General features: G+C 35.9%; 1 protein-coding gene across 2 annotated transcripts; it reads left to right on the plus strand.

Moving 5' to 3' along the window:
* The first annotated feature begins 13,700 nt into the window (after positions 1–13,700).
* On the plus strand, positions 13,701–121,637 carry PTCHD1 (patched domain containing 1). 2 transcript variants are annotated; one of them, XM_072428336.1, is made up of 4 exons: positions 13,701–13,839; positions 14,278–15,612; positions 66,166–66,826; positions 116,895–121,637. In XM_072428336.1, the coding sequence occupies exons 2-4, from the start codon at positions 15,184–15,186 to the stop codon at positions 118,547–118,549; spliced, it is 2,745 nt and encodes a 914-aa protein (XP_072284437.1). In that variant the 5' UTR covers positions 13,701–13,839; positions 14,278–15,183; the 3' UTR covers positions 118,550–121,637. The 2 variants fall into 2 exon arrangements, with proteins under 2 accessions (XP_072284437.1, XP_072284429.1); XM_072428328.1 differs by lacking the exon at positions 13,701–13,839 and adding an exon at positions 14,023–14,129.
* Positions 121,638–136,415: the final 14,778 nt, after the last annotated feature.

A 136,415-nucleotide genomic window follows, 5' to 3' on the forward strand; every position in this document is an offset into this window, starting at 1 on the left:
GTGGCTGCTCCCTAATGTAAGGTTTCTACATTGATTTATGGTACAAAAACCTACTCCTTTGGCGAAGAGTCCCAAAGCATGCATTTCAATAATGGCATTGGGTAGATTGCTGCTTTTCCTTGTAATTGTTTTGTCTATGAAAAGGAGTATATATTATTACACATTGCCAGTAAAGATTACATTTTGCAAACACATTAAATAATAGTCAAACAAAAGCAACTTCAGTTGAATAGCCCAAGAAAATTCAAGTATATTTTGTATATTGTATACAAACTGTACATTTTTATTGATATAGGCTTTAGCTTCTCTAATGCCCTGGGCATAGACTAGCAGCTTCATTTTTGCATTATTATTATTGGAAACATTGAAGTATTAAGAAAAACTTAGTTTTTACATTTCTGTCAATACCAAATATTATATGTAAATGTTCAGCTGGATGCAAATTCCTAAAGTGACCCTGTGCCCAGAAAAATATTTACATGTTCTGAACAAGAGTACATTAAACAAGCCCTCATTCACTTCTGTATCTATAGGCAGTAGGAAGAAATTATTCTTCAATTCCCTTTCACCTTTATTGACCTTAAAAGTTCATAATAAGGTCAAGATGGTTTGTTTCCCATTTTATTTATTTATGAGCACTGAAAGCTTTATCTTTGAGTTCAGTGCTGTGGGTAGCGCTGTTCATAAAAAATGTATAGAACAATGGTTAGTTTAGTTTAGGAGAACACAGCATTTAGAGGTATTGGGCCTGATTTATTAAACCTCTCGGAGACTAAAGAGGATAGACTATGATGGGAGAATCTGTGTTTCCCGCAAAGCCCAATTTCTTATCTTACCTGAATAAAATACATGACAGATCTCTGGATTAAATAGCCTAAACAGCCGATAAGTTACCAAATAACATACTTTTGTTAAATACAGTAACCATCACAGTCCCAGGTTGCAGGTCCTCAAGGCATTCCCACTAACAACCAAAACTGCCATGGGGACTGCTCCTCCTTTATAGTGTTGTTGTTCCCAGCTGTGCTACACCATCTCTGGGACTACATCACTTACCAACCTCACCCCCACACACTACAATTCAACATCATTTTTTATTGTTTCATATTTTCTCCAGGATGATACTATACCTAAATTGGGTCCCCACACCCTACAATTACCGTCCCGAGGACATTAAGCTTCCCAAAAATGATCCTCTCCATAGGGACGGCAGGCATAAATTTTCTCCCATTTCACCACACCTAATCTGATCCCCCACTTTTGTCCTCTCCTCCTTTTTACTCCTTCCTCTGTCCACCCTTCTCTCCCTTCAACCAATCCTAGCCTTTGACCTGACCCATTTTCATCCTTGCTCCTCCTAGTCATGCTAGCCTTTCACCTACCCACTTTTCACTCGCCTGTATTCAGGCCTCCCTTTTTTCCTGATTACTGTGGGTTTGCAATATTTTTTTTCAAATTTTACATACGAAATAACACAAAAATGCAGCAAATACATACCTAATCAACAAAATATTATGGAAAGCTTTTAAAATTCTTGTATGTGTATCTAGCTAAAAATATAATTCAAGAAGCACGGTACATGTAATATTCAAAAACTGTGGAGTAAGTCTAAAATTTACAGGTTAGAAGAGGTCATTATAACTACCTGAAAGTCTTTTTATTAACTTTTGACTATGAAAAATATTTTTTGCTAGAGACCCTGTTAAAAAAGACAGCTATGGACTTGCAAGACATTTTTCATTCTTATCCTATATTTTTTCAATTTAAAGTTGACCTCGTGTGCAACATGTGAATATCTGCTATTAATTCTACAGCCTTGGTAAAAGTTATGGAACATGAAATGCATAGTTACCTCTAAGAAGAAATATCTGCTGTAAATGTCATTCTAACTTGTTTTCATCCTTTAACTTAAATATCTTGAAAAATGATAATTCCTATGGCCATTTGTAGTCAATGCAATGTCTGGTGCTTGGGAAAAAAATCTGTATTGCTCAACCAATGTATTAAATAAGACAAAACACTATGGCTCACCTTTCCATTTTTCTCAAGTCTGTACTTATTAGGAAACTCAGTTTATCTTGATATATTTTGTTACTCAGACCTAACAGAGAGTGTTGGTCCAGGGAACATCCAACTGCCTCATGGAATCAGGAAATATTTTTTTCCCATGTTGAAGTAAATTGTACCAGGGTTTTTTTTGCCTTCCTCTTGATCAACTATGTCCATAGGGTTTAATATCTGGGATATGTTAATTTCCCTAGTGGTTGAACTTGAAGGACTTATGTCTTTTTTCAACCTGACCTACTATGTGCCTATGTAACCTCAGCGCACAGTGTGTGTTCCTTTTTTACATTGCTTGTGTTGGACTATCTTCTTAATATGTTTTTAAAACTGTACACAGTATAGTAAATTGGGTCTAATTAAAGCTCTATGTCATGGAATCAAGACCTCCTTCATACTGCTTGTAATCCTTCTAGTAATAAACCCAATGAAATGAACTCCAGGAGAGGATTTTTTTTTTAAAAAAGTACAATATTGTATCTTCAGAAACACTGAACTTCAGTTTCAACAGCTTTGAGCAAATCTCTTGTAATGTATTTAGCCAATTGTCAAAGATTTACTTTGGAAATTCATACTCATGAATTAGTGTTGCCTTTTGGAAATAATGTTATTCAGGAAAAATTTTGGCTTGTTTGCCATTTCCACTTGGTTTTAAAGAAGAATTGGTTATACCAATCGAGCTTTTACAGTTTAATTATATATCAATACTAATTCTGCAAGCCTAAAGTATCTTAGAAAATACACATCTTAAAGTATTTACTAAGATGCCTCTTGATTCAGTAATGGCTTACAGAGTCATTATTAAATCATAGATCTGTTAGATGGTGACTTTTACAAACTGGACTTTAAACTGAGGGGGAGAATTATGTCCATGGGTACTTCTTGTGAGCCCCACCTATTTCTTAAATAGTGACCTCCTAAAAAGGTAAAAATGCTTTCTTTTTCTAGCCCCTTTCTAGGCTCATATTATCTTCTGTACACAGGCAACAACATGTGACCTTGTGAATTCCTACTGATGAGTATGCCCGTATTAGAAAACAGCCATTACAAACCCTTTCTGCTGTATTGGTTTGATGGCTTCTAGTTGTCCCTGTCTACATACCTCACCCATAACACTTTTCCTGACACTTACTTACTTGTTATTTTATGGCAATGGAGATAACCCAGGCATGGGGAAAATATGGCCCCCGGGCCAAAATTGGACTGTTCAGCTTTTTAATCTTGCCCGCTGAACTTGTCCAAACTATATTATCAAATTATTCTTCTATTAGACCTCACTCATTTTGCCTTTTCCCTGCTATGCTTGTGTTTCCCCAATAGATGGCGTGCTCCACGGGGGTCAGGAGCGGGGTCAGGAGGACAATTTCCTTAAAGTCCTTTAAGTTTTATTCTTTGGCACTGGATGAAAGTAATGACATAAAAGACACTGCTCAACTTCTAATTGTAATCCGAGGGATTAAGGACAGTTTTGAGATAAAAGAGGACTTTTTGACTATGGAGTCCCTGAAAGAAAAAACGCGAGGAGAGGACTTGTATGACCAGGTGTCTGCTGCCATCGAGAGAATGGAGCTACTTTTGAGTAAATTTGTCAATGTCACCACAAATGGATCGCCAAATTTAACTGGAAAAAACGTTGAAAAGAATCCAGAATAAAGTGAAAGAGGAAAACACAAACAAATCTTTTGCTCATTTGCCCACAAGCCATGCAGAAAGAGGCCACCCGAAATGTGAAAAAATACAGCAAATCACTGGACGACCAGAATGAAGAATTCTGCCGTCGGTTCTCTCATTTTAAAAAATAATAAAAAATGTCATACCAAAATAGTGTATACTAATATGTTTAGTGAGCTAGACGTAATAAAATTATTAATTACAAAAAATATTTATTGCTTTTACTATGTTGATGTCCCCACAAGCCTGAAATTTTCAAGGTTTTGCTTTTCCATGGTACAATTTAAAGAACTAGAAAATGTTTGTTTGATTAATTTCATTGCATTGTGTGTGCAACAATGCCGTGTTGCACAAATAAACAAAGATCCTTGGGATATTACAGTTTATACCAGCCCATATTTTCGCAGTGTATGTCAGTTCAATTAACAGTCACTTTGGTAGCACAAACTACTTCTTTATTATATTCCCTTTAATTCCTTACTAGTTATTAATAACACATTTTAACAGATTTGATAGAGCCATTTCTGTATGTGGACTGATTTGTCTTACAAACCCTAATTAGATCATTTAAGATGAACTAATTAATCCTCTGAGCTCCGTAATTCTCAATAACTTTCAGTCTATGATAAGTGGTTAGGAAGATGAAAATAGGCACTATAGGCGGTGTGATTCCATTTAAATGCATCCAATTTAGGTCCCTTGCAGTTCAGTTATATAATATAGAGAATAGACATACTGTAGCTTGAATTCTTTAGGATTTCATATACTGTTACATTCTAGAACTCATCAATCATGCCAAAGATTTTCGATTAATTAATGGTTTAGGAACAACTTTTTTGGCAAAACGCATATGTTTTATTCAGAAAAATATTAACTATTCATTCTTTTATTACTGACACACATACTTTTCACATATCTGCACTTGCATTTTACCTGTTGTGGACTCAATTATGGCCCAAGTTTTTCCATTCAAGTAAATGAGAAAGGTTGGCGATCATTTTGTGAACATGGCTGAAGTAGATTGTGGTGTGGTTAATAAAAGCAAAAAGTTGCTCACAGCCATGTGGTTGTTGTTTGAACAACCACGTGCATAATGGGTTAGATGCAGTGTGGTTTGCCACTCCGTGGTGCACAGTATCAGTTTTCTGTACTCCCTGGGGCTGCCAACTGTGTGGTTTTGCACTGCATGTGTGAAAGAGCCCTTAGTATCCAATGAAAAATAATAAAAAAAAAAATACCTTGTAGGCATTTGTGGTGCCTGCAAGTACCTGCTTTGTTCTTTAAATTGATCCTTGTGACACCACAAAGCCCACTGAACCTGAAGACCATGCTGTACATAGAGATTCAGCTGAAGTGCTGTATGTCCCAAATAAAATAGAAAAAAAGGCAAAACTGCTATTTTAGTCATAACACATTTGTACACAAAGAGGTTTTTCAATCAAATAGCAAATTTGGAAAAAAATAATAAGATATTTACTAATATTGGTAAATTTGCCAAAATTTATATACATGCCATCTTGTAAATGCTTTTAAAAGTGCATGTATCTTTAAGGCATACATGTATATTGTATCTTTATACTTTATACTTGTTTATACATGCATTTTGCATGCTACATTTTTAAAAATAATCAAATAGCTGATTTTAGGACTCATAAAACACATTTACAATAATTTTTTACACCTTTAATTTTATTTCTGTGTAATGCCCACTTTATTGCAGTTCAAACCCTGTCATCAAGCTTTCTATAGACCATACAAACTACTAATGTCAAGATGAGAAAAGTTCTATTAGAATTATTGTAAGCATTTTATGAAACATCGAACAAATAGGCGTAATTGCTCCTCAATGTTTAATTAAAAAATTTAGACAAAATACAAATTACCTTGCCGTTGGGCTAATTAGCCAAATTGTCTTCTTTTCCAATAAGGTTCTCATGATTGAACATGGATTTTCTTAATTTTATTCTTTGTTACAAGATCCTTTACCTTCCCATCCCATTTCTATTTCCTCATCAGTCATTGGGCCTTATTCAACAAAGCGCTCCAAGGCTGGAGAGGATACACTTTCATCAGTGAAGCTGTGTGATCCAGCAAACCTGGAATGTATTTCTTAAAAGTAATTTGCTCTTTAACTTCTCCACCACTATTAGAATACTATTTTCTTATCTCTTATCTCTCACTTCTTTTAGGCCCAATGACACTTATCCTTTGCAGTTAATTTTTTGGTCTATTTCAGCACATAGGCAGCCTGTTTAATGAATGGGATGCATTAACGCAATGCACAATAACATGTGTTTGTTATTGCACTGTAATGAACTACCTTTGTTAGAACAGGTCCAAAGACAGTGACCACTGGAACATGGAAAGATTTTTCTCCTATTCTCTTAATAACTTTAAACTTCTACTTAATAACTAGATTTCCCTCCACTTTAGTCCCACTGGCAGTAGTCACAAAGAGAACACATGGAGACCCAACAGAGTTCCAGACCTTTACACCCCACCACCACACGTAATAAACCTCCTCTAGTCTTCTCTACTACCAACAAAAAGATTGAGGACATTCCAGTTTGTTATGAAATCTGCTACATATCTCTTTTCTCACTTCTGCAAAAGTGATCCTCTTTCCTTCTACCACTGACTGATATTAACTCAAAGAATAGTGTTGGTGTTCGAATTCGGGTTGTCCTTATATTCGACCTGAATATGGCTGTTCGAATTCTATCAGACCTGAACTGAAAAAAAACGAGATTTGACTGCAAAAATTTGGATAAAAATTTGTTAAAAATTTATGCTAAATTAAATTATGTTTGTGTTTAGTTAAGTCATTTTTTTACAGGTTATCCTACAATGACATGATATCTCCTACTCTGTAACACACTTTCCAGCATGGTAATATTATGATACATTTGATAAATTTTTCTTTTATCCACTGCGGGGGAGTGTGCGATCCCCGGGGCACTACGGGTTAATCAACCTGTAGTGCCCCGGGGATTGCACACTGAGCTAATCAATGAGAGTGTGCAATCCCAGGGGCACTACAGGTTAATTAACCTGTAGTGTCCCAGGGATCATAGTGTAACTGCAGAGTTTATCTGCAGTTCAGTTTCCACCGTAACATGACCGTGGGAACTTTGCGGTCACAGCTGTGACTGCAGGTAATCCCCGGAGACTAGAGGTTGAATGGGGACATGTTTACCCATTCATGACATCTAGTGCCCTGTAATATTGGATAGAGAAACCAAATACAACCTTTATTCAGTGTGTACCATTCTGTTCTCCTCTACTTTATTTATTACCTTACATGCAGGTAGGGCTACCATTCACATTCCTTTTATATGTAATTATCTCTGACATACTGGGCCTTATATATTAAAGTTCGACAAGACTAGAGAAGATAGACTATCATGGGGGAATTTGGGAGAACCAGCAAACCTGAAACAGATCTGGATTTCAGGATTGAAAGCATTTTCCAATTGGGAAATGATTTTAAGAAATCTATTCCAGGTTTACTGGATCACCCAGGTTCAACCATGATAATCTAACATCTCCAGTCATGAAGCGCTTTAAAATCTCAGGCCCATTGTTAGGCACTCTCCAAATTTGAATCAAGCACTTTCAAAAATCAATATTTTAAACAAGCATACAATATCAGCTGTGATTTTCAATTTATTTACTGCTGTCTGAAAAATTTGTCAAAAAGGCACACATTGTCAATTTTTATACAGTCGATTCAGTCCCCTTATTCTGTTTTCACCATCTTTTAAAAGTTTGAGCTTATACAGACAGAACCCTCCCTGCTCAGTGCTTTTCTACTTATGTTACTGCATATCACTATGTGAAGCCTACCGGAATTGTGCATACTTTGTTATATGTTTGTATATATGAGTACATTATTTATATTTTGAAAATATCCTAGGAACTGCATTCACACAATTAAAAGATGTACTTTGCAAAATAATAATAATAATAATAATAAACACACACAGTTTTGTTGGGTATAAATAATATACAATACCCAAAAGGGCTTTTTGCTAAATGTTACAAAACAGAACAAGTCTTAAAACTGTATTTCCTACACTGTATATCAAAAGATTTAATGCAGAAATGTCTTGAACTGATAAAGTATACAGCTATCAGACATTGCAAGATTGCCTTATTAATTCAAATGATGTTTTGTATACTGCATTCATAATTTTGAAATGCTAAACAATGGTTTTGAAGAAACAAATCTTGTTTATCTTAAATGATGGGATTCACAAGTACGGTAGATGGCGCTCTTACTTCTTCAGACTGTTTCATGCTTTGCTAATATCTGTAGATGCTAATATCTGTAGATGTATCCAAATGTTTTGGAAGTAAACAAATTACAAAACACCTGAGTTATGCAGTAAACAATATTAAAAGATCAAAGCACCATTATGAAAGACAATGGTATTTTAGGACAAGGTTCTAAAACTCCACTCTTTATTCCTTGGCCAATTATATAGAGATCCAATGATCTGGTGCATTCTCCTCCTTATACCTTCCATGAATAGTGACTGTTCAGTGCATTTGGGTACGAAAATTAATCATAGAAGGATGCTTATTATATATAGAATTGCCTTCCGATGTGACTGTTCATACTTTATGAAAATATTTTTTTATTACATATGATTATATTATAGAACTGCCATATGATTACTTTATGATCACCTTGAATCTTGTCTCTGATAGAGTTTTGGGGCTTACAGTGAGTTTGCTTTTAAAGACCTGATTTGCAAATCTATTACTATCACGCCAGGATAGGGGCGCTTACTTAAAAAAAGTGATGGGTATTTTCATCTGAGCTCAATGATTTGAAAATTGGAGTCACATGGCTAAAAATTAATATTCATTCTGCTTTGTGAATTGAACCTTACATATATGTTAAAGGAATTTGAGTGAATAGACTACTTGTGTAATTTTCCGTGACTTTGTATTCAATTGTTATTTCTAAACAGTGTGGATATAGTAATTAAAGCAGGGGGTTGGTGAACGCCTGAAAATTATTTCAAGAGTTCCCCCATAATATTAAGGTCAAGCAACACTAAGCAAAACCATTATCATACATTGTAGCAATATGTAAAACACTGTAAATATTGATGGCTGTTTCGAGAAAATTCTCACAGATACCTGTATAATAGGCAGTTACATATAAGTCCATTTATTATCTGACTGCAGGTCACCTTATTCTCTTTTTGAGTAAACTGATCTGTTTATAATTCTCCATGGCTTACCACTAATATGTAGTTAATGACTGCTGAGCCTTCATGATTAAAAGAATAAAAATCCAATGAATGAGAGGAGCTGGACAGGGACTGTTAAAAAGAAAAAAAGAACTAGAATATAGGCCTGATTTGGTAAAGTTCTCAAGGACTGGAAAAAATCGACTATCATGGGAGAACCTGGGTGATCCAACAAACCAGGAATTCATCTGGTGCAGCATTGAAAGCATTTGCCATCTAATAGCAAATGGTTTTTATAAATCCATTCCAGGCTTTTTTCATCATGCAGGTTCTTCCATGAGAGTCCAATTTGTCCAGTCTTGGAGAGCCTTATTAAATCAGGCCCTATGTGTTATTTCTTCTTTCTTAGAAATACGTTTATACCAGACTTGGTGCAGTTACAAATGCACACTGTGGGAATTTTACACTAGAAGTGAGATCAAGGTGAGCAATATCAGTAATGTTAAGACTGCAAGTGTTTCTCAAGCTCCTAGCTCATTGTTTCTCCACCATGGGTAACCCTTGAAATTACATTCTGGACTTTAAGGAACCCCTGCTATAATTGCTATATTATCAGCTCACAGTGCAATAGTGTGATGGTCAGTGGAAAGAATGCTTCTTACATTGCTGGACAGTGGGAAGAATGCCACTTTAAGAGATAGCCAAAAAGATAATTGGTGTAGCCTAAACTGACCTGAGAGGCACAAATTGTTTATTGTCCAAGGACCCCTAGCAACCTCTGGAGGATCCTTAGGGTTTCACAGAACCCTGGTTGAGAAACAATGGGCCTGATTTATGAAAGCTCTCCAAGGCTGGAAAGCATACACTTTCATCAGTGAAGCATGGTGGTCCAAGAAACCTGGTATGGATCTGGTCCAGAATTCCTGGCATGGTGGTCCATGAAACCTGGTATGGATCTGGTCCAGGATTCAAAACATTTGCTAGCAAATAGCAAATGACTTTAAAGAGATCCATTCCAGGTTTGCTGGATCACTCAGCTTCACTGGTGAAAGTGCATTCTCTCCAGCCTTGGAGAGCTTTCATAAATCAGGCCCATTATCCTAGCTTCTATTTCAGCAACATGGACAGTGTCTGTAGGACTGCAATTATATAACAGATTAGGATCTTTCATCTCACAGTACATTAGTATGGTGGACAACTTCACATTGACTTTACTACTTCGCTAGTCACTAACCCAGAACAAGAATGAAGTGAGGTTTGAAAAGCCTAAACTTGTCATCTACATGCTTGTTCCTGACCAGTGACACATTAAAGCCACTGATTAGATCATGTAATGAAATGAAATTATGGAAGGGGGGCTGGTAAGTGTTGCTTTGTTTTTAAAGGGAACCCAAATTTTGAAAACAAAAAAATAGTGAGTAGGCAGCTCTTTATAGCAGGAGGGACATTGTATAACATATTTACCTGCCTGTTCACAACCTTCTCCTGAATGCACACTGAGCTGTACATGCACAGCACATTGGGATATACTTGAGGCCTTGCCAATTAAGATGACCAAATACTGAAGGAAAAATGGCTGAGAATATTGGCAATGGTGATGGAGAAAAAGAGGTAAGATTTGTTCTGCTTTTAATCAGTTGGCGTTCCTTTTATATGGAAAACAAGTATCTCTGAGTTTGGGATTAGGTATGGTAGATTGTAGTCAGAATTACTCTTCTAGTGATATGGAAGTCAAATATTCTGTATTGTGAAGAGCTCCAGGCGCTGCTGCTTTTGGACACCTCTGTGTGTTAGATATTGTCCCCCCGCTGGGCACTGTGTTTCCTATCTGCTGGATCATTATAGAACAAATATAGTAATGTAGTGACCAACAAGAGAAACCACAGTACACCATGGGGATCCCACTTTCTGATAAATCCAAGTGTAGAATAGGAGAAGCACCTGTAGCTCTTGACAAGCTCCTGAAGTGGAAATATTTGGCTACCTACTAGTAAGGTAAGTATTAAACGTCTTCTTTTACCTGCAATTTATCTATTTCTTTACAAGGTCACTTTAAAAAAAACAGCAATGGGAGCTCTTAATTTTCTATCCTTACATATTCCCTTTTTGCTCTCTTTTCATTTCCTGCTAGGAATATCGGATGCCCCATAGATACTGTCCATGGTGCTGAAATGAAGGGAAAAAAAAATGAAGCATTGCATTTCAATTGAGCCTATTGTAAAACATCAGGCTGTACAGCCCTGCTCGGATATCTCTGTGTCCACATGGGGGATGATTCATTCTGTATGAAAGGAAGCAGCCAAAATAATTCTAGGGACTTTGTATGAATCACAGGGGTGCTGCCAAGCGGCACCTGTAATATGGGAAAAGCAAGGCAGCGTGTCATTTTCAAATACCAACGCTTGCTTCACATTACCTATGCTGGAGTCACCATTAGAAGTCAGGAGTCATTAAATCAGCCTCTTGAATTTCCCACATGACCTGTTTTTACCCATGCATCAGCGATTCTATACCATGCCTCTTTGAGCCTGTAGATGCCTTGAGTTAAACAGACCATTCATTCTTTTAATTAGCAACACTTTACTTGGCACAGGCCTTGAAGCTTTTAGCACCTTCCCTGCATCACAGAAGAAACAGATAATGCTCTTTGCATATTTACACATAAGCTTGACATTTACTCTCTGCTGTGGTCAGGTCTTCTTGTGACCACTTCTTATATGATCATTTATACATCAAGCCAATGCTGAAGTCACCTCTGTGCAGGCTGCTGCTTCTTATACAGCACACAAGCCTGTTGCTGGTCTCACTTCCTCCCAGCAGGATTGAGAACAAAGACAGAAGCACATTTCTAGCTGCTTCTCCAAACATGCAGTGTTACCTGAAATAAAAAACATGGGCTGCTTAGATGGAGAGAGAAAGTCATTCTACTCAAGAGAATAGACAGCATTTTATTGAGCTGAAACATGAGGGTAGTCTGCTGCTCACAATCTGCCATACAGGCTTAGCTAACAGGGCAGTGCTAAGAGCAGTGGCTAATAGCAACAGTGCAGTGCAGAAAAGAATATTGATATACAAAGGGCAGAATCTAAGGGCAGGTTCACAATGGCTTCTTCACTGCACGTTTTCATGCGGCTCCCCGCATCTGGCACCGTGCCAGCCTCTTCAGCACTCACTTTATTAGAATGTGTTTTCAAATGCTTAGGCAGGCGTTTCTAGGTGTTTAATATAAGCATGTTTAGGCGTTTATGATGCCTGGAAACTTCCCACCTTGCTTTGGACAGGAAGTCCTAGGTGACCACACTTCTGCCCAATAGGGTGACCAACATGGCTGACCAGGTGGACACAGCAGAGCTGATATCATCTCATCCATTTTTTGTCTCAGGGTGTAAAGCAGCAAAAGTGTGGATGGATATTATTGACCAATTTGTCCCAATTTTCATATAGAGGGATTAGGCATTGGCATTAGTTATAGCAGAAAGTATATTAAGTCTGACTTATAGTTCTATATATAGACACATAGTTTTATTCCGAGGGCAGCCAGGTGCATTATTAGGCCAGATGAGGAACAAAGAGCATCCAAGTGAATTGGTAGGCCAGATGAGGGACAAAGAGCAACCAGGTGCGTTGGCAGGCCAGATGAGCATCAAAGAACAGCCAGGTGCATTGGTACGGCAGATAAGGTTAGAAAAGTAGATAGGCACATAGGGAGCAGCCAGTAGCAGTGCCAGGCTAGATGAGGTTTAAAAGGCAGCCAGGTGCATTGGTAGTCCAGATGAGGTTAGAAGGGTAGCTAGGTGCATTGGTAGCCCAGATTAGAAACAAAGAGCAGCCAAGTGTATTGGTAGCCTAGATGAGGTTAGAAAGGTAGCCAGGTGCATTGGTAGGACAGATAAAGAACAAACAGCAGCCAGGTGCATTGGTAGGTAAGATGAGATTGGAAAGACAGACAGGTCCATTGGTAGTGCAGATGAGGTTAGAAAGGTAGCCAGGAGCATTGGTAGGCCATGTAAGGAACAGGAAGCAGCCAGGTGCATTGTTAGCCCAGATGAAGCATACTAACCTAATAATTTAAGGGCTGTACCTATTATTACTCAAACAGCAACCATTGGATGCAGCCAGGTACCATGCATTGTATGCAGTAGAATCAGTTACATTTGTATTATCTGCTGTTCATAGTTTGCCATGCTGACATATCTAACAAGGCATTGCAATGAGCAGTGTGGTGTGCCAATAGCAATAACCCATACCAGCCAGTTATAATGCAGTTTGGTGCAGGTAAGTACCAATCATGGTGTGGAGAACAGACAGAATGTATAAAACTTCAGGTTAGAGTGTTTCTTATAATCTAATAAGGCATCACACAGCAGAGATGGCAGGCAAAGGGCAATAACTCATAGCAACCAGTTAGTTTGTATATGGGTGCAGCTAGAGATGATTCAGGGATGATCTGTTGCTCATATTCTGCCATGCTGACTTATCTAACAAGGCCCTGCAAATACCAGAAATAATGTGCAAGGAGCAGCAACCCCCAGCAACCATGTACCAGGCAGTGCAGAGAGCAGAGACTCCTAGCAACCAATGCAGTGCACTCACTGACTGGACAGTTGTTGCTATGGGCTTCTGCATTGTGCACAGCTTTTCTTGTAATATTAGACAACCATGGCTTCAATGAATAGATCTTTATAGCATAGCAGAGGAATCTCTGCAGGCTTATCACATCTCCAGCTAATGAAGCGCAGCCACCAAGCAGACTGCTACATGATTTAACCACCATGGCACGTTCTTTTGCGTGTGTTTGCTATTTCCTATATATTAAAGGCTGTAAAACACAATTCATCCTGGCAGGCTATGTCGTGAATCAGCAGCGGATGGAAGGTGGATTGGAAAGAGGAGGAGGTGCAAGGTGATGGCTATGATGTGCTGATGGAGGGGGGTGTATGGCAGTTCACTAAGTATTTCATGCTGATGTATCCCTCCCCTGTATTTCTCTGTGAAGGAGGGGCAGCCCTGTGGCAGTTGATTCAGGGAGGAGTGGCTGGAGAAAAGGTGGGGAGGATAGGGATGCGCGCTATAGATCATGCTGCAATACAAGACAGCTTGCTGATGTATGAGGGTCCTCTCTTTTATTATTGTCAATTGGCTTCATTTCTTAGGAAGGCATTTGTCTGGGGATGCTTTCCTTTTTTTTAACCTGTAAGTTGTCTCAGCTGCACTGAGAAGTCTTTTTTTTTCCATTTCCAACAGGCTGTATTTGGGGGATGGGGGTGGTCAATGCTGCTGTGTGGCCCCCTGTATCTGTCAGCCTGGGGGATCTGACCATTGAATTGTTTCTTCATTTCAGACATGATCATGCGTATGACTGCTGAATTCCAGGCTATGAAGATTTCACTCCAGTACTCTGGATGTTGCAGCTGCATACAGAGAGATTTGGGAATAGCCTAGACGTTTCTGGCTGCGAGGATTTTTTTTGCAGTGATGTGTTGACAGTCTAAATAATCGCCTGAGACCAATGAAATACACAAAACTGTATCTATGCGATGATCAGCCTTCTATAATAACCATGGCATTCTCCAGTTGCCATCTGTGGCTGAGACCTCACCAAAGTAGTGTTGGAGATTTAAAGCAAGAGGTGGTGGAAGAACAGCACTTCAACTTTTGAAATCATCAGATCAACAATACACCGTTAATTGGACTTTGGTGGTCATCTGCTTGGAATTCTACCTCCTGTCGCAGCAATGGGACTTACTTAAAGTGGATTTCTGCTTTTCATGATCACTGTCTGTGTCAGTCTTTAACTGCCTTTCACTATCCCTTCTTATGATTCACAATGGTCAAGTAAGCAGCATGATTTGTTCAATGATCCCAACTATGGTCCAGGCAGTAAGGATGGACTTCCTTCAAAGCCTTGTCTTTTTCTCATCATGGCCAATTAAAAGTTAATACATCAGTGGATGTGGCAGTTTATACCCAACTTCTTTTTTGGAAGGACTGATTAGTTTCTGTAGCCTAAATTACTCTGCAAAGACCAAACATTTGGGTAATGGGTGGCAAGTAGAAGCTCACTATGTAATATTTCAACCAAACTACACTTACTTTGCACAGATATTTTGCCTTAGAGAGAAATAAGGGTATTTTTTTTTCTCAACTGCCTAATAGGACTTGGGGAAGTTATTAGATGAGCAGCACAGTTTAGGATGAAAGCATTTATTTTTGACAAGAGATCATCTGTGTCTGTTTGTGATCCCTGATGGTCCTAGCCAGGCTGTGGGAGAGCCTGACATCTCAGCCTGTGCCTCTCCCCCTCCTTAGCTCCCTCTGCACTAGGATGTTGCGGAAGGTTCTGCATAGGGGGCTGAGAAGGTGCTTTTCAAGACTCGGGTTTTTTATTGCCAGCCATCCAGTGTTTTTTGTATCAGCCCCAGTGCTCATCTCCATATTGCTGGGGGCCAGCTTTAGTAGGTATAAGGTGGAGGAGAACATTGAATATCTGCTAGCTCCAAAGCACAGCCTTGCCAAGATAGAGAGGAACCTGGTGGATAGTCTCTTCCCAGTCAATCGTTCAAAGCACCGTCTGTATTCTGATCTTCAGACCCCTGGGAGGTACGGCAGAGTCATCATAACTTCATCTAGGAGAGCAAACATGTTGGACCAACATCACACAGATCTCATTCTGAAGGTAATTATGCTGCATAGCTTGCATGCTCTAACCACCTGTTAGCACTGCTACTTAGCATATCAATATCATCCAGGAGAGAAAATCCCAGCACACTTGAAAGAGATTGTCATTGCACAACTAGTATCTCCAAATTAATTTGTGCAGCACACCCTTATCATATATTGCCATGTTTGTACCTGTTTTGTACAGGAGCATGTTTCATTTTTTAATAAAAGCTAACCGCATTAACTCACGCAAACCAATCACCTTCTTGAATTTTATGGAATGTTCTAAGATTCTGATTGGGAAATTCTGATTGGCCGCTATGTGATATTGCACATCATCATTGGTGATTGCAGTTTTTGGGCTTTTTAAAAGGTCAGTTCTGCTAGAACCTATATGAATGTGATAAGTTGCTGGTAAGCTGGATCAGTCATCTGCATATTTTTTAAGACTTTAATGATATCTGAATTGTAGGGTCCTGACACCTATTTTAGCTATGAGATGTGTTTTTTTACATTGGATTGCAAAAGGATTGACAGTGCTTGTTCAGTTGTAGTGGCACAGAAATAAAAATGTTTGCAGGGAAGTCTTTAGAAAAAGTCAGTAAACCATAAAGCTAACCAGAATCCAATATTGACTTTTTGGTACAGTACTCCTTGTATGAGTCCATTCACACAGCTCTATGTGTTTTCTGACACTGCAAGCACCAAAGAACAATGCAAATGTGCCAGAACCAGACAGAAAACAGAAATCAGGCTTAATCTAAATTAGTCTGTGGCAACAGCGCTATTTACAAAGGGCTTACATATTCATCCCCTAAATCCTGTGTCCTGGAAGATGTACTACATCCTTATTGTGGCATCATTTTTGAATACATGCTTTGTGAAATGTTGTGAATAAGACTTATGTGCAATGCAGTAGATTAAATATTTTGAATTTTAACAGTTTTATAAAATAGTATAATTGCTTTAGAGCAGTGTTTCTCAGCCCTTTTTACACGGACAAACTCCTTGAAATAACTTTTAAGTATTCAGGGAACTCCTGCTACAAATATTGTATCCACAGCTCTCTGTACATTAGCGTTATGGTCAGTAGGAATACTTCCTCTTACATCGCCGACCAGTGGGAAGAATGTCGCCCTTACAGATAGCCAAAAAGATCACTGGTGTCACTTAAACTGACCTGAGAGGCCCAAATTGATCATTGCTCAAGGAACCTCTAGCAACTTCTTGAAGAAGTATAGTTGAGGAACACTGCTTTAGGGTATGGGCAGACTAGAATTTTTTTAGAGTTGTTTGCGAGAATCAATGTAACTACTGACTTTACTGGCCATGTAACTTGTCAACATTCATTCACGTGGTACTGCCAGGTCAGTTTGTTTTTACTTATTTTGTACAATGTTTTGATGAACTTACATAGATGTTATTTACATAGTTACATAGTGGGGTTAGATTGAAAAAAGACATAAGTCCATCATGTTTAACCACTAGGGAAATAAACATATCCCAGATATAAAACCCTAAGACATAGTTTGTCCAGAGGAAAGCAAAAAAAACCCTCGTACGATTTGAATCAGGAAGGAAAAAATTCCTTCCTGATTCTATGAGGCAATCGGATGTTCCCTGGATCAACAGTCTCTGTTTACTTTAAAGCCTTAATACCCAGTTATATTCTGTGCTTCTAGAAAAACATCCAGCTTTCTCTTAAAGCAATCTATAGTAGTTGCTGAAACTACTTCCTGAGGGAGCCGATTCCACATTTTCACAGACCTTACAGTAAAGAATCCCTTCCTTATCCGGAGCTTAAACTTCTTTTCCTCCAGATGCAAAGAGTGCCCTCTTGTTCTTTGTAATGATCTCAAAGTGAATAATGGGGAAGAGAGTTCTCTATATGGACCATTTATAAATTGATACAGGGTGATCATATCCCCCCCTAAACATCTCTTCTCAAGGGAGAATAGATTCAGTTCAGCTAATCTCTCCTCATAGCTGAGCTCCTCCATTCTTTTTATTAGTTTAGTTGCCCTTCTCTGCACTCTCTCCAATTCCACAATGTCCTTTTTGTGAACTGGTGCCCAAAACTGGACTGCATATTCTAGATGTGGTATGACCAATGCTTTGTACAGGGGCAGGATAATGTCTCCATCTCTGCAGTCTATTCCTCTTTTAATACAAGAAAGTACTTTGGATTTGAAAGAATAGTCCATATTGGTGGATCTAGGGTGCTTCTGCGCGGCCATTTACAAATGTGCCAGTGCCCACATGGAACTAAAAGTAACTATTTGAGAAAGCCTGGCTAGAAAGTCCTGGCTAGAAAGGTAATTTTCCACATAAATCACTTTTTATGTTAACTTACTTTTTTACTTCTATGAAGACGGTCATCATGTCTTATATTCAGTTGCATCTGTATTTGTGTTTGATATGGCAAATGTTGAGCAATGTACAATTGATATTTACCCATATGTCCTATTACACAGAATTATTGTTCTGAAAATCACACAGAACAATCTCTACTGTTTAGCCAAACTTTGATTTTTTTTGTTTAGCACCTTGGGAGATACAAAGCCAAAATCTATCTACTGGAACCACTCCACCCTTGTGAGCTTTAATTTCTTATTCACTCCTTTTAACTCATATTAAATTAAATATCTAACAGGACACATGAGGCAAATATAGAAGGTCCACAAGCTTGAATCATCGCTGATAGGAGGAACTCCTGTTTTGGATAGACAGATCCTTAGCTAGAGAGTAATATTTTTGTACATGGTAAAACAATTTACCTATTTTTCACCACATCCCAGAATAATTAATTACAAAACCATTTAAACAATGGAAATGACTGTGTGTCAGAAGTTTTGTAAATTTAATGACACATTGAACAGTATTTTAATCATTTGAAAAGAACTCTGAAGAAAATATAAAATCAAACAGTGACCTGCCACTGCAAACATCGCAACTGCACTAAATGCAAAAATTCTATTCTGATAGCCATTCTTGTAGCTAGTTGGTGAGCCAGCTTCTTCAATGTGTTGTAACTTCTGTTGTTTTATGAGGCAAGTCTGCCAAACTTAGCCCTCATTTCCTGTATGTGAGACTCAGCATGGAGACATTAGTGGCTTCCTCGATGACTAGTCACTAACAAAAGAAAATTGGGGGACTGGTGAATTCAAGTTATTTCTGGAAAACACACTGAAATCCCCAGCAGGTTGCATGTTTTTGGACGTATTTCTTGATAGGTACATGAACTGGGAAGTTCTATATGGTATCATTTTTGTACCACTGCTAGCTTACTGTGTGATATGTAAAACCTAACATAACTTAACATAGTCAAAAAAAAGGCCATGGGTCCCACTTACTTTTTCATTTTTCAGAAATACCACTCCTTTATAGTCCTAATGAAGGTACGTCTATAGTACATGAAAAAAAAATTCACTTTTAGAATACAAAAACTGCTAATAGGTATGAAGAACTGGTACCCAGAAGTGAACGTACCTGCAGCAACTGTCTATATTGTTCTATTTCAATTTCAGGCTTTCTGATCTATCAGAATGTCAGCACCTCCTCCTTTATTAAAAAGGCTTCACCATCCAATCCTGCACATATATATTTGCTAGAAAAGCAGTTCATCATAGTGATAGGCCATTAGGTAATTGTGGTGGCAGGGTTTACTACAAGCTCTGGCACTATCCATAGACGTTAGCTTACTTACTTAGCCTTATCAGAACAGCCATCAACTGAGTGAAGCAGAAGATAATGAAAGCTGATGCTCTTACATAGGGCTCTATTTATAAAGCAGTGAATCTGACATTCCCTGAAACATTCCCTGGTGGAAAACAATGACTGCCATTAAAACACATGGACTAGGAATATTCTTCACCAGGGAATAATTGAGGGAATGTCTGATTCCCTGCATTTTAAATAGAGCCCCTGGTGCTTTTTTCTTCAAACATTTTTGATAAATGTGTAATTTATTTTTTATTTGTTAATACTTTTTGTCTTATTTTGTTGTATTACAAATGAATTCATTCTTATACATGTATACACCTCGTATGTTACTAGATCGACTTGTGTGCAAAAGAAAAGAATTGCTATCTTATGGGATTGATCTGGAAATGTTTTCTATTTTTTTAGCAGTACCCCAAAATGTATAGACTATGACTTTTGTTTATTATCAGGCCATGCAAAAAATAAGTTTGTTGGACTTGTGTAAAACTTAAACCATCTGGTTAAGAAGGTAACCCAATGGTGTTTGGTTACATGCTACTTAATTGCCAAACCTTCAAAACATTTTCAACACAATATAAGCACACGCTGTTCATGCTTCACCATTGAGACAGGTTATGTCGTTCCTTTGCTTGTGTCTTCCAACAAACTACAATTGCAGAACTTATGTCCCAAGGTAAAAACATTTAGTGTAAAACATTGACTTACAAAGGATAGCAGACAGGATAGCAAGATATTAGCATCCAATTTATCCTCATGGTCAGGTTTCCATGATTAGATGTTGTGTCCTAATAGAGAATGTTTAATCTCAATGTATCAGTAGAAGCATTATTTACTGGCTAAAATAAGCTGTCATGTTCAAAATCTGTAACACTGTGCAAAAATGTGTGTATAATATATATGTGTAGTACTGTATTGACCTGGAGATGTAGAGGGGCTCTGCTTCACATTCCCTGTTAGATTTCATAGAAATGTAGCTATGCAACCAACATTTTCCTAATAACCAGAGGAGTTTTATCCATGTTTGGCAGATATATTGGGGTTTTCTGTTACTACATTCAGCTGAGCACAGGCCAGTCAATTAGAAGAAGACTAAACAAAATATTGCTTTACTTTTAATCCATAGTTGTGCACTGCCATATTGTCCGCACCTCAATGTCTTTTATATTCACTGCACTAATTACCATTTGTTTTCAGAAGCAATACTTGCTGTGAAAGAAACAACGATATGAAATTATTTACCTAGGGTGTGGAGATTGTTCAAAGCAAATGTTCACTTTGATTAGTAAATAATGTTTAACTGTGTTCAGATGTATAAAAGGGAAATAACAAAATAACAGATATATTCTTGATGATTATGTTATATTATTTTTAAGAATCAAGTGAACAAGGCATCACTTTGTTTATTGAACTCCATATCCATAAACATCCAGGTTTCCAAATAAGATTCCCATTAGTAAGTGAACAGTCTGTACTCCTTTTATAATTAACGCCAATAAGTATTTTACCATTGGGGAGGTTTTGGCATGTTTATTATTTTTTATCAATAGATAATTATACGACTTGCACTACAATTGTGTTCATTTGACTTGCTTCAGCAAATAATGCCAGAATCAAGACCAGTTTTTAACTGCGGCTTCAGATTTGTGCAGTGCCAGACCTGCATGAGTCACAAGATTGCATTAAAATAGCATGAATTTGCATATACATCATGATGCTCCATTTTTCTACTGTAAAAACTTAGGTATCTATAAGAACTGCTCCGGGCAATATTTTATTTTGGTGTTAAATGTCTATGGAAGACAGTAGTTCCAATGATTTTAATGGGATAACACAAAATATTTGATATTTAACAGCTGAAAGTTTGAATTTGTTGGCAACTTACCTGCTTCATTCTAATAAAATTGTGTAACTAAAATATTCTGATTTACAGAAGAAATGTTGCTCTTTTAAAATGGCCATGCAATCTATTCTGTTTAAAAAGCATACGCTAAGGAAAATTTAGAACTAACAATAATATAAAAGCAGTTCAAAATAATACATACATACATGTATTAATCACAATCTAACACAACCGGCATGTAATCTGTTATTCCTACAGGTGGTCTTTTTTGAGGGTGTTCCCCCACCTGGGCCATTGTCAAGAAAGCCACTGTTTCCTCTTTTCCCCCACATAACGCAGAAAACAACATAATAGCTATAGCTAAATGTTCCAGCCTCAGAGATTCAACTATAAGGTCCGATCCCAGTGTTGGTGATGTGACAACCCATTACAAGCACTGGAATTGAGTTTTACAAATTAACCCCCCAGCACCAGAATAGATAGCTATGGCTCCTGTTATAGGCTTGCCTGCCTATGTGCTGCCCTGCTTATGTAAAAAAAAGGGGGATCAGTGGCTCTTAGAACGGACTAGATAGAAGAAAAGGGCATCTAGGGCATCATTAAAAAATCAACTAAATAGACCCTAATCCAGCTCTAGGGATACTAGGATTTACTAGTAAGATTTTTTATTCTTTTACTAGTAAGATATTTTATTCTTCTGCCAGCCAATGTCCTTTTCTGTGAGCATCTTGCCAGTTTAAGGTAAAGTAAGTGTCAAAAAAGAAAAGAAAAAACAAATAAACTCTTTTTTTTTGGCACCGCTTTTAGTTTGAAAAAACAAACCATTTTGTTTTTTAACAATGATTACATTTCGAGCACATGTATTTTTTATTCAAACGCAACATTTTACTAGAATACACTTCTACAAGAACCATAAGGCTCACACAGTTTTGGGTAGCTTAAAAAAAAATAGGTGGTTAATAACAATCACCCCAAACCTAAAAAAAGGCCTTATGACAAAAAACAAAACCTCACAAAAGATATGAAAACCCCAACATAACTTTTCTGAAACATACATAAATATAATAAAAAAGACTCCTTGCAGCAACCTATAACTAATTGCTTTGGATGGGACAGCAACAAAAAGTGACCACTGACCTCAAACTCAACCACAAAATAAAATAAGACGAAAATGTCCCAAAAATAAAAAAAAAAAAGGTTGAATTCCCCCCACCCCCAAAAAAAAAAACAAAAAAAAACAAATCCAGTGAGGGGAGGGGGTAATGGGAACATGCTCATGAGATTTACAATTAACTTTACCCATTGAAAATACCCATGTCCTCATGATTGTGATAAGTAATAATATCTAAACTCTGATGTGTAAGGCCCTGGTCAAGCACCAGTGCTCACCAGAAACCAATCCCCCAATCTAACTCTTTACTTATAGCATGCCCCCGCTCAGCCTCTAGAGGCTAAATTTGTCATCTCAGCACACAGCTGCGCCCAGGACTTCTGTGTGAAAGGGATGGCATCTTGGAAAGGACTGACAGAGGACCAGGAACCCAGAGATAATGCAGTACAGGAAAGTCCAACACAGGCAAGTCCCGAAAACAGAGCCAAAGGTTATACAAACGTAATTCAACAAACAGGATATCCAAAAGTAATCAGGAACTATCCAAAAGGTATCGGGAACTGGCAGAATCAGTAAATACAATTAATTAACACAGCAGCAGATGAAGAGCCAAGCTTAATACCACAACAGGCCCTGGTGACTGTGGGCAGAGAAGCCATAGTCCTAGCAGGCAGTGGCAAGTCAGAATTGAGTCAGGAACTAATTTGGTCCTAAAATCCTCTTCAGCTGTGCACAGCTTCAGAATATGTGCTGGGGATGCTGAGAAGGTCTGCATGGATAAAGGGAAGCAGAAGATGCTGCAAATTGCCGAGCAAAGGGCAAACAACTAACTCTCCTTGCTGCTGTGAGCAACTCTGGTGGAGAGAAAAAACAGAACATGATATACTACTGTGGTGCACAAAACGGGATCGACCAGATAAACAATACCTAACAAGATGAGTTTTATGGGCTTTTAAACACATTATTTTAAATTACAATAAATGCTAAATTTGGTATCTTAAAATGAGTTTCCAGATGTCATTTCAAAAGCAGTGAGTATGACCCTTTTATTCTGAAGTAGAACTATTTAACAATTACTTAACAACCTAGTGATAACATATTATAAAAATAATAAAACCAATAAATAGCTCTGCTTATTTCCTATAATTTCGAATAGTTGTGATATAATGAAGGTGTCTCGGTAATCTTACCAATTAACTCACCCTTCCAACATTCAAAAGTACCAGAATGATTACCATCCGAATTACCACCAATTGTGTTTTGAGTTAAAAAGATATGCGTGTTTGCAATACTTTTTCAGCCTTTAACTGAGCTTTTGCAGTTGTCTGCCCATATTGCAGGCACTGGTCATAACAATCTTACAAAACCTGATTTTGTTAGTAACTTTCCTAATATATCTCCTTCCCTGTGCTGATAATTGTTTGGGTCCAGCTGGATTATTTCATTTCATGTCTGGATTGAATTAGATGACATTTGGATTCATTTTCACTGGCATTAATGCTACTGTGTAATGTATATTAGACTTTTAAAATAGAATAGAATTTTCTCTTATTTTCATTTGATGCAACTAAAAAATATTATAGGTAACATACAGTGCAAGCCTATTATATTAGGTTGGTTCTATATAGGGCTTATTTTAACCTTGTTTGCTAATCAGATTTTTAAATAACGCCTACAAAACAAAAGGTTTCTTTGCAAGATCTCTTTTGTGTACAATAATAAAATCTAAATGGAAAACAAAATAGGAGCATTACATTATTTTCCATATGGTATGGTGACTGCCCTACACTTGACAAATTCTTAACCTCCTTGCCATTAAGCCCGACCTTCGTTCGGGCAAAAAAAAATTGCAAGGATGGTTAACCCCGAGATTTTTCCCATCCTTACTTACCTGGTCCCCCTGTGCTCATCCAGCGTCCTTTTCGTATTCCAGCGTCGTCCTCCGTCCAGCGTCGTCCGTCGATCTCCCTCTCCAGTTATATTCATAATATCTACTAGAACCCCTGTTCGGACATATTTCTGTAAGTTACAGGTCTACAATTTAAAAAAAAAATTTCATGAAAAACAATGGATCACTTTTGGTACAGAAATCTAGACCTCAGGAGGTTAAAAAATATTTAAAGTCAGTTTCATTATTTTTTTTTCATTTAGGATAGAGTAGAGGTACAGTAAATTTGTTTTTTGGGGGTTTACTTTCTCTTTCTTTTTTGTAAACTCAGCAGGGACAGATATCTTTTTATTGTAGACAGTTGTCACTAGAACAATTGTTGTCACTAGAACAATTGTCCCCTTTATTACTGTTTTGGTAATAACACAAAACTTTGAATTTTCCCTTACTTTCATTTTTAATGACATTGGTGATCTGGACGAATTAACAGAGGTAATCTAAATAGGAGACAAAGCAGTAGAAACCTAGCAATGTTTTTTTTTTTTACCCCTCATATCCTAAAATATAAAATAAAAATTTTGCCCTTGGTTATACAGGAACTGTTGCATTTGTTATGTGCAGATTACACATTACAATAGAATATGGAATTTGTTTTCCTAAAACAACATTTCCCTGAAATGTTCACAATACAGGGTGATACAGTCTAGGAATACATCTTTTTCTGACAAACAAAAACACTTGTTGCATTCTGTAAATCATAATGGTGCATTCAGTTTACCATCTGGAATACAAATAAAATAAAGTGCAAAATACTGATTCTATTAAAACAATTCAGCACAGTATACCAAGAAAAGTCTTACAACATGCAGCAATTTTTGACATGTGTAAATTACTGTAATTGTAACCAAACTTAGCAAATGGGTGGAATTGTAGGTTCTTTAATATTCAGTAGATCAGTGATTCTCAACCAGGGTTGCTCCAGAGGTTGCTAGGGGTTCCTTGACCAATAAGAACTACCTCTCAGGTCATCATTCCCACTGGCCAGCAATGTAAGAGACATTCTTCTTACTGACCACCATGCTAATTTAGCATGGGTATAGTAAATATAGAAGACCTGAAAGTTATTTCAAGAGTTCCCCAAGTTTAAAAGGTTGAGTAAGGCTACTCTGGAACAGGGGTGTCAAACTCAAATACACAGTGAGCCAAAATAAAATTAAATAATAATAAAGTTTTTCCTTCCCATTAGATATAAAACCTTTTCATATGGAGAGGTTTTGTTTAACATTCAATCTGGAACAAACCTATAATTGAGAAAGAGACATAAGATATTTTTTTAACTTTATTTAGGAAAACATCTTATGCCTTTATCTATTTGTAGCCTTCTGAGTTAAATTTCAAGGGTAAACTTTTTGCACAGGCTAACAATAATAATAACAATTTTCTTCTATGAAAATCCAACCATTCAAGTCCATGCCTTGGAGTAGCAAGGAAAAGTACATAAAGAAAACATTTATTCAAGGTCCAAGCTAGATACCTGGCAGACAATGCTCAGAATTGAGTGAAGGTGCTCATCAGTAAGAAGAGTCCTGTGTGATGATTTCATCTTGGAGAATAGTTGCTCACACAGTTATCTACTGCCAAACATAGAGAGCCATTGAGCAGCTTGGGTACGGAGCTGGGGCATTGTGTCAGAAATGTAACGTGGTAATTGTGCAGTGCCCACAGCATCATACACTTGGATAACAGGCGGCTACGCACAGCCTGAGACACCGCTATATGACGCAAGGCCATGGGTCACCGAGAAACCCCTGTAACTCTAAAAGTCTTCTGGCACCTCCCGCGTGAAGCTGAGGGGGAGTGCTGGAAATGCCAGACGCAGCCAATGCGGGGCTAAATCTTATGAGTGAGTAAAGTGTCTAAAGAGCTTAAATGGCCTGCCCAGAACCAGTAGCTAAAGGGATTGTTTTACAGATATGACCTGATATATTCTATGTTCCATAGAGTGAACTTTTCCATACCTGCTCACTAAGGACTCATAGGTGGTGTAGATATATGTATCTCTTTTGTAGCACGTGTTATTGTGAAATTCTAGGTTTAATACTCTTTGATTCAGGTCTCAGATTCAAAGCAATTCAATCACAGCTATGATCATGTGTTTTAATTACTCTTTTAGTATGCCCCTTGTGTCTCTGGACACAACCAGCCCACTCTTCCATCCCAGGCTTAGACCTGCGGGACAAGTTCTGGCATCACGACGTCACTAAAGGGGAAGTGCCTCGTTCCGAAATAGGTCAGCAGTGAGAGTAATGGAAGTAATATTAGGATTCCCTGTAGTGGGGTGTTCTTATTGAGATAGTAGCCTACAGACGTGCATTGTTCCATAGGATCCAGGGCAGGAAGCACTGGCTGCAGACAGTAGAGTTATCACCAAAGAACCGGTGAAGTAGCTCAAACAGAGCTGAGAAGGCAACTGGGACAGGATGGAGGATATATTAACATAACATGTAAAAAACGTACACTACAAATTTAAAGAAGTGCAACAGCACTTTCTTAAGGTGAGCAAGTTTTCATTCTGAATACCATATGGATACCATCCAAGAATTCTGATTATTTTGTACTTAGAAGTGTGTCTTTTTTCTTTCTATATTTGTCTTATACATCTAGCTTTTAGAAGTACAGGGAAACTAAAAGCCAAAGCTGAGCAAACAACCTAAATCTGGGACAGTCCAAAGTAAATTACCATCTTTCCCTCATATAAGGTATTATATATATTACAAATAAATTATTCTTTTTGTTATTAGTAGAAAACACAAAAACTTTAGTGTACAAAATGTATTAGTCATAAGGAAAATATTGAAAATGCTCATAGATTGTAAGTTATATTGGGAAGGATCTTCTCCTCCTTCTGTGCCATTGTTTGCAGTTGTCTTTAATGTAGGTTTGTCATTTGCAAGCCCTATTTATTGTGCATTGCTGTGTAATATGTTGGCCCTGTATAAGGGTAATTATAATAATGTCAGTCTCCAAGTTATCTTCATAACAAAATTCATTTCAACTTGAACTTGAAGAAGATTCAAACACACAAATGAATAAATGAATGTAGTTGTGTATTCACTGATGCATCCGTAATTGTATTTGTCATGCAAGCAGTGTAAACACCTGAATTTGACATGGGGTCAGCCCCTCTTACAGTGTCTGTATAGTAGAGCTCAGACTTGAAAATAAAAAGTGGCACAAAGAGTCAGAATTGATGTGTTGCAGAGCTGACGTGCAAACAGGACATAGAAGGATAGATGTAAAAAGCAAGAGAAGAGACATACATTCATCATTCAGCTGCCTTTTTCATACACTGCCCTGCCACAGCCAGGGGGAGGGACCAGACCTGTAAGTGCTACATGACTGCAGTAAATAAAAATTAAGTCTCCTGCCCTGCCAAACAAGGTTGTGCTTTTTGGCAGAACAGCTTAAATCCCAAAAGGAAATGAACAGAAATGGTAGATAAACTTCTAAATTTACTGCCGTCTTTAAGAGAAATACAAAAAATTTATGCAAACTTTGGCCCTCGAAAAAATCTGGAGCTGGATACCCTTCTGAATTGTATATATGTGTAAATCTGCTTGGAGTTTAACTTTAGGCATCAATTATCAAATATTTTTGTTTTATATTTCAATGTAGGTAATAATAGTTTATCCTATTCTTACCTTGAATCACTTCTGAAGCTCGGAGGACATTTACACTACCACCATTGGGAGGAACAGTGGTACCACAGTGATATATGTTCATTCACAGTAGCATCCTGGAAGCAAGGGATGAGGGAATTTCTTGGCTTTGCAAGCCATCCAGCACACTTTATGTGCTGGGTGAAGATGAGTTATTGGATTATTTAGAAGGGCAGAGCAGCATTGTTATAAATAAAAAAATGTTCATGGGTTTTAAAACAAAACAAAAAACCCTATAGGCATTTCTATATGTCATACCACATTTCCATCTTTATTTTTCATACACAAATTTTACATTAAATTGCATATGGTGTAATCACATAGAAAATAGGTAAAGGCATTGCCATCCACATACTCCGCACAAAGCAGATAAAATACTTCTTTTATTTCAGACTGAAGCTTTTCTGCATTAAACAAAATAAAAAGTATTTAAAAAGCTTGATTTTTTTTTCTTCTGAAAAATGATGGCTTTTTTGTGTTTTCCTTGAAGCTTAAAGTTCACATTTTTAATAGCTGCCTATGTATTCATTTTGATGCTTATTGATGTAAAAGTCATGAAGTTATAAACTAGTTATAGATATTAAAAAACATGGATAATGTTAATGACCTAACATAATCCAGTATGCTACAGACAATAGGCTTAAGTGTAGGTGTGCTAATGGTGGCCAAAATTGAAAACCAAGCTTATCTGGACTACCACATAATTACTGGTTGGGTGCCATAATGGAAGCATGGGAGGGAATGGGTATAAACCCATATACTGAAGTCACTTAGGATATGAAAGGGCAGACTTCTTCCAGTGCATTTTGAAAATGGATGAGAGAAATCACACATCCACCCAGTAGACTTTGTATGGATTGAAGTTCTGGCTGGTGATTTGCTTTGAGAATAATTTTGGTGGCTATTCATTAGTGTTCTGTTGTTTGATATTGTGCAGATAGCGTGCTCATCCAATAACGCTACAAAGTTGCCAGAATCTTGGATGTTCATTAGATGGTTGGACAAGCAATCCTTAATGTTGTCATTGATTGAACTGACCATTAAATGACAAAAGTTTACTGCATTTGAATGTGGAAACTCATGTGATACTGGGTTCATGATATCCTTGGTTGGGTATTTACAAGGATCTTGTTGTATGAACCACTATACCAGAGGTCGGCAACCTTTACTATCAAAAGAGCCATTTTGCCCCCTCTACCACTAAAGGAAACATAACACAGCTTATAAACTTTTAAAATTGTTATTATTTTTTTAATTTTACCTGTTACAACAACAGAATACAACAAACAGAAATGCAGTGTGCATGTGTAGGCCTACTTTGAAATAAGTAAAACACTGAACTATGCAGGTCTTGTTGAGTCCTGTAGACAAAGTAGACAATTTGACAAATTTTTAAAGAAATAAAACAATGGTTTTGCTTATATGCAAGAATATGGAAATGAAATGTGGAGCTTCACCTAAGTGGGATAGTTCATCTTATTTTATTATCAATAATTTTAATTAAATTCTCTGTGATCATGATCAAATTAATCCAATTCATATGATAATCTACTTACTTATTTAAATGTATGTTTATCATATTTCATTATCCCAAGATTAATGCATAATTTATCAGATTATTAATATATGAATATTTGATATAAAACTGAAAAATCCATAAGGGCAAATTTAATTTTTTTTTAATTAAAATTATGATGATATATATTCAAATTCAGATGTTAAGCAAATAAATTGGAGTGCATGATCAAATACTTTTATACCTAAAGACATGTTGAAAACTTACTTTTAAAATGTTTGTTCCCATCATGAGCTTCTGGCTCTCTGTTAGTTTAAGAGGCGTGCCCCTAAATGCATCTAGTCCCATCTTCCATGTGGCGCTATGATGTGCCTTGATGTTTATTTCAGGGTAAGCACCAGGGAACACGTGGGACACGGGACTCCAATCAGCGAGGGACTCTCTCTTTGTCAAGGCCAAAGGGAGCCACAACAAGGAGGCTGAAGAGCTGCATGCCTCTCCGAGCCGCGGGATAGCTACCCCTGAGCTATACAATCTCTTCTACAGTTGATAATATTATATTGGGACACTTAGAATAGATGAGCCAGCTATTATAGTGGTCTATTATCATTTTCCCCATTCCTATCCCATTAGAAAAATGTAGCACTTTTTAACCAGGGTTCTGTGGAACTCTATGGTTCCTCCTGAGGCTGCTAGGGGTTCCTTGAGCAATGAGCAGTTTGTGACTCTAAGGTCAATTTAATAGATGCCAATGATTTTGGCTATCTGTAACAACGACATTCACTGGCCAACAATGTAGGGGCATTCCCACTGTCCACCCCATTATTGTACTGTAGATTGTAGAGTTGTAGATATAGTAATTATAAAAGGGGTTCCCTGAAGACCAGAAAGTTATTTTAGAGGGTTCCTCCTTGTTAAAAATGTAGAGAAACACTTCTATATTGTTCTTTCTTTTGTCTAAAATGGTTAATTTAACCCTCTATTTTGAGAATTACTGAATTACAGGACTAGACTTACCTTTCTGTTGCAGTCTGTTCTTGTCCTGCTTCCACTGTATCTTTCCTGTGCCCCAACTTTTGATTCTTCATTATCTTTTTCTGGCCTTGAACAACATGCACAAAAGACCAGTACCTTTCTACATTCATTGCACTAAAGTGTAAACTTATGATACTTTCTGTTGGAAGAATGATGGGTGATGCTGGTCACTGCCCCAGAATGCTTTGGTTCTAGATGCAAAAGCATTTCACAGAACTAGGAGCCAGAAGATAGGAGGAAGAGCTGGGTAATAATTATTGAATTCATAAAGACAAGAAATGTTTCCATACAAAAATTTCATGTGTATTAAGTACAATGCTTATAGCGGAGAAAACACACATGTACCCTTACTATGTTAAAGCTCATATGAGATTTTATTGATTTACATCTCCCTACCAGTAACCTGTTGTTTTTCTATTTTTTTCTATTTCATGATAACACATTGTCTGACCCTGGGTAACTACACATTACTGTATCCATGGAGAAAGCCATGGTTATCATACAAGCCTTTTCAACTATTCTAAATGAGGAATGGGAGGATCAGTGGTATACAGTGTAAAATAAACCTTGTTTTATGCTTCTAATTGAGCTCACAAGAAGTGACAAGGACACTGTATTTTTGACAGGTATTTCCTTTGCCTACTAAAAATGGTCATAGTAAAAATCTATTGCAGCTGGCGCAGCACTTTGCAGCGCTAGGTCCCAGGTTCGAGTCTCGGCCAGCACCCTATCTGCATGGGTTTCCTCCACGGCTGCTCCAGTTTCCTCCTACATCCCAAAAACATGCAGTAAGGTTAATTGGCTTCCCCTCAAAATTGACCTTAGACTACATTAATGACATATGACTATGAGAGGGACATTAGATTGTGAGCTCCTTTGAGGGACAGTTAGTGACATGACTATTGACTGTGTAATATGACTGCGCTATATAAATACTGTGTAATATTATTAATAAATTGCAGCTATATCTAAAAAAAGGTAAGTTTCAATATAATAAATATTCATCTAGTTTCTCACTTGCCAAGGATTTTTCAATATATTTAGTGTGATTCAGGTCTGCTGAATCCAGAAATGACATCAGTTTCATTGAATTGGCTCTAGTTCTTGTGATACAGGAATTGGAATAGACGATTTTACCAACAACAAATGTTAACACAGCATATTATTATCAATCCTTATTTCACAGATGATTTGCATTCTATTTAAATAATATGTAGCATTATTTTAATGAAACGTTCATTTGCCTTCTTTTTTTTCATACATTTTCTTTTCTTACAGAAATATGAATTCTTAAAAGAAGTTGTTTGATGAGAAGTTGTTTAAATGACCCTAATGTAGTTTGCTACATTTGTGGTGAATATTCTCAGCAAAAACAGAGAAGAAACATTACAGAATTTGTGAAACAAGCACATCTTGGTTTATTTTGGTATTAAGCTGGGGGACCAAGATAAGTATTGGGCTCCCCATATGGTATGCAAAACTTGTGTAGAATGTCTACTTCAGTGGAAAAGAGGAAAACTAAAAAGTTTGAAATTTGGTCTACCTATAGTAATGGCGAGAGCCCCAAAATCATCATAATGATTGTTATTTTTGTGCTGTGAATGTAAAAGGTTTCAATCGTTACAAGAAAAACAAGTGGGAGTACCCTGAATTGGAATCAGCAAGACGACCTGTGCCGCATGGTGCTGATGTTCTCTTACCAGTGTTCAGTACACTCCCTGATATTCCTGTATCTGACATGGATGATATACAGGGTTTGGAGTGTAATCCAGGAGTTAGCAGTGGAAGTGAAAATGAAGAAAGTGTTTCATCAAACCAGCAGTTCTCCCAAGAAGAGCTCAATGATTTATTACGTGACCTAAGTGTCAAAATAAGCATCTGAACTTTTGGCATCCAGGCTAAAAGAAAAGAACTGCCTGAGACCAGAAGTTAAAATAACAGTTTATATGACAAGAGAGGTGACACTCCTACTATATTTCAGTGAAGATGGAGACTTTGTGTACTGTTGTAACATCCCTGGACTACTAGCCCATATGGGAGTACCAAAATACCGAGCAGAATATGAAAATATCAAAATGTTCTTACAAAGCTTTGCTATCATGAACACTAATGGTCCATATGTGTTGATTGAAAAACGGTGAACGTCCCACTTGGACAGCAAAGTGGATACACAAAGTACTCATGTTTCATCTGCTTGTGGGATAGTAGAGCAAAGCAGGATGACTGGAAACAAGAGACATGGCCTCCAAGAGATGGTAGCTCCAGGTGCAGCTAACATCATTAACGAGCCAATGGTTGACAAACAAAAAATCATTCTCCTCCTCTGCACATAAAGTTGGGATTATTGAAGGAATTTTTTAGAGTTCTGAACAAGGATGGTGATTGCTTCAAATAGATTTGTAGATTCTTCTTTGGATTGAGTACTAAAAAATTAAAAGCAGGAATCTTTGATGGACCCCTTATTCATAATCTGATAAATTATTCAAATTTCACAAGTTACATGACTGATACTGAAGCTCCTGCCTGGCATAGTCATGTCATGGTTGTCAAGAACTTCTTGGGTAACTATAAAGCACAAAATTGTGAAGAACTGGTACAAAACTTGCTCTTTAACTTTAAAAATGTGGGTGCTATGAGCAGAAAGGTACACTATCTCCATTTCAGTGAGGGACTCATTAGTTGTATGTTTAAGTACAAGGGAACACATTGCTCTTACTTTTCCTACTCACTTACCTTTCCTACTTTTCCTACTTGCTTAGCTCTTATCTCTTCCCTCTTCTAAATTCTGACCTTATCTCATGAATGGAAATGTGACCTTTGTACTAAAGAATTTGTATAGGCAAGCATTGCATTATCATGCTATAGTGTTTGGATGTTATCAAATATAATATTCTCCTGCTCTCAACGATGCTTCTATCTTAAAGGTGTGCAAGAATGTGAACTGCAGTCACTAGTTATTCAAAAATGTCCTAAAATTTGCAGCCAGGCTGATAAATATTTATCCCGACTATGCTCTGAAATACAGTCTAGAGAACCCATACATGGCATGATGGCTGTTGTACAGATCGGCTGATATCATCACTTTATCAAGTCAAAAACCCGATCGGTTCGATTTGCTTTCGCTGTAAAAAAATATGTTTTTATCAGCAAAGGTAATAAACAAAGCTGTGTTTACAATCATTAAATAATAAAAAGTCCAAACTCTCCATGTAATTGATTTTTAAGCCTAATATCAGGGTATCTGCACTGGGCTTTTACCTCCTGCTCTTTAGTTGTATTGCAACCATTCATTATTAGGGGTGCACTGGCCAGCAAAAAAACAGGAATGAGGTCAAATCATGCCGCTTTGAGCATCTAAGGTTAGCTTTAGTTGTTGAGCTTGTTTATGAAAATATATATCATGCTCTACACTGATCCAAAGAATCATAGAAAATGTATACTTATCTTCCTTTATTCCACATAAGTTTTTATTCCACTTTTTTAACCAGTTCTAAAACTTAAGAAATTGCCATTCAACCCGGGAGTTGCAGCAGTGCCTACACCGAGAAGATTACAATATACAAATCATACAAGGGTAGATCTCTAGTTACCGAGTAAACAGGAAACATGTTAACAATGTCTAGTTAGTTATCCTCATTTATAAAGCAGTCTATTAAAAAAATCAGTTAATTTGACATTTACCAAACATTCTCTTGTGGACAATAAACTACTGTCATCGAAAACACACAGATTTAGAAGATTTTCATCTAGGGAATGTTGGCTGAATTTCATATTCACTGCTCTGAAAATAGACCCCAGGGAGATAAATGAAAGGCAATTGATGATTGGTTGCTTTAAAATATACTAATATAAACACCTGACGTAAACCTTTTCACATACACATTCTATATTTTATGAAAGCTATCAGATCCAAATTTTTTTAAAGCATGTACAAAACTTTAGGTTATGTAGAGTTGTTGTTTATATTGTATTGTAAGTTGTTTGTATGGAAGAAGTAAGTTATCAAATTCAGGTGGATGCATACAATTATAACATTGTTCTTACGGCTGCCAGTCAGCTTTTTACTGTCTATATTTGTCCCCATTAGTTGATGCCAAAGGCAAGCAAGTTATATAACAAAATTAATAAAGGGTTAGAGTATTTTTCAGATAAGAATCAACTAAAAAGTTAAAGAAGTGTTCATTTTATTCATCCAATCATATACAAGAAAAATTAATTTTTTTTATTTTTCTTTCTTGGCCAATAAAAGCGTCACCATATTCAATTCACTAAATGTACATTCTCTGCTTATGTAGTAGTTAAACCACCAAGAATAAAAACATATACATAGGCATTGAAATGCTTATGGTATCTAAAGCTGGCTTAGATTGGCAAACTGGCTGTTCCAGAAATTACCAATGCTTATGTTTTCAGAATCTGTGCAGGCCCATATTAACTTTTGCAGGTGTTTCAGGGTTGTCCAGTTCTATTTATCTATCAATTTTGCCATGTATATTTACTACTTGGGGTAAATTTTAATATTAGGACAGTAGTCATGTCAGAACACAACCATTTCTTCTCTACCATGATACATTTTTTTTTCTGACTGCCCTTTTGATGAGGGGACCTTTTTCTGGCAGAAAAGAATAGGAGCATTGGAACATAATAAATGGCAGTTGCCTGGACAATACTTATCGCTGGGTTGTTTTGTATAGTGAATGATTTTGTGGAAGCCAATGAAGTATATATAAAATTAAGTTGTTCTGGGTGAGAGATTTGACAGCCAGTCATTTCTGATACAAGATCAGCTGTTTGGCTGATGAAATAGTTGCAAATAAAACAACAATTCTTTTTCACCCACATGCCTTTCAGCATTAATGCCCATCACAAAAAGTACTATTCTGTCATCATTAATTTCTGAAAATAGGGCAAAGCAAGTGTGATGCAGTAAACGAGTACCTGCATAAGAATTTAATTGAAGAAGTCCATGTTATTATAGATCCTATAAAACTGTAAAATATATTCAGTTTATATAAAAATAAATGAAAAAGGTTCTCCATTTTTTTAAATGTTTAAAAGGTCAGTCTAATCAAAAAAGGTAAACTGCACAAGGTTTATTTATCCACTGGCTTCTTACATCTCTTGTAGGACCCAATGACTCCATTCTTTACAGTTCCTGCTCCTTGTATCTTGGGACCTAAGTAGGGATATTCACTCATCTCTTGTTGCATTCTTTCTAATATAACATTGATTTCAATCCATTTAAGAAATATATCTCTCAGAAAAAAAATGTAATCCTGAGGAACCCCTAAATTTCTGATCTTGGACAACCCCTGCTAAAACCAATGCACTGGGTGCCAGTGGGAAAAATACCCATTATTTACAGGAATATTCGCCTTACATAGGTGTTCTGAATTGTACCCCTAAATACTGGTAAATTGATCTTTGGTGTTATACTGCTGGCTTTACCAAGTAAAATTGGCTTGAAAACTATTCAAGCAAATGAGAAAGTAATCATCCACAGCTAAAGGAATCCCTTGCAACCTCTGGAGCAGTTTTCCCCAACCTTTCTGACAGCAGGGCCCGGTAACATAAAATAAAATTTTGCCACTGTCTGGTATATGTACAGCTTACACTACTCTGCTATTCTCGGCCACCTGTCAGCACACTAGCTGAGCATAGCAGAGTAGTGTAAGAGAGCTGGGGTGCTGTCAGGTGGCAGAAGTGCTTGAAATGGCAGACTGTAAACCTTACATACATTACTATGCCATTCTTAGCAGCTTCTGTGTAAGCAGTGTAAGGAGAGCCGCCTGTGCTACTACTGGTTGTGCTCCTGCTGTCACACTGTCATTAGCTTTAGAGCACTGTAAAGAGAGCTGCTGGTGCTCTCGCTGTGATATGATGATGACACTGCAGCAATAAAGTTTTAGGGGTAGTTAGCCACAAAAGTCCCACACTTGCCCCTACATTTTAATATACCTACACCTCCCCATCCAGGAGAAATTGAGGTTCAAAGAACCATATGCACCATAGTATGGTAGGAGTAATGAAGTTTTGGTGGGGGAAGAGGGGTAGCCACAAAAGTCCACCACTATATTACATATTACATTTCTGTTTTCTGTACTGTTAAAGAGAAATTGGGTTCAGAGAAGGTACTGTATCTAGCTATGTGTAACAGGCACCCCACAACCTGCTCAGGCCTTTGGACCACAGCTTTTGCAGATTTTACTCCAGGCGGCAGTGAGCAGTACTGAGGGTCCCCCCTGAGTCTGGGTTTCACGGCATGAGGAAGGAGTAACGGAATCACAACATCACCATCAACCTGAAGCAGCTTTAAGTATTGTGAGTGGGCAAATTTATATTTCAAGCACCGCAGCGCACAGACAATTGGCAGTACCCCAATGCTCATTGCCATAGAAGTGGCCCCTGGGGTTTTCTAATATGCAAACACAATTTGGGGATCCTGGTCTTTAAATAGCTGTCTTATAGTGGACCTATCACCTTAATTTTTACTTTATATAGAAGGGTAGATAACCCTTTGTTTTTTGTTTTTTTTTCTTCATTAAATGCTTTTTTTTTAGAATAAAAAGGCAAAACCCATTCCCTTCTATCATTACCACCACAGGGATACTTGGGACAGGGACAGGGACCACCCAGGGATACATGCATCACAAATCCCAGGAGGCTTGGGCTCCAAGGACAGGCATGGGCAGGAGTGATTTCTTTGTCATTAAAAAAAGAAAGATGGCGATCTCACACATGCACAGTAAGATCGGCACATTTTTTCCACAAATACAGCAGCAGTAAATCAGATATATACACCCCCCCATCTGTCTGGGTGACATCCATCATCATCACATTATGCTCACTTTTTAAATCTGAACTCCAGGCAAATAAAAAAAGTCATAAACTACTGCAGTTGTATATTCATTATTACACTATTAAACTAAAGTAATGTAAATAACTGAATTAGGGTACTGCATTCAAATATACTGCCAACGAACATACAGATAAAAAAGGAGAAAGATAATTTAAAGCAGAACTAAACAAAAAAAAAAAACACTCACCTTTCCTTCTGCAGAGCCCTTGATTCCTCTGACGCTGTCCTAGTTTGGGTTCCACATTCTTCTGAAATCCGCCATTATCCCCCATCTTCTTCCTTCTTCTATGTCACCTGATCTTGGATCAGAGATTCTTGGATAGAGATTCTTCTGAAATCCGCCATTATCCCCCATCTTCTTCCTTCTTCTATGTCACCTGATCTTGCACTGCACAAGCGCAAGATTAGGTGGTGATGTAGCCTGACGTAAAAGGGGAACAAAGAGTCACTGCGCATGTGTGCGCATTTTTCCCATAACAAGAAAAAAGCCACTTTTGCACATGCCCAGGCTGGAGGTAAAACGATACCAATGTATTCATCCTCCTAAACCAGTGTTTCTTAACCAAGATTCCATGGAACCCTGGGGGTTCTTCCAGAGGTTTATAGGGGATCCATGAGCAATTGTAACATCTCAGGTCAGTTGACACTGACACCAATCATGTTTTTGATTGTCTGTACGAGGAATTTTTGCCCCACTAACCACCAATGTAAGTACAATTCACACACATGGGCAGTGAAAAATCGCCTATTCACCCTTTTATATAACTTAAAACATTTGATGATAGGTCAGCTTTAACGGAATTGAAACCAGCAATGTTGTAACATTCTTTTACTTTGCAAAACTATTTAAATGTGATATTCACCTTTTTAAAATAGTGCTAGAGTTTAACATTGATAGGTCCAACTATTTATGCCATAAAATGTAAGTATTTTAGTCAATCTTTTTATTCCTAATATATGTATGCTGGAGGACCCTGTATATCCTCTGGCTGTTTTTCAAAAGATGACAAAATGTAGCTAATTTGTTTGAAAAATGTCTATAGGCATGACAGCTTCAATTTTATTTATAGCAATCAAGCTCTGCTCTGTCTAATGTGTGATGCACCACAGAGCAGGAAACCACTAACAAACATACAAACCTTAATTTACACACCATAAAAGAAATATTACACATTTTAAGAATAAAAAAGAAGTGCTGCGGCTGAAAAGTGTATTTACAATTTTTTCTTTATTATGTCCATGTGAATGATTAGCATATTATGTATTATGCAGTATATCTAAAGCCATTTTAATTTATTTTTAATAAAAAAGGTAATGGTTTAATCACTGGCCATATTTTTATATTCTTGTCCAAGACCCAGTTTTAGGAACTCTTCAGACCTAAATTATGTAAAAATTAAAAAAAAAAAAAAAAAAAAGCGAAAGGGTTAATTATACACTGAAAAATTCAAGTGCTGCAAGGCTCGGCGGAACATCGAGGCATACTTCTGTACAGGAAATGAAAAATGTATGTTTGTAATGAGCATAGGCATTGAAAAAAACACTTGAGAAGAAAAATTCAAATTTCCCATTTATAGAGTACAAATTCTTAAGGCTTCAGTTCTTAAAAATAGAGAAGTGAATGGAAAACTACCTGTGTTTCCATAAAAATATTTAAAGTAACATGACCTTTAAAAAACGCTGTAAAAGTAGTTGTATATTGGCAACCTTATAATTCCCGCACAATGTAATTCTAACATGAACACTGGCACACTATTGCAAAGTAAAAAGACCTCATACATTTTCTGTCTTATCTACTGTGAGCTCATAACTGATGATAATAATAATGCAGAAGTTAAATTATGAAGCCAAGGCTCACATGTCTCTAGCTCTAATACCCATTTGAAGCTTTTAAGTTGAGAACAATTATTAATTAACAATGAGATTGTCATATTCTGTGATCAGTGATAAACTGTGCACTCTTGTCCCTTGTGTGTTAAGGCACAGTATGACTTATGTATATCTTACAATTATTTTAAACGACTAATTGGTATCTATAAATATATTTTGTACTGTATAATTTAAGGTTAGCCTGTCTCTGAGCACACAAACCTTAAAAAGGATGGGCTATAGCAGCAGGAGACAACACCAGGTACCACTCCTCCGACATCTTAGGCACATGGGCCTACCAAAACTGCACAAGAAAAGAATAGAATAACACCTGCTCAAATGAGTCTCAATATCTGCTGCAACATTTGGATGGCAGGGTCAAATTTGATGTCAACAACATAAAAGGGTTGCAGTTCGGGCTTGGGGTTGGGGGTGTAATGGTTTGGGGGATATTTTCTTTGCAAACATTGAGCCTCTTAGTGCCAGCTGAGCATTGTTCAAATGCCCCAACCTACCCTAATATGGTCCATTTCCATCCCTTTATGACCAGAGTCCAACTTAAAGTGGCTATTGAGTAATAATATCTAGTGTTTGCTTGTTGTCTGTTTGTGAATCCTTATGTAAGAAAGGTAATTCAAGAATGAAAATGTGATTGAAGATTGGAGTGTTTGTATGAGTATACATGTTGACTGTAATCAATTTATTGTACTGGAATTTGGTATTATATTGGTATATATCTATACATCTTGGTCTTAGAGGTTAAGGTAATAATAATTATTTTCGAATGGGTAGTAAGCTCAGTTTACCTATTTAAGTGGTTGGTGAACCATTTATAAGGTATGTTCTGCTGGGCTGATTTCATTTAGGCAGACAACGTGTTAATTGTACAACTAAGAATCATCTCGGCAATAGTTACTAAAATATGGTAACATATAAATTGACAGCCAATATTGGTCAATAAGGGGGTTACAAGGTATATACATTTTGTAGAAAAAAGCACTTGTACAGTCATTGAAATTATGAAAACATTTTTAAGTGGTAAAAGTGTGGTTACCTAGATAAAGTATTTTCAACATACTTTGTATGAATGGTTGCATTGTTAAAAAAAAAATTGGTTAAAACAGACCTAATCTTGCCTACTTAAAAAAAACAGTTATGCCAAACTAAAAGAAGAACCTATAGACTTATGGTAGCAATAGTTTACCACATGGGCTGGCTTTAATTAAAGTCCTTTCTAATTTAATGTTTGTTGAATGAAATAGAGATAAATAGAAAAAAGAGAAGTTCCTTAAGGCTAAATTACTTTAGAAAGCAAGGAGTTTTGTGACATTAAAATCTTACATATTTATTGGATATCTTGATTAAGTCATAAACGACAATAATACAATGTACAAATTTTTAAATAACATTTGATAGCTTCCAACGCGTTTCGTGGGAGACCCGTTTCTTCAGGGAATTTACCAAGCAAAGAATTGCTTTTCATACACAACTGAAGTACAAAAACAGAAATAGGAGAAAAACTTCAATCTCAATAAAATATTTTTAAACACCTATAAAGAAGTGAACATATACATAGCAATCTAAAAGTATATTTACAATTACCCATAGGTTATGTCATAACCATACATTAAAGTGGAGAGGGAAGTTTGTTGAACCAGACATCAAATAGTGGCCATGTTGTTTAACCAAAAAGGCCAATTCACTCTTGAATCATCAAAGGAACATCCCAAAGTATTTGAAGATTAATTACCTAAAAGGATTTTAAATGTCATACTTATTTGTACTTACAAAGGAATATGGGTTTTATATTCAATCATTTTAGAAAAACAAAATCTCCACAGGTGGATAAAAATAATCGGGTCAAAATCAAAATCAATAACCGAAAGAAGAAAAATTTTTCTCTCCAAACAAAGCAGGTTTAAAAACATGCATGTCTGTCTCATCCACTCTTTAAATACACTCTATAACAAATGCACATGCAGCATAAAGCATTTAAAGACTATAAATTCAAGAGGAGAAAAGATAAAGAAATTATATTTTTCTTGATTTCCTGTCGATGCAGATAAAAATGAAGCTATAATATTCAAACCCATGCAGTGGGGTATACTGCTATAAATTGCTTCAATATCCAAAGCCACTAATAGAGTATTCTTAGGAACAGAACTTTTAATGTATTTCAATAATTCAATAGAATCATTTAGGTATGATCAAAGGTTAGTGACTATGGGATGAAGGTATCAGTGTAACAGGATACTTAATATTCAAAAAATCTTGCTTTGAAATCAATCATTCCTTGTGAATAGTAGTCATTTGTCATAGAACAAAATTCTGCAAAGAATTTATCAAGAGTTTTTATAGACATTTCTCGATACCAATCCCTGTTGTTCAAAATGTTCAGACACATTTTTTCATAGAAAAAAAATGCAGGTTACATGTATAGAGTTCCAGTTGTTTTTTATATTTTCCTTAGTGATGGTATTTATAAAAGTGAGGACATGGAGATTCATAGATACCTGAGGATAATATGTCGATTTTGCACAAACCTCAGGAATAGTTAAGGGATTTTCCAAGGAAAACTTTTGTTCCTCCACATTGACTTCAGTAGGGTAACCATTTTCATTTAAAAGTTGTATTAAATCCCTCAAGAGACAAAAGTCTTGAATATTGTATATTTTGTACTTTGTTGATGGAAATCTGAACTAGAAAGTGATTTGTCCTTATCAAAGATAGAAGTCAGAAGAAGGCTTCTTGCAAAAATATTAATATCCTAAATGAATTTAAACTTATCAGTAGATTGTGTTGGACAAAAGGATATACCAAGTTTTAAGAGGTTGAATCCTTAACGAATTTATTACCTTTTTTGCTATCCAAATGTTTTGTAGTGTCCAGTGGTGGTGTAGGTGTGGTAGTTTCTGAAGAGAACAAGCTCCCTACTAGGGTTGTGGAACCAAAAGTGAAAAGAGAAGTGACAGAGAAATTGAGTTTGTAAACAGGAGGGTTTATTAGGTTATTTTGGTTGGCTTGTATATTCTCACATGTATTAAATTTCTTACGATTTTGCAGTGGAATCAACGGTGTTTCCAATTGTGATGCAATAGGTACAGAAGAAGGAAAGTTTTCTGTGTTGTTTGTCTAAATGACTCCTGTATTGGATCTAATAAATTGTTGGTCAAAGGTAGTATCATTAGTAGATCTAACATCTGACTATGTTTGAGGCTTTGGATTCTGATCAGGTATGTTATCTGTTTTCCATTCATGGACCTTTTTGTTCATAAAGGCCCACAAATGTTATTTCTGTTTTTGTACTTCAGTTGTGTATGAAAAGCGATTTCCTTGCTTGGTAAATTATCTAAAAAAGAGAGTCTCCCACAAAATGCATTTGAAGCTATCAAATGTTATTTGAAATTTTGTACATTGTTAATATTGTCATTTATGACTTTTAATCAAGATATCCAATAAATATCTAAGATTTTTTTGCCACAAAACTCCTTGTTTCTATAGTAGTTCAGCCTTAAAGAACTTCTTTTTTTTATTATGTTGTATATCCTAGGAGGTGGCAGCACAAAAAAATTGGTTATTATAATTAGGGTATTTATAGCCTTTTGGGCTTCATTTTTCCACCTCATCAATAAATGAATGAAACAGAGAGTAATGTTGTCAAATTGCTAATGACACAGCAGAATTATAACATATTACAGCTGTAGTGAAAACGAGGGATGTTCCCAAAATTGTCACATGAGAAAATACCCAGGATAATTTTTTATTAAATTATAATCTTTATATAGTTATGATAAGTCAGTATACACTATGTATATTATTAGGATTACAGGTTGGGCCAGCAAACTAGAAGTATAATGCGGGAACAGAAATTATCAGAACGATTAGCAGCAGCACCCATGCCAAGCAACAGCTGCAAAGCCATAAATATCTTGGAAGTTATAAAAAAGAACAACACCTGGTTCAAGTGTAGTATTGTCCATTTACAAAAGGCTTGTACCTGGGGATGTTAAGTTTGGAGAATAGATGCCATAATGCACATAAATTGATATGTCTAAATATGTCTAAAGTCAGCATAATTTTTTTTCAGATAAATGTTTTTTACTGGGCAAAAGACAAGTTTACAACAGTTTACTTTTCACTATAAAGTGTACTGGAAAGGCTGACAGAAAGGTAATAGAGAGACCAAGGCTGATTACAACGTAAATTGTGCATTTTCTTTATTTTATCTGCCTATGATTAGACCATTGAATTTCTTGCATAAAGATTCTCAATTTCTTTGGTAAATCAGCCCAACTTTATCAAACAGCTGAATATGCATGAAAGAAAACAAATACAGACTACAGAGAGGAAGTTAAGAAGCAGCAGATCTCAGTGGATATAGAATAAGAATTGCACTTAGGGGACATTGCTGCAAGTACTACAGATCAGCCCAGCTCACATTAATCATGCTGTTTACCAGAGCAGCAAAGACAATACTGTATACCCCAAATATTACAAGTTTTATTAAACAACTTCAGATAACTTTTCTGCAGATTTGAAATATCATAACAGCTACTGGGTGGGTAGGAATTATTGTTGTAAATACCGTCATTTTTTTTTTTACCTAACGGTAAATGTGATTAGAAAGTCGATTGTTCCTAAATGTTAATAAGCGCATACAATTATGGACAGTCATTTATGCATATATTAGTTTCCAAAATGTGTTCATTGTACTCAAAGAAAACAAAATTGCATGAGGTCCTATTTTTCAAGACTGATGGATAATAGAGCATATTAGGATATAATTATTGTTGTACAGAATATCGTTAGTGTTTACAGTAAGGAGGACCAGTAAAGTTCCAGCTTCACATTTCCTTCAGGCACCTAGTAATGTCTCCATGTACCATGGGATGTGTAACAAACGTTGGTCAGAAACTTGAGATGCAGATTTAACTCTATGTGTTATATATATATATATATATATATTATTTTATCTTTGTCCCCTGTCAATAAACTGCATGAGATTGAATAATTTGTGGCTGAGCCAAGCTTTAAGATACTAGGGCTGAGCACGACTTTAAAACATTTCAAGTAATGAGCAGAATTGAAGAGGAGGTACAATTTAGCTGCTGCCATAAGCTAGCTGGGGTTGACATATAAATATGAATATAGTTAAATATGAATATTTAACTATATATATATGTATATATATATATATATATATATATATTATATATATATAGGAACTACTCAACTTACTTAACTCTATTTTATCTGCTTAATTTAGCTTCCATCTTCAGATTCCCCAGGCTTCTTTGCTTATACAGTTCATTCCCACTAGGCCTCGTTGGAGATTTTAGTTTGGCTAATTTATGTACTTTATAGGACACCTATTGTGGACTGTGGATTGGCTAATGAATGTAATTTGAAGGACGCCTATTGGCGGGTGAATTCCCCTTACTTGAGATTGGTTAAAAATTGTGCATGAAAGACAGGAGCAGAGATGCCTGGAGTTGCTTGGGAAACACAGCAGTGGTCATATAAACATATGTGTCAACAAAACATCAGGGTGAGAATCATCACTCAGCTCCATCTATCCTGTCATCCCCAAGTGATAAAAAGGGGTCAGCAAAGGTATTTATTATCCCCTAAAGGGTCCCATGGTAATTAGGTGTGCAGCTCATCTATTTACCTACTGTATTGTCACTGTTTATTGATTTGGGATCCTCCAGGGCATATATGTGACTGGACAGGGGTAACCAGATAACTGCATTTAAATACAAACATCCACACCTTCATGCAATGTAATTATACCTAACGACTGTGAATATAATATATTCATAGTAAATAGTAAATATCTGGAAGTCAGAAACATATACCCAAATATTTCAGGTTCGATACCAGATTCCTTTGTCCCTGGTCACCTAAATTACCAGACAATAATTTAAATAAATTGATAGCCCAGCCACTTTTTAAAAAAATGTGGGTTGGTAGCAGATATATCATCGACTGTGTGTGGGGCTGCAAGTGATAGATGACCATTCTGTGTAGGGAAGGATATTGTTTTTTAAAAAAAATATTTTTAAATCCCCCCTATGGCTGTCTTCCTTTGCAGTCAATTCAGTTTTATGGTTGGGACTCACAAGATGTTGTGCATCTTGTTATAAATGTCACAGCACTCTGATCTACTTTCAAGAGCCCATTCAAGCAGTAAGCTAGCTCTCAGAAAAGTATGATTTACATATAGGCCACCACAAGGAAACAAGAGTGCCCATTCCTGGAAGGACTAATGTAGCTTTGTGGAAACAATTATTTCAGTAGAGTAGAGGACTCTGAGCATTTTTAGCTTTAGTTTACAATTTTGACAAAAGCATGCCTGCTTATTCAGCGCATACCTGATCTTGGGCATGCACAGAAGGGGCTTTTGCCCTCAAAAGAAAAAAAAGTGCCATCTCAAGCATGCGCAGTGAGATTAGCATTCTTTTTTTCTTATATACAGGGAGATAAGTCATCTGATTCTGTGTGCCTGTTCAGTGAATGATCGGGTGACACAGGCAGAAGAAGGAAGTAGATGGCAGTGCCCGACACCTCCCCCCTAATCAGGAAGAAGGAGGATTCTAGGACGGCGTGAAACCAAATTGAGGCCACCTGTGGAGAGATCGAGAAATCTATTGAAGTAAAGGTATTGTGTAATTGTTTTAGTATTTTGAAGGTTCTGCTTTCAGTTGGTCTCCAGTAAGTTTTTTTCTTTTTTTTTCGATTCATTGTTTCAAATACTGCCATTTTTCTTTAAATATTGCCATTATACTTTAGGCTTTCTTATCTAATAAGCTTGCATTACTATAAATCTTTGGTCATTTAACGCTGTCACAAAACTACTAAACAAGCATGTCAGTTTAGTTCATAGGTTTTATAGGTATCTTTTCTTTAACAGCCTTAATATGTTGTTCCATTATTTTCCCTAACATTGATATATTGTTACGTATAACTTATTTTGGACCTTATCTACAAAATAAGACACAGAGAAGCTTTTCAGAAAATAGGCTACAGTGCAACAGCAGATCACATATTGCTCGTCTTTAATCAAAAAAGATCAAGCTGGATTTGTGAAAGGTCATCAAGCCTTGGATGCAATCTTTCATCCAGTAGATTTAATAAAAATAGTTGAATTGACCAGACCAGCATTCTATTTGTCTGCCCTGAAATGCAAAGAAAAGATCTATATGATATTCAGGAACTCTGTGACTACATTTTCAGGAAAAAATGGGTGTAATAACCAAATAAAGTATGATTTGTGCATTGATAATTTGTCAAGGTAAGTAATATTGGTTGCGATTAAGCATCCGTTATCCTACAGCATTTGGCAGAGTTACATATCTCAGATTTCTAGATGGAGAAAAATAGAGGTGAGGGCAAGCTCAAAATAGTGTTTTCCAGTAAATTGTATGTATCTGTTTCCATTTCATTTTCCAACAGCAAAAATATGTCTCCAGTATCCCCCGAGGGAATTGATAAAACGTTCTTCACAAAACAAGCTAAAAACTTAACAACATCCAGTAGATAAATATAAAAATCATTTTAAAGAAATGTATTAGATTTTTTTTGCTATTCTATTTAAAACTGATGGGTCTTTTGTTCTGCATGGATTCTAAATTCCCATGAAAGTTTATGAACAAGCAAATTCTGCAGGTCAGAAGGAGATCAGTTGCAGCTATGATGCAACTGTCAACAAAATCTGCTCAGTGTCGTGTTTAGACAGACAGAGCCTCTGGGGGGCACAAAATCTATGCAGCAACCAGGTCTTCTCCAGAGCATCTAGTGGTGAGGATGTTGTGCTGCTGGCTGCTGCCAGGTTGTGGTCCTTGGGCACACCAGGGTGTGCAGGATGATGCATGGTACTAAATTGCTAGGTGGGAGAACTATAAAGGAGGGCTGGGGTCAAGGCAAGCAAGAGAGGACAGGAACAAGCCAGGGATCAAGAATCAGAGATTTAGGAAATAGACGCCGGTGAGACAGGGGCCACCACTCTATAATCCTCATACCACTTGTCACAGCTAATGTAAAAAAAAAAAGTCGTCATCCTCCATTCCTACTTTCCTTTATTTGGTGGATAAATATGACTATGTAAGCTGCATGATGAGAATGGAGAATTTGGTTGTAAGTGTATTTTTAATTGCAGGAATGCTATAGATTCAATCCACAAGCTACACCAGGATAGAAGTTGTGGGCCTGATTTATTAAAGCTCTCCAAGACTTGAGAAGATAAACTATAATGGGAGAGACTAATAGCAAATGATTTTGATTTCTTCAAAATCATTTGCTAATAATTGGCAAAATTATTCAATCCTGGTAAACTATATTTGTATGCAACTATCAGGGAAAAAATGTTTGCGGTAAGGAAGGTCTAAAGCCTTTTTTGAAGATAAGCTGCACATAGCTGGACACCTGAACTTCTTTTTTATTATGCAGCAGAGCAAGGACTTATAAAATACTTTTGAGTTATTACAAAGTACATTATCATCATATATTATGTATTACAAATGGTTCCCTCCACATTTTAACTTTAGATTAAAAGAAGTAAAGAACATGTTTTTATCTTAGAGTCCCGTCAGCTTAACATTCAGAGCTTGTAATGGGTTTAATGTACCATTTTCTCTCCCAGGTCAAACTTGTGAACTGATTAATGAGGTTGATTTTAACCATGCTATGCACATTAACTCTGGTAACTTTAAGGCCTATAAAATTGCATGTAACTTAATCCCAGAGGACTGCTAATATTTCATTTCTGTCATCAGACAGGAGCGAGAAAGCTGCAGACATTTTTTTTATATATAAAACAAATTACTATGTTCAGAAAGAGTATGAAAAATTCTCCCTCTCTCTCTTTCTCATTCCAAGGCCAACTGCATTTGAGAGAAAAAGTTTCTGAACCCTCAGGATGTTCCTGAATTCCTGCATGACTGCTGTGACACGTTTACCAAACAATATAGTTTAAACTGTCAAAGCCATTCATAAAAAGAATTTGTAACCCTCTAGCATAATTACAATCTTGAAAAAAAACATACAAATGGCAATTAGAGTTAAATATTTCAGTCAATAACTCAGGTGCTCATATGAAGTTTCATCTACCCGCCTAAAAAAAAAGAAACTTATGATTACTTTACAACATTTTAGAATTTGGTACATTAAAATATGGTCTGATCAAGAAAAGGGATCTTAGTGAAGAGTTGTGCTCATAAGATTAAAAAAGGAACAAGGGAATTTTTAAATATTTCGATTCTAGTTTGTAAAATCAGGGAGAACATTTACTGCATATAATGCATTTTTTGTGAATGTAATCATCATCAACATAATCATTAGAAAACAAAGGATGCCTTTCTACAACTTTGTTGATTTACAATCATTAATGTTCCAATAAATTTTATATTGAACAAAGGATTCTACAGCTGAATTTTAGGGTATCTATATTTATCTAATATTAAAAAATCTGGATTCTTTATATAACAGTATTTAGGTGGTGGAGTAAATTAACAATCATTATCTGAACATGTTAGGTCATATTTCATAAAAATAAGCAATCAAAAGTACAGTGTTCTTTGCCTTTCTAGAAATCACCTGTTCTTTTAATTATGATTTGATGAAGATGAGAGAAACAGGTAATGCCACATCGTCACAAACAGGAATTCTTTATACATACACTTTATGTATTTATAAACACTTTCTGCACTTTAAAAGAGTTTTATTAGGCAACAGTTAATTGCAACAGTGTACAGTGGTACAATATAAAAAAATCAGTACAACATTTTTTGTCACTGATATCACATAAGAATCACATCCAGAAAGAGAAAATCAATATGTGAAACCACCAAATGTGACCAAACTGTCAGAGTTGCCAGAGCATTGCCAACAGCAATTTCTGTTAATACACGCACCCAGAGTTCTGTTTGTGCAACAATTGTGCGAAGTGCCATGAGAAACCCAAAACATCCCACCTAATCTCACCCATTTTCAGGCGCCAATTATAACTAAAACTGTTGTACAGTCAGTACAACTATTCTAATGTAATGGGAAGCCCCCAATGTTAAGACTTTTTTACAAAATGAAAACATTTAAACTTTGAAAGTTTACTAAGGAACCAATTAAGCCAGACAGAGCCGAAACTGTTTCATGAGAGAGCTGTCTGTGCTGTAAATCCCCTTTAAATACAAAGCTGTAACAAAACAAGGACCCATAAGAATGTTCAAGCTAAACATTTTTGCTAAACAGACAGTGTATATGAGGCAAGGCATAAACTAAATTCAGACAGGCCCAAATAGGCAGAACAAATGTGGAAGATTGTTGTGTTGGATGCTGAGTTACATGTGTAAAAAATGTGTTGATCTAAATATACTACTGTGACATCTAATGTCAAGTGACTTATTCATTTAAAAGGTTAACATCACCAGCAAGCACTCTGCCTTTGTAAATTTAATTTAAAAAAGATCAGTTGGATGAAGTTTTCACAGAAATTACAGCAGGGAGAGCAAATTAGATCAAAGTCAAACAACACACAGAGGTAAATGTTATACCTTAGAATGTATTTTAACAGAAAAAGCTTAAAGAGTCTTTTTTAACAAAACAGATACTGTTATCGATTTTCTAGGAATAAATTGAACAAAAAATATTTGTGCAGTTTTACTCACAATGGCAACAAATAAATTGTTAATAAATTGATAAATTAGTTCTGATTGGAGTTGATTCTGACTTGGTGGAGGGGTATTTCACGATTGGATCAGATTCTAAGCTCAAACTCCGAGTTCTAAAATCCATTGATAGGCAGCTGCAGTTTATGACTGTTAACCAAGTTAAATCACAGCAGTTAATATTGTTGCATAAAAATTCACCAGGCTTACTTAAGACAATTAGGGGGCGCAAACAGCAAAAATAAATAAGATTACAATGATGCTGTCCAAGGGTTATGAAATTGACCAATGTTTCCCCCAATTTTTCATGTGCTTGATTGCAATTTTTTAATTACACTTACCTGTCCTCGCTGTCCCCTGTGTTGCGAGCGCACCATCCTCATCTTGTTTTCCGGCACCCAATATGTATGAAAAAAAGATAGAAAACAGGTGAGTAAGTATGTTTAATTTCAGCTTGCCTAGTTGCAGTTTTTGAATGTTGAACTATAGTTCTGCTTTAAGGCTCAATGTGCTATGCAGAAATCAGATTACAAACCCTAACAAATATAAACTGAAAGGCCTTAAATAAGCCCAAACAGGGAGCAAATTGGACCTCTGCAAAGGGACCCTTTTCTTTGTGGACAACAAGGGTCATTTTCTGCAGCAAACTGCCATAGGACATGTGGCTACTTTCTAAAAATAACAAACTTTAGGACTTTAATCACCATTTGTATGGATGCACCTTGACTATATTTAGTTGAGATAAAATAAAAGTTTACTCAAAGGATAAATTATAGAAAGCCATAGATTTTAAATCTCTACACCTATTTTAGTTGTGTGTCCTTGCATGAACTCTGACGTTGTAACAGACCATCATGACTCAATAGGCATTTAAAATCCCCCATGATACACTAAAGCTAAGCTGTAAGCCAGCAGCAGTGACTTGTGTTTCAAGAGGAAGAGTCCAAAATTAAGCAAAACTAAACCATGGAAACAAAAAGTTGTGACCTAGTAGGACTTTAATTGCAGTAGGGACAGGAGATGTCCTTTCTGCAAATAAATAAGCTTACCTGCCTGATCACAATGTTTTATTTATACTCACCTGTTCATGCTCACTCACAACCTTCCGCTTCATTTTGGGAGTTGGCCTATGACATTCATTCAGTCCCTGCAGCCCCGGAGGTTGTCAAATATGGTTAAAGTGAACCCAATTATATATCATTCTTTGCTATAAAGACTTTTGTGTAATATGATCTTGCATATTTTGTAATTTGCACAATGGAAGTAACCATAATGATGTTTCATGTTTTTATTTGTCATAGTTCTAAGTTATGACCAAAGCTAAGCTTGCTGTCTGGGCTGAAATATGAGGTTTGCCTGGTATTAACAAATGTAGTGCTTGACTATTTTTATTTCTTTTATATGTCCCACATAAATCCTACATAATATGCATGCTTTTTTTAGAAAATAAATTAAACGACCACTCAAAGAGATCTAGTTTCAATCTAGTAAGTCAAACATTAATTTATTTTATATTTCTTGGCAGATGCGTAAGTCTGAGAACAATGTTATTTTTCATTAAAATGTCAGTGGATTGGAAAGATGAGTTTATAGGAAAGTGTGTAAATCCTAGTGGCAGTATCTGGAAAGATGATGTCTACTGTAGATAGATAGATAGATAGATAGATAGATAGATAGATAGATAGATAGATAGATAGATAGTCAAAAATAGATAGTCATCTTTTTTTAAACCATGTTTTTGTGGAGTTCCACTTTAAAAAAAAATTGTGATTAGGCTGGGCTTTATTGCAGAAAGTGATATGCAATGTACCTTCTATATTTAAACATTCCTACCTGCCTTATCACCCCATGAAGCTGTCAAAATCAATGAGCTGTGCTTCCTTATTCTCTTCCTCCTTGTGGTCTTTGGCTATTTTGTCTGGACCGAGCCCGGTTGGTCCGGAATGACTTAACTACCCTGCAGGCAGGTGAGAGTTTTTTCAGTGTTGGCAATCACTGGGGAAGCTGGATTGTTTCAGGTATCCTGGCAATCAATGCTGAGCTTTGCGGTGGTAGAGTATCATGTATCTTTTAGTATTCAGATTTATGTAGACTAAATTTTGCTCTTTTTTTTTTTCAAAGGATTTTTTAAAGGTCTGTACTTCTAATATGAGTTCTACATATGAAGCAAACAGAAAATAATCTCTGTTAACAAATGTTTCATTTTCTTTGTAATAATAAATAAACGTATATTAGAAGTAGGGTTGAAGCAGCTATAAATACAGCCCTGGCTTTTTTATATTCAAGTCTCAAGACTTTTTTCTTAAGACGATCTCTAAGTAATAAATTGGATCTCTGCCATATTCAGTTTTTCTACTTTTTTGCTTACTTTATTTAAATTGATGTGTTTGCTTCATTTGGGGAAGTGATGTCATTGTAGGCAATGAATTTGAAATATTCGGTTGCACCAAATTGCACCTCTTGTGCACCAAATTGCACAAGAAATATGTAATGTACGAGGGGGTGCTGAGAAGTTCCTGGCTTTGCCCAGAAAGAAGAGAGCCAGAGTTATGAAATAACACATTTGTTCAACATATTCCCCCCTGAGACTGATGCACTTGGTACAGCGTAGTTGCAGCTTTTCTAGACCGTTCAAATAAAAGTCCTTTGGTTGGGCCGCAAACCAGCTCTCAGCAGCATCTTTGACCTCAGAAATGCCCTCTAAACTTTGCCTTTTCAGGTGTTTATTTAAATTCAAGAACAGATAATAGTCCGAAGGGGCCAGGTCAGGTGACTGAGGGGATGGTGGACCAATTAGAAACCCAGGGTGTTCAATTTGGCAGCCACAACGTTGGACATGTGTGCAGGTGCATTGTCAAGCAAAAAAAGGACCCCTTTGGTCAACTTTCCAGGGCGTTTCATCTTAATTGCCTCCTTCAGCTGGTCCAGGACCTTAGCATAATACTGTCCGGTGATACTAGAGCCCTGAGGTAGGTAGTCCACCAATAGAATACTGTCTTTGTGCCAGAAAACGGACGCCATTACTTTTTTGGACGATTTCTGGGTTTGGAACGCCTTGGGGACCCGCTTTGGCGCCATTCCTTTGTTTGCCAGGTTTCATCCCTAGACACTAACCTGGCCAAAAAGTCCTTTGCAGCTTCAAAATGGCCCAAAATGGCTTCGGATGCTTCAACTCGTTCCTTCTTCTGATCACTGTTCAAACATCTTGTCACCCACTTCACTGAAACCTTGCGCATGGCAAGGATAGTGGTGATAACAAACCCAGCATGCTCCCGTGCGATATCAAGTATTTTTTTTGGGGTCCTCAATAATCAGCTTGCAGGTTGCCGGGTCAGTTGAGGTTGGGGGGCGCTCACTGCGGGGCTCATCTTTAACGGTGAAATGCCCAGTCTTTAAACGAGATATCCAGGTTTTGACAGTTCTGTAGGAAGGACACTTCTCTCCCAGTGTTTGTGATATCTCAGTGTGAATGTCCTTTGCTGTCTTTCCCTGGAGAAACAAAAACTTCATGATGGAAACTTGCTTGTGCCTCTGCCATCACAGCTTCTCACTTAAAGAAAAAACAGTTTTAAGAATCGCAAAGACCGATATTTGCACAGTTACATACTAAGATATTATGCCCCCACACTCATTTTTCCATTTCATCTGGAAGAAGCCAAAGACATGACCTTCGCAGCACCCCCTCGTAATCTATTGTCAGTATTTTTACAGTAATGTGTTTATGAACTTACTAAAAAGTTCTTTCCCGTTAGGCGCTTGTTCTTGAAAATCCATGGGATACCTCTTCCACCCCTCTCCTTTTACCCTTTGACCCCCCTCCCTCCATTTTTTTTACTTTTACTTTCCAATAATCTTATCTTTTCCTAAATCTCTAGTAGTCTTCTAAAACTCTGAAATGGTGTTTTTTTTTCTTTCTAGTTCAATACATTGATGATCAGAGGATTATATATCATAACTCCCAAAAAGCATTTTTTACACTATGGAATTTAGTGCAGTAAATAAAAGGCACATCATGCCTACCTTCACTTTAAAACTACTAACTGTCCAGCAGAGCCATCAGCTCAGAACCTACAGAAACCTGTGGGACCCAGGTACACCCATCTTCTGTCTAACAGAATCTGAGCAAAAGAGGTGTTCAGGGAAGAATTACAGCCTAAAAGGCCTTTGTCATGGACACAAGGCCAAGTCTGTAAATTGTGCAGGAACACAATGGGGTATCATAACTGAGGTATAGAAAAATGCCCGCAGGTGCTCTGGACTAATGATTCCTAAATTTGAAATATTTGACAGTAGATGGCAGTTTGTTCACCAAAGGGCCAGAGAGCAGTACAATAATAAGTGTATGCACACAAAAGTAAATCATAGTGGATGTTCCTTGCATGTTTGGAGTTGGGAATATGGTTGGGATTATTGGTGTTCTTATGTTAAGAAAGACGAGATACTTATTCATCATGCAATACCAGCGAGGTGTCTGGTTGATCCCAAACATACAACCAATGTCATTAAGAACTATCTTTAGCGTTAAGAAGAACAAAGAGGCCTGGAAATGATAGTATAGCCTGCACAGAACCCTGATCTCCTCAACATCATTGAGTGTGTCAGGGATCACATAAAGAGAAAAACAGATTAGAGATAGCCTACATCCACAGAAGATCTATGGTTACTTCTCCACGATGTTTAGAACAACCTACCTGCTGAGTCTCATTAAAAACTGTGTGCAAGTTTACCTGGAAGAATTGATGCTGTTTTGAAAGCAAAATATTGGTTTGATTTAGATTTCTCTAAAAATCCATGTGTGCATAGTTTTTTCATTAAAGGTTGGAAAGAAAAAAAAATTCTGTTTAACAGAATGCTGTTAATGAATTTAACGCATTGTGTAAATTCATGTAAGTTTAAAATGTTAAAAAACAACAGTGATATACAGATAACAGTTGAAACAACAGTAGCAGTCTCCATGTTTCTCTGATGGCAGGTTTGTTTTATTGATTTATGAAAAAAACAAATGCATCCCATCAAGAGTGAAAAAAATGTTACATGTAGTCATAGCAGAAAAAAAAAATATTCTTACTGGCTTTTCTAAGCCTTGTATCTTTTTATTTAAAAACTGAAGTCCTTTGTTTAGTTCTTTTCTCTGAGTTTTTTTGCTCCTGTTGTAGAATTTATCAAAAACGATATATACTTGAGTTTAAACTGAGATTTTTTTAAGCTGAAAATGCCATTAAAAAATAATCATGGTTTATACTTGGGCCATACTACTAGATTGAACTGTGTTCTCATATAAAAACATTAGTAGAGTTTATTACATACTTTACATGAATATACAGCACCATCTACTGATACTCAACAATAAAGCAGAAAATAATTATTTAAGAGCAAGTGATCCATCATAACTAACTCAAAAGTATAAAGTATTTTAACCTGAAAAAAGGGAGAAAAAAGTTAAACATACCTGTGCCTATGGGATTTATTTTTTTCCCTTCTTAACCAAATGTTTAAAAAAAACACAACATGGATGATGGCATTTCTCTTGATTACTGCTTTGAATGTTGGCCACATTTTGTGCCCTAGGTTTATACTCGCATGAATATCGTTTTCTTGTTTTTTCAGGTAAAAGTAGGTGCCTTGGCTTGTATTCCGATTTTATATTCGAGTAAATATAGTATATCATTACTGTAGGCAAGGCTGCATAGAGAACAATGGATGAAGACTGCATAGAGAAAAATGTAAACAGTGATAAACAGATAAGTAAAATGTATTTGTATTTGTAAACTAATAAAACAAATATATTTATAAATGGGCACCATTACTGAACCTACACTGTCTGTATGTGTGCAACGATCATTGCATACATTATAAATATGCATCAATTTATAAAATTGCCAGAATAAGTGCATTATTAAAATTTTAAAAAAGTATTATTAAAAGTATACTTCATGAGTCTGAACCACCTCTATTCAGTAATCAGTTCTTATATTAATAAAACTTTTAGAAAATAAATTTCATGGATAAGCTGTTTTACCAGAGTTGGAGTATTGCCAGCAAAAATCAAAAGACTGATTCAGACTATTATTTCGATTAGAGACAAGTACTCTCCTTCACGACTCCCAACTTGAACTTTCCCAACTGGAAGACTGGAAGCTCTGCTCTTTCTTAGGCTCCTCTCAATTACTCACTGCCATGCAGGATTTTTCCCCGCTTTAGGCAATAAAAAGGTGCGCAGTGTGCAAGTACAAGTGACTTTGGTCTGTTTGTAGCCTATAAATTTACCGCCATGGCAATCTTTTTCAATATTTTTGAAGATAATAGCTAGACATTGGTTTCACTGGCTTGCAAAATTAAATGACTTGAAAATAGGTAAACGGTTCCTTATGTTTTTTCTATCACATAAGGTTTTCCCAAGCACTGGTAACAATTTATTCAATCTTCATTTACATGACTTATAACTTTCAAATTTTATGAATAATCTCTATTGTAAATTATTTTCAAGACAAACATTCAAAATAGAGCCAGTATAAATGGTAAAATAGAATAAAATAGTATTAGGAAAAACAGGTTCCTACACATGCACTCAATGGAATTTCCCTGTCCTCTTGAGGTATCTCCTTTTTTTGTTTTCTGTCTACAGTTTCTTGCAGCAGCCCCCAGCAAAAGTCAGCAATCATGTTAAAGTTTTACCTCCCCTGGTACTTCCTTTCCATTTATTTGATATTCTGAAGGAACTGCTTGCCTTGCTCTTTGCTAACTGCATCCAAGTTCTCTGAGTAGTCCAAATGACAGTGGAAGGAAAGCAGCTTGATGCTCATTGAACAACCCAGTTCTTCTACTCAACATATTTTCAACAATCTCAATCTTTTGAGTCCAAATGGTTACCAAGGAATATGGTGACCATTTCCATAAACAAAAGCCAAGCTCCTTTTTCCACCTCATCAATTTAGGTCCTGAACTGTGATCAGTTTCAAAGTCTAGTTCTCTTGTCATTCTTCCACAGGCTATTACAATGTCATCTTTGATTCCTTAGATTCCTTAGATTCATTATGACAGATATACTCCATAGACTGCTCTTCTTTTTCTGACAGACCCACATTCCTCAAAGCATAATTTCCTCCTCCTTTAGTTATTGGGCACCCAGTTTTCTAATTCCTATACCTATTAAATAACTATGTATTCGCACTTGTCTCTATTCTTAGCATTTTATAGATCTTATAGGAGTGGGATGGGCATTTTATGATGAGATTAGAGTGTATCCTGTGCTGCACGTGCATTGCAAGCACTGTGCCTTCAAAAAAAGGGGGAATACATTGTATTGCAGAAGAGACCTCGAAAATGTCCCCTCTATCAAGAACCATACCTCATAGCAATTATTTTCATTTTTAGTTCCACTGAAATTTAACATATTGCCAGGCCCAAGACATTTAGAGGCTCATACGACAGGTACTGTCTGCCACTGCCAGGGCCCCTAGCTTGTCTATTCCAGGTCTACAGCTTGTCACATAGATGGTCCAAATAAAAACAGACTGATATGCAGTGTCACAAATGGAGTGGAAACATATTAAGTCAGGCAGATTTAGAGTTAAATTATATATACAGCCCAAACCTTTTTTCCTACATTTGGATAGAGGGCCATGCTGTAGTGAAAATTGACAAGGGTTCTAATCTTTCCATACTCTTTCCAAAACTAGAAAGAAGTTCTGTCTATAGATAAATTTTAACCTACGTTGAAGGTGAGGCCTTAAAATGAAACCATAGTTTAAAATCTAACTGGAGGTCTCAGGCAAAGTTGTGAACTTTTGGATGTGTAAAAAACTGGCTTAATCTAAGGTAAGGGAAACATTTCAATTTCTAAGTTATTAGATGTTGTTTTGGTGAAAAGATAGTTTTGGAGGGGAGTATACTTCATTGTTTATCATATTACAGGAATAGGAATTCTTTTTATCTTTTTAAATATCTTTTTATTGTGGTTAAATGCCATTTATATAATAAATGGATAGAGATTTAACAAGGATGTGAACAATAAAGAATACAAGGATTTAAACAATGGGCCTGATTTATTAAAGCTCTCCAAGGCTGGAGAGGATACACTTTTATCAGTAAAGCTGGGTGATCCAGCAAATCTGGAATGGATCTGGTCCAGGGTTGAAAACATTTGCTAACAAATAGCAAATGGCTTTTAAGAAATCTATTGCAGGTTTGCTGAATCATTGCTTCATTGATAAAAGTGTATCCTCTACAGCCTTGGGGATTTTTATTAAATCAGGCCTAATGATGGTAACATGAACAGAGTAAAAGCGAACACAACCAAGAGAGATCATTCTAAACCCCCTCACCTTAGGCATTTGGGCTCCACTAGCATCTAAGACATACTCAGATACTTAAGGCATGTTTATGAGTGGATCCCCTTCCAAGGTTTTATATAGATACCAAAAGATGTGTCGAAAAAAACATTTCTATGTGACAAAGAAGAGTTATGTTTTTGTGTCCCAATGGAAGGATTTCTCATTATATTTCATTTTAAAAAAATGCTGTAATTTTTTTTTTAAAGATCTGCGTCATGGGCAGGTAAGGGGAGAGCCATCAATGTAAGATTGTTTTCCTCCCCATTGCTGATAGAAGAAGTGCTAAATGCTGTGTTCCCTGTGGGTTACTATAACCATTTACCTCTGACAGACCCAAGATCACCCATTTTAGGATTCCTCTTTTTTAGTAAAAGTCCAATACACATTTTAGGAAGGATGCATATTTATTTAACCATATTTTTGCAGCTTACAACATAAATACCCCTTTATGTTTTACAAATAGCCATCAAACATGAGATTGCTTGTTTTTATGCCCTGTACTATGAATGATAAATTGACCATACACATTTAAGTATGAGCGTACAATTTCTAGACATGATTCTTTGCATTTACACAGCCTTCCTAAACAACCCATTAAACGTCCTGTACATTTCTGTTTGAATGGTAATGTGTGTGGGTAGTTTGGTTGCATTCTAAGCACTGCACAATAGCCAACATATGCTGCTGAAATGTATTAAATAGTTTGTCCAAGGACAGAAACCAGGCGTTATCAATATATTTTCTAAATCTAGCATATTCTTTTCATCTTTTTATTAATGGAAAGTAAAAAGTAGACTAGAAATCTTCAGAATCACCCTTGAGATTAAAATCAGCAGTAGCTGCCCATGGCTCAGAGCTTATCACCAGGGATACCAGCTTCATCTAGAAATATTCCCAATAACAGCAATGCTTAGCAATGTCCATATTTGCAGAGTGTAACAAACGTAGTTGACTGTCTGAAGGAAGATGAAAGAAATCTCTATGTATAATAATGCGGTACTCTTTGAAATGAGCCCTATTTACAAAATTTCCCTTGCAAACTTATTCTGAAATGAGCTGTGATGATGTATATATAACTGATAGTAATGTAATGCCTAATAGAGAACATATCTTATCTAATCACAGAGCAGTATATTAAAATTTTAATGTGGTGTTTTGACTATTTTAGATGTTTAATTACTATAGTGGGAAATACTTCACTATGAGATATTTCAGCTTGTGACATTCCATTGACCTTTTATTTTGACAAGTGTCTATGACACATTTCCTTCTTGATGTCAAACCTACAGGATATTTTTGTCAGACTTTGTTGTCCATACCTCATATTCAGAAATCATCTCCACTGGTATTTTGCTACTTGTACTTGTACAGTGTCGCAATGCATATGTAACCTTTTTGTTGAATATTGATGTATTGTTCTCTGAGGTGTCACTTTGCAAAGATCCAACTTGAATATTTCCTATCTGGGGACTTTGGTTAGTTTTGTTGTCTTTATGAATATATATACTCTGTGATCAGCCTTGGATGTCACTGCCACCTTTATTAACTGGGGAATTAGCCAATCTATCCGGGGTGGAGAAGGCAATTCAGGAAGGCCTAAACTTTTGGTAGTAATAGGCGATTCTATAATCAGGAGGACTGATAGTATACTCTGTCACTCACACCGCCTAAACTGAATGGTTTGATGTTTCTTCACCATGTGGTGTATATGTGGAATATTTAAATTAGGGTCTGAGCGTGACCCAGCTGACTTGGTACCAGTAAAGTTTTATTTTCTGGAAAATTGCCTGTTCTATTTGCAACACAGCATTGGAAGCTTAGAAAGCTAAATGTGTGGCTTAAGACCTGGTGTAAGAAGGGAGGTGTTGTGTTCCTAGAGAAGCGGGCTGACTTTTTATTAACCTCTCTGGCGGTCTGATTATTTACGTACTTTTATTTCAAAAGCAGTACATTGTTTTGCATGGAAATTTGTTGTTTATTATTTTAGGCCTGTAATTCTTAGGAATAACTCCAGGGTATGATAAGTTAGAAACACAAATCATAAATTAAAATATAATAAATAATTATAAATAATAATTATAAAAAATAATGAATTTAATAATTTCATTAAAAAAATAAAAAAAATGTTTTTTTAATTTGTCCAAAGTGTACAATAATAGATTAACTTTTGGATTTTGTACCTATTATTTGGAATTTTTTTTTATAACTTTATCACTGTGATCAATGTTTAAAAAGCAGATTACAATGTAATCTGCTTTTAAATTTCCCGCCAAGCCACGCCTCCCCAGCGTAGCAACGCTTCACGCATTACACCAATCAAGCCGAGGATGTGATGCAGAAGCCGGCCGGGGTTTGCTACCTAGAGTGTGGCTCGGGGTTAACGCTTTTGGTACATAAAATTCACCCCGAGCCACACTCGGGGTCACCGTCGGGGTTAAGGTACAACCTAAATGCTAAAGATGATCTGCATCTAAATGAAAAGGGGTTCTTCTGTGCTAGGAGAATGATTTATGGGAAGGCTGGAGAAATATTTAAACTAGGACAGAGTGGATTGTTTGTAAACTATTAGACAATGGTGTAGAAGTTGATATAATATACTTTTGGGAAAGCATTTGACACAGTACCCTACAGACAGGTAATGTGTAAGGTCTCTTTAGAAAAATTAGCCTATAAATCGATAGAGAACTGGCTTAAAGCCCCGAGAGAAAAGTTAAAATTGATTTATTATAAGGTTATTAACAGTGTACCCAGGGTTCAGTGCTGGGACTCTTCCTTTAAACATAGTTAAAAATGATAAAGAGTTTGGAATTAAAAATAGCATTTCTGTGTATGCAGATGACACCAAACTATGTAGTGGAATTATGTTGATACAGGATGTCTATATTCTACAAGCAGATATAGATGTATAGTTTGATTGGGCAGTCAAGTGGCAAATGATGTTTAATTTTGATAAAAGTAAAGTTATGCATTTGAGGGCAAAAAAATAATCATGCATGCTTAATACAATCTATGGGGAATATATATGGGGGAGTCAAAAATAGAAAAGAATTTGTTAGATCAAAGATGTAAAGCTGAATATTCTAAAGCAAACAAAACAATTTCTTGTACTAAAAGTATAGACTACAAAGATAAAGACACAATCCTGCCCCTGTACAAAGCATTAGTCAGACTTATTTAGAATATGCAGTCCAGTTTTTGGGACAAGTTCTAAAAGAAATGGAGTAACTGGAGAAAGATTTTATGGTCTGGCCAAGATGGTGAAAGATCATGAGCCTGGAAGAGGAATGGGTGAAAATGACAGTGCCTAGAATGGAACAAGGAGAGGTGAGTGTACTATAAAATTCCAAAACAGGCAGGTAATTTTATTTTATTTCAAGAAGGACATTGACTGTCCCTTCTGCAGCACACATCCTGCCTGCTAGCATTTTTTCCAGTAAATTTCTGCTGTAAATTATTATAGGACATCGTAAAAGCAAATACAAAAGGTGAAAGTAACGAAGAAAGGGTATAAAATGCACAAAAACCTGTAAATTAATTTAGTAGTTACATTGGACTGGCATTTAGAATACTATTGATGGAATAAATAATTAATGCATAAAGCAGGCACACTTAATGTGTATACATAGGTAAAATATGTGTAATTATTATAACCCATGTGATGAAAGTCAATCCTGTGGAGTCTGGTCCTTAAATATCCTGAAACAAAGCTAGACAAAGAGACACATCTGACATTTTATTATATGTTTAGGTTTCTTATCATAGCTAGTAGATCATAAAAAACAGGATTAGGTTACTAAAATTGTCTCAGTCCAAGTCTAAAGCCTAACCCTTCTAACCCTCAGTAATCATTAAAAACCTTTTGCACTCTTAAAAACCATCATACTTCCACCTTTCCCATTAAGTAAAAAAAGGTCAACAATATCTTATCTAATATATCAAGGAAATGCAAATTCTTATACCGGGGAATCTGACATTCCCTGAAATATTCCTGGGTGGAGAATCAATTACTGCCATTAAAACACATGAACCTGGAACATTCTGCACCAGGGTAAGTTTGAGGTGATGCCTGATTCCCTACTTTTTAAATGGAGCCATTAGTTGGCTCTATTGTAATCAGGAATTGGGTTCTAATCGTGTAATAATATAGAAATTAAATATTATGATCACAAATTTATATTAGAGTTTGTTGAATAGGGCTAACAACATATAATAACATAGGGCTAATAACAAATTTTGTTTAAATATTTCTATTAGAACATTTGAATATTGAATTTTGTAATCTATAAAAAAAATGACTATCCTTCAAATTAAGTGCTAGAATAATTTTCGAGAGGAATTATTTTGTTTGCAGCATTAAAGTAAAAATAATTTATCATTAGATGAGTTGATGATGTACAGGACAAGCCATGATAACGGCAGATTAACATGATGAAGAATCTTTCAGGATTTAATAGCAACTGCTATTACCCAGGAAATGTATGCACATTTCTATTATGTAGCCCAGCCTGTTCTAAATTGCTCTTCACTTTCTTAACGGTTGCCTTTGTTTTGTAAATGTGAATTAGGCAAGAAATCACGATTCATCCTACAAGTGACTTCTTGGAAATAAAAGCGTATAACCTTAGAAATTAATTGGTTCCTGCAATTGCTGCTCCAAAGATCTGCGATGAAGATATGATAATTAATCAGGAAACTCAGCTTTTGTATCATGCAATTATTAGTAGAAAAAGTACAGTTTGAGGAGGGTTAATTGGCCCTTGTGAAGTATCAACTATAGATAATCACAAGTTACAGTAGTCATTTAGATACCCAAAAGCTCCAGGCAGAGTTGTGTAGTAGAATAATAGTCTGTTTTTTAAGGAGCTTTATAATTGTCTATGTATATTTTTAGGTTCACCTCAGACAGGTCTAATTAGGTTGCACATCCTTTGGAACTATATATTTAGGAAGTCACATTTATCATTATATTATTTTATATAATGCTACTGTACAGAAATGAAGGTACTACTCAGAAGAAAATACATTAGAAAACTCTTTAGTTCATTTGTCTAGACCAGATTTTCTCAAACTTTTTACCCCCGAGGAACCTTTGAAATCATTTTCAGGCCATGGGAAACGGTGATTAAAATTAGTTTTTAGTGAGCCAATAGGATAAAAGTGGAAAAACTTCCCTACAGTACACTTTCACTTTAGTGGAGGCTACAATAATACCTAAAGAGACTTCTAAAGCTATAATTAGAGATGAAAAAACTGTTAATATGTTATTTTAAAAAAATGTATGAGTTGGCACATAATAACAACATAATAATAACACAATAGGGTTGATTTCCTATCCCACAAGTCATTAACCATAACAATTGATGAGTTAAAGGAAGTTGGTAATTTTTTATATGCATTTGGTATTTGTTCCTTCACCCAGATATCCCATATATATATATATATATATATATATATATATACCCCCTTACTTTGATATCGTATTAACTTACTATATGATATTATCAAAGGAACTGTGAACACAGACCCACTAATATTTATTTATCTCTGTTCGATTTTTAGTTTACATATTATTATTTATGCGTTTTGTGGTCATGCTGCTTTTAGTACCAAACACAACCACTAAGCACGTAGTAAACATAACTGTTTTGTTAATTGTACTGTTTATTGTGTGCTAGATGTGTAATTCCAAACTATGATCAATTGGTAATACCAAACATTTGTAAGCTACTTTGTTCCTTCAGTGGTTTTAATATTGGTTGAATAAAATGAGTATTGATGGATGAATCCCTTCTGAGGAAACACAATTTATTAATGAGCTGATAAAAGTGTTCTTTGCATTCCTTACTATTTCGTGTACAGTGCATATACATTCACCTCAAATTATCTTATCTATAAACTTCTGTTAAACTGATCAGATATCACTTTCTAGTTTTTGGTACAAACAATGTTACTTTAGCTCTCAAGTATCCAGTTATGGGACAACTTGACATGGCAGTTTGGTTTCCCATAAATTTACAAAAGCATGCAACTAGTTACTTAATAATTTTCTTGGTGTTTGTTTTGGCTATCATATAGAATGAGACTTCTTCAACACAAATAAGCATATGCTGATTGCAGAAGGGGTTAAGCAAGCCACTGATTATACAGCATGAGATCCTTTTAAATTCTAACAGTAGAAGTTCTTTGGAGACTATTTAAATTTAATTTTTTACACAGATGAACTAGCCATTTAAAATATTCTATGTCTACTTTATCAGCAGCCCACTGATAAACATAGATCATGGTGGCCATCGATGTAGTCAATTTATTAATTCTCCCTATTTTTTCCAGAGAAGATGCAGAGAAAGAAGCATTTTGTGCACTAGTTTTATACATGAGTTAATGTAATTTTCCAGTTTTTTCATGTAAAAGCTCTGCTTTATACTTTGATCAGTCTGATATTAAAGTATATACGGTAGCTTTATTCATTTACAGTAAGTAAGAATACATGGTTATTATAAACAGTCTAATGGTATAACTTCTGTTTACCTAAAGACATGAAAAAATTCAAGATATCCTATTTGCTTTTCTGACCATGAATACAAATTGGTTGACAGCCTTTCATGTGAAATATACCCACTCCAAGAAATAGACATGTTTCTGATGTTGACTTGCACAGCCATGTTGTTCGGTCTTTTTCCGGGTTCTTCTTCACACGTCACATGATCTCGCACTTTTATTCCCATAAAAGAAAAGGCTCCTTGTGCGCACAAGCATCCGGTGCCTCTCGGGTTGCGTGGCGTAGGTATCCTGGGAGGCTCTGCACTCACATTCTACCCTTTTATGTAAAGTAAAAAGTAAAAATTTTGAGTTTAGGTCCACTTTAATATTTAATACTGATACTCTTTTTATACTGAACTGAAGAAAATGCCTATTGCTTATACTGGCAACACTTTATTGTTGCCATGATTTTTACGTAATAAGGTATATGGAGTGCAGTAGTCCATTATAAACTAACAATAAACATTTTTGAGAACCCCAAAAAAATTTACCTCTCAAACTACTGTCAGTTTAGGGTTACTCAGAGTTTAGTAGAGGCTGTTCTTCCCTGGCAAATATATATATATATATATATATATATGACAAACTACATCTATTTTTTGGAAGGCCTGTGGCCAGGCAGGGTAGTGACATTCAAGTGTTTAATCATTCCTAACAAGCAGTAAATAGATCCACTGATTCCCTACTGTACCCTGTATCTACAGAGGTTGTGGAGCAACTCGTTTTCAAAGTGAACAGCAGAAACACTGAAATAGTCCTTGCCAACAGCTAAACTCACACAGCTTCCCAACCCCAGAGAACCTAACCTGTGTTTACATTAGAGATTAGAGAGCTGAAACTACTGAGAGAACAATTTTAACAATTCCTTGATTCTACAGATAACTTGCTTCACAGTGTCAGATAATAACATTTATACTAATAAATATTGTGAAAATAAATCAAAAAGGTTATTGGGATACTCAAAAAGATTTTTCTTTTCAGTTATCAACTGTTGAATAAAAATAATATTTTTTATGTCTAAACATTATGTCTACATTGAATGGAGGAGCTAAGACAAAGGGATCTCTGCACCTGAGTTTCCCAGGTCTACTAATATCAATAGTGGATAGAAATTTAGCAGGAAAATATCATTTCATTGCCTAATGGATTCTAAATTCTATCTGAAGCTGAATTATTTCAGTTGGGTGGACTGAACTTTTAAAGATTGTCAAAAATATTTGAAAATGTAAAAAAAAGTCCTTTTTGTAAAAAGTCAATATAAAAAGTGTATATTTACTGTTGTTTTTGGTAATTAATGTAATAAATCTTTATCTATTTGTTATTTTATGATGCAGTTTGTAATCCATTATTTGAAATAAAGTAATTACTTAGGATTATTGGATTCATATTTCCAAGGCCATTAAAAATGCCAATATTAAAATATTTGCAGCTTTTTTGCATATTAATTTTTTCTGGTTTGTTGTTCTCTTTTGTAGTTGCACTCTGCAGTGAAAAGAATTCAAGTTCACCGTCCAGGTTTTAATTATACGTTCGCTCACATTTGCATGTTGAGCAATGAAAAGACTTGCATAGTGGATGATATAGTACATATTTTGGAGGAACTGAAGGCAGCTCGGTCACTTAATCGAACAAACTTTGTCATCACCTATCCCATCACACAGTTAAATGATGGCAGAGAAGTATACAATGGACACCAGTTGGGTGGTGTCACCGTGCACAGCAAAGATCGAGTTAAGTCTGCTGAGGCAATTCAGCTCACGTACTATCTACAGGCAATCAACTCCCTCAATGAACTAGTGGCTGAAAAGTGGGAATCTATTTTCTGTGAAACCGTAGAAAGGTTTCAGAAATTAAACAGAGAAGTCAAAATGTACCCTTTCACGTCTTCATCTCTAGGAGAAGATTTTCAGAAAACCAGCAGGGTTGCAGAGCGTTACCTGATTACAAGTCTTATCTTAGTGGTCTCACTGGCCATCTTGTGCTGCTCCATGCAAGACTGTGTCCGAAGTAAGCCATGGCTTGGACTGCTTGGGCTGGTCACTATCGCTTTATCTACACTCACTGCTGCTGGAATCATCAATCTCACTGGAGGAAAATACAATTCCACATTCCTGGGTATTCCATTTATCATGCTAGGTAATGAAAAACTTTTTAACTTTTTTTTTATTATGGTAATACATCTTTGCTCTTATCCTGTTTTCCATCTCCTGTATGCTTCAGCGTTTAGATTTCAGTAATGTAGACATGCTTTAGTTGTAGGCTATATATCTATCTATCTTTAGACTTTGTCACTCAGAACTGTGCCATGCACCTTCTTGTCCCCCCTGCAACATGCAAGAGGTCCGAATTCTGAGATGTTGAGCCTAAGGCAGGTTGCAAAAATGAATGTGCTATCATTACCTATACCTATAGATAGGGAATAGTCAACCTCAGTTTTGATATATTACATTTAATGTTCAATTTACTACAAATTTGTAGCCTGTGTATTCACCTTCTAGTTTAAAAAAAAACTTTCACAGCTAAAGGATTATTTCTTCAAAATTTTCCAACAATTGATGTTTTGTGTTTAGGCCAGTGCTTCAAGGTTACCAGAACAAAGCATAGGTATATATTCCCAGACAATACAAAGTTATCCACTGCTAAGTTAGATTTTCTGATCTCCATCTTTGGCCATATTTACAAATTTAGTTGAGTTAGAAATCATATGATATTTGAAATGCAAATCACACTAACTGGCTTTTACATCATGTGGTTTTATGAATGTTTGTAAACCATTTCCCTTTCCAGGATATCAATATATTTTACACTATTAGCTTATATTGTTGGCATTGTGTAATTAATGCATGAATGGAATATGTATTAATTTGCTGTGGTCATTCTAAATATACTGATTTGTTTGGCTAATTTTGGTTAATTTTAATGTGGATAGATTGCAAAGTTTATAATAATTTGATTTTTTTGTAGTTAGGTGTCATCAGTTCAAGTCATAAAAAATATCTTGAATGCATAGCTGGTTAATTTAGAACCTGTGGGCAGTTGGCTCTAATTAAAAAACTTCTTGCTTGGTGTAAACTGTTTATGATTTGTTTATAGTAGTAGATATTGCCAGGCAAAGTCTATATAAAGCTGTGAAAAATTACAAGCGACTGCCATTGGAAGATCTTCAACATTTGAAATTGAATTGTTCTGCTCGGTATTATCCATTCCAAATCCCTTTTTTTACTGTATGGCATGGTGTACAGAGATGTGAATACCTATTTGTCAATAGGAGGGCAATGTAGTATTCTTCCAGTGTTAAAGGAAACTATTTCTCATAGTTTTTTTTATGCTTAGAGTTCATACACATGGCAAATAGAAAAATTTCAATGATTCTTTAAAACCAACCTTTGCACAAACTATGGAAATGCTTGTCCTCCTGGGACTTTTCATAGTGTTGTTACATTGCCTTGTGTGCAAACCTTGTTAGATTCCTCAAAGAGTCCAGCGATGTTAGACAGATACCAGTTATCACCCAATCTATTTTGTATTGTGCCTATGTATTATTTTGCCCCTAGTTGCCCCTGAGCAATGCAAAGCCCCTGAGGGAAAGTCAGCAAAGGACATTCACACTAAGATGTCATAAACACTGGGGGAGAAGTGTCTTTACTTTCTCTGGAGAAACAAAAACTTCATGAGGGCCCGTAACTCCAACGACATGAAACTTGCTTGTGCCTTCTCACTAAAAGAAAAAACAGTTTTATGAATCCCAAAGACCTGAGATTTGCACAGTTGCATTCTAAGATTTTAGGCTGTCATATGCCCCCACACTAATATTTCAAATTCATCTGGAAGAGGGCAAAGCCGGGAACTTCTGAGCAACCCTTCGTTTTTAACCTGACACTTTTGCTGTGGACAGATATGGTTTACTATGGTCTTTCATCAGGACTTTAAGTAAAGACTTTAGGAATGAGAAGCACAGCAAAACATGTACACTGATGAGCTTTAAACAGACCCTTTGGAATGCAAGCAGGTGTGGACCCACTGTGCCACTGACTGGGTATACTCAGGAGGGGCGTAACTAAGCCGCTACCAGGTCTTCACTAGAGCCTCTGATGGTGAGGATAGGTTTGGGCTGCGGGGTTAGCTGCCAGGTGCTACTCCGGAGCAATCCCCAGGCCAGTGGCAGCTGACCACAGGAGTCAGGAAACATGATGCAAGCACCGAAGTCCAAAAACGTAATCCAAGGTCAGGGTCAGGCATCAAACAGGCTAAGTCCAAAAATGTAATCCGAGGTCCGGGTCAGGCAGCAAACAGGCTAAGTCCAAAAACGTAAGCAAGGTCCGGTGCACAGCAAAGCAAACAGAGTAAACACCTTTGCACTAGGAGATACACAAAGTAAAACCTTGAGATTGCTCAGGCAACTTCCTGTAGTAAGAGGTGCCTTTAAATACCTGCAGGAAACCAGCCAAAGGCTGTAGAAAACAGAGGGCGTGTATGTGTTACCTCATAGATTAGGAGAGACACATCCACGCCAGCTCAAACACCAGAGCAAGTCTCCAGCAGGGAGGAAACCCAGGCATGGAACACAGGTAGTGGGGTTACCTAAAAGATACGACCCGGCGCCCGTGCCTGCAATTAGGAACAGCGGCGCCGGCACGACCTGCAGTGCTAACACCCTTGCTGTGTAATAAGAACTTTTTCTATGCATTTCAGGTAAGCAATTGTAATTAGAATTTGATAAGGAGGGTGAATGAGAGTTGTTTATGGTAGTTTGCTGATAATTGCAGTTCGTATGTATTGTCTACATATTTATATTATCTTGAAATAATATATAGTAGGTACAGAAGGCAGACATACTTATTTGTACCCATGAGATCTGGTCATTTGCTTTTAGCATTGACTGCTGGCTCTGTGAGCTTTTGCTGCACATCAGTGTTAGCCAGAATTGACTGAGATCTGGCAGCTCCTCCAGCTTGAGCAGGTTGACAAATCCCTGTGTAGGCATCTTTAATTACCATGAGCGACATTTGCATTGTACTCGCGCCTACAAGCTTTTTTTGCCTTTTGCTTTGTGTTTTGTTTGATAGAATCCTAAATATCTCAGAACCTCACATTTTTAATTTCAGGAAGGCGTGATGTGCTGCAAATGATGGTTTGGCACTGAATTAAGTTTCTAAAACAATCAGCCAAGCTCATTGTGCTTTGGAAGTTTAATTCAGTGTTTGAAGATCCTTTAGCAATTCACTATTATTTACAACATAAACATCTGTACAGCTGCTAATCTCTTAAATTACAATTTTTTAAAATGAAGAATACATTCCCATTTAGGTAAATGGAATAGCTGAACAGCAAACTGCTAAATTTGTAATTATGTTGTCAGCTGAAAGCAGATGGATTATCGTAATTAACAAATATGACCTGAATTGCTGCAATCTTGGGATGAGGAAAACACAATATGAGTTTGTTTAGGATTAAATAATAGAATGCTTACAACTGTTTTTTTTAAAGGATTCTCCATTCTGCCAAATATATTTAACTTGCTTCCAACAAAATTTATGACGTTACTTGGAACCTTATTTAAAGGGCTACTAAACATAAATCTCATTAATTTTATTTACTGGTTTATCTAAAAAAAGCAATTTGGGTAAATAAAGTTTATTTCTATAGATTAAGAACATACAAAACAAATATATCAGCAGTACTTTAAAGGCAGTTCACATACACCACAGATTCTATAAAAGATACAAAAAAAATTATTGTAACACAATATATATATATAAAAAGAGGATATCATAATTCATATCAAAATTGAAAATACTTGTTTATATTATAATTTAAAATACTGCGTTTATCAACAAACCAGATATCTAGCTCATTGTGACACTAAGATAAAATCTGATAATCCGATGCGTTTTGCAGAAATGATCAGCTTCATCAGGGATCATACATGTACAGAACATCAATGAACTGAATGCACAAAGCATGTCAATATTCGAGATAGTATCTATCATGGTGTCAAACATAAAGAGCAAAGGTAAACAAATTCTAAACTATTGCAATATATGCACAGATATGGGCATTTTTGAATTCATAATTGTGAACATTCTAAAACGTTCTATTTTAGGTTACATTAATTAAATCAAGCATGTTGTGTCAAGCGACCTAAAGCAGCTCTGTGTTGTAAATAGGTAGTTAGATATTATTTCCATTCCAATGAATTATTGAATTAGCTTTGGACCTTATAATCTAAAACTGAAGACTTTTTGACCTACTATGTCCATATAACAAGGAGCTTTTGTTCAGTTCCACACTCTTTGTAGATTGGTGACATAAAGCCATTGCTGCATGTATTCAGTCATTCCCGGCTGAAAAACTCAACAGCTTACCAAGACATCATAAACATTTAGATAACTCAGTGCTTTTAAGTCTGTTGATTACTATGTGTCCTCTCCTATTGACTGCTTATCTTTTGTGACGCTCTACTTGTAGATATATATTGTGTGTAAATATATTAGACATGCTTTGGTGACACCAGTAAACGATTCATCCTATATTGTTTATAATTTTTAATAAATATTCAATGCAATGCAAATTTTTTATGATTAATTTCTGATCACACTACTGCAGATAACAAAACACGATCCTATATAGTATATTATCTTATATATAAATATAAATAAATATATATATATATATATATATATATATATATATATATATGTTATCTGATGAGCCAAATCCCAGCAGGGTATGTCTGGAAAGAGTAAAGGGAGCATCAGAAGGAGAGAACAGAAAGCAAGCAGGAAACTGACATTTTTATAAAGTAAGCAATGGCAATCCAAATGTTTATCCCATAGTAGGTATTTATTTATATGATATATCATAGGGCAGCAACAATTATTTTGATTGAATATCGTATGGTTAAGCATGTTGTATTTTATTTAAGTTTATAGAAGTTGTTCTGTGGTACATTATGTGAACTGGCAATTGATTATGTGAACTGGTTGTGATTTTTTCAACAACCATTTTCTCTGTCAACATATTTCACGTAAGGAAGCCAGCATAAAAAAAGTAAAAATTAATGTATTGCTACAAGGAAATAGCAAATAACAAGCATTTAATTAATTTAATAATTTCCGAGAGGGGTATATAAACTACATAAACACATATTTTTCAGATACTCATTTCATACCTGCAAAAGGATTCAGAAAATAATATGGGCTAAGGAAAAGGTACTTTAGAAACCCCCTGCTTTATGTCTGACTTTGTCTACCTAAAAGCTTGTAAAAGAAGACTACTGAGATAAGGTAACAACAGCTGTTTAACTTCAAAGAAAAAGTAAAATGTAAAATAAAGGGCACCTGCTGACTCACAATAAATAAAAAAAAAATATTCTAAACAACTTAAATCATTTTCTTTCATAAATAAAAATGTGTTTTTGAAAACATTTTAATTGTTTAGTCCAGACAAGCCCTTCTAACCTTTTTACACAATTTAAAAACCTTTTAGGCCTTAGGGAACCCTTGCTTTAAATACTATATCCCCAATCCACAATACATTAGTGTAATGTTCAGTGGGATAAATACCTTTTACGTTCCTCAGCAGTGGGAAGAATGTCACCCTTGCAGATAACCAAAAAGATCATTGGTCCCAATTAAACTGACCAGTGAGGCACAAATACTTATTGCTCAAGGAATCCCTAGCAACCATAAGCAAAACCATTGGGTTCCATGGAACCCTGGTGGAGTAACATTGGTCTAGACCAGAGGTGGGCAACGTTTACTGTGAAAAGAGCCATTTTGCCTCCTCCTCCATTAAAGAAAAATAGTCTGGAGCCGCAAAACATAACACAGCTTATAAACTTTTAAAAGTTTGAACCTTTTTTTAAATTTTACCTGTTACAACAACAGAATACAACAAATATAAGTGCAGTGTGCATGTGTAGGCCTACTTTGAAATAAATTAAACACTGAACTATGCCCCTAGAAGCCTCCAGCTTCTAACATATCATCCTGTTACGTTAGAAGCTGGAGGCTTCTAAGGTAACAGCATAGATTTTTTTGATGGGCGGAGTTCCCTATGTCCTGATGATGCCTTAGCGATGAAATTTTAGGGGGTGTTAGCCAGAGGTGTCCCCCACTTGCACCTCTAATTTTGTTCACCTGTACCCTCCTGTTCCTGAGAAATTGGGGTTAAGGTACTAGAAGCCTCCAGCAATGTGTAACAGGGTGGATTTTTTGGATGGGCAGAGTTCTTTATGTTCTGACGATGGCGATAGGGGGTGTAGTCACAGGTGTCCCCTACTTGCAGCTACATTTTTGGTTTTGTACATGTCCCCATTCTAGAGAAATTGGGGTTCAAAATAGGGAAGGGGACAGGGTAGTGTAGTATGACATTTCTAGTTTTGTGACAGGTAGGTAAAAAATTTGGGGATCGCACCTCCTTGCCCCCGGGGTCCATAATTTGTATTTTTCATTTCGGGCTTATAGACACACTTACTTCTAAAACAGCAACCCTTATGTTCAATTTTAACTATTTTTTATAATTATGACCCTCATATTTTGAAAGTCGTTAAGGTTAGGTGGGGAGATTTGGGGTACTGCTAGCTATGAAGGTCCCCTGTGAAGCCTGAAAATTTAAAGTTGGTAGATATACTGTTTAGGGGATATAGAGGTTTGTACTAGGAGAGATGTAAGGCTGCAGTACATGACATGCAGCATTGATACACAAACACAGCTGTGAAACTTTCCTAACGATGATGTCATTGTGCACGCTCATTTGTACACGCCCACCTGAAGGGGAATCCCCCTCCTCTGCAGTGTCTACAGGAGGAAGGAGATCCCCCATCAGGCGCATGCATCTCTGGAGCTGCGGGTTGCCGACCCCTGGTCTAGACCAAAGTAGCGACACCAAGAAAATTTGTGTATGAGCAGCCCACAGTTATGCTTCACACATTCACATAGCATGTAGTATCCTAATTAAGGTTTTTACACAGTTTGTTAGGGTCTGGATGGTTTAAAGGGGCATGGAATAGTCCACTTTGAGTATATGCTGTGCAGATATGCCCTGTAAGCACAAAGTACTACATCATTATTTTACCAAAAAGTGAGAGCCTTTAAGCCACAATGTTTAGTTCATCAAGCCAACCTGCAATCTGAATGAGTTTATAAAAAATAAAATAAATGGCAACATAGCATTACAGTACGCTTAGATCTTTACACTTCAGAGAATCTCAGGGGTAAAGCGTTTAAATTGAAATGGCATTGTTTAGAAGAAAGCAAGGTATTAAGAGAAAAATGGAAAGCTAATAATAGCTGTCTATGATTTGTGGTGTTAAGAATTTAAACCAGAGGTCTTAAAGTTCCCCGCTGCTAAATCTGATTTTTAGAGTTTAAAACCTTCACTTAGCATTGCAAGTATGGCTTTTTTTTGAGTGGCATTATGCATCAGAGGATATTAGGTGGCTGGGAATTGAAGCCAAATCAATATACACAGCGGGACATGCTTTTGATTCCACCATGAATGCCAGCCAAATTATATTCATTATGGGGTGGTATAGTGTACATGATCTTTCTCACATTATCTAAATCTCTATACACAGGCAATTTGAGAACACCTAATTACAGATGGTGTAATATTGGATTTTGCTTTGTTTTGCAGTTCGTATTGTTTATGTGACTAAAAACTGAGAACCACATACTAATTAACATTTTCATCTTGCCTGCTGTTTTTTGACATTGATGAATTCTAGGGGCTTATATGTATGGGTTTGCCTTTTTAAATCGTTTGTGTTCTTTCAGCTATTTTTCAAGTGGAGCCCCTTTGCCAAGCAGGTGCTATGGTGTGCCTACATGGTAGATCCTGCAGGCATCTTTCTTGGTGGTGCTGCAAAACAAATGAGGAAAAATGCATATGATTTGAAATATTTTTTACATACCATAAATACTTGAATATAAACCGACCAAAATATAAACCAAATTTTTACCTGAAAATGCAGGAAAATGTTTTCAGTATAAACCTATGACACAAAATGTGTCTGTGAATGCTAACATTCGAAACAGTGATTATTAGAAATGCCAATAAAATTAATGTAAATAAATAAATGTCATTAAGAGCTATTTTAAGCATAAAGAAGCATGAGGCATGTGGAAGTGATGGTTTGGCCCATACAAAGCCCTGATCTCAACATTATGAAGTTTTTCAGGGATTGCATATAGAAACAGAAGGATTTGAGGCAGACTGCAAGCACAAAAGATCTGTTGTTAGTTCTCCAAGGTGTTTGGAACAACCTACCTGCTGAGTTCCTTCCCTGTACAAGTGCATGTATCATTTGCAAAAAGTATAAATGTTTAATCCAATTAATGGTCTAAAATAAAATGTAAACATTGTTTTCCAAATCCTGTAAAAAAAAGTTGTTTAAAGAATTCATGTTAGTATTAAAACACAGATATATACCGACCTTCATGTGTGAGGCCATTAAACTGGAAAACGATTTTTTTGCTTCTGGGGGTGTGGGCAATTAAAATGTGGGAGCCCTGCAAAGCAAGGGTTTGCAATAATTAAATTTTAGAGGCTGGTACTTGCATAGTATGGTGTCCATGCTTTAATTTTTATTAGAACCTGGTGGGTTGGTTTGCTCTCCCTAGCTTCTACTATAAAAAGAATTGAAATTAAGAGATCTACATAATTTCAAAAAACAGTGCCATGCATACTAAACAGTAAAAGTTGAAAAAATTCAGGTCATCCGTAACCTGCTGTCTGTGCACTTTAATTTTATTGAAGGAATAAATTCCTCCTACCAGCACTATAATGGTCCTCTTTTATAATAAAACATTTTATTGAAGTTTGCAAAAGATAATTCTCCTATGTTATTTTATAAATGTCAGAATTATTATTTAGTATTATTTAAATGATATGGTTATCACTTTTTTTATTTTGATGAAAGTAATCAATGCCCCTTTTTAGAGTGTGTACATTTTTTAGGATTAGAGAGAGTAGTGAGAGTAGGAAAGAAGAGTAGATAAGGGTTAGACCCCCATGACGTTTTCTCTGCTGTCCTGTCCAAGCAAGTGAAACTAATTTTCTCCCACCAGATTCTCACCATATTCACCATATATGTTGCTAGATGAACAAGCTATACCTTTAGTAAATCAACTCTAAAGTGTTCATCATAGGATAAACATGGGGCTTTCCATGGTTGAACTTTTTTTCTGCTAAAGTTATTTACCTATGTTTCTTGCTGACAATCTTGCTTCAACCATGACAACCTCCATGGTTCTACAATGATGAATATAGTTTGAAGTGAACATGGACAAAAATATATAGTCATTTGGCTATTTACAAGTTTTAAACAGCAAACTGTAATTAAGCTTTAAAAATAAGTTTTCACTAACCTATTTGGCTGCAAGCACTGTAGAGTAATTTATCCTCACAATTCACAGAGAAACTATTTACTCATTTTCCTTCCCAGTATTAATTTGTTATTGATTTAATTGATTATAATCTCTGATGTAAGTAATGAATAGGTTCAATGGGTAGTTGGTGAAAGTTGGACTGAGCTGCTGAGAAAAAATATCTCTGCTTCTGCTAAGAATTTTAAGTAATATGCAACGCTGTGTAATATGTTGGCGCTATATAAATACTGTTTTTTAATAAAATTATTATTGTTAATAAATAATAAAAATAACAATAAGTATAAATTGCTACACAGAGGGCCTGGTTTAATAAAGCTCTTTTAAGGGAGAACCTGGATGATCCAGCAAACCTAAGAAATCCTGGCTTGGAAGATCTCCAAGGTTCTCTCATGAAAATCTATGTTCTCCAGTCTTGAAGAGCTTTTTTTAATCAGGCCCAGAGTGCCTGCATTTAAAATGGTCAGTTGGGACTTTTAGGGCTCATTTTCTACTTGCTAACAATGCTTAAAAAAAACTACAGGTTACTTTAGCATTGAGTGTCCACTTTATCATCCATCACAGGTCCCTGAATTCCACCCACAATGTCATCTCTTGTCTACTATGTTGTCTTTGTGCAGCAAGACAGTCTGTAGAAGTAGTGTTTGCCATTATGTGTTCTTCACCTAGAGATTTCTGTTTTTATATGGTAGCTTCAACAATAACTCATAATGCTGATCCGTACCTGCCAAACAGCTTTTAGAAGCTATTTCGAGTTTATAAACCATAGCCACAACATATACTGTATGTCATGGATGCCATAATATAGCAACATAATGCCAGCTTTAACTTCAGTACTAAAAGACTTTGTGTTACATGGAGCTTTTAAAGTCTTCATTTTAGTTGATGTGCTCAGTGAACAAGGGCTACTTTTAAAGTAATAAAAAAAAAACTAATAATACCAATATTTTTTCTAAACCAACACATCAATATGTAAAGCAAAGTGCAATATTTTTTATTCTATATATAAAGACCTTTAGGTATCTGGAAATCAGAACTTTAGGTCTTGCTAGCTGCATACTACCGAGTTTGTAAATGATTAGATCAGAAACAGCAGGCAACTTCTATTTTTTGAAATAGGCCATCAGTGGCAGCCTATATTTTTCTTTTAGTACAGGACTTTTTAAACACACACCCATTTCCTTTCCACATTCAAACCCCATACCTTCAGTTGTCAATACTTACCTTTACGTTGACTCCATGTGCCCAAGAGAGTGTTATGAAATAGTTGTTACAAATGCTTGTGCCATTCTTCCCTTTCCCAAAGGATGCACCACTGGGTGCAAGGTAGTCATCATTTGGTTCAAGCAAGGTCACCTCAGACCTTAGCCCCTTATAAGCTTGAAGGTAGACTTTTCAGGTTCATAAGGGGTTAGTTGAACAAATAAGATGAGTTAGAGCACAAAAAGAATTAAGTATCAGAGGTGGAAACGGGAGGTTATCAATCCATCAAAGGAAGCATTTTTTCCCACTAATAAATATGCTATATCTAGTGCTTATAAAAATAATAACAACAATAGTAAAATGAAAGTAATATTAAATCGAATTCAAACTCAAAGATTTTAATTTACATAAAAAGGGTACACAACTTTTTTTTAAATGTAACACCCTTTAAAAAAAAAAAAAAAAAAGATGAAGCACCTCTGCGATAAAGACAGAATGGGTGTGCAGAGCCTCTTGGGATACCTACGTCACGCATCCCGGGAGGCTCCTGGCTGCTTCTTGGCTTTTTCCTACCCTAAGGGGAAAGAGATGCCGATCTCACGCATGCACACTTTTTTTTCCCTTTACAACAGGCTATGTCACCCGATCTCGTGCCTCCGCAGTGAGAAATTGGGTGACATAGCCAGAAGAAGAAAAAAGAGGACCGAAAATGGTGGCGCCTAGCGCTTCCTCTGCGACATGAGAGAGAAGAAGAGAGTAAGAGATAACACTTATTTGTTCATTTATAAATCCATGATTCTTGCCTGGTGGATTATCTATTACTGCCATTGAAACACATGGACCTGGAAGTTTCTCTATCAGGGACTGTTTTAGTGCGTAGTAAATAGACATCTTAATATACTAAAATAATCATTCATCTTCCTCCTAAAGATGAGTACCGTGGAAGGAAAAAAAAACATTGTGGATAAATATCACTGGGCTCTGTGCTGCTATTCACTGTTTTAGTATGAGCCTACTGGTCAAACACCCGGGGTAAGTAGCGGTAAACTAAGAGATGGTAATATTACTTGGTGTAAGACTTTAAAAGTGCCGAAAACTATTACTGCATTTTGTATGTTGTCAGAACCTAAATTTTTAAGACACAATTACCTAAATGCATAAACCTATTTGCATTTTATTAAGTGTTTAGATTCTGTCCATTGACCATTCTGTTCATCCTCAATAGATGGTCATTAGGTAGAATAATGTTGGTCAACTTGACTATTTATCCTCACGGCAGGGCTTAAATATAGCCATAGCATAAACCCCATATCTTATTACCTGAATTATGAAAATGGCAACATATTTATCTAAAAGTCCATTCAAATAATGAATCTGTGGAATTGGAATAAAAAGATAGGAGACATTTGCAATCTACACTTTATTGAGTTTTCCTTATAAATATGTCAGTGCTATTCTCCTATGTAGTGTTTCTGTATGTTTTTAGATACAATACACATCTGGATTAGGAAGAAAAGGAAAGATATTGTATCAACAGACTGTAGACAGATTTGAGAGCTTTAATCTTTCAGTATCCAAGGATTAAACTTTTTTTGTAATCCATATAGAATTGTGTGAGCTTTACCCATAAGACTACAGAACAGGCTGTCAACACAAATATGACTATTGAAAGAATATTAGTGCATAAAACGCTTTGGCTGCTAAAACACAATGGCTATTGGATGGTCTTTTGTAATCCACTGAAATAAAAGGTAGCCTTCATTATTAGCAAGTGGTTAATAGAAGATTGACAGAAAAAAAGCAGTTTGTTTTTGTTTTTTTAGCAATATATAAATTGCATTAAAGATAAAATCTAAATACATAAGCACTGATCATTGATTGATACACATATAAACAATGGGGGATATGACCTAGGGGGATATGACCTAATTTGACTAGACATAGTATCCCTAATAGCAAATAACGCTAATATGAGAAACGTCTTGTACTCCAACGCATTTTGCTTTAATGTTTTTTGCTATTAGGGATACTATGTCTAGACAAATTAGGTAATTTCCCCCTTTAGGGAAATATTGGGGATGACCAAGTGCATGCTTTTATATATGTGTATCACACAATGATCAGTGCCTTATTATATGTATTTAGATTTCATCTTTAATACAATTTATATATTGCCAAAAAAACTGCTTTTCTCTTCTATTAACCAATTGGAATATCTTGGGGTTGGCAACAAGGTAAGCCCTATTTAGAGGATAGATAGACTACTTTATTTTCATTATTAGCAGGCCATTATATAAAGGATACAAAGCACTTTCACATGCATTCATTAGGTATACAAGTATTCATTAGGAGGAAATAGGTACAAATTAGAAAACTATTGTGTTTCCAATAACACTGTACCTAATATATTTTATTTATGTATATTACTATCTAGAAGAAAAAAGGAAAAGATTCACCTATAAAGAGGCAAGATACCAGGTTTCATTTTGTATGACTCAGATTAGGCTGCACTCTGCAGTGACATGCAGAACAGGAGGGGGAGTAAAAAAACAAAAATCCTAAATGTCTTTTTTTTTTCTGCATCTCAGAGATTGTTAAAGTCCCATGGCTATATATTCTCATGGATATAAATTCTACGTCATAGCGTTTTGTTAGAGTTCATCCAAAAAATAGGGGTTTTTCAATCTGGGTAGGTACCATTATCAAAAATGCCAGTATTAGGGCATACACATGCCAAAAATATTTTGAACCAAATCTGTGGGTCTGGAAGATTCTCCATCAGAAAATGTGTGCTGAATTTCTGATTCACTGCTTTATTAACAAACCCTCATGTATAATAAAATGAAAATATCACTTTCGGGGTAAGACTTACCATGCCTTAAGATCTTGGGAGGAGGTACAGGGGTAGGTGGGTAAATGATCCCTTTATGATAGCATCCATTAGCCTACACTGCTCTGCTACTCTCAGCAGCTCCGCCGCCTGTCAGCACAATAATATTATCATTATTATTATTATTATTATTAACCACCTGAGCGTTACACTGAGGTCTAGATTTCTGTACCAAAAGTGATCCACTGTTTTTCATGATTTTTTTTTTTTTAAATTGTAGACCTGTAACGTACAGAAATATGTCCGAACAAGGGTTCTAGTAGGGGACCAGGTAAGTATGGATGCGACAAAAATACGGGGTTAACCATCCTAGCCTTTTTTTTTTTGCCCGTACGAAGGTCGGGCTTAACGGCTAGGTGGTTAATAATTAAAACGGTATTTATATAGCGCCAACATATTATGCAATGCTGTACATTAAATTGGGGTACGCTACACTGTTCTGAAATTCTCAGCAGCTCCTGTGTAAGCAGTGTAAAATCTGGACCCAGATGTTGGGGACCTCTGCTCTAAAACATAGGTGAATTTTGATATGGAGACTTGTTTGAGGTAAACATGCTTTGTTGCTTTTTCCTTTTTCATCCATCTGCAGCTTTACCGTGAGAATACAGATATTTTTGGGAAATATATTTTACTCCAGTGTAAAACATCTCACAATGGCACTGATAGAATTGGATACCAATGCCTATAAAAATAAAGTAATATATTTTAAAATACCATAGATCTAATATAATTGGTTCAAATTGAACAATGGGGATACGGGCATTACAATTTCTTTTTGCGCATTACTGGACTTTCTCCAGACTGAAAAACAATGACAGATAACTTTTCTCTAAAAAACCATCATGAATCCTTGTCAGGCTGTGTTATACTGCGGTGCTAAACTGCATCCCAAGAGAGTTACCTGCTGACTCCCATCATCTTTTCAACCCTTAATCTGCAGAATCCTATATGTCAGTCACCATCAAAGTCAGACACTTATTACTAACAGATACAGAGAGCTGTTGTCAGAGGACTGACTACAAAGACAGAATGACAATGGGCTGAAATATGCTGCATGGATTTTAGATGGCCAATCTCTAATCTTTAAAATAACACAATAACAGAATAGCTTCTTCCATTGGGAAACATCTTATAGGTCCTATACATTTTTCACTGGTGTTCATTAGAAATGGACAAGATGGGCCCTTTAATCTAAATCTCATATCAGCATCAAATCTAGGACAGCAGAGTTTACACGTCATATGGAGTATGCAGCTAACATTCCTTTTATGTGTTAGTAAACCAATTTTAGTTGGCTTTTGAGGATATCCTGTCATAAAAAAAGAAATATGATGGATGTTATGGTTGACATCTCCCTCTCTGAAAGAAATATTTTAGTACTTTAAATCATTGATCTGAAAAAAAGCGTTCATATAAGGACTCATATTCTATGTACACACACTAGATCAGTGCCTATCTTTTTAACATAGACCTTGTAATAACTTTCAGGTGGTCAGGGAGCCCCTGCTATAATTATTATATTCACAGCTTACAGTACATTAGTGTGGTGGTCAACAGGAAGAATGCCTCTTACATTGCTGGCAAGTAGGAAGGCTGCCACCCTTACAGGTAGCCAAAAAGATTATGGCATCTATTAAATTGACCTGAAGGACACAAATTGCTTATTGCTTAAGGAACCCCTAAAAACCGCTGGAGGTACACTGGTTGAGAAACACTTCACAAGATGTTGTCCAAGGCAAACGATCATTATTGCTTTAGGCAAAAATCTAGCAATAGTACAGAGTTCCCTCAATCTTGTTTAGTGATCCACTGTGGAACAGCTGCTAATATTAACTATGACGGGGCGCAGAGTCCTCCCTTCTCCATAGAACTGAACTGTAATGTGTGTACAGCACTCATTCATTCTACTGTCACTGTAAACAATGGGGAAAGTTCAATGGAAATTTACGTCTGCACACAGGTCTAATCTGCATCTTGTTCTGAGTTAGTGACTCCAGGAGTATTGCAATAGATTAGTGTATCATTGGGAGATTTTATTTAATTTCCTATCCCGCAGACAGAAGAAGAAATCAGAGGAAATCTTCCAAAGTCAGGAGAATTCCTTTCTTAATTGCTGGAATAGGTCTCCCTAATGGAACATCTCCCTTTACCTCTTGTTAAAGGAACTGGATTTTCTAACAATCTAAACAACCTAGATACAATTTTACACTACTGTTTTTCATAAAAAGAAAACAAATTTTAATTTATAGGCACTGTATTCTGCCAAAAGAGTCCCTAAAATTTGTTTGTTTAAAAACAGTGGATTTTTTAGTTTTAGTGGACTTGTAAATACTCTGCCCGCCCAGAATTTACTACTCTGCGCACACTATTTCTTTGCATTGAGTTTTGATTAAGGCACCCATTTATCATAGTATTGTTTTTAATGAGCTTTTGTAATTTGTTGGAAAGATTTTGCATTGACGATGGGAGAGTTGGACTGCTGGATCAAGTCTTCTCACGTTCATCCCAAAGATTGTCAGTGAGGTTAAAGTCTGGTCACTGGTGCCAATCTAGGTGTGAAACTGATGTCTCATGCTCCCTGAAACACTTTTTCACAATATAAGCCTGATGAATCCTGGCATTGTCATTTTGGGATATGCTGGCCCCATCACAGTAAAAAAAAAATCCATTCATGGAACAAAAACGTTATTCAGTATATTTCTGTAGTTAGATTGTCTCATTTTTTGCTTTGTGCTCATAACATTACTGAACCTAGACCTGACCAATTGAAGCAACCCCAGCAATAAAACAGATTTATTTCTTCCATGCCTTCATTTTATTTAATAACATTTTTTCCTTGTTCTGACTAAGGAATAAGAATGGTTGTATACCAAGATAAACACAAAGGATTTTATGCACAAACAGGCCTACAGTTTTTTCCTACAAATAGGTGCAGTGAATGTAAAATGTATTGTCACCTCTGGGCCTGAAATAGCAACATGGTTTTTAAAGAAACTTTATTTTTCTTAAAAATGCACAGATTTTAATACACTGAATTTAAAAATCAATTTAGACATATACCTGTTTTTATGTTCTACCATTATGTTCTGCTACCATTAAGTTCTGCAGCTTTTAAATCATCCAAGCATCCATGAAAAACATAACATCAATATTATTATAATAACATTAAAATAAGGCTATTTTAAATATATTAAAATGATTACACTTGCATCTGCATTTTCCGGCTTACATGTACTTTAAAATGCGGGTTCACTAAATTTAAAACTACTCTGAGCTTGTATATGCTAAAAGGAATGATGTGGCATATAACGCTGATTTTTTTTTCCTAATACTAATAATACCTTTTTGTTTGAACATTTCTAGCTTACAGGTTGAGCTCTAGGCATGTCTTCATATGTTTTCCATGCTCTCTATACCAACTTTCTCTAAAGAAAACGTTGCTTAAAGATCTCAATGGCTTTAGCTAAGATGTTTGCACAAAATAATAAAAAGTGGTTCCTTCACCTTCCTTTACCTCTCTGCATACTGTGTTCAGATATGTCTGTAGCAATTTGCAATTACAGAGAGAATCTAAAAGCAAACCTGCTCTGTTATGGTCTGTCTTTTCATATCTTCTGTAACAACGGCATAATAAATGGATCTTGTATAAAGTGTTGATTTTTTATAAATAGTAAAAGATAAAAAAAGATAAACAATTAAATAATTAAACTCATTCGAAACTAGTATAGATGCCAAAGTAATAGAACAATCATGTTTCTATACTACTCTCTGCACACAGACCATATGGCATTCTATTTGAAATATATATTGTAGTAACTTCTATGGCTTAACTGGTTCTTCCTTTAAGACAATTAATATTTCTGTATACATTAATATGGCTCTCATCCAAATTCCAATATCTCACCATCTTTTTTCAGCTTCTGCATGGTTAATAAAACATTAATCTATAAGAAGTTTAGAAAAAGAGCATTTCAATAGGATAATAAGTTATCAAACTGTCTGGGAATTAAAGACTTTTGTCTTAATATTACACAATGTAAAGTTTACAATAACATCAATGTATTGTACAGTCCATTTGGAAAGACTACCAATATTGAGGGATAATAGCTCCTACAAAAACAACGAAAAGTTAAATGTCTTCTAATAGTGTACCTTTGTTAATTTAAATGTATTTAAAATACATTTTGAACCTAATAAAGCTTTCTAATAGGTAGCTACTCCTTAAGAATCTCTACATTGGCAGTAAGAAATAGATTTTTAAGGAGATCCGGTAGTTTTGGACAAATGAGTTTTGAATAAATGTTTTCATCCACAGGATATAAAACAAATGTTCATGGCACTGTGCCCCCTAGGGAGCATGAACAAAAAAATGTTGGTTGTTTTATTGATGAACAGGATGATAATAGCAACACCTAGGCTTTGTGGTGAAGCCAACTTTCCCATTAGAACAAATGTATTTGACAGCTGGAAGACAATGTCCTGCTGAGTTGATAAGAGATACATCTAAATGGCATATGCAATAAAGAGTAATTATTCTTAAAAGACCACAATAACACAAATGATTGTATTACAGTTTGCAATAAAGTCACAGTATTCAGAAAAGTTACTAAGTTTGCCAGGGTGTTCCATTGTGATGCTAAATTGTACAAAACTTAATGCATGGTATTTCCCATGTTGTCACATGTATCACAATGCACATTGTGATAAGGAAGCTCAAAACTTTTTAATGATACAACAGCACATGGCAAAACTTGTATAATCTAAATTTCAACTGCACGTGATCATTTGATTTTTGTCAGTCTGGGTAGTTGGTATCAAAGTAGCATGCAGCAAAACACATTTTTTATTGCATGACATTGCATGTTTAATTGGCCCCTAAACAAAAAACATTGTTACTGCTCAAACACATCTAGCTGTATTATAGGATGTCTGCATTGTTGTAACCCTTGTAGAACTAATGGGTGGAGTTGTGGAGTTGTGCAATAAACTCATCCAAGCCCTCATAAGCTCCTGAGCTCTCTCCTCCAACACCTGAAGACCCCTCACCCTGCAACTCTCAGCTCACCTCTCTCTTCCCTCAACCTCCTGTAATCCCCATTTCACCCTGTCCTGTAGTCCCTCCTCCTATTTTTTTCTTCCTTTTGCTCCAGGTTTTTATTCAATGAGGATTATATAGTTTCAACATTGCATCTGGCCCAAACACTACATAATAAGACTTAATTGTATTTTTTATAATAATGCCTTTGCAGAACGCATATGCATAGCTGTAATTTTTGAAGGCAGTTCATTGTAATATATTGCACTGGTCAAATAATTAAATTCCAGACCTGAATTGTCCCTAAAGTCCCTGAAGCAGATATACAGGTAAGACTTTTAAACCTATGCATTTCTAAACTTTGTCATTGTGCATGGATAATATTTTGATTTTTGACATGCCCAGATGCAGAGGAAATCTGTACATAAATCTAAACATACAACTGGTATGATGACAGTCACAAAAGAACTTAACTTCTTTCAATTAGCAACACAATTTATTGAAAATAATTTAAGGGTTTTTCTTAAAGAACAGGCACCTTTTTTCTAAGTCCAAGCAGCATGCAATATGCTAAATCTTTGCATATTGATAGTGCTTGGATCTAGACATATGGGGTAAACTCTCAAAAATGTATGCTGTAAAACTGAAGTATAGTATATAGACACAAGCATTTGAAAGTGTACCCCATTTCTCTAAGTCCAAGCAGTATTGGTATTCAAAAATTTAGAAAATTGCATGCAGCTTGGACCTGGAAGAAAGAAAATGTACTGTTTATGCAAATAAAAAATATATTGTAACACAACTATTCATCAACTTCCAAGGGGTTTGAGAAATCAAAACCTTTACTTGATTCCCTCTTTTTTTATTGGTTTTGCAATCATACAATATATTAACGCTGAGTAATAAACTGAGGGACGCAGATAACCGTTGAACACACTCTTAGCAATTGAAGAATGTAAATGTTTTTTTTGAAAATCCTTTTTAAACCTGACGAATAGGAATGCCAAATTTAAATTACCATATCAAACTTCATTCTCCTAAAAACGACATACAACAATCTTACTAATTAGGGCATTGATTGTCTAAAGGTTTACATGTTTAGGAATAATTATTATTTTGACAGATTTAATCAATGGGGCTGATACTCCTAGTATTGCACTTCCTTTTATAAGCAGACTTTTCTCTCTGGAAGTCTTTGGAGCTCCCTGTAGTGGTTTTAGAAACAATAATGCTATTAAATGACCTGTCAGAGGTGAAACTACTTTATTATAAGGTAATTAAGTCTAGCTTTTTGACAATAATTGAATTCATGCATTTAAAACTTTGAAACTGATTTATGAAAACTAAACCAACACAAGTGAAATATTTATCAGTAGAGACACAATGTCATCTTTTAAATGACACAGAGAACTAGACTATATTGAGAAAAAAACCTTCCCTTGTCTTCATATAGAAGTTTGATTTTGTCTTTACACCAATGAAAACCAAAGAAAAACATGAAAAAAAGGATACAAATTTTACCTTATTGCATCATAAGATAATGTTTCAAGTATGCAGGTTTATAAATGATCCTGTGCTTTGGGTACAGTTTGTTTTAAGGTTTGTTTATGAGGCTGTCCCTCTCAGCTAGACATGCTGTTTCTCCCATTAGTCCTTCACCATATTCTGTTCTGTGCGAGTTGTGAAGTTGTGATCTGCTACTAAAACTCAACTTCTTTTACCACTGATTTGTTTTATTAAAAAAACTACCAAAATGTTGGAACGTTTCCCCCTTCATCAAGCTTTTAAAAACATACAGTATTAGAAGTGATCATGGATTTATGCTTTTTGGGATATATTAAATAAAATATTAGAACATGAAAATTTATAAGTAAAACAAGGTTTACTTTATTTATACAATTGTGTGCAAACCAAAATTTAGGTTTTTTTCTACTGCATCACTTTTTAGCTTAGTGAATCTTTACTTTACTATTTGAAAGCCTGTATTCTTTTTGTAAGGTCAAACCCATTGTATTTATGACTAATTCAGTTTACAATATATGTGTTTATTCTATATATTGTTATTGGTGGTGTAATACTAAAAATGCATTGTTTATTTGTAATATTGATATTTTTTTAATTTATCTTCTGACACCAGTGTATTCAGGAAATCAAGATATCGTATGTCTATATGTAGGAAAAAAAAGAATACAGTAGAGTGAGTAGTGTTGGTGTTTGGGTCTGTGTCAAAATCAACCAGTCATTTAGCCTGGAAGGAATAAAGCCTCTGGTGTGCCAAGTGGCACAGAGCTGTAACCTTTGACTGTCATTGGCAGAAGCTCTCACCCTGGTGGTGCTATGTCCTGTATAGTTCATCCATCCTTATTGGATCAGTTGTCAGCTGAAGTTTTCACTGTGACAAGAGAACCTTTGTTCTCCTGTTGTCATTGGCTGCACAGGGCATATGATCCTTGTTTAGATATTTTCAGCCAATCGCAACTGAATGAGAAGACAGGAAAACACATATCCCCTTGTCACAGTGAAGGCTGCTGCTGACCACATGAAACAATACATATCACTAGATCCCTCATCGTGGGACATATATACATCACTGCAACTTGTTGGACCCTGCTAAGTTTAGTATTACTTTTTTTAGTATTTTTTTAAACATGGTGTGGTTGTTTTCATTTCTAGAGCATATTTAACCCTTTCAGGGAATGAGTAAGCATTACAGTGTACCCCTGCATTCATTCATAATGTGAGGGAGTTGATATCTGGGGACCCCCTTATTAGTGGCCCCCACCCACAGATCTCTAAAACATAGAGGCCACATTGTGGGGAATAGGCCTTCTTCCCCAGCAATGGCCCTTTGGGAAACCATATTCCAGGGTAGATGGGTAGAGAAAGATACACATACACATTCACTGCACTATTTCATATCCAGGGAGGTCTCAAGCCTATTGAATGGCCTGATTTTATTATTGGGGTGGGGAAAAAAAAACAAAAAAAGAACATTGTGTCCCCACCCTCCTATATTAAAACTTTAAGGCTTAGCAAATCTGCTTGGTTGGTATGACAGCTGTCACTGTCTAACTTTATCTTGAGTTTAATGGGATTTGAGTTTTGCAATAGATCAGCTTAACACTGAGGTCAATTTGGTAAACTGTCAGTAAAACGGACAGAGGAAAATTTCAACAACACTATTAATGAACAAAAGCTTCTTTTAAATGAACTTGATGCCTCTACTTTGGGTCTGATCCTGACTATATATATATATATATATATATATATATAGTGAAGATAGAAGATATCTATTTATAGGTTACTTTACCAATTTACTATGTATTACCATATGCATCCCTATATTCATTCCATTCCACCTGATGGGGTTGGCTTTATGGCAGCCTACTTAAAAATGGGGGTTTCCATATTCTAATAACCACCCCCTGCAAATCCAAACAATCATCCTGGAGATATGTTGTAGGGATGAGGTGCTGTTCCTGAACTTCAGGGCCCCTTATTTTTGAGGGAAAGCATGGAATCTGGTATGGTCAATTCTCAGTGCCCCCTTTTCCTGGCCCCACAAGTTGTAAATGAAAGTTTAAACATTTAAAGGAACATACCCAATAAGCATGGGTCAAAAAACTTTTGTACATCAAAACATTAGGATTCATTTTTCTCCTAACACTTTAACTCCTGGGGGGCATGTCCTACTGAGTATCCAATCCCTCCAATTTTGGTGATAATACCATGTTTAGGGAATTTATCACAAAATTTGGTGGTTGGGTTTAAAAATGTAGATCCCCAACTATATGTTTATATGTTAACTATGATTTACAGAAAAAACACAAGCATTTGATCACTTTGGACAGGTTTATAGCTGTTACATGATCAATTTAGGAATGTTTAATATACAGGACTTTCCTGTAACAAAGTATTCGGTTTCAAAATCATTTCCTCTTCTCTTTCTGTATCATTGTTTGTATCTGTCTGTCATTTGCAACCCCTACTTAATATATAGCGCTACTTAATATTTTGGTGCTTTAAAATAATTTTAATAATAAGAAGAATTTCAATGTAAAAATAATTTTAAAGGTCCGACAAACGATGATGGCAAAGTTATCAATAATCCCCCAATATGTTTTTTTTCATTGGGCTAGAGCATCTGTTAAGTTTGTAGATAACTGTAGATTCTCTACATCCTCTCAAATTTTTTTTCGTCCTTCAAGATAATTGTATAACATATAATTTAGGTGGAGTAATATGACTCACCTTTGCAGCTGTGTTTTGTTTTACTTCTTTTTTTAAGTGGTGTTTTTATTAGTTTTCTTTCTATTGCTTGTAGATTCATGTCACTTGGGTAAAATATAACTGACCAGACACACACACAGGTTTTATTTTATCATTTGCTATTGTTCCCTTCGCAGTCATATCTAAAGAAAAAAAATCTTATACCCCACCAAGACACTCTAAAAAAAAAAAGGAAAATGTTTTCTCTCTAACACAATGTTTCCCCACAAAATGTAATATTTATGATAGTTTTTTTCAAATTCATACTTAAACTATAAAAATGCATGACCTTTCATGCTGAAAGAAGTATTTTTCTTTATCATTTCTCAATATAGTATTACTTTTCCATTCAGAACTCCAGGTACAGCGTATTTAGCTTATAAGCCATGGATGATTTTCTCTGAAATAGCAGTTATACAGAAACCACTTCGGTGTGAAGCTTTGTCACTTGTCCAATTCCCAGACATTAAAATCTTGAGATTGGATGATTTAGTTCCAATAAATGTCTCAAAAATGACCGTGAAACACCTGTAGATGAAATAGAATACATTTGCCTAGCCATGCTTACATTTAATATTGTCCCTATGGTATCACATTAAAATTATTATTATTTCTTTGCACAAAAAAAAGTATTTTAAAAGGAAAAAGCCAGTTAAGAGAAACAAAATAATGTTGAAGCAAATGTTTGTAATTTAAATATATTAACATTTCTTCTTTACTTAATGTTGATTATGGCTTAATTTTACAAGGAGCGGACATATTTACTTTAAGAGTTTACCCAACATTTTAACATCAGTCACAGCTGCATCTAGAAATGGCAAGATTTTGTTTGGATTATTTTTGGGGGCCTGAGCCAATAGAATTTTCTTTGCTTCTGTACTTGTATTCTCTCCCAACACCAGTCAAAGGGAATTATAAAAAACAGCTGAAGCAGGTCAAATTCAGTCCCTCTGCTGGTCAACTGCCCCTGCTATTAATTGTGAATGATCTCATGTCAAAAGCAGGCTACATTTTGTCCAAAAATCCAGGCAATGCCTGACCTTACTTTGTGTATGAAATTGTGCATTTCAAGCACAGTATTAGTGTGTCAGCTGAAACTACAGTTGATGCAGTGTGATGATGGGAGATTAGCTTTAAAGAAGGAATACAGATAACAACAGTAGGATTTACAAACATGAACAAATGTCACGTAGGATACATTAGGAACATTTTAACTTATTCTTTGAGTGGGCATTTTTTTCTTTTTTTTTTTGCAAGCCTGTGCAACCATGACATGCAAGAGCAACATTCACACTTAGGTCCTGATTATATGAAGTGTCAAAACCATTTACATTCCTCAGCAAAAAAAAAAACAAGATTCCATCAACCCTAATTCATTTTGTTGCTGATTTGTTTTAAAGCCCATGGATAGTTCTATATCTTTTTTTTTAGCTGCTCAGTCCTTATACAATAATTTTAGTATGTTGCTATGATTCTGAATTAACAATGTGACAGCTTTTGGGTGATTTCCAGCAAGCACACCCTTCCACTTCCACAAACAAAAAAGCTGCATGCTGATAGGTAGAACTGCTGCAATATCTGAAATAAAAAGGAAACTAAGCACACTCCCCATTGTCTTGCTACAGAGATGCTGTTATCTTGGAGACAAATAAAACAAACCTTATTGAGTAATTTTAATTATTTGTACATCTTCAGCAGTGACTGACAGAGAATAAAATATTTGTGGGTCTATATACCAATTATTGAACGTTTTCTACAAACAGACAATAGATATGTACATATTGAAAAAGACCAGGCTTTCTATAATACCTTTTAACATGGGCGAACACCCTTGAATTAACTTTCAGGTCTTCAGCGAACCCCTTCAATACCTACTATATCCAAAGCTCACAAGACTTGTATAATATTGTGATGCTCAATGGGAAGAATGCCACCCACACAGATATCCAAAAGATCATTGACCTGGAAGGCACAAATTCTTTATGACGAAAGGAATCCCTATGGAGGTACCATGCATCCCTGGTGGAGAAACACTGAAAAGACAGACTGAATACATATAAGGGAGCTGCTTTATCCACCAAAATTTTAGTTTTTATGTCAATCCAGAGAACAGCCAGCCTAGTGACCTGAATTCTTTCTACTGCAGTTATGCAGTCCAGCGTGGTCACTTCCTTGCCCCCAACAAGGACAATAAAGGAGTGGCAACAAAAGGGATAAAATCATCTCTTTGCTCTCTCCTTGGATCAGAATGTTTTTTGTTTGCAAATATGTATCCAACACACCTAGCTTCTACTCCACATTGGATTCCAAGAGACTGAAATCAAGTCAAATTCAGGAAATACCATGAGTTGCAAAAAATTATAATGTTTAATTCAAATACATTACTTTATTCATGATTTGTGTTGAGTTGTGTTGAGCCAGACTGTAAGTCTGAAAACGATGAATGTTAAGACTTTTGAGGATTGTTTGAACTTATCTTGTCATTCACTTTTGGAATGTTGACCTTAATGAAGGCAAATATTGTTGATTCCACTGTTTAGATATTTTACTAAGGTATATGAAGGAATCTTCTTATGATCAAATCAACTTCCACCCCATTTACCTCATTTAGTGCTCTATAACAATATGTATATTATGGGAGAGAACCTAGTTAGAAAAAAGTGCGAACATAAGCAGCATCAATTTAGAATTAGAGCAGATGAATTTAAATGAAAAAAATAATCTCTCATTTCATCAGATTTTCACTCTCTAGACCTGCCACTGCCAGGAGAGAACCCTAAATAAGTGCAGAATGCCTGTAAATAATTCTCCCACCTCCACCTTTTCAGAACCTCCTTTCTTGCTAAAACCAATGGAGGGAATATATATATATATATATATATATATATATATATATATATATTCATCCACTTAGGGACTTAGAGCCCATGGTGATATTTTAGAACAAATGTACCATGTATAACATGTCTGATTTTCTACTAAAGTAGATACAAAAAATGCCCAAAATGTTGTCGAAAATGTCTGGCATATGCTGTTTTTCCTAACAACTCTAGAGTTTCACTTTAATACCTGTTTCTAAATCTAAATCCTGCAGCTACATGACATGAGCGTATATTATAAAAAAATTACCAAAACCAAACAAAAAATGGCTAAGTAAAATGACATTTTCTATATTTCTGGTAATAAAATAGGCAAGCTTTTTTATGAAATAATGACATTTAGCCGTTATGTTTAGACCGCTGGAGGCACTTGCTGGTTATTGAGAGAGTATGTTGAAAGCATTATGTGAGTTTGTATTATTTATGAGAAAACCTTGAAAATAATCACTTCATAAAAGTGATAAAACAGCTTTATTAAAATGTTTTTTTTTCTAACATACTTTTTGTGGATTTATTTGTATATTCTTTTCAACTACAGAGCAACTAAAGGGGCATATTTAAATTATCTGCATGTTATAAATTAATCTCTCTATTTTATACAATTGAAGAAATCGAATGAAATTACCCAGAATTTAAATATGGGTGTATTTATTTATGTACAGAGATTGTTGAAGAACACTTATTTTGGGGGTTGGCTAATTTTGCAGATAGTTCCTTTATATTTTTCTGCAGAGAATAACTAGTCCTTGTCGAGACGCCTGAAGGCAAATGATTGTTCACAGTAGGTGCCATCATCCAAATTTAAAAAAGGAAAGAATGGAGACCTTCAGATAGGCAGTTGATCAGCTACATATTACTGGCTGCGTGTCATCCAAGGCTTTTTCATATGACATGTGGGTGCTAGAATACAATGTTGGAAAAGCATGCATTCACACTTTTATTCACTTGCTTTTAAAGTTTTACTGATATAGGTACATAAACAGAAAGGATCACTGTGGAATAAACAACTGGTGCAGGGCATTAGAAATGCAAACAAAGGCAAGGAAGTGCCATATACTGGTAAAGTAGGCACTTAAAAAATAATGTATTTTGAAAAATCATAATTGTTTCTTTGTTATGTGCTGTTCTGAATAAAGCCTTAGGATGTAGCTGGTCTACGTATTCCCAAGCCTAAAATGATACTGCTTTTGCCAGCTGCTATTGAGAATGTTCTTGTATTCTGTGCCCTCAACTTTTGAAGTATGAATGTTTATCAACCTAGCCATTCATTGTGGAGTTGTGTTGTTTGAACATGCCTCTGTTCAGTTTAGGGACCTTATGAAATTGTTGGCAAGAAGTCTCCCTTTTCCCAAAACCCCTGCAAGATGCTGGCCCATGAAAGGATGAAATTAAGCAAGTTGGCCTTGAAAAAGCAATTGTAGGGAGAAATCTGCCCAGGAATCTTAGTTGCAATTGCTAGTAAATACTACTAGAATCTTGGTCCCTAAGAAGCCAAAGATCTATGATTTTCAAAGGCTTAGCGTTTGGAAATGATCAAATTATAGAATTTTGGGACTATTTGTGTCACAGTGACCTGGTTGTTTCCCTGCTAAATTCCCATAAACTGCAGTCCTACAATTCCAAGTTTGTTCAAGTATTCTATACTAGTGTCCACTTAAAATCTATCCATGAGGTTGCTATACTTTCAAAACTACAATAAAGTAGGTAGACAAGAATATCTCAATATGGCTTATTATGCCATCTGATGGTCGTTTGTTGTGACTGTTGGTTCTATTTATCCATGTTTTAACCCATGATTCATTCAATATTTGCCCAAAATGTACATTTTTTTTAACATTTTTTTAAATAAAATAATAAATTAATCATAATGAGTATATGTTGATTCACACATTTGAGGTAAAAGATGGGTGACACTTGTAATAAAACATGTATAAATAAACCCCAAGGGTAAGATTTCTAATTCATATTACTGCCAACTATTATAACCCCTGGAATGTTAGAGCAGTGGTTAGGTTGTTCCTTTTTTGTTTAATCTTAACTTGGCTTATTTTAAAGGATTTAGTGATAATAATACTTTCAGGCATTTATTAAAATCAAATATGCAGCTTTAGAGGTTCAGGCTTTGTTTAGCATATTTAATTTGAAAGTTTGAATAACCCTACAATTGTCTCAGTCCCCTTGTCCCAATGCTCACACACCACTGAAGTCCTAGTTATACTGCGATGAAGATGTAGTACACCTTGTTGTCCTAACAGTGCAAAGACAGCAATACAGAAGACCCAAAAGTATTTGGAACCTTTATTATACATGGGGATGAGACTCACTAACCAGCTTATTAAGCCTACTTTATACAAAGGAGTATTTTACTTCAGAACCCACCAAACTGGACTTAAGTGTATTGGTGTGAACTCCTGCTTCTTCCAAAAACTGTTACAGTTTAAACTGGCATTGTCAACAAATTGGAGCAATCAAAATAGATATCTGCCTTTGGGGTACCCATCAGTTTCCTAATATCACATGCAAGGTTTGTTTAGACATCCCAGTGCCACTCCATACAATAATTCTAACCTATTTGTTATAGTATTTTTTTTAAACTGTTGTTGGTTATTTTTAATGATTTCTTGTGTTGCTTTTTCCTTTTCTGCTGGTACTGTAGAACTAAAGCTTGGAACCCCCCTGAGATAATTACTGAGAAAATCCCCTTTCTGTTCACCTTTCATATATTTTATGAATAGAAAAGTCAATGACTCATCATATTCTAATGTTTTATTTGTAAAACTATCATGATCTCCAATAATGAAGCATTTCCTTGTTTGATAGTATAATGGTCTTTCTTGTCCTATTTTCTGTTCATTGTTGAGCCAGGGGAGTCTTTAATTTTCATTTACTGCTTTGTATAATGTTTGTGATTACACCGTGCTTTATTATGCACTGGAACAGTGTAATTAAATCCCCTATCAGACCTTTAATGCCAGTTTTAAGTATAGGACATTTTTTTCTCATAAAATGATTGTAAGTCATTGTGCGTCACAGTACTGCAGACAGTAAAAATAGGCATGTTTTTTACATAAACTTCTAAGCAGACCATACATTTATAGCCCAGGGCATCATCTCCTATAAAAGCATAATGTATGTGATTTTTCACTCCTAAATACAAATATATTTTAATAAATCTGTAAAACAGAACTGTGCATCTTTGCAGCTTTTCAGGCTACATCAAACCAGCCTTTTCATTATATTTTGTAATTTTTTTTTTTTTGCAAAAGTCTTTAGATGTGAAAAGGGTTCAAACCAGCAAATTTTTACATTTCTCCTATGAAACTGTTTATTCTGAAAAAGTCTTGACATTACTTAATAATTACATAAATCTTATACACTTTTATATCATGTTTCCCCTTTCCTAAAATTAACTAACCCATCACTAATTCAGATGTATATCTATCAAGAAGCAACAGCCAGCGGTCCCCATGTTAGTTCATATCCAGAGTTGCAGCAGACAGATCTTTGCAATACAGCCCCATAGACTTCTATAGGAGTGTGTGTGGAAGCAAGAAGAGGCAGTCTCATAAAAGTCTATGATGCTGTAATACTTGAGCACATCTTCTGTAAAGCTGGGTGCAAATAAACAGGGGGAGGATTGATAAAGACAAACACAATTTTTTTTTTCTCACAATTTTTATATGTAATCCTGTTGTATTATCGTACAGTAAGATAACAATTTATGGATGTTACAGCAGTTGTTTTTGCAATAAAATGACCTTGGTTGCATTAAAACACAAGAAATAGGACACTGTGTATGTACTCGTATAGTGACAGAATGCATGCAGTCAAGAAAGTGGGTAGTTTGGTGGCTCAGAGGTTAGCACTCTTGCCTTTGCAGTGCTAGGTTCCAGGTCTTGTATCTGTTGTATCTGTTTGCGTGGGATCCTCCCAACTTCTAAAAAAATATGCAGTTAGGTTAATTTGCCTCCCCCTAAAATTATCCTTAGACTTTGTTAAAGACATATGACTATAGTAGGGACATTAGATTTTGAGCCTCTTTGAGGGACAGCTAGTGACATGACTATGGACTTTGTAAAGCACTATGTAATATGTTGGTGCTATATAAATACTGTGTAATAATAATAATAATTCTAATAAGGGTCCTCTAATCTATGGTTATCCAATATTGTTTCTGTCAGCATTAATATGTTCCTAAACATACTGTACTTCTAGCAAATTGTATTCTTGGCTCAAGTATATGTTCCACCTGGCCAGCTCTGTCAGTGTAATCCCTCTTTGGCAAGACCCTACTCTAGCAGCTTAATGGCAAACAAAGCAGATAACACAGCAGTTTCTCAGTTACAATTTTACAATTACTATACATGCTTAAGTTGGCCAACTGGGTCAAAGTGTCAGCTCAGACTGAGGGCTTCTTATATTATTACAGGTTGTAAGAATGTATAAATTGATAGAGCCAACCATATTTTTGCTGCAGAACAACATTTAATACAAATGTATTGACTGTGTACTTGGAATAATATTTGTATAGGCAAAATAATAAAATTGTATTAAGAAATTATAAATACCTGTGGATCTTTGCAGCAATTGGCCACATTTAATTTAAAAATTCATCTAAATGAATGAACTTTGTATACATTAAATCTTATTTTCTCTGTTTAAATTTGAAATGTATATATAAATTTATATATATATTTATATATGAATATATATATAACATATGATGATAATACAGCTTCCAAATAAAAAATAGGAGTCTATGTAAAAAGTCTAAAGATATTTCCATAAATAAAATCGCAACCTTATCAGTCCACAGGGTAATACTCCTCTTGTTCTACTATCAGCCTGTTCTTAAAACCAGTGATTTTCCAATATTGTATGTGCCTCCTAACCTGGCTTTGGATCGTGATCTTGGTCTGTCATGTAATCCTTGGCTTCAGCTTCGGACCTTACCCTGGGTCTTGATCCCTGGCATGACTCCTGACAGTACAGCAGTTACTGCCACTTTTGTCCTGCCTGCACTTTCCATCTGCTTGTGTTCGAAATGAGGGCCTCAAAATGTCCTCAACCCCAGAGGTTTTGGGGGAAGACCTAACAGGTTGTGAGACTCAGCCTCACACCTGTTCCATGCTTCAGACATATTATAATTCCTAGTTCTTAGGTGGAACAGCAGTGTTTGGGCTGACCCATGCCACTTAGTCCTACTGCATGATATTTTTCCTAAAATTGGGCTTTTAAACCAAGCATTTCTCAATTTTCATATCAGAGTACATATACTGTAGGATTTCTCAAGAGAAACCTGGTTAAAATCATGTATTGTAAACCTAAACCGTACACGCAGGAAGGGAAGGAGGATCAGTTACTACTGTGTGTGCATAAATTTGAGCTTCAGCACCACTTGCTGGCCAGATAATATGAAACATTTCTAAAAAAAATGCTTATGTGTATTGGCTAAAACTATTTTACAGTTTAGATCTGAACATAGAAAATAGTGTTTATCAATAAATGTGTGGAAAATATATTGTATATATTATATACAATATAGAAGTACCATACAACCCTCTTAAGTACAGTAAGAATAAAAACAATGGTGAAGAAATATTTAGCAAATCTTATTATGCTGTGTAAAATAAATAATAAAAATATAATTCAACCTAGACTGAAATACTGAAGTTTGAATTCAATCTCTTTAATTCAATTTCCTTTTATACACAGTAACTTTTAGGGGGCCTTTATTATTAGATGCTAAACCCTGCAATAAAGTAAAATGGACAACCAACTGTTTCAAATTGCAGTTTATGCAACAGAAGAAAATGAAAAGATTCAACAAAATACATAAAAAAATGTCTAAAACTTGCTGAAAGCTTCAAACAGTCCCAAAAAATGTGCAACAGAGCAAGGAGGCTTTGCTAATTACAGCATATAGGAGAAAAGCAAAGACAGGCCAGAACAATTTAACAAATATTTCTGCTGTGTTTTAGAAAAATAAATATTGCTAAACAGACAAGAAAAAATATTCTAATTATAATAGCTAGTTTTCAATTACCAAATACAGTAATTGCTTTACTGAGTTTTTAATATGGACATTAAAAAAAGAAGCTGGGAATGATTGAACACAATGACATGAACTGATTGGGCCTGATTAATTAAACCAAAAAATACAAAAAATCACACTTGTCTTTAATCCTGCAGATGCCTCGATCATGCTGGTCCTTTCCTCGATTGGGTCCTGTGCCGTCCTGAAATTCTTCGTACCGGCGCTACGTCACCAGATCCTGCAGTGTTTAGGAAGACTATATTTACTTTATATAAAAGGTTTGTCTACCCTTTTATGTAAAGTAAAAACTTTGAGTTTAGGTCCGCTTTAAAGGTCTTCAAAGCTGGAGAGGATACACTTTCATCAATGAAGCTGCATGATTGAGCAAACCTGGAATGGATCTGGTCCAGAATTTAAAAAATTTGCTTAGGAATAGAAAATTTCTTTTAGGAAATCCATTCCAGGTTTTCTGGACCACCCAGCTTCACTGATGAAAGTGTATATTCTCCAGCCTTGGGGAGCTTTAAAAAATCAGCCCCATTGTAAATGAAATGTATTATATTTGTGGGGTGTGGGAGATGACTGTCTAGTACTAAAAATGTCATTCTAAAAAACCTGTCCCACTTTTCTTCTTTTTGCCAACTTCTCCTTTTTCACTATTTATAAAATATTCCGGAATGTTAGGCCATCCCAAGCATTCTTAGTTATATGCCATAAAGGTGACAATGGTGTTAATAGCACGCTATCTTCATGTCCCATTCTATTCCTATTGTTTACGGACTGTGAGACAATTACATTAAAAAAAAAAAAAAGTTGCAGAGGAAACTGGTGGGCATCATAAAATTAAAAGAAATAGAGGTAAACTATTTTGGAGGGCAGTAAAACGTGTTCAGTAGCCTGCACAATAGAAAACTGCATCTCTAATCTCTGCTTGGGATACAGGATCTTCAGAGCTAAAAATATTCCTTTACAATAATACGAGAACTATGCATGTTTTGGAATATGAACATTTTTTATTTTTGCATTGTGTCATTAGAAGAGGTTTTGATTTCTCACAAGGTCACCTAGTCCATGGCTTAAGATGCTATGGCTACTAGCCACTGCACTGGAGTCTACTGCTCCCATCTGCTTCTTCTGCCATGCCTCACTTGTCCAGGAAACCTGTGCCACCATCCCTTCTTGTCTGTACTGCCCTTTGTATACTCCAGGCTTCCTAGACAATCTGAAAAGGTTTGGCAGATTTGTCTGATTGCAACCTAACATAACCATCTCACTCTGTCCCCACTTTCATTTGTATAGGATGTGGGTCATATGATGGAGAGTCTTGTCCACTGATTGCTGAACTCAAAGCAGAGAGATGGAGCTGGCATCTGTTGAGAGAACAGAGATCTTGAGATCTTGTATTGGGAGGTATACAGAGTTGGATGGAATTTGTTTGTTCTAAAAGTCAGTCTGCGCCCCATGTGTGGAGAGGAGAGCAGAAAAAACTAAGATGGTGTAATAGCAATTGGGGAATAGACAAAGGGGGTGTAATCATAAATAGGATATATACTAGGGGTGTAATAGCAGAGGAGTGATAGACTAGGGGGTGAAATAGTAAGGAGGCAATATACTAGATGGGTGTATTAGATAGAATTGGGAGTGCTTGCACCCACATCTTGTTCAAAATTCCCAGTACTTTCTACAGCTTCCTACACTCTCATGCATTGAACATTCAAATTTCAGAATGAGACGAAGATGATGGCAGCAAAGAAAGGACAACAGATACCCCTTGCACTAGAATATGGTATAATAGGTAGATTTTGTTTGTGTCTGCATCAAAGACTGTTGGTTGGGTGGGAAGATCAAATGTTAGCTGGCCTATGAAAGGAAATATTTTAAATCTGGGGTAAATTTTGTTACCAGGTCAGTAATCCAAAAGATAGTGAAGGCATTGATTCAGTTTTAGAGCCAGGTATCTAATGGCATCCTCAATACCTTCTGAACACAGGGTTCTCTATTGACCTATGTAGATAGTGCTGCACTTTCTTCTTAGGAAGCTACATATTTAAAAAAAAATAGTAATGCAAACTATAGAAAATGTTTGTTTTTAAAGTAATTGATATAAATGTAACATACAAAAAATCAGTAAAAAAATGTTTACGTTTTTTTAAAAACTTGTATTAACTTTAATGTTTTTTATACATTTGAAATATAATCATTGCTATAAATCCCCTTTGGCTACACAATGCATTAAATAAAGCTCAGCCTCAAATAGCTATTAAAGCATTAGCTTCAAAAGAGTTGGCTTAAAAGAAACTTTGTCTGCACTGGGATGTCAAATTCTATATTCCCATCTTAGAAGATTTTAAAGATGTACATATTTTGTACAGTAGGTCATGTATATTTTAACTTTTGTGGTTATATCCTCTGTGCTAGGGGAGAAAGCAAGCCAGATACAGTAGCAGGGGTTCAAGATTTTGGGAAATCCTAAATATATACCTGTAATGCCTTGCCAATACAAACATGGAAGAATCTAAATAGTCCTGTGGATGCTAAAAAAGATCATGGCTGATATTTAAAGGAAAGGTGTTTTAATAACAATATATAATAAAATATGGTTTTGCAATTATATATTTTATGACTTTTGTAATTACAGTGAGTTACATCACATCAATTTGTACATCAATTATATTCTTTAGGGATATACTGTTATTATTTTTTAGTTTGTTTCCAACCCAAAGTTCTATAAGTGTATTTTTTGCATGTAATTTTATGATCATACTTTCTAAGTTTCCAGGACATCTAACAAATACATTAACTTTCAAATTTGTCCTTGAAATGTGTTGTTATTGTTTTTTTTAATTTGCTAAATTACACGGCATCATCAAGATAGTTTTTCACCTGGAGGTGATTCACTAATAGAATGGCTGTTAATATCCCTTTATGCTTGTTGCAAAGATTACCTTGGAAACCTACATGACTTGTTGACCTGACAATAAAGAAATAGCTCCTGTGCAAATAGCCATAAAATTATACATAATTACAAAAGGACAGGCTTTGTGCTCAGTGAAAATCGTGGTTCAGAGTGGAAATGTGGATATAAAATAGACCATTCTAAACTCATAGCATAACATCTAGCTACCCAAGGGTATAACTATTTTATATCTCTAGATGAATAAATGAACCTTTGGGATGATAATTAGAGAGACAGTGGATCCATAAAATAGAGATCCATGCACATATAAAAAAAAAATTTTTTTTTTTTAGCTTTTGCTGAGTATGAAAATACTGTGTGCACATGTATTTGAAAATATGAAACATTTGCAACACAGATAATAATCATGACTGCAAAATTTTATGTGTATGCATTAGATTGCATCTTTAATAATTTCTTGAAGAGATGTTTTGTGGCACCGCTGCCATCCTTGTGATTGTCATTTATGGCCTTTTCTTTGAAATCATTGACATTACTGTCATTATTGTTTGACTTGACTCAGCCATGTTTTTCAGTTTTCATCTTGTTATTGGAACTGGCCTAAACTTTTTATCAGGGGATTATGGCTTTCTACTTAATCTCTACAAGATATCTAATCACCACACTATAAAAACAATAATGCTGAGCAGGAAAAAGAAAGATTAGGAAATTAACCATTTCATTTTTTTGTTTCATATTTTTCTTTCATATTAAGTTCCAGGTAATTAGGTAAGAATGTATATACTGTGATTGTGATTGTGAGCTGTTTTTTTTTTTTTTTTGCTTTATATCCTTTTTCCAAGCTCTTGCAGATAGCACAATGTGCTGCCAAACAGATGTGGATGGAGCTAGGTTTTGATATTTACTGATATTGCTATCAGATCTGCCAACATCCAAGCAGCTACAACAGCAGCAAGGCTGGTGATGCCGCTGTGATTTATTTGCAGAAGGAGTGTGTAGTGTCATCTTATTAAAGTACCTATCCAATGGTTTTAATGGAAAATGTAATATATTCCAGGGGAAAATGAACAAATACCCTTTAATCCCAGAAATCCCTCTGTTGCACTGTCTAGTCTATACTTATTGGTAAGTGATGTAGATCATCATGGCATAGAGCTGAGATGATTTTTTCCTGGTGACAGTTATCTGACTTTGAAAGGTTAGTCCACCATAAAGGTAGGTCCACAGCAAAAGAAAAAAAAAGTAGATGGAGGGCTTGCATGATGAGGTCTGAAGAGGAGCGGTGAAGAATGGGACCAGGGAGGGGTCAGAGTAGTGACTGGCGGGGGGAAAGGTTGGGGGACATAGTCCAGGAAAGGAAAAGGTATAGGGTAAGCGGGGTGGAAAGTTCTAGAGCAGTTTTAGGGGAGGAAAAGTTTTCCTACCTACCCTGCCACTTTAATTTGGTCGGAGATTAGGGGTATAAAGTGTTTTGGCAGGGTGGCAGTTGAGATCCAGTAAAGTCTTGGTCAGTATTTAAGGGGTGTGGTATGAACCGAACCATCCTTGGTAAAAAAGGTGTTTTGGAGGTGGTACTCAACAATAATAGGCCATGGTCCCTAAGGCGGTGCTGGGTGGCTAAGGGCCGTTGGAGTTCTGCCTTTGAATAAACGTCTGTCCGCAGCCAATTTAAACTCCAAAAAAGTGTTCAGTATTTTAACTGTGGAAAAGGAAAAGAGGAATTTACTGGGTGGTAAATAGAGGTGGGGGCAGCATTGTTTGGAAAAGAAGGGCTGCTTCTGTGCTACCCTAGTCAAGTGATATTTTAGCCACTGATGATCAGTTGACATCTTGACATGTGCATTGTCAATGTTGCTTAATGAAAAGTCCATTCAAGCAAAATTAAAGTCAAGATTTCCCCTTGTCACACCATTATTACATCTGAAAACAGATTTTTTAAATAAGTATCTGAAAAAAGTTTTCTTTTCCCAATCAGAAGTGTACTGCACTCATCTTCCCCCTGTCCAGCAGAGCTGGAGTTAAGTTACTAATAAAACAAACAGATGAACTGACATTCTTAGAATAAGACTACACTTTTTATTACACATTTTTTGTGTATAGCTCCACATCTGACCAGGATATGACCTAATTATGAATATTTCCCGCTACCAGCACTGATGTACTGTGGAATAGTGATTTTTTTATACAAATAACATAATTGTGGGACAGTATTTAGGATAATGAGGCCAAAATGAAGTTTTGATTTGGGTTTTATGGTATGTTGTACCAGACTGTAATTCTGCATTAACACACAAATGTAATGCCCCTATTACATTTGTGCAGTAAATAACCACATCACAAAGAGCATTCAAATCTATGTATGTAACATTATCAAGAAAAAAGGAGAGGTGGAAAGGCTTTTATGTGGCAACAAACGTGTTTTACTTAAAAAACAAACTCTTTTTCAGTTGGATATCTTGTGCTATACAAAATTCACCTATGCTTGCAATATACAGAAACAAATATGTCGCAGTAACAATGTTCAAAGTACATTGTCTCACTAGGCCAACGCGTTTCGCCGCTTGGCTTCCTCAGGAGATTGTGTGGAGACTGACATTGTTCATTGGTGTATGCATGGGAGTGAAGGTGAGAAATAGAGTTGATAGTTATGGATGTTGGCAATCAAGAAGAAAAGCGATGTAGTAATTCCACATTTGTGAATGACAAGAAGTGCATTCAAATGACCCCCTTTACTGAATTTAATGCATAAAAATACATGTGTAAGGAAATATTCACCTCCAGGGTTTTGAATGTCGAATGTTTCAAAATGTACTACATTTACTTTCATGTATGTAACATGCATATAACACAGGTACTTTTTTCTTTATATGTGGAAACAGATGCCACATATTCTGTGTTATTTTTCTTTGTGGTAACACACATACCCTGTTTCCCCTATAATAAGGCACTGTCTTATATTTTTTGAAATGCCAAAATATGCCCTAGGTCTTATTTTCAGGGGGATGTCTTATTTTTCCATGAAGAAGACTACAGTACACATTTATTGTTGAAAATCACTCATGTGCCATTCATTATCGCCTTCTGATCACTCTGTGCCATTGATTGTCCCCTTTCTGATCACTCATGTGCCATTGTCCCCTTTCTGATCACTCATGTGCCATTGATTGTCCCCTTCTGATCACTCATGTGCCATTCAAATCCCCTTTCTGATCACTCATGTGCCATTGATTGTCCCCTTTCTGATCACTACTGTGTGTGCCATTGATTGTCCCCTTTCTGATCACTGACTCACTTTTTTCTGGCTTCTACGGCCGGGTAACAGACTCTGTTAGGGCAGGGATCAGGGATCACTCTGCACTGCAGCCAGCATCGAGGAGTCACACAGAGGCACACAGTATCAGGTATCGGAGGATGTCTTATTTGCGGGGGGTGCTTTATTTTAATTGTTTGAGCAAAAATCAGGGGGTGGCTTATTTGATAGGGATGCCTTATCATCGGGGAAACACGGTAGATGTGTAGGCCTTAGTGTTGTGGTACCTGTTAATTAGCACGTTTAAATTCAATAGATGAGATATATATATATATTTCTGCTAGCTTTGATTTATAACTTAGCAACAGATATAACAGCCAAACTATAAGAATTACAGAAATTTGCAGTTCACTGTATGAAAGAAAACCTGTAGGCAAGCTACAAATGAGGCAAGTCAACCCTTAACGCTGAGCTAAAGTTAATTGGCAATTGTCTTGGCAGCATTAAATCTAGCAAAAATCCTAAGAAGCCTTGGCAGGCTACATGTAGCCTCCAGAGTAAAGTCATATTTTGGGCTTTTTACAGAAAATCTTCAACAAATAGCAAATTAAAAGAAGCTTTAAAGATTTCAGTGTATAACTTTAAAAAAAAAGAAAATATACTAAAGTTTTCTGCAATATGTTGAACTGTAGGCAGATATAAAAGACACAAATGTTGGCAGCTGTATATCTATTATTTCATCATTAAATATACAGTATTTGTTTTAAATGTAAGCAGTGTAATTACCGAAATTTAACTTAGTATCAGCTTCTGGCAGATTGTCTATGGTAGAGCTCAGATCAGGATTCAGGCTCAGATTCACTGCAAGTTTTGTTATTGTTTTTTACTAATGAGGAGTGGGAAAATAGTGTTTGTTCAGATTAGTGGGAAAGGGGAGGCACGCCTGGTTAGGTTGTGAAGCAGTTCCCACTCCAACCCAAAAAATAATTACAAAAAAAAAGATTTTTTAATGAAATCTGCCTTTGAATATTGTATGATTAGATATTACACAAATAGAAAATATGTAAAACCTTTTTAACAGTAGTTTAAAGAAGATTGGCAATTGCACAAAATATTGAAAATTGCTCATATAAATGTAAATTTATTGCAATTCTAGGCATCATTTGTAATAAATAATAACAAAAAAATAATAGCCTTTATGATGCAAAAACTGTATTATACTTATTAAATGCTTCCCAAGACTATAGAAACAGATATTAGCATTTGCAATTGTTATATATTGTATATTTGTTTGTTATATATTGTAATAACAAATATTTGAAATCAAATTGTAGCATCTTTTTCCATTGCCTGAAGATACACATTCTTTTTTTGAAATATCTACATATTATTTTTTTATTACTCATTGTTGCTCTTTGGTATAATTCTCCTATCCCCTACTGAAATCCTGACTTTTAGGTATATTAATGTGTCATAACGTAGAGAGGAATGACCTCCAAAAAACATAATGGAGCAGTTCCTGCTCCATGGATTGGTGACTTGGAGTTGGTGGACATGTAACACCTTGGTAGGAGATATTACAGCCAATTTTGCTGCCACATACTCATGAGCTACCAATAACTTGTACACACTATTTGTTCCCTTTGCAAATGAGCTACACTACCTTGGTAAATGGAATCTAATGTAAATGTTAGGAGGGAACACCTTCTACAGCAGGCACACATGTTTTAGACAGTGCGGGACCTGTGAGGATTCGTCAGTGGCATGTTTGGTTGTTTCAGGATTTCGTATATTAGTGGTGGTAAGATGGCCATTTTTGCATCTGCTTTGCTCCTAATGGGACTGCTGTTGCTTTGGATCTTTCGGGACATCTGTATGTATCTATATCTTTATGGGTATATATATATATATGCTGCTAAAGGCTAATACAAACTAATCCACTCCACATACTACATCAGCAATTAGATGTAAATAAGAAACCAATGTGATGAATACATTGTAGCAATTTAATAACAGCATTTTGGATGTATGAAGTATTCAAGCATGCTTAAATCATTTTCTGTGCAATGAACTATATCGCCTGTTCTTTAGATGGTTCGCTGCTTGTCCCTACTGCCTTACATTAACAGGGAGAAAGTTTCCAAATGAAATGCGGAGTTCTGCCGATTATTAAACAGGCAGATACAGAAAGCTTCAGTCACTTGCTGTTTTGCAAGCTTTATCAGCAATTTAGGATAATATACTGCAAATAAAAGGTGAAATTCCTGTGATCTATACACAGGCTAATGAAAACAGCATTAATTCTTCATTGTTTTACAAGTTATGGCAGCATCAATTGTTGTTATAAAAATCTATGTGAGGAGAATTTTATTAAAATTCATATTTCAGTTTACTGAAATTCTAGGTTGTTTGATGGATTATATGTATGCTGATAATGCTGCATGCTCTTCTGTCAAATGTTTTGCTTGAAATCAACAGTTTGTCATGGAAATACATACAAAAGTAGTTTTGTTGGTCTAAATATACAATGCTGAGGTTTACCTATAATACCTATTTGTAGAGCTATATATCTAAAATGGACCTACTGGGAGATTATGTAAATTGCTACCATGGTTGGTATTTTGACCCTTGCTTTTTAATACCTTCTGAATCTCTGACCCAAAATAAGCATGCAGATCAAATGTGTATACACACATATATATATATACCGTATATGACATATATATGTGTGTATCAGAAGTGACTACTTTTAGGACATCCACAGTGACCACAAAAGATTGTGCTCTGCTAGTATTTGAAATGCATAATCTCTATTTTTGTTCTGTCTTCGTTTGTTGTAAATTGATTTTGAGTACAATAAAATAAATTAAGTTGATTTACTAAAGGTATATAGGCTGTTCACTTACTTTTCTGAGATTCATTTTTTAGCTTAGTGAATGACTTCAACCATGCAAGCAAAAAATATTTTTGGTTGATTAGATATTTTTGGCACATTTACATTACATTTTAAAAACATCTGTTTAGCTAAGTGAAATATCTCTTACATGGAGATAATTCAGTTTGATAAGTGTATATACTAATTTGTTTTTTAAGGAGAAAAAAAANACTTGCTGTTTTGCAAGCTTTATCAGCAATTTAGGATAATATACTGCAAATAAAAGGTGAAATTCCTGTGATCTATACACAGGCTAATGAAAACAGCATTAATTCTTCATTGTTTTACAAGTTATGGCAGCATCAAATGTTGTTATAAAAATCTATGTGAGGAGAATTTTATTAAAATTCATATTTCAGTTTACTGAAATTCTAGGTTGTTTGATGGATTATATGTATGCTGATAATGCTGCATGCTCTTCTGTCAAATGTTTTGCTTGAAATCAACAGTTTGTCATGGAAATACATACAAAAGTAAAGTTTTGTTGGTCTAAATATACAATGCTGAGGTTTACCTATAATACCTATTTGTAGAGCTATATATCTAAAATGGACCTACTGGGAGATTATGTAAATTGCTACCATGGTTGGTATTTTGACCCTTGCATTTTAATACCTTCTGAATCTCTGACCCAAAATAAGCATGCAGATCAAATGTGTATACACACATATATATATATACCGTATATGACATATATATGTGTGTATCAGAAGTGACTACTTTTAGGACATCCACAGTGACCACAAAAGATTGTGCTCTGCTAGTATTTGAAATGCATAATCTCTATTTTTGTTCTGTCTTCGTTTGTTGTAAATTGATTTTGAGTACAATAAAATAAATTAAGTTGATTTACTAAAGGTATATAGGCTGTTCACTTACTTTTCTGAGATTCATTTTTTAGCTTAGTGAATGACTTCAACCATGCAAGCAAAAAATATTTTTGGTTGATTAGATATTTTTGGCACATTTACATTACATTTTAAAAACATCTGTTTAGCTAAGTGAAATATCTCTTACATGGAGATAATTCAGTTTGATAAGTGTATATACTAATTTGTTTTTTAAGGAGAAAAAAAAATAATATTATCATGTGGCATATGTAATAAAAGTTGCAAACAATCAGCCAAGAAGCTATGATTGCCAAAACAAGCACTCATATTTCTAACATATTGAAATTAATTTGCTACAAAAAGTAAATGATCCTTGTTTAAAATAGTTATTTATAACTTACTAGACATAATTTTTATATCTGTGTTTTACTTGGCAGAAAAGAGACAGTGAGTAGTGAGATGAGTCACAGCTCTGATTCATTCACTTATGTGCACATTTCACCTTGAGTTTTAAAGCTTATTGTTCAGTTCGGTTCAAGGGGTGAACTGGTCAAAATACTCTGGATTCTGAATTTTTGGAGTCTGAATACAATTGAAGCCAGTGGGGAAAATGTGGTGGTTTGTTCTGATCTCTTGAGATTACCTAGAGTAGCCAAATGCACTATATCGGCATGTGAAGACCAACAGTTGTCCCAGGAACATTGTTCTAATTAAATAAAAGAAAAAATATGTGTACAGGTGGGGAGGAGCCTATTTATATGGCTTGGAAGTCAACTTGGAAAAGATGGCTCACCAAAAAAGTGTTACCCTGCATAATAGGTTGTGCCCTTCTAAATTTTTCACAAAGGTGACACAAGATGGTTGTGACAGCAAGTGACCCAGTAAAGAACATCCCCAGTAACAGGAGAAAGCCGGTAAAGTAAGGGGCTATACAATGTGCAGACCAGCAGTAAGAGTGCTGCTCAGTGATTGCTAATATATATGCTACACTTGCAAATAGTCAACTACAATTAGCCCCAGTGACATCAGGGAGCAGTGATAGTTATGTACTACAGTCTTTCCTTGACACAGTTCCTGCCTGCGGACTTCCCGCAAGTACAGTAACACTAAACTCCCCAGTCCCCGTGACAGTAGAAATTAGTAGTTCTTAGCCCCTGAATGTTACATTTCAATTTTTTTTAGCAGCAGAATTGTGATCAAATGACAAATATTAAATTCAAATAGTACTAATCTGTACACTAGCCCTTTGCAGATATTTTCAACAGGAGAAAGGTAGAAATTGGAAAACATGTAAAAAGTAATTTATGCTCCACCTGCTGACTAAAATAAAAATATGAATTATGGTTACTGAATTTTGTTCATTCTTCTTTGCTCTCCTCCCTATGTATTTAGAATATTGCTTTGTGATGTGACGCTAGGTATTCTTGGATAGTAGCCAGCCTCCAAAAGCAGACAGGAAATATCCAATACAATTGCTGCTTGACAATAGAGGTGTTACATTAAAATATATTTTGCTGCATACATAGTTATTCATCTTTTGGACATTAAAAGTACCATATACTTCATACTTAATGAAGTGATTAAGCTCCTGTTTTTTATAGACTTTGCAGGTGAAGAGATACAAGTAAAGGTCAACCTGTTTTTATTAGCAGCATTATAAATGTAAAGGTGACAGTTTCCCTCCTGGGATCTGAATATATCTATTTAGAGTATAATTAATAATAAACTGTCAGTTTATTGTTACATAGTGCTACACTGTAATAACAGGTAATATGTTCTTCAATACGTATTGTAACAACTCCTTGTATGCATTTAATGTCTTTCCTATTTGTTGTTCTACGTTACACAAGCAGGCTAATATGGATTATAATTTTGTTTACTCGTTGTGGTATAATGGTAGGGGGGAGCCCAATGGCAGAATTATGACGTGACATTTCAACCCCAGCAAATCTGCCTATTAACGACCAACTTTCAAAATGTCTAAACGACTTTATCATCACCTGAATCGAGATATTTACTCCTGACCAATAGGAAGCATTTTGTTTGTGTCTTTTTTGGTCAAAATATCAGCAATATACTAAGTCTCCCAATCCCCTGAGGAAGCCTGGTAGGGTGAAACGTGTCAGTGCAGAAACTTTGCTGCTTTTATTTAATATATTTCTGACATGCGACATAATGTATGAATATAATGTGAATTAATTATCGCTGTGTTAGTCGATACCCAGCACAGGAGAACTCTGTTAGTTTTAGGCAATTACCTAAATTATCAAAAAAATTGAGCTTTTATATCAGTATATAAGCTGCCTATAAAAGCCTATCTTTCCTCTCTCTCACAATATATTGAACCATTATATTTATATATTACTAAAAGAATGTACAATAAAAATACAAAAGCAATGAAAAAATACCAAGTGGTCACTAATCTACTTCACAAACAAGCAAAACACTTTGACAGATAAGTCAGGTTTTTCAACAAAAAAACATAGCAGTGAAGCATAGTTGGTCATGTAACTGGTCTTTCTGGATATTTTATTAATATTATCAGGTGGTCATTTTCAGAAAAATATTGTGGGGTGGTAAAATGAACATCATCATGTTTCAGGTATCTCCACCTCTCTTCCTCCAACTCCTGATGTCTAATCACTATACCTCCATTCCTGGCCACAAAACGACCCCCCTCTTTATTAACTTTAATTTGGGCCTTATTAATTAGTCTAGTCCTAGCCACAATATCAGACCCAGGAAATTCTACTTTTAACCTCAGGAAATCATTTCACATCCCTGATCAAATTTCTCATAGCTCTTTTCCCTAGGTCATTGCCCCTAGCATGCACCACTACCATTCCAGGAGGCCTGTGCAGAAGCGCAAACCTCTGAATCTCTGGCACCACCCTACTCCAAAGCATCTCTGACACCCCAATCCACCAAAACGTCATGTCTTCCCTGGACATGCCGAGTTGTCGACCGTTCAGCCTCACCTCCGCTCTCTGGGCACCCCACCAGACATGTGAATGACGATCCACACCAAGCAAGCCTGACCACCTACAAAAAAGAGATAATGAAAGAACAAATATACCCACCCCCACCGTGTCCAGCTCAATCCCGAGGAAGACTAACGCCGTGGCCGGCCCCTAAGTCTTATCTGCCACCAATAAGACCCCAAAACGCTCTGCCACATGCTAAAGCGTGGCCAGCAAAACCCTACAAATCAAACTTCCCAGTGGTCCAATTAACAAAAAGTCATCCAAATAGTGAATGACCAAATCCACCGTCCTTAGCACCCACTCCCGTGCTTAATTGTTCAAACAATGCGCATGAAATTGAACATCCCAAAGAAAGGCAATGATCAACATAATATTGCCCCTCCCACTGAATGCCCAGTAACCACAAACTCTCTGCATGTACCGGCAAAAAACGAAAAACAGCCTCTATGTCCACCTTGGCCAACAATGACCCTTCCACATACCTACGAACCCACTGAATTGCCGCATCAAATGACGTATAAGCCACTGCACATAGCTCCGGATCAATGCCATCATTCACCGACCTCCCCAGTGGGAACGACTAATGATGTATCATCCTGAATTTTCCCTTTTCTTTCTTTGGTAGTATTCCCAAAGGGGACACCACCAAACCCTCCAGCAGTGAAAACTGAAACAGCCCACTTATCCTGCCCAAACTTATCCCCTTTGCCAACTTCTCCACCACAACCTCAGGGTGCCGCAATGCCGACTTCAAATTCCCGAATTCCGGAAGTTGTCCCCACCCCACTCGGGATACGAAAACTCTCACTAAAACTTTCCCTTAGCACCCGCACCACCTGCCCATCAGGGTACCTATTTAAAAAGGGGCGCATCCTCTCGACCCTCACCCACTTGCCTCACCCCCCATCCCCCCCCCGCCTCCCTGCCTTTAGCAGAGGGACAGGCATGGGCATTCATGTTTGAATCGACACCCTCCTCCAAATTTGCAGCCCCCTTCATTAAAAAGACAGCAGACCCCCTTTTTCTTGCTGGCTGACAACCCTCCTGGCAGTGGCCCGCTGACCCCGCCCTGAAAAAACTGCGTGTTCGCCTGCCGCACCCACGTCATCAGGCGCATCAACAAGCCAATATCCTTGTGGTCCCAGTGCAGCGATGATCGCACAGCCTTCCTCCGACAAAACTGCTTGTCATACCTCAACCACGCATGTCCCCCATACAACCTATACGCCTCCCTAATCGTGTCCTGATAGCAAAACAGCAGAACACACTGATCCGGATGCTTCTCCCCTGGCTGAAATGCCAAAGGCCTGAAGCCAATTGAAGAACGTGCACGGGATCAACCTATACAGCTGCAGGTAACTCTTCTCCTTCTGCCCTTCACTCTCGCTCCCCTTGCCTAAATTAAATCTCTCAACCGGCAACAAAGCAAAAACTTCCACGTACTAACTTTTGAAAATTTTTTCATGGACGTCTTTCTTCAACTGTCCACCTAGCGGTCCCTCATAGCATACGTACATCTCAGGCCTGAGCATTGTCATTCATCTTCCCCCTTACCACGGCGCCGCCTTTTCACCCCCTACCTGCGACCCTCCACTTTCACCCCCCCCGGGGGTATCCACCCCTGACCCCGTTGAGTCCCCAATTACTACCAATTACTTTTATTAAGCAATTACTACCCTTGAAACACATGGGCCTGGAATATTCCAACCAGGAAATGTCTAGGGGAATGTCAGTTTTCTCTGTTTTATAAATGGAACCCAAAGTTTTTTTAATGTTACCATTATTAAACTCTGTTACTTCAAATGAACTGTGTAGCATACATTAGAGGCTCTATTTATAACATGGAGAATCTGACATATCCCTCATTCCCTTGTGGAGAATCTTCCTGGTCCACGTTTCAATTGCAGGAAATAAATTGTCTACCAGGGAATGTATGAGGAAATGTCAGATTACCTGCTTTATAAATAGGGCCCTAATAGTTTTCAATTACATAGCCAGGATTTTTTTTCCTTTAGCAACAAGAAGATTTTACCTAATTTCAGTGACAGTGCTTTCATGGATTAGTATCAACGTTTTTTTTTTAACATTTTATTGCTCTGCTATTATCCTTGTTCCTTGTCTGCCTTGTGTTTTTCCAAATGTATGCTTAGGAGTTTTGGCACAATATAATTTTATATCTGTCGTACTTACAACTCCTGTAAATAAGCGCTTCTGGCACACCTCTAGAGAGGATAGACATTAATCCAAGTTGGTACTAAATCTCACTCGTTGTTCTAGCTCTTAATGTTGCCAGTCAGGTCAAGGATAAGCAACTCATACTGCCCCAAATACTTGCTAAGATACACAGCCCATTTACAGCTTTTACCCTTGAACACTGTATTCTACATAATTGACCATATTTCATAATTGCTGACAATTCAGTAATGTCTGCAAAAGGAAAAGAACGGAATGAATACTAAATGTGTGTTCTTTTCTGCAAGGTCAGATCACTGTACTAAACCAGATAAAACAAGTGACCGTATGTTACAGACGTTCATAAAATTTACAATTATTTCCCAGTGCAAAAGTTAGGTAAAATATGCAGATTGTTTTTCCAGAAAACATTTAGACTGATGATACAGACAAGCACAAGGTATGAATGATCGTTTAAAATGTCTGCACTGACTGCCTATCAGGCAAACTAAATTTCAGTGAGAATGTGATCTGAAACTAACTTGGAGCTAATTGTGTCAAAAACATAGTGTGCTATGGTTTTTCACTGGTTACTATCATGGGTTATGATAAAGGATAGCACCTGTGACAGATATGATTTTATCATTGGCTTTACCAATATTAGCAAATTCTCCACTCATCTTGTTCAAAGCAAACATAACAACCTAATCGATAGTATATGGTCTCAGAGGGAATGGGGACCTCAAAGATCTACTATATGTGCAAGCAGGTAAATGTTGTAGTACCTTCTGTACATGGACGCCTTGGTGATCCAGCAAACCTGGAATGAATCTGGTCCAGGATTGAAAACATTTGATAACAAATAGTAAATGACTTTTAAGAAATCCATTCCAGGTTTGCTGGATCACCCAGATTCACTGGGTGAAAATATATTCTCTCCAGCCTTGGAAAGCTTTAACAAAAAAAGGCCCAAGGGTCTGATTTAAATCTCCCCAAGACTGGAGAATATAGACATTTATACAAGAACCTGGTTGAACCAGCAGACCTGGAATTGATTGCCTAAAAATAATTTATTGTTTTAATCCTGGACCAGATCCATTTCAGGTTTGCCGACTCTCCCAGGATCCCCCATTATAGTTTATGTTCCCCAGTCTTTAATAAATCTGGCCCATTGTATGCTATGGTACTAATTTACAGAAAACACTATTGAGTGAGTATATTTGCTGCAAATACTGTTGTGGTTTTTGCATGCATCAAAGGTTGAAAGTGTTTTTAGGTATGGAGCCTGCTCAGGGAGACTAAAAGCTGACTTCTTGGCTGTACTACAGCCAGGATTTTATCAGGTTTGGAAGTTTGGTGGCTTTAATTATAGTAGTATCTGTTTGAGTTTGTTTTTTTCATGTGGAAAAGCCTGTCTGTGAAGTTAATCAGCATTAACCAAACCTTGCAGGGTGCATTGATTTTCAGTTTGGGAATCAACTATTTTTTTAATTTAAAAAAGTACAATTGGAATTGATTAAAAAAAATACTTTTTTCCAGCTAATAGAGCTAATATTCTCACAGAATATACATAGAAAAATTTGTATGAATATGTATTAGGTTGTTAACCATCACCATGATTTCTTTACTACATAAACATTGTAAAATATTTTATAAAATACTACTGAACAAAAACCAGGGGCTTGATTGTAAAATATCTGTTTAAAATCAAATACAAAAAAAAACATTTTTAGCTAGTTAGTAGTGTTTAGTTACATGTTCTTGTAATGTTGCAGATGTTTTGCAGCTTTCCAAGGAACTTCATCAGTTACTTTATACTTTATACTTCATTACTTTACAATAATAAGCCAGTTGAATGTGACCAACTACTACTAGTTGGAGAAATTTATATAGTGTTTTTTTAAGACCAATTTAAAATTCAGAGGTGTCTTATAAACCTTACTAACACCATATTTCCAAATGAATGGCTAGGTGTATGACATGGTGCATTACCAGCTCATTTAGAACTGACTAATAGTGGTAGTTGGCCTTTCTGAAACCTTTACAATAATTTTATAAAAGTCTATGTTATCTGTAATATATATTTTTACTTTTAATTTTAACATCCTGTTTGTTGCAAATGTATATTTAAATACGTTTAAAGAATTACAATGCAATTGCCTTGTAGGTAAACTCATTTCAATTGCCACTTTGTAGGTAAACTCATTTCATAGCCACTGCTGTGCTACTGAATTTCTTTTAGATAACAAGTAATTCTTTAAATCTGTGTTTCTATTGTATAAAAAAAGACAACAAATTATTTTATATCCTTTACATTTTTGTTTTAATTACATTGTGTTTCATTCCAATATTTACATTACAGAGAAACCATTTCTTTTCTTTAAAGCCCAACTAAAATAAAAAAAAAACAAACAAGGCATATTCTTAAAGCAATTGATGCTGATTCATGTAAAAGTACTTCCATTACAACCAAACTTTACAAATTCAACATCCCATTGTGTAGCTGTGTTTTACTGTAGCTGTGTACCCATCCACACAGCCCTGACCTATAATGCCTTTAGGTATCATGTTAACAGATGGAGACTCTACAATTACTCAATATATACATCCTGTGACTACAAATTCTGCCCTGTCTCATGTAGCTACCTGTTTTTAGATTCTAGCAGATTGTAAGAAATGTAGTTTGGCATCTTTTTTGCTTCCTACTTTGAGTACCGTATGGTCACATTTATTTAACTCTTCCACTGGCCTGGGTAATACACAGATTAGGGGACATTGTTGTAATGCAGTGTATGGCACAAACAAGTATGGTCCATAAAAAAGCTATTCTGTCCAGCCCGTTGCTCCATTACAATGTTTACATTTATCAAACTAACTGTTTTAATACATTTTCTTGCTCAAGTTTTGGTTTAGTTAGACTTTAATTATAAATTTGAAACAAAGAGGACGTTGAAAGGTATGGCACTTTAATGTCTGGACAAAGAGATGCATCTCTCTTGCTTTAGACTGGCCACAGGTACTTAACCTTTTCATATCAGAAGTGAAACTAAGCACATATTTCAGTTAAAGCGGCAGTCAGTCAGACTTTCTCAAATATATTATGCCCCAGCAGTGTATCATTGTAAAGGGTAAATTTTGAAAATCATTCATATCAATTTACAAAAAAAGAAAATACATAGCTTCAATAAAAATAGCAAGTGAAAATATGAAAATGTTGGTTCCATAGAGATCTTGAAGACTTTTTATTAAAGGAATAACAGTGAATCACAGGAAATTGGATGGTATGCTAAACTTGTTGTCTGGAGGTCAGACTGGAATCTAAAGCAATAAATATTGCTGGGAGGTGTTGCACTTATTCGTATCTTGTTGGGAAAAGTGGTTTGTAACTTTGTGTTGTTTTTTCTTCTTTGAAGGTCATGGATTATATGGAACATTTGAAATGCTGTCATCTTGGAGGAATACTAGAGAAGACCAACATGTAAAGGAAAGGACAGCAGTTGTGTATGCAGACACCATGATTTCCTTCTCTCTCACCACTGCCATGTATCTTGTTACTTTCGGGATTGGTGCCAGTCCCTTCACAAACATCGAAGCTGCAAGGATATTTTGCCGCAATTCATGTATAGCAATCTTCTTCAACTACCTCTATGTACTATCATTCTTTGGCTCTAGCCTTGTGTTTACTGGGTACATTGAAAACAATTACCAGCATAGTATTTTCTGCAGGAAGGTGCCAAAGCCTGAAATTCTACAGGTCAAATCATTGTGGTACAGGTTTCTTATGACTGCAAGATTTAGTGAAGACTCAACAGACTCCGAAGAAACGACCTCTTATGAAAGTCACCTTTTGGTTTGCTTCCTTAGACGATATTACTGTGACTGGATAACAAACACATATGTAAAACCTTTTGTAGTTCTCTTTTACCTTGTTTATATTTCCTTTGCCTTAATGGGCTACCTGCAGGTCAATGAAGGGTCCGATCTGAGTAACATAGTTGCAACTGAGACACGAACCATAACGTACACTGCAATCCAGCAAAAATATTTTAGTAACTACAGCCCTGTCATTGGCTTCTACATATATGAATCTATTGAATACTGGAATATAAGTGTTCAGGAAGATGTTCTAGAATACACAAAAGGATTTGTAAGGATATCATGGTTTGAGAGCTACTTAAACTATCTCAGAAAACTTAATATATCTACTGGATTACCCAAAAAGAACTTCACTGACATACTGAGATACTCTTTTTTGAAAAACCCACGGTATGCATATTTTTCTGAAGACATCATCATACCCAAGAAATTCAACAATGAAGTAGATGTTGTGGCCTCTAGGATGTTTCTGATTGCAAAGACAATGGAAACAAACAGGGAAGAACTTTATGATCTCCTTGAAACTTTAAGGAAACTTTCTCTTACATCCAAAGTAAAGTTCATTGTCTTTAATCCATCCTTTGTCTATATGGACAGATATGCTTCTTCAATTGGAGCACCACTACAAAACTCCTGCATAAGTGCTTTGTTTCTGCTGTTTTTCTCATCATTTCTTGTTGCCAGCTCTATCATTAATGTTTGGATAACACTAACTGTGGCCTCTGTAGAGTTTGGAGTAATCGGTTTTATGACATTATGGAAAGTTGAGTTGGACTGCATATCTGTACTTTGCCTAATCTATGGGATTAACTACACCATAGACAACTGTGCACCACTAATATCAACATTTATCTTGGGTAAAGAATTTACTAGGACTAAGTGGGTAAAAAATTCATTAGAATTGCATGGGGTAGCCATTTTACAGAGCTACCTCTGTTACACTGTTGGTCTGATCCCTCTCGCAGCTGTGCCTTCAAATCTGACCCGTACACTGTTCAGGTGCTTGTTTTTGATAGCATTTGTCACATTCTTTCACTGCTTTGCAATCTTGCCAGTTATGCTGACTTTTGTTCCACCCTCAAAGAAGAAACGGAAAGAAAAGAAAACCCAGGAAAACCGTGAGGAGATAGAATGTGTGGAAATGGTGGACCTGGACAGCACTAGAGTGGTTGACCAAATTACAACTGTCTGACTTAGTTATTTGTTTGTTTTGCATTTTCTAAGTTTAGTTTCACCTTAGGTCTTACTAAGAGAATGTTATGATGGAACTTCTTTGTTAAACAAGTATCCAATACAACCCATTTAATGGATGATCCAAAAATAAAGTACTCTTAGTACTCTTAGCCTCAGTACATAAGAAATTACACTCAGTGGTTTAGGCATTTGTTACATGGTGATAGATTATTGCAAATTTTGGACAAGTCTTAGGACAAATCTTAGTTTAATATTTTGTTTCATATGTTTAAAAAAGCAAAAGTGCCAGCTCTCACTCACATACACACATCCTATGCCCCCATCCTCCTCCATTCTCCCTATTGCTTTCTTTTTGACCATTTTCTCTGTCTTTTTTCCTTTTTTTTGCCCTCCTATTCACCTTAACATTTTTTCCATTCCTTCAATCTCTAGGGCTGATTCATAAGAGAACCAGCAGCCTATAGCTACCAATTACAATTTAAGCAATTTTTTTTTATTATCAATTAGGTAACCGTTGTCTTGTTCTCTCTCTCTCTTATACAAACTTCTAACACACAAGCACATACACACACAAGGGTTTCAATTGCTTATACTCTGCTTATACGCACATGCTTTAAAATGCATTTTTTCCAGCTGATTTTTTTTTATTCCTTTAGACTAGAATCAAAAGAAGACTGAAACATTCTCAAAGTAAATTGTATTAATTGTTTAAGCAGGAAATGCTATTTCAATGCTGCTCATAAGGCTGTTACTGTTGCTAACTGAGTCCAAACGCCTACAAAGGTCAGCTTTTCTCATACACATTCCAGCATTAATGTAGATTTATCTTGGTTTATCTCTCTACTACACAATTTGCTTTTTTAGGCCGTGCATTTCAAATTTCCTTTTATTTAAAGCTGGTATATATATTTTTTTGAATAAAATAAAAATTTGCAGCATTGTAGTGTTCATTAAAACACTGTTAATAAATACTTCATTGTAGTAATATTGTACAGCACGCAGTTTGGAAAGTTAGGACAGTTTATGAAAAATCTTTGTAACCTAAATTACTAAAATGATGTACGCTCTTATGTTTTTTATGTTTTTTTTTTTAAATGTTTTATGGCATTGCTAGCTTCTTAAAATGTCTAGTCTCTAGTGCCAAAGCATTCACATCTTTAAACACTGAATTATCATGTGCCCTAACCCATTCTACCCAGCATTAGGAGAGATAAACGAGGGCAGAAAAAAATGTTGTCACAATCCTCCATATTGCTATACCCCCTAAGACAAAATTGCATTTATGGCTTTCTCTGTAAAATCTTAAAAAAAAACCTTAAAAAAATTAATGCAGTCTCCTAAATATTCAGTTAAAATAGGTAATTTGGGAGCTGGAGTTTATCCACATTTTGGGCTTTATTTATTAGCGATATGTCCCCCAGGATCATTCATATGGTCATGTCTAATAATTTACACCTCAATACATAATAAATCCTCTTGATTTATCACCTAAATGCAGTCAGTAAAACCCTATGGTACCAGCACATTGTAATGCTTCTCCCAAACACCTTGCCATAGGCCAGCACTCAAACCACTGAAAACTTCTCTAATAAACATTAGTCCACTCCCTGAGCAACTCAATTGAAGTGATGTTCAAAAAGATAGGCTGCTGACTTTATGGGGGAGCAGCAGACTGACTCTCCTAATGCTATCATGACGGTGTATTTTAATCCTTGCTAAAGCACTTAGTAGATAGAAAAAATATTTAAAAACACTTAATTACTATTCGTGTAGCCTGACTCCATTGTAGTCATACATAATTAGGAGGGTTCACTTGAACTCCAGTTGATGGGCCTTCCAATAACACTTTTTTTTGCCGCCACCAAAATCACCTAAGCATAGTAAATGAAAATGCATCGTAAAAAATAATGTAAAATTTAGCCTACCTTACCAGCAGTTTTTTGCCTGCTGCAACTAAGCAAGGATGAAATTTGTTCCCTTGTGGAAAAATTCCTGTGGTCTAGACAATAGACTGGATTGTCATATCATGTTCCACAGAAATCTATCCAGAAGGCCCATTTAGGCAAAAAGGGAATTAGGATAAGTATAATTCTGACGTTTTTATTTTTAGGTGCATTTTTTGCTTACTAAGAGTGGGTGATTTAGGGAGAGAGAGGCCAGGAAAGTGTAGGCAGCCCCACAATTTTAGTTGAAGGTCCACTTTAAGCCCAGGAAGTTAGGTATTGTTTTGTGTATTTAAGCATATCAGATCCTATCTAAAATTGAATCTGCATGGATTATTTACGTGTACGCTTCTACACGTTAAAACAAAGTGCTTGGAGTTCAGTTTAGTGTTCAACAAAACAGTTTTTGCATACTTATGCTTCATTTAAATGAAAGGCGTTTGGATACAGAAATACATAATAAATGATGTGTTGATATTTTTTTTAACTATTTCCCTGACTTGTTTGCATATATGTGATTTATCCTTCATGTTTTATATTTAAAACCATTTTCCAATATATTAAATCCTTAAGTTGCATTAAACCAACACTTTTTATAAGGTCCAGAATTGAACCAGCTCAGGCATCTTGCACAAAAACCCTTGAAAAATGGAGCCTTCAAAGTTTCAATAATGCAGACCGGAGAATAAAATTACTTACATGCAATTATTGGTGTTTCACTATTCATGGCTGCTCTAAACCACAAAGCCTTGATTCAAAAATCACCTAGACTGGATGAGGCTGTGATGCAAATGTAAACATAATGAGACTGGCTATTGCAGTGAAAATTTGTGGAACGAAGACCGATAAGATAAGTATTTCTGCACGTTGTTTACACTTGGGGAAGTGTACTGTATATAAGGTTTTTAATACATAGAGTTTTTACAGCTCATATTAAATTTACAGCAGGATGAAATCAGCACCTGGCAAAGTGAACATCTTGCAATTCTGAAACGTTAAAAAAATATTCATAAAGCATTCTCTAAAATAATTTGCACTTTCAAAAAAGCAAAGCTAAGCTGAATATTGGGGAAATGCACCACATATTATTTTTAAACTTTATCATAGCTCTATTCCCTGACTAGATAACTACTTGTTTGATAGAACACATTGCATTCAATAATTGCAGTTTTTTTAATAAAAATATATTTCACCTTATTTTTCTTAGTACTGCTGATCTGCTCAAGTTGTCAGCTGCTTCCTTACTTCATGCACTTCGACTAGCATCGGCCACATGTATTGGTGGACTATATGTGCACAATGGGTGTCAGTATGGCTGCTTTTTGTCTTCACTAAGGGTGCATGTAAAAGTGTGAAAATACAAGAGCATAATTGGGAGATGCCTCTGTTACCTATAACGAGAATTATCGAACAAAGACCTTATGGCAAGATCCCCAGATATTGTTACAATCTTAGCATCTAGATATTCACCTGCCCGATGCAATATTAGAAAATAATTCTTAAATAGTTCTTGCATTTTGTCCTTCTTTGGATTGCCTGATAATATGTATCATGATTATGAGATTTCCACAAAATTTCACCTATAATTTGTGAATTACATGTACCTTTCAGTCTTAGAACTGGACCTAATCTAAATGTTAAAAGGTGCGCATTACTTGTACATGACTTCTTGGTGCTCTATTTTCACTTTATTTGTGCAAATTCCCTCTCTAAATGATCAGAACCTAGGAACATCTGGCTTGCTCTTTAATAAACTCAGAATATTTTTTGAGAGTAATAAATATTGCTTGTACACCATTACCTAGATAGGGGTACACAAAAAGTACAACTAGATGCACACAACGAACCTAAGGATGACTATGAAAAACCAAGCTGAAAAATACAAAATGTTTACTGTTTACATTATAAAAATACCATTCCTCCAATTTAATAATTAAAATTGACTCTTTAAAAATTGTGTGCACATTTCTAGCATAGGAACATTTAGAAAGAAAACAAGTTTACAATTATCTGGCATAAGTCTCATATCTATTTACAAGCAGGGATGGTTTGCTAGTCTTATCTAATTCTGGAAGAGAGAAAAGCCAGAGCTTATGTATGTCCCTAGGCAGTTTCCAAGGAAACAGACAGGTCTTACACAAGGCTATGAATATTGGTGGATTTATATATAGAGGCTGGGCTAGCAATGTCTCAGCCAACATAAGTGACATGCAATGTACTGCATCAGTGCTTTGTTATTTCCACTGCAGATGTGTGCATTGCTTTAACATAATAAATAGGAAACAAAACCCGTTTCACTCTTAGACTTCCATATATAAAAAAAGGAGTAACATGTTAAAATCACACAGGAGCAAAAAAAAAAAAAAAACTATACATATCTTATGACTTGGCTTACATCTGCAGCACCCTCTAAGACATCTCTTGCTAGGATCTAAGAGTTATAGAATTCTGACTTTAATGCAAAATGTGCTTTGACATACTCATGATTTGTAAGAAATAGTATGACAATAATATTTACTGATTTACCTTGCTTTGTTCCCCACTGTCCCTGTGTCCCTGTGCAGAGGTGGCACATTCCGTCTGATAATGGGTTATCCAATGTCTAGTAGGGTAATATGTACCAAACAGCAGGAGAAGTGGAAGAGGCATAGATACAGAGAAGGATTAATACAGAAGCAGGAAGATTCTTGTCCTCAGGTACAGCTTTCGTTCCAAAGTGTACAGTAAAGACATAAATCTGACAGCAAATATTATACTAACATTTACAGGCAACAATATCTTGGATAATTTCACATTGCAAATATACAGCTATGAAGCTCAAGGCACAGGAATTCCTAAGCACTGGAAGTACACTTCTACTTTTCAGATGTAATTCAAGAAAAATTGTAAATGTTTTAGGGTAATGCCTAGGTATAAATAGCATTTTTATATATTCCTGTAAGATATCAAATTTTAACTTTTTAGTTCAGATCCACTTTATCATCATATGGCTTTTGTACTTGACCTAGAACTAGTGTGTAGGGTTTACACTTTTGTGGTGCATTAGTATGAATACACAACACATATAATGCCTGTAAATGTAAGTTGTATTAAAGTTATCTATTCATTTTAAATGGACTTTCAGTGTACTGCAGTGCAGGTCTAAAGCGCACACACTTTTTTAGTAATGCAGTTAACCACAATTCACAGATGGCTCACATGCCTAAATGTATCTACATTGTGGTGTGCTATGTATGTATTATTAGAATTAATACAGAAGCTTCATCCTATAAAGTGGATGTAAACCCAAAACAAAAAAATCACACCTTCAATCCTGCAGTCTATGCGTCGGGAGGTTTCTTCCTTTGGGTCTAGCGTCCTCCTGGTATCTGGCTTCTGCCTGGAGCAGAGGGAGCGCCGGGCGCCAACATCTTCTTCTCTCTTTTTCCGTATTTTTTTTTGTACGCCACCTGATCTTGCGCAAGAATGGATGGCGTAGATTGGGAAAAAACTTGACAATCTCACTGCACAAATTTTTTTCTATTGATGAAAGGGCTCCTGCCGAGCATCTTGGGAATGCGCAGAAGGAGCAGCAGATTTGTTACCATGCAAGTGTGAATCTAACCTTAAGAAGAGTAAAATCTAACCTGCAACTTGCTTATATTTTATGTAACACAATAGCTATAATATTATCTTATACTGTACATAAAAGGTCCCAGTTAATGTAAAAAAAAGATGTTTCTAGTAAAAGGCGAAGTAAATTATCTGAAAGCAAATACAAATAACCACTTAGACCCAGTAAGAGGTGTATGATTCATGGTGAGAAGTACGTGCCAAACAACAAAGTTTCTTAGTAGCAATGACATCTTATAATTAAGTTCGTTTTGGTGATGTGGACTAAAGTAACAGAACAATCAGCACCAAATAATTTCTGTCAAAAGCTAAGTGTTCTACTGTAGCAGTCCATTGGAATTCTTGTCATTTTCTAACTTGAAATGGAAGAATGAAATTAAAACTCTGATGGTTGCAAAGGACAAAACAGATTATTTCCATACAAGTCATAAATAGGTTAGTTGGCATTGAGCAATAAAATCAATAAATGGCATTTAGGACTATCCAGAGAACTGTGCACCTACTAACACAACGTAGTCCAATGTAATTTTAGTTCTCTGTAAACCTCCACAGCAAGATTCCAGAAAGAGCTCCACTGGGTCACTAAAATGGTGCTTCTTGCAGTCTGCAATATGCTGCTTCTAATTTTTTTTATCCATGATCAGGCTTAAATTTGATTAGTGTTTGTAAACACCTTACTGATTGAATATTCAGGAAAATAAACCCTTAACCAGTGCATAATTTTCTTACAAAGCTAGCATTAAACAAGCTGGTAATATCACAGCAGTCATGCTGTGGTGCTCCCTCACAGATTGGCTCCTAGAATTCATTCTAAAACATCAAACTCCACATTTCCATAAGGGGAAACTTTGACTCCTAGGGCAGTACAGGATATGCACTACATCCCCCCTCTTCCAGGTAAGGAAAACATACATAGCTCATTCACATATGGTACAGTTCAATTTAGGTAAGACCAAGAAAACCCCTGCTTCTCCCTTGACAGCTACAAACAGACTCCTCTGGGTTCTCGTAGGTCACTTTCTGTTCTCCAGGAAGCTACGTAACCCATTAAAGGCCTACAACATTTTTTAACAGGAGAACCTCAGAAATAAAATTACTCTACTAATTGTAATTTTTTGTAAGAGCCTTTCTGTATGGAAGAAACAACAGATACAGGAGTTCTTGGATTACCAACTAGCTAACAAAAAGATTTGTATATTATTAAGTGCTAATATTTAACTGTGGTTGGAATATACTCTCATTTACTTTCTAAAATCCACGCATCTGTACTTATTGTTTAAAGGAAACCTGTCATAAACATACCGCCTGCAGACCACAGTACCTATAATGACACATTTGAAAGGAGCTTGGTTCTTTTATTTATTTCTGGAATCATTAAAGAAGTATATCACTGCCTTTAGTTCTCAACTATTTGCCAGAAGTAAAGCTGAATGTATTCAATAGCTTGTAATCATAGAGATGTCATCCCTCTAGAACTAGTTTATGTCAAAAGGCAAAGACAACTGACTGCAGCAAATATTCTGATGAATGGATAGAGGTGGAAGGAACATTTTGGCAGGTAAATGTTTTAACGGGTTCTTTTAAAATGAACTTATCTCCTCAAGCCAGACTAAACTTGGACCATTTGCATTCACAGACCGCAGGTAATGGATCAGATTAGAATGAAAACAATGTGTTCATATACAGTAATGGCCCATATGTGAGACACTGCTAATGGCCTTTTTTCATTAGACTATACCTGCTGACACCAGCTGCTGCCATCTGACTTTGAGGCAAGTCTACGAATTCCAGTTTTCCATATTATAAAAGGAAGTTTTTATATTATATTGACTCACCCTCCTCTCTTCAGATATTAACAGACCCTCAATGAATCACGATTCTGTTGTTTCATTACACAGTAATGAAGCTTAGCATTACCATATCAGAACCCTAGTGACACACAAGCCTGCTGCCAAGATAGTGGGCTTTCAGTTCAGCAGTTATTGCTAATGATAGCAATAGACATTCCCATTCCCCTAATTCTTTTCTCAGTGTAAACAGCCTGTGTTTTCCAAATAATAAGAAAACTGTGTCTTGCAGCCAGGGAGAAAAAAAAATGTAATATAAATATATTTTTATACAACAAATGTGTTGCCCAGATGCCATGGCGGATTTGCATTTTTTTGTATTGCTTTTATGTTCTTCTATATTATCAAACCAATTGGCCCATACACATACAGATGATGCTTTGAAGCTTTAAGTTTAAAAATACAACATAGCTTGTTTAGCGTTAAAATTATTTTATTATTTCTTAATGTTGTGTTTTTGTGTTTAGTAGACATAGTTCTATTGAATCATTTTTTAGGCTCCATGTCCATAAGGGTAAAAGCGCAGCCACTGTATATTTAGTTGTACAGCTTTCTGACTTTGCTGGGCTGGCACTATAGAGAAAATGAAAGAGAAATTAACTTGACTGATATTCATTAACTTATTCAATTTTGCCTATTGCACCCCAATGATTTGAGTCCTTAAATTAGACATTTCCAACTTCCTCTAAGGGCCCAAGCCCCTAGTAGAGCAACAAACACCAAAATTGGGAGGGCCACCATACCACCAGTTTGGCTTCTAATTTTGTAACCATTCTGCCCCTCAACAGAACCCCCCCCCCCCTCACCCCCAAGCCCACTATTAACCAAAAAGCTGTTCAGAAATGACCTCCCAAGAATCTACGGTGCTTGCACAAATTATGTAAAAAATATTTGAATTTAGAGAAGTATATAAGACATGCACAAATAGGCAACAGTCACTGCACCTTTCCTGTTAGTTAATTTGCAAGTACCATATGTTTATGATGATTCAAGATCAGTTTTATCAATTGGAAATATTTGCTTAAAGTACAACTAAAAATGAATGTATGACATTATGAACAGGTAGCAAATCTCGGTTATTATGTAATGCACACACCTAAAAAAAAAAAGACAAAAAACTTACCGGTACTTTACTCTGCCTATCTGTGCCAAATCCTCCTTTGTTTGTGTCCCACATGTTCCTCCTCCCAAACACTGCAGGTAGAAGTGGGAGGGTTTTAGCAACAGAGGAATCCAGAAAGCAGTTGGAAGGCTAGGTGTAACTGAGTGTGAACTGACAAGCTTCAGGTTCAATCAGCAGTGACAATAATGGTAACTATGCCCTATGCACTTTTTTTTAATCTAATTTTAGTACATGCTGACACAGCCCACATGTGCATGGAAACTCTGGCCTATATTCCAAACCAATGCAGCACTGTTGCCACAACATCACAGGGAGCTGTACTGGCAGGTTCAACTGGTATTTGTGTAAGTTTGCAGGAGGATTGAGAGAATACCTAAAATGCAGATGCAACTTAGTGCTGCAGGACATATGTTTTAAAGGTGGGTTAAGTTCTTATTTATTTGCCAGGGCACAGTTTTGTGTAAGGTGGCCTTTTGTGAAATGTCTGTGCCAAGTAAAAGATCAGTATTGCCTTTAGAAAATCAACCTTTAAAACCTGGTACCTGTTTTTGGTAAAATTTTAGCTCATTAGGTCAGATCATAAGGTTGAACTAAATCATAAAGATCAACTAAACTCATCCGTGGGTGGTGAGCTTCTGCCATGATCAGCCCAGCATACTTGCTGATCATAGCACATACAGTACTTACCCTGTGCAGCCACCCTGCAGTGATGACAGGCCCAGGATCCGTCACTGCTCAGGAATGGGAGCCTCCATCTTCACCACCGGCTTCACTGCGGACTTTCGTGGATATGGCAATGCTTTTCATGGATTGGATGATAACATGTGCTGTGTAGATTAGAGCTTAAACAAAAAGCTACCAGGAGCCAAGGAGTTAGTTATTTGACAAAAGGGACATTGCAAGAGATGTTAATTTACTCTTCCATCTCTAGTTTCCAGCAGACAAAATGGCCCCAGAGAGCCTGTGCAAGCACCCAGAATTAACGTTAGAAAAGCTAGGGACATCTCAGAAAACTAACACATACACAAAAAGGCAGATAGCAGTTAACAGTAACTGTCTCCTGATTTATACTAGAAAATACCCATGCAGAGAAAACTAGTTTCTAATGAACTATGCTATGTATCTTATAGCTAATTATTTATACAATTTGTATTGTTCTTTTACAGAAAATAAAGAAAAAAGAATATCACTTGGGAACAGTTTTGAACACATTTTTTGTTGACTTCAATTTTTAAGGTTATTTACTCTAAAATAGGTATGCTGATTCTGAAAGTGCAGTTAGTTTTCTTCTATCACGTCGGGTTTTTTTTTACTGCCTATAAATATGCGATTACTGTAGCGTGGATTTGTATAGGCTATTCATTTACACGCAAGACGGTGTGGTCAGAGGTTGCGCGCTCTTTACGTAGTGAGTAAGCAAAATTTCGTTTTCTTTCAGATTATGTCTGGCTACGCGGTTTCTCGTCGTATGTGTCTAAACGACCCTGATTCATTTTGTTATATTGGTGGCAGTTTCACCATTCCCAGTCAAAGGGAGAACATCAGCACATTTGTAGAGCAAGACTATTTGGCATATTTCAAAGTTAAAATTAGGTAAGTCTTGGGCCCCTCATAAGGTGTGCAAACAGTGTGTCGAGGGTTTACGTATGTGGACAAAGGCAACACGTGATAAGATGCCATTTGGTATACCTATGTTTTGGTGAGAGCCAGGAGATCATTTCAATGACTGGTACTTTATATAGTTTACACTACTACAGAATTTGTTTGAGGAAATCACCTTGGGACTTTAAAGGCATTGTATTAATATTTTATAGATCAGATACCATATAATTGTATTAAACATCCCAATCATAAAACAACCATTGATAACATCATTACAGATATAGATAACTTTTAGGTTGGATCTCAGGCATAAACGAGATAAACGCATTTCCCAGGTCGAAAGTCCTCTTCCTCAGGAACAAAATCGCAAGATCAATGTTCATTTTGTGTGAAATCGGATCCAACCTTCCAGGGAGACTGCACCAGACTGGTGCAGTCTCTCTGGAAGGTTGGATCTGATTCCTCATAAAACGAACAATGATCTTTTGACCAGCTTAAGGAGGGAGATTAAAAAGTGAATGAACCTTACTCACAGGATTAGTGCACACCTGGCTTGGGAATTACATTGTACAGCCTCTTCCATCCCGTCTGCTGATATGACCTGCATGTGTTAAGGGAAGGACTCTGTTAGGGAAGGACTCTGTTGTCGATCTGGATGTTCTAATTTGGGAAACCAATGTGAGGACTAATTGCTATTTTGTTCCTAGGGAAGCGGACTTTCGATCCGCAAAACGCATCAAACTCGTTTACACCTGAGATCCGATCTAAAAGTGATCTATATCTGTTATGTTGTTATTGATGGTTGTATTATGATTGTTTTTTAATATTGTTACTTAATAAATGGGATGTTTTAAAATAATTATGTGGTATCTGATCTAATGAATATTAATACAATGCCTTTAAAGTCCTGAGGTGATCTCCTCAAACAAATTCAGTAGTAGTGTCAATTTGATATGGGATGTATATTTGAATTGGCATTATAATATTTTATTTTTGAGCTAATTGAGGGTTTTCTAGTAAATTGAGTTAATTCTTTTGTATAACTTTGAAAACTTCAGGATATAACAAAAAAAAATAAATGTAACATAGAGTATCCTAGTCTACCATCGGCTATACGCCCAACAAAAAATGTGTTACCCAGTGCATTAGGCTGTTCAAAAAAATAGCCATGTCTACATTCTTCTTTAACAAACATTCACCTTATAAACATTATAAAATGTTTCAAGATTTTGCTTTCCTTTGAATCACTGAATTATTATTTAGTTGTATAACCACTGTTTCTGGGAACTGTTGACCAACTTCTGCCACCTGTGAATAGGTACTCCAACCGAGGATGATTCTACTACATTCCACAATTCTTCTGCATTTCTTGGTTTTGCCTCAGAAACAGCATTTTTGATATTACTTCACAAGTTTTCTATTGGATAGAGGTCCGGTGATCCATGATTTCTGGTATGCGATGAATAGGCCCAACACTAAAGTATGAGAAACATCCCCATATCATGATTCTTGGGCCCTCATGCTTCAGTGTCTTCACAGTGTATTGTGGCATAAATTCAGTGTTTGAGGGTTGTCTGAAAATCTGTCTGCAGCCCCTAGACCCAAAAAAAAACAATCTTGCTTTCATCATTTCACAAAATGTTGCTCCATTTCTCTTTATGCCAGTCAATGTGTTCTTCGTTAAACCTCTTTAGCACATCTTTTTTCCACCCAGATATACCCAGTGCTTTGGTTAGCTGCAAGGGCTAATGCCCCTTCACATCCCATTATATATATTTATATATATATATATATATATATATATATATATATATATATATCATTTTTTTGCATACCTTTTAAAAATGCCCATTTTTTTATAATAAGAAACATCTGTCTATGCAGAAAAATATATTTCAATTGTTCCCTGAGCCTACTGCTTTTGTAAGATTGATAAATAACTATTAGCCTAATGAGCCATGTTTGCTTAAAACTCCAGCCTATAATATTGGATTGGCCTCAGTTACATTTGACATACACATATATTTTGGTTGAGAGCATGACAAATGGATCATTCCTGAGACTTCATTTACCATTTACATAAAGGGGATTCCATTACGCACCTTTCTTTCTTAGGGGTATTTGAGAAACAACAATAGAATATGGTTTTAAATAATTTTAGAAATGGTATTTACTAATTTACTAATATTTAAAGGGTCTACTTTTTAATCTAATTCTCAATATTTTGTTGCAATCTTATTTGTCCCCAATATTACAATAAAAACTAATGAGGAGTACCTAGCACATAACTTTGTATGTTGCATTGAAATTCCGGCAGTTATGAGCTCAGTCCAATTCACTTATTTAGACTCCAAATTTACTTCTCCTTATGAATACTATGCTTTTATGACTCAAATGAGTCACAGGAAAAAAATGTGTGGGTCACTGGCGGGATCTTTAATTTATTGTTGAGCGGAAGATCACTCTGTTAACAATCCGAGTTCTGATCAAACATTAACATAACCATAATTTACAGGTATAGTAAAGCTGCCAGTGCTGGATGATGATAGCTGATGTTGTCCGATGCCCTGAGCTCTTTCTGACTCCTGTAACTGTATAGAGCCGTGATTCATTTTATTGTTGACCTGCATAATTAAATGAGTGAATGTAAGTAATAACAGGGTTCACATTATCTTTGCTTACATTCATTCAGCCAATGACTGTAAAGCTCCTGTCATTGTGAAGCTAGGCTTGATCAGTGTGGAAAATCCTTTTTAGATCTTGCTGGATCCTGCAAAGATAAATATTAGTTAAAAAAGACTAATGAAAATGTTTTTTCTATTGTGATGTCTCATGATTTCTCATAATTATTAGCCTATTCTAGGAAAGGGTAAGCGGTGTTATGTATCCCTCTTCCCATTCTCAAAGGGTAAGTGAGTGGATATCTGGGGTTCCTTTTACTCACTTTCATTCCAGCCCATTTACATCTTACACAGCCCTTGTCACTCTAACCCTTATCTGTCACTTTGGCCCCTATTTGTCACTGTAGCCCAGTGTTTATCTACCTTTTTAACATGAGGGAACCCCTTGAAATAACTGAGGTAGTCAGCAGGAAGAATGCATCCTACATTGCTGGCCGTTGGAATGGCAGCCGCCCTTAAAGATAGTCGAAAAGATTTTTGGTGTCATTAAACTGACTTGAGAGTCACAAACTTTTCATTGCTCAAGGAACCCATAGGAGAAACCCTAGTTGAAAAACACTGGTCTACACCTTGTCACTGTCACTTGGCAGCAGTGAAGGCTGCATTTTATGTTCTAGGAATATACCTGATTCCATGTATTTCATTTTGTTTTTTTCAGGTAAAAAAAAAGTAGATACTTTGATTTTATTTTAGGTATTTTCATCTCATGTACTGTATATCTGGTACTTATTCTGCTTCCTTTTTTTACTTCTTCATTGATTTGTTTTGTGGTAGTATATGCCTCCTAAAAAGGTTCCTGTACATGCTTATAATATACTGATGAATAAAAAGTGGATGGTGCTGATGGTGTTGAAGCTTTTGTAACCAAAAAGCTCTCAAATGCCAATAGAAAAAGTCTCCACTTACACAAGGGTACAGTGTATCAAAACAAACTATTGCCAACAGAGACAAGAGACATGAGTTTGTTACACACTTTACATAAGGACACAGCACCATCTACTGGTAGCCAACAATAATGCACAAAAGATCATTTAGGAGCTAGTGACCCATCATAACCAACTTGAAAGTACAAATTACTTTAACTGAATAAGGATGTACAGCCCATGTGATTTTACATGTGTTTCCTTTTAATTTAATGTTTAATTTTATTGGCATGTCTATTGGTTACAATTTTGAATGTTACCAGTGATGACTGCATTTTGTATCCTAGGTTTATATTTGAGTCAAAACTGGTTTCCTGTATTTTCAACAAAAATAAGTACCTTTTTTCTATTTATATCCTATTATATTTGATGATATAGTTTATATTGGCAGATAATGAAAAACACCTCATTACCATGGTGATCGGGGCAAAAAAGTGGTTTGTGGTTCCCCTTACATTGGGGCTCATTAATGTGAATAATAATGAACCTTTAATTGTAGTTTGAAGATGAGAGATATTTTATTTTGGAGGTCAACAAAGAGAAAAGATAAATTGTAAATAATTGTAAATAATTCCCCTGTTGTGTGTCTTCTACAGTTATAACTTATGAAACACATAAAAAGACTTAAATGTTTACAGTATGCAGTCTAGCTGAACATTCTCTTCATTGCATCTACAATGGCTAATTAATAAAAAGACACCACATGTAACAACAAATACTGACAATATAAAATTGTTTATATACACGAATATGTCTGGTGTTTTGTTTTTTGTTTTTTTAATAAAACACAGGACTATAGAACATATATTTTATATATTTAAAGGAATATTGATGCAGCTAAAACAGTAACATAACAAGGCTAAAAACATTGTGTTTTTTTTCTTATTTTACTTATTTTACTTTGTAAATATTTCTCACTTCATATGATTCATAAAAAGTAATTGTGCTTAGATGACCCCAACCACTTTAGCTAGTTGTACTAGCACTTATTAATGCTATTTTTTATGAAGTTAGAGGTATTGCAGTTTTTTATTAACAGTCATTAGTGGAACAGTGGAGTTGTTAGGGTTCTCATTAAAACTGATCTTGACCTTGAAAATGTGAAAGATGGCAAACAATTACAAGCAATCCAATCACTATTCAATTATTTTCAAACAAAAATTCATTCTTTTTTATCCTTGAATTCTTTACAAAGAGAGTGTTCACCATGTTTCACTGCATTTACTAAAAAAAATAAATATGCAAAGTAAAATATAAACCAAAGTTACCATACATAATTGTTAAATATTAAGTATTTTATTTTTCTTTGATACTGCTTCTACATTTGTACATTAAGTAATATGTAACACTATGTGGAACTCCACTGCTTATATTTATTAGGAGTTGAGCTCAAGATGTATCAACTCAAGAATGGACTGTGCAAACCATGGTTAGAAACAGGTGCTAGACATACCACAATACGATTTTCTCCATGATCTCCGTGATATTACAAATCAAATCATTTGCAATCTACTAATATTAGAGTATTAGTTATATCTACCTAAATACAGACCTAAAATAATTGATAAAAAAGTACTCTTTAGTTTATTCTTTGATCAATTCAATGTGCTTATTCAACTGATTGAAGATTTTCCCTACTGTAACACTGTCAAAAATTGGATCTAAGCTTGAGCATGGGTCATAAATCAACTCAGCTGATCAATTCAAAACACACTAGACTGTAAGACAGTATATGCACAATGAAGTTAGAACTTGCTGTCAACCACTGGTTCAGAGCCCTGTTTATGGAAGCTTCATGTGCTTAAAACATGACAACCTCTGACTTTACTTAGTCAATTGAGTAAAAAAAGATTCAGGATAACTAGTTAACTAGAGGTAACTAGTACCAATTACCAAAACTGGAAAAAAGAGAAAAATGAAAGAGCCGAGAGCAACTCGAATCAGGAGTGGGACATATGTGAGACACACCTACAGAGTTTCTAAGAGGCAAAAGAAATGGTGTCCAAACAAGAAAAATAAAGTACACAAATGGAAAATGAAAAGAATGCCCGGAATAAAATGACAAAACAGAAAGCATATTTTTTATGTTATGCATGTGTTTTTACTGAAACAATAAATGGATCAATGATGGAGAGGAGATCTAGTCTTGTTTTATAGACTATGGACTGCATATCGGGCCAAACATTGTGGGGAATATATGGTTCCTGGATCGAAATATATTTTAGGTGTCTCTGCTTCCCATTTTCAACCACCTAGATTTTGTTCATACCCCTATTCTTGGGAGTGGGAGTGGAAAAAGTTTTTTTAATCTCTTTGTTACATAGTTACATAGTAGGTTAGGTTGAAAAAAGACATTGGTCCATCAAGTTCAACCACTAGGGAAATAAACATATCCCAGATATAAAACCCCATAAGACATAGTTGGTCCAGAGGAAGGCAAAAAAAAAACCTGGTACAATTTGCTTCAACAGGGGAAAAAAGTTCCTTCCTGATTCCAAGAGGCAATCGGATGTTCCCTGGATCAACAGTCACTGTTTTTTTTTTTACTTTAAAGCCTTAATACCCAGTTATATTCTGTGGTTCTAGAAAAACACCCAGCGGTTTCTTAAAGCAATCTATATTAGTTGCTGAAACTACTTCCTGAGAGAGCCAATTCCACATTTTCACAGACCTTATAGTCAAGAATCCCTTCCTTATCTGGAGCTTAAACTTCTTTTCCTCCAGACGCAAAGAGTGCCTTGTTCTTTGTAATGATCTCAAAGTGAATAATAGGGAAGAGAGTTCTCTATATGCACCTTTTATATATTTATACAGGGTGATTATATCCCCCCTTAAACCTCTCTTCTCAAGAATAGATTCAATTCAGCTAATCTCTCCTCATAGCTGAGCTCCTCCATTCCTCTTATAATTTTAGTTACCCTTCTCTGCACTCTCTAATTCCACAATGTCCTTTGTACAGGGGCAGCATTATGTCTCAATCTCTGCAGTCTATTCCTCTTTTAATACAAGAAAGTACTTTGCTAGCTTTAGATATTGCAGCTTGGCATTCCATACTGTTATTAAGTTTATGATCTACCAGAACCCCCAGATCCTTTTCCATGTCTGACTCCCCCAAGTGTGTTCCCGCTAGACAGTATGAACCATGCATGTTGTTAGCTCCCAAGTGCATAAAGTTACATTTATCTATATTAACCCCCCTAGCAGTATTGCCGAGTGTGACTCGGGGTGGGAAAAATTGCAAAAAGCGGTAATCCCGAGTCACACTCGGGGTACCTTTGGGGGACCCCCTTACCTTATCCCCGATTGCGTCAAAGAGGGCACGATTTGGCGTGAAGACCTATATGCTGTGTGAATCTTCATCTGGCTACATCTGGAATACAGTACTGTACACTGGAAAAGGACACAGTTCAACCCCAGATACAGCCATTATGTATTGGCCACATTACAGCTCACTAGATGCGGTCTTTAAGCCAGTTCTCTATCCATTTACAGATTAACTTTTCTAAACCTATTGACCCTAACTTTCATAATTACCGTCTGTGGGGTACAGTGTCAAATGCTTTAGCAAAGCGCAAGTACACTAAATCAACTGCTACTCTATAGTCTACCTGTTTACTTACTTCCTCATAAAAAGAGAGTAAATTTGTCTGACAACTTCGGTTTTTCTTGAAGCGATGCTGACTATCACTTATAATAATATTTTCTAGCAGAAACTCCTCTATGTGGTTCTGTATAAAATTCTCTGGGACCTTTCCAACTATGGACGTTAAACTAACCGGAACCGGTCTGTAGTTACCTGGTAATGACTTTGCTCCCTTTTTGAAAATAGGAACCATATTGGCCTTACGCCAATCAATGGGTACCTTGCCAGTGACTAAAGAGTCTCTAAAAATTAGAAATTATGGCTTTGAAAAAACCAAACTCAGCTCTTTGAGGACATGTGGATGAAATCACGTCCTGGTGCTTTCTCAACCTCATTTTTCTTAGCTGTTTCCCAGTATTATCAATTCTAAACCATTGTGACTCATTTAATACAGTGACATTGCTATTATGAATTTTGACTTGAGCTCTGACATTTTCCTTTGTGTACACAGAGCTAAAAAAAAAGTGTTTAGTAAATCTGCCTTTTTTTT

The sequence above is a fragment of the Pyxicephalus adspersus genome, chromosome 1 (genome assembly GCF_032062135.1).
Source record: "Pyxicephalus adspersus chromosome 1, UCB_Pads_2.0, whole genome shotgun sequence".
In the NCBI taxonomy this organism is placed as follows: domain Eukaryota; kingdom Metazoa; phylum Chordata; class Amphibia; order Anura; family Pyxicephalidae; genus Pyxicephalus; species Pyxicephalus adspersus.

Coding starts and splice junctions, on each gene's coding strand:
- PTCHD1 (XM_072428336.1), top strand. CDS start 15,184: ATGGTCCTAGCCAGGCTGTGGGAGAGCCTGACATCTCAGCCTGTGCCT. Junction 15,613..66,165: donor ACACAGATCTCATTCTGAAG/GTAATTATGCTG, acceptor TCTCTTTTGTAG/TTGCACTCTGCAGTGAAAAG. Junction 66,827..116,894: donor TATTCCATTTATCATGCTAG/GTAATGAAAAAC, acceptor TCTTCTTTGAAG/GTCATGGATTATATGGAACA.